Source organism: Melanostigma gelatinosum, assembly GCF_949748355.1.
Source record: "Melanostigma gelatinosum genome assembly, chromosome: 10".
NCBI lineage: Eukaryota > Metazoa > Chordata > Actinopteri > Perciformes > Zoarcidae > Melanostigma > Melanostigma gelatinosum.
In genome coordinates this window covers 11408330-11552508 of record NC_136643.1, presented here as the reverse complement: position 1 = coordinate 11552508, position 144179 = coordinate 11408330, and the positions used below count along the sequence as shown (strand labels likewise).

The window sequence follows — 144179 nt, the reverse complement described above, 5'->3', positions numbered from 1 at the left end:
AGGAGGTCAGAACACTACGGTGCTGACTGACTGTGAAGGATTATTATGGGATTAGGGGTGTCTCGGTTACCACGGTGAGATGATAATCACAGTGGCTGTCCTCTGATCTCTACAGGGATAGCAGCGTCAATCAAACTGGAGACACTTAGAGATGAGAGGGAACACTGCTGGGAGCGTGAACACGTGTGTGATGTTGTTAGGCGTTACATGTTGTGCCCATGTGTTGATATTTTGTGTGAAACAGGGGGGGGGGGGAGGGTTTTTGTTTTCATCTCGCCAGCAGATGAGTGAATTTATGTTTTATGGAAATAAAATATGTCCCTCACCTCCCTCCCTCCGTGCCTCCAGATGGTCCCTGTGGAGAGAGGGTGATTATCTGGCCCATCTGAGCCAGGGAACCTGAGAGTGTTGATGTTGGGTGGGCAGTGCGGTGCCACGCCAAGCCTCCTGTCCCCAGGAGCCTAAATACGATCCCCTTTACCTGCCCCCTGTCTCTGGTCCTCCCCCTCCCTCCTCCACCCCTCCACCGGCTAGATTTACAGCGACTCACCCCTCCTCCTCCTCCTCCTCCTCCTCGCCCTGTCTCCACCCTGGGATAGACTTTCTACCACCTGACAAGGCTTGGCCTGGATTACTGGAATACCTGGACAGGTAAGTCTACTGTGAAAGGTCTCAAGTGCATACATGCGTTTGTATGAGGCAGAGAAGGAGAGAGGGAACGAAAGAGTCAGTGATGCTTAGCAACCTATCAGGAGCAAAACAGCAACATGGTTGCTGGGAACTTGGCAGGGCACTCTGTTCCAAAGTCCTCTTTAGTAATCCCATGAATAAATAACCAGGGGTCGCCAGCTCTGTTAATAAAGTCTTCCTCGTTTTGATTTTCAATCGACTCTCCCTCCTTTCTCTCCCCTTCTCACTCCATCTTTCTCGTCTGCTGGCTAATTAGGCCAGGTCTTCGGTTTCCCTGTCATGTGTGCGATATGAGTTTATCAGAGCGGCCTGTCAGGCTGCAGGGGTCAGAGAACGGTGTTGTTGGACCAGCATGCAGCCTGAGCCCCGGGGACAAGCTCAGCAATAAGAGAGAAGCAAACGAAGGGATCAGAACTAGAAAAATGATCCAATGGTTTTGTTTTCAAGCTCAGAGACGCTGCAGAAAGACTCAGCAGAAGACAAGAATTCATTTCAGTAAACAAGTACCAATAGGCCTGCTATTTCATTCAAAACTAGCTTAAGGTCATCTCATGCAGGGCTTGATGTGACACCAAATAAAAGCACAAATTGATCTGCAGAGCACTTTTTGTGTTTGAGGACTTGCCTGAAAATGAAGGGGGCTCCCTGTGTTCACTGTATTTGATCCCTGAAAGGATTTAAAAATAAATATTATATTTATTGTTTCATTCTGAAGCACTTTGTAGTACAATTTGGCATTTCGTCAAAAACAACTGAGAATGAGATGACGGCCTGATCATTAATTGAACTTTCTTTCTATTGTTATTTGTAGGTTTTATTCTCCAATCCAAAGGGATTCAGATGAATATATACTTGATTATAGAAAAGACATGTCTCCTCAACTATTTCTTTCCTTATTGGAGCATATTAAAAAAAATGTATTTAAATATTTAGCTTGGTCTCTTGCTTCGAGTTGAATCATTTTTTTAATATAATGTAAATGCTCAAGTAGCTAATAGCTTGAGATCGATAATTATCATCATTGGATGGAGCTGATATCATTATAACCATTGATATATAAAAACTATATCTGTATTGTATTGTAATGTTGCTGTTGAGCCAATATATGTTTACATCATATATTATCGACGATGTTGTTTTTTCAAAAATCTGGGATTTTACATGAAACAATAGGGTTCTTTTGAAAAATTCAGTTATTTAGAAAAATTACAAAATTCCCACTTGGCTTCATAAAGTCTGTCTTTGTGGGAGCTCTTCCAAAGTATATTATTCATTGAACTCATAATTTAATAAAACCCAAATTACTGATTCAATATGGTACATTAGTGCCAAAACAGGTAATTGTTTCTGTCCAGCAACGGTTATCTTTCCCTTGCAACAGATTTGAGCTCCATTGGGGAAAAAAAGATTTCTTTCATTTCAGGCACAATTTAAAAAACATGTTTCTCTGAGTGGAATCAAAGTAGCAGTATTACTGCCTTACAACTTCAATTTGAATTGTATTTTCTTGTAAAGCATTCCCGATGATATTATCATTTGTCCTTAAAGGTTGGTTCAAATCTTTCGATTTTAAATTACCACCAGTTGTGTTGGATTTCGGATTCATTTGAAATCTTGTTTTTTACTTTCTATAATTTGCACTGCTGCAGCACATCACCAGGATGCCCTGCAGTGCATTCAAGAGAGGGCAGTGTAACCACACATGCGGGGTGTGCTTGAGGCTTTCCTCTATTTCAGTATCTCTCACATATACAATGTTACTATTTCTATACATGTTGGCTACGTCTACGTTTGTTCCACTCTTCATCATTGCAAATTGGACCTTTCTGGCAGCAACTTGTTTTTTGAAAAGCAAAATGGGAAGTAAAAAAACATAATAAGTACGACTAATATAATTTCCACAGACGTTTCTACAGTCAAGATTGAAAAAGCCAGTGGTCAAGCTGTGAGGAAAAAGCTGCGCCTGGTAATTGCTGCAACACCCACTGACCTCTGTGCGACGTGCATCAGCATACCCGACGACCACAGGTAAGAAAATTGCTTCAGAGTCGGTGCGTTATTGTTTCAGTGATCGCAGAGAGGTTGCCTTTCCTGGCCCTGGGTGGCATCATTAACACAGTCTGGAGTAACACTTTTAAATCAGATGGCATTGTCACAGGTGTAACTACTGCTGTTCATGCATGTGATTAATGTCCCCTTTTTTGATTAATTTCCTACGTTGGCTGTGAAACCCTCACATTGGTGATTAATGAACCTGCAGCCTCGTGTAATATAATGGTAGCTTGGTACATATTGTGTGTGTGTGTGTGTGTGTGTATGTATGTGTGTTCTCTATGGCTGGTGCCAGCGTGTAGCATCCTTCAAATCCCAGTTCAGTCAATGGGCACAGGCAAAGTTCAGGCGATAGGAAATCATGCACAACACTTGGACTCTCCATGTCTTAAAAGCAGAGTCTGTCTCACTGTGAAGTCACGAGACGGGCGATATATTGGGCTTTCCTGCTGTAGTTAATCTTGGAGACAAAGACACTGGCACAGCCCTTGTCCCTGATACATACACTGACGCAGCTCCGGTCCCATGGGTCTAAGCGTCTATCTCTGCCTGAGGGCTGGGAAGGGTGTGACCAAGATGCTGCAAAACCACAGCCTCACACTCTCCCCCTGTTCACAACAGTGAAGGGTGAGGAAATGCGTACACAGCTTGGTTATACTCACTCTCACTGTTCACCTTTTGACATCTAAGTCAATATTCTCTCTTCTCTCCCTCTCGGGCTTCTTCCCTCTACACCCCACCTTCCCGGCGGTGACAGAGTCGGAGGACACAGCGGTCTGTAATTAGCTGGTTGACCCCGGGGTTGGGTTGTGTGACCCCGGCAGCCGCGAAGCGCACATCCAGCCTGATCAGATGAGTAGTTCTGAGGGATCAGTGGTTGAAAGACAGCCGCCTCCTCGCCTGAGCCAACCCAGTCACATTAGCCAGCGCGGCCCGAGACGGGCACAGTTACAGGAGCCCAGCTGCCGAGCCCAAACAGAGTCACAAACACCTGCTGGGTAGAGTACAAACATACAGACACATGCTTTTCAACATGCGCGGACACCGATGTGTGCTCCAAAACACGCTACCTGCCACCACTCAAGGAAAGGATTAGGAGGGGGTGGTGGGGGGGCTGAGGCGTAACCTGACCCAGGTAGGGGAAGGAGAGGGGGGCCAAGGGGATGGGAGGGGAGGGAGGGGCAGTGCTGGCCCTTGGTCAAGTGCCTTGTATTCCACAAACAGGCCGCATCCAGTTACACTCTACCTGAGACTCCGAGCCTGAGGAGAGGATTCAAAGAACAGCATGTGGACCTCCCTCCCTTTGGTGCACCTTCTTTGGCTAATGGAGATTTCACTCTTCGAAAATACATTCTGATTTCTTCCCCGAGCATGTATCCAGGGATTTAGTGAAAATCAAGACATGCTCCTTTCTTCTCAGTCGGTTTATGAGTAATTGTGTGTTGTTGATGGGTTTTTTTTCTTTGCGGCTGCAGAAGTATTTCAAAGAGATACCTCCGAGCAGGTTGATAATTGGTAAATGTGGCTCAGCTGTGTTTGCTGTCTCTGCTGCTCACGACACTAATTAAAAGCAGCGCGACGCGGGAGAAAGGGAGAGAGTGTCATCAAGGACACGCTGGGAGACGTTCACCTGAGAAGGCACAGTCACCGATGCTGCGGGCAACATCGGCATGACCCGAACGCCGGCGCCGTTTGAAGTTGTGACAGAGAGAAAAGAGAGACAAAAGTGTCTGGATCTGAAACTATACCGCCCTTGGGGTAAATAAAGAGATAGGAAGAAATAGAGAGGGGCAGGGGAGAGAAAGAGAGCGCATGAAAAGAGCGCGAGGAGATGGAGACATGCAGAGAGACGAGCTTTAAGAAACAGTGTTTTCCTAGATTCAGAGGAAAAGGCGGAGAGAAGAGAACGCGAAAGGGAGAATCTCTTTAAAAGTTAAGGCCTCCTCTTTAGGATGCTTATTGTTTTTCGTCTCACTTTCCGTTGCTCGGCCCTCATTCATTTCTACCTCTTTACCTCTCTCAACCCATCATGTTTACACAAGCTGTTACTGCAATTTCCCTGTTGTCAAACCCCTCTGCTGTTTTTCCTCCTTCTTTCCCCTCTTCCTTTGTCTTTTTCCTGCTGGTTGGAAATCTGCAAGGCTTGCTCATCGGCGCCAGCCTCTGTTAATCCCCTCCCAAAGCACCTTAGCAACGCTAGGAATTTAGAGATGCTAAAAAAAAAAACACACGATGAGAACGACAACAACTGTTCTTAACACTGGGCTCATATTGGCAAGAGTGGCCACATCTTGAGATGTGCATGTGTTTTCCATAAGTAGTTCAGAACAGTCTGGAAGGGTGTGATAACCAAGGATCTCTCAAGAGTGTGTGCCGTGTGTGTGCGTCTGAATGTGTGTGTGTGTGTGTGTGTGTGTGTGTGCACAGAGAGTGGGAGTGTATGTTTATGTGCTATAGTTCCTATAACACCAGCAACCTGGTAATCACTGCATGTAGTCACCTGAGATGCTCATTATCGAGTCCTACACGTTCTGTCTGTGCCTGTTCACCGAGTCTTTACCTCAGCGGGCACGCGCACGCACACACACACACACACACACACAGCTAGACTCTTCTCTCACCAGTGTTCGTCTTTGTGCGGTTGGTTGCACACACCTGAATGAGTCAACGATAGACCGAGAGGCTGAGCAAAATATAAGTTTGTTAACTTGTGTTATTACGGGCCGAACTTTGATGTAAGCCAAATGCCTTGATGGAAAAAAGAAAATCAATAAAGCAAGGTTACAACGCTCACAGCAATTATGCCGTTAGTTATTTTTCATTTGTTGGCTTTTGCGGTTTTCACACATCAACACACATCACCCCCCACCTCTCTCTTTCTCTCTATCTAAAATCAATTACTAAGGGGCGATGGTAAATTAATTGAGGGCGCATTTAAGCCTTGAAATTAACACATAGTTCAAATGTTAAAACTTTTCCATAACTTCTCACTTTGAAGTATTAATTTACCTCCCAAATTGAATGTGGAAAAAGAAAGACATGAAGCACAATCATTTATTCTTAAGGCAGAAATAAGATGCAAGATTTTATTTAATATGTAATCCCTTTTTTTTCAGCTAAAGCTAACACAACAGTAAAACAGACTGTACAATGAAAGTGTAGAGTAAAAGATGTGTCTCACAAGAGGACAGTTAATCCGTGAAGAAAACTGTACAAATAGTGGTTTTTCTTCTTTGAAAATGTAAAATAGAAATATTCATGACATGTCACTTCATGCACTGGAAGGATGTTAATTGACACCTAAGATGATATGTGAATAATAAATGTTTACTTTCTTTCTGCTTCTTTTGATGAAAGAGGTTTGAATTCAAATGAAAACGACCTGTTTCACACTGTGTCCACACTGACTGAGGCTTCTCTCTACTGATGCTCTGGTCCCCATAGTGCCAGATCAGTACACGTTTCTCATTGGGCTGGTCACACGGCACATTAAATACACTGAAGGCTGTAGGAATATACATTACAGGCATTTTGACGGATTTTACAAATCTGAAAATGCAGCGGGTTCTTGGAAAACATGCCAACTGAGGGACTAAGACAGGGGTGTCAAACTCATCTCCACTCTGGGCCACATCAGCATCACGGTCGCCCTCAAAGGGCCGGTTGTAACTGTAAGACTGTATCACTAACTTCTCCCGAACATATTGTTAAATAACTCTCTCTGCATTTCATTGTTGTTTATTCAAGTGTAAAAATATTGTACTTGCAGTTGTATAAATGATATTTGAACACATTTCTGTTATAACATAAATCATTTTAATTGAGGGTTAAGAAACCCACATGACTCTATCAAAGATCAAACTATTAAAGAAAATAACAAAGACAAATATCAAACACAAGTTATTACAATAACTTTGTTCAAAGCTGTTTGTGTCACCTCTCTGCATCACTAATGTTCCTCCCTGTCGTCGTCCTGTGCATGGCAGCTTCATCCAAGAGCTGCTCACTGAGAGTCAGGTCTGATAAACATGGATAGATGCTCTGTATCCGTGTTGTCTGCTTTCATCAACAGATAATGAAGAAGACGAGTACCTGCTCGTCTCTTAGCTGCTGTGTTGTTAGATTGCTGCTAGTTCATGAACTCGGTCTGCGATGGTGTTTCTTCACTGCTCACATACCTTCAGCATGCACTGGGCTGTAGCTGTGTAAATATATTCTGCTGTGATTGCAGTCTGCCTTTTAATTCTTGGACAATTTGATGTTTTTCTTAGAGGCTAAACTTAGCTCCGTGTTTGGTGTCAAAATGCCGACGTGAATTGTATCCTTCATCACCGACACGCCTCATAACACAGAAGACAGACCCGTTGTTCTCCTTGAAGCACAAACATGTATTCACTTTCCCATCTTTCATTACATTTTCTTCCCTCATCAATAGTTCTCTTCGTGGACATTTTGGGATAATTTGTCGATCTTTTTCAATCGTTGGAAAACCTCTTTTCGGGCTGTTGCCTCTCCTGTCCACCTGTTGTGATAGTTTTAATGTCAGTACACAGACAACATGCTATCTCATCATTTCAACTTTCTATCTCATAATTTCGACCATGGGGATACTTTTATTTTCAAGTCGAACTTTTAATTATTTTTCCAAAAAAAAAAGAAAAATATTTTTTTTAATTTTGTTTTTGCTGGTGGATTCGCGGGCCACATAAAATGACGTGGCGGGCCGGATTCGGCCCGCGGGCCTTGAGTTTGACACATGTGGACTAAGAGTATTAAGACAGTGAAGCTGGCTCCAGTAAAAGGGAATGGGAAACGAGAGCTGTTTATTGTTTTTGCTGAGATGGGGGAAATATAGGGCTGGGGTTGTTTTTTTGAATTTTTTACTGTCGATTTTCATGACCGACCTTGAAGTAAGCCACATAAGATAAAAATATCAAATAAAATATCCACATACTCCGAAACCAGACACTACTTAGATACAAAACATTGGTTAGGAGAAAAGGGTCGTGTAATTAAGGGGTTTAGAGGAGGTGGCATCACATGGGAAAGAGTGAATGGAGGAAAGTTGGGGCTCTGACTGTCGCTGACATTTTCCTAAAGGTCTTTTTTCGCCCACAGCACCTATGTTCTAGTGCTCGTCATAATGATGGCCTGCCAGCGGAGGAGACGAGGTCCTATCTGTTAATCACAGGCCCCTCAGTGATCCATGTCCACTGGTGATAGCCATGATGGACAGTTTGCTGGAAGAGAGAGACAGACAGAGAAAGAGGGAGCTGGACAAAGAGAGGATATTGATTTGTAGGGATATCAAATGTCAAAAGTCAATAAATAAAGACACAGCAGAACACAGCAAACAGCGCCCCGTAGTTTCATATGTCGGGTTTGTGCTACAACAAATACATGTGCACAATATGTACATGTGTGTATTCATTGATAGAAAGAGACACACAAGCACATGGTTCTTTTAACTGAATGCTTAACAGCCAGCAGGTTATCAATTCAATTACAAATGACTCAAATGTAACCCGCACCTTAAACAGTCTGATAGCTGACAACAATCTAATGGCTCCGGAAACAAATTGAGTGGGGTTATAATCATTAAAAACTATTTATCTGTTCCTCTTGGACATATTGCTGTGACATACACATCTTTCACTTGTTCCAATCTGACCTATCTAAATGACCCGGTTTGTCGATCACTTGACCCCGCAGGGTTCAAAGGTCGGCCGGTTCAAACAGCTATCAGCACGCAGCAGGCACCATAAAACCGCTGTTTCTTATTTGAACCATTTGACCCCACATTAACCTCATTCTCTACGGCCCTGAGAATTATCACCTGCCTCAGAGGAGCAGAAATCCTTTGCAGCATCTGGTGGGTACGCATGTGTGCGGGCCAGCGATAGAGAAGCACTGCAGGTGTGCTGTACACCACCACACGCTATTGAGCGAATTGTTGAGTTAGCGGGAGCCAGTGAGCGCAAGAGCCTGTCAGTCAAACGGTGAGCTATTTGTAATGTGCGCAAGACTAAGAGTCCACAGCCGTACCTCAGCACAGCGACGCTTTGAGGGAAATGCTAAAGTCAGCAGGCTAGCATGCTCACGATGTTCACATAGAGATGGGATGGATGGGAGGAAAATAAATATTGGGCCAAATAGCCTTCCTTCAAGTGCAAAAACAGGATTGTAGCGGACACTGAAAACTTATCGTGTGACCCTTCGTTGTTGTTCTGATTGCCACGGATGATTGGGACACTGGTACCAAAGTTTGTCTGACCCGAAAAGGGCACACGGAGACCCTGAGAAAATGGAGTTTAACTTTAAAAGATCCATGCTCCTGTAATTCTTCTTTTGAATTTAGAGATGATTTCAAGTATTTGAAGGGATAGTTAAAGTCCCATGTGTTCATACGAGAGACCTGTTTGTTCATGTGCCTTTTCGGGTCCCCGTATACTGTATTTCTATGTGATCCCATCGGGGTAGTCTACATGAGAGTGTGAGAGTTTCCTCTCCGACACGTCTCTGCGTGTGACTAGCGTGCCTCATTCTCATGCGATTCTTTGCATCTTCTTTATGATCCTCTGGTGGGGAATGAGAGGTACGCTCGCTGTAGAGGCACTGATTACTCGTGCTTGGGTTCTTGCCTGATTGTCTGGCTGCTAGTGCTTCTTGCCCTGTTGGACGTATTTCTTTAGCGACGTAGCTGCATACTGAGATCTCAGCAATTACTTTGGCGAGTACAAAGTTAATACTGTAGAACTGATGGCCAGAGCTACAAAAGTAAAAAAGCCAAGTTTGTATGAAACGCCAGTTTTCCAAGCACACCTGCTAAGGGCTGCAGTGCTGTACATACAGTATAAAGGGCTGGGTAAAGTGGAATATAAATTGAGGGGTATGGCGAGCAATAAAACACATTGTCGCTGCGCTACTTGGCCGGCGGTGGAGGCGGTCACAGAGCCGAATGGTTTGTAAAAGGGAAAGCCGTAATGACTGGACTACACATTCACACATTGGACGCTAACACTGTTGCGTTACACGTCACGCAACTTGTTGCAAATCTGTTCTGTGGCACGGTTCTTTGCAATGGCAACGGTACACATAAAAATGGCCGCTGCACTGACCATCCCAAGATTGTGTCTCTGCAGACGCTGTTAGCTGCTTAGCACTTCTTAAACTTGGCCCATTAGAGGCTTACAACCCTCTAAAATGAAGCCAATGCAGAAGTGCCTTGAACTTGCATTCTTTCTACTGGCCATTAGGGGGCGTCTCCTCTGGTTGCAAAAATAAATCAGATCGTATGGAAGTCTATGAGAAAATGACTCTACTCCTCACTTCATTTGTTACCTCAGTAAACATGAGTTTATGGTCTCAATTGCTAGTTTCAAGTCTTCTTCAATACAGCATGATGTTCATTTAAAAAAATCATGGTTCCTTTTAGAGGGATATAAAGCTAGGATGCTACCGCTGCCAGAGCCGTATACGGCGTCTCTACGTCACCTCTCCGCAGTGAAAATACAGTCACTTCCGTTCACTGGTTGCAAAAAGTCAAGATGGCGACGGCCATAATCCAGGAAGACAACAGCCAAAACGCCAAAACTCAAGGCTTCAAAACGACAGTCCACAAACCAATGGGTGACGTCACAACAACTACATCCACTTCTTGCATACAGTCTATGCTCAAAACGCCATCAAACTCGAGCAGCTCGGACTGGGGTGGAAGGACGTGTGATCTGTGTCTCTTTTGAGGCATCACATGTCAAATTTAAATGTAGTTTAAGCAAGAATGTCAGTAAAATCTGTATTGATCTGTAATAACTCTTTCAGTTACTTGAGAAATCTCACTCTTCCTACCACTAAGTGATAAAACTACCGTCCATCTCTTCGGTTATCAACGCAACTCATTCGCTGTTGCGTGTAACACCACAGAGTCACTGTCGTGTATGTGCGTGTAGCCATGCTGGCTGTCCCTTTTACACTGACATGGATTCGGCTCTGTGACTTCCTTCGGATCCGCTGCCGGCTTAATGGCAGAACAACTCTGTGCCCCCGTCCTGTGTTTGTACCTTTTACATTAGTCGAGGCAGAATAACTGCACCGGCTGTGTGAAAGGGGCTTTAGTCCGTCTGCTGTCCGGTGCTGGACAGCTAGTGCACGAGATGCGGGTTTATCGGAACTTTGCTTAAAACAACTTCCTGCTGTGGCTGGAAATTAAGTTGATGACTTTGCTGGCATGAAAACCAAGAGAATGAGTTCAAACAAGTAAAAAGGTCTGTTAGAGCGGAGGGAAGCCTCGGAGTTCGGTGAAACCTTTCGGTGGGTTTGTCACCACCAGTGCCCTCGAATCACACTTCCCAATAATCTGATCCGCCTCTTGGTATAAATATGTCGATTAGTGAAGCTTTAACCATTCTTGAGCACAGAGGTATATGAATCATTATTGTCATAAGAGTTGTTTTGTAATTTTGTGGATCTGTTACTTGTTCATAAGACACACACACACACACACATATATATATTCAGTATACAGAACACTTTGTATTTCATCTGTTTGCAGATAAAAAGTTCTTTATTTTGTATTTAATGAAGAGTTATTAAGGCAGGAACACTTTTCCTACAAAAGCTCCACGGTCCTCTTAACAAAGCCCCTTTATGAGACGACATTTATATCAGCTGAGCTTTGACTTATTTCACTATGAGGCTGCTAACTTTCAGATACATGTACAGTCTGCTGGGTTTTTGAGATCATAATACTTTATAGAATAAATGTCTTCAAATCAAAACATATATTAAAAAGACATTTAGTAAGCTATAGTTCACCTGATTAAATACCTTGCAGAAACTTTGGAACATAGACCATAATAAAGTTGACAGCAAATATAACGGAGCACTAAAATGAATTAGTAAAATGAGAATTTCTGTTTTTAAATACAGATATACAGTATATGGCTAAACAAATTGTCCATGGGTGTGCTGGGGGACTCATGACCTCCGTACAATCCTGGCTTTAGCCCTGATTGAGAGTCTCCTCGTCCTTTCATTGGGTGATGGACAGTGAGGCCACTCAGTATGCTGCACCCCAACCCCCCAAACATCCATCTTCTTCCAAACTTATTCTTTCCTTTCTCCTCGTTCCTCCAAAAAACTCCCCGGTTCCCGCGGAGCGGATGGTTTTGTGTGGCCCCCCCAGCACTGTCCCGTTTTTTATCACTTCTCTGACGGGTTACCCCGGTCCCCCTCGCACCTGCGCCGCTCCCAGGTCCCTACAGGAATGCGCTGGGGCTTGTAATCGCCTTTGTGGGGGCCATTGAGTTGTACGGCTGACTGAAACTTCCCAACCTCACAGCGCGCTGGCCGCTGAATGGGGCTCAGCGTGGGGCGGCTCTGCAAACCACGGCCGCTGCCAAATTCCTACAGTGGCGCTCCACAATCACTCCCACACAGGCCCCGATACAGGCTACCGCCAGGCAGAAGGGACGGGGAGGGGCGGTGGGCCGGGACGTGGTGGTGCGTGTTCGTGTGTGTGTGTGTGTGTGTGTGTGTGTGTGTGTGTGTGTGTGTGTGTGTGTGTGTGTGTGTGTGTGTGTGTGTATTGGGCAGAGAGATGGTAAAGTCTACATTTAACTCCATACAAAACAGTGACTTTTTGCTTCACATCGCAAATCTGGATGGGCATGCAAACATTTCATGTTTTTTTTTGTCACTTTTCGATTAGTCGATAAAGGGGAAACAGTGATTTAGGTCAACAATACACCAAATGTCTTTTTTTGTTTTTTCTTTCATTTTGATATCTCACCTCTTGTCAAAAAGTCCCAGTGCAGATGTTATTCCAACAACGGAGAAATCTGAAAAATACAAAACAAAAAATAGAAAATAAAAAAGGCGTTTGAATGCTTGACAAAGTTTGAAAATAAAGCAATTTCTCATAACTTTCAGGACATTTGTGCCGCGTTTCGGTGCATTAGGTCCGTGTGCCGGCATATAGCGCCTTAGCTGTGGGTAGATAGAGCAGCACTGCAGGATTAAGAGGCAGCAAGATTGTTAAACATGTCAACGTGTAATTGCACGATAAGGCCCTTCCGAGGAATTCATTGGCCCAGTTGCTTTCTCTATTCCGCGCTAATCTCGCCCGGCACATTCGCTCTGTGCAATCTGTCTCCATAATCTTCTGTGACAGAGCGGGCGACGAGAGCAGCCTGTTTGGTAAATTTTTTTAGGAAAAGGAGGGGGGGGGGGGGGACGCGGAGAAAATATGCAGAGGCGTGATAAAGTGACGCTAATTATCCCCATTTAGGACAGGGAGTGCAAGGGATCGGGGCTTTACGAGCAACCGAGTGTGCGCTGGTGCTGATGGCCTCCTAGCACGGAATATATCGGTGGCTACAAGATAAGAGCATCGCGCGGTGGAGAGATTTATTGGCCTGTCAGCTAAACACACGCGAACACGCGCGCATGCACAGGCACGTGAACACAGGCAGGCACACACACACACAAATACACCCTGCTGCCGCGGAGCCTTTTAAGCGTTGCACCCTACACTTACCCCTCTTCCACCTCAAGGTGTAATTTATTCGGGTTAAATTTGCCAGAACGCTCCTCTTTTAGCCAGGCGATGCGCCGTGACGCGCTCCGCCTCTCCGTGCTTTCAGTGCTAATCCGCATCTCTTCACATCAACAGATAAGATAGAAACAGATGCAAAACGCACGAGGAGGCCACCCCATGCCATACGGCGCGCGCTACAGTGCAGAGAGATGTCTCAATAGATGCGATTTTTTGTTGGGGGGGGGGGGGGGGGGGGGGGGGAACAAATTTCCAGACATTGTTCCTCTGATTTCTTTCAACAGATTAATGCTCAGCCAAACGTTACACGCTTTACTATGAGGCCTAACAGGTTTAATTGACATACCATGCAAGTCTTCATCAGTGTGAAATAGGCCCTTTAACTATGTATTTGAGATTAATTGATTTTAAAATGCCTAAGTAGGCATCATTTTTCCTCATTTGCATGTGTATGGCTATTAAAGATTAAATATCTGAGTGGCATGTCTGATCCGAAATGAATGTGCTTTTGTACAAAGGTGACAAAAAGTCCTCAAATCAAACATCTACAACTTTGAAATTCTGATGAGTCATCAGTAACCCCATTGTCACGAGCGTGCCTGTCCAGTGGGACAAGTCTGTAAATCCAGTCTGCGCAACATTTTGGGCGTATTGTTTTTTTTGTGGTGCACGTCGTTAGATGTACGCATGTTGCGGATGCACGCATTCAATCTGGAATTATTTCATGCTCTGCTTTGTGCTGTGAGTGCAACAGAGTTGTATACATGGACGATAAGATATTTTTCTTCCTGTACAATGTCAGACGGTTAATTCCCTGCAAGTCCCTTGTAGTTTCATAAAACATGAATGTATTGTTTAAATCCCTGTTTGTGCCTCGTGTCGTTTTCCCGGTTCCCTTGACTTTCCTGCCTCTCAGCTAAACTAAAAGATGATGGGACTGTGCAATGAGGATAAAACCGTGGCTAAAATAACAGTTATTAAATGTGTCATTTTGAGCACTGCTCCATTGATAGAAAGATTTAGAGAGTCCTATTTTATTTTGGTCTGTTGTATTGTTGATCACCATGAAGCTATATATGAATAAGCTATATCATATTTCACTTGAGATATTTTTTCTCTCTCAGAAAATTGAATTCCAACAGAGCGCCAAAGATGATTAAAAAAAACGTATATTCTATGTTGAAATAAATACAATCCTTGCATCACTATAGTATTTCTTGTTTCTTATTATTTATTATTGTTATTTAGTTTTTCTGCCCGAGTCGTATTATTTAAGTCAAGTGTTCAAAACAGAAGCAGTGGAATTAAAAACTAAAAATATATGAATCTATTTGAATGATTTTTTTGTATTATATTCAGATTCTTTTTTTGTTGTTGAAAGGCCTAACACAAACTCATACTTAAAAAGTCAATATCAAAGCAAGTGAGTTATATGGCCTTTTGATTTGTTGTTATATTTTTTGAAGAACATTTCGTTATTGATATTCTGATGTAATCTAATCACAAATGTGTAAGTCTGACACAACCTTAAATAGAAATTTAGAATTAATAAAAACATTTCTGCTGCTTACATTTTCTATAAATACTGTCATAGCTCATAAGCATTACCTCTTATTCCCATTAATACATGAGGATATTTCGTTAATAAAACTAACAGGTGGTTCGTCGCATGAGGCATTGACGTAATCAGATCTGTTTAGAAATTATAATGTAATATCTTGAATATGGTTTGGCCTGGCACCAATAAAAAAACTGTTTTCATTATCTATGAATACATTTGTCGTTACTCACATTGAGGTTAAGCCCGTGAAACAGTCTGTAGGCCTCGGAGGAAACTTTCCTCCGAGGCCTACAGACTGTAGCTTTTACGCACAATTACGCACAATTACGCACAAACAATTAGGCTATTTAAAAGCTCGTGGGATCATGTGGTGTCACAATTTAAACAGGTGGCTATTTTTCTCGAGCGGAGGCTGAGTGATATTCTTGTGTCCTAAAACGTGAAAACAATCCTGAAAGAACATTGTGAAAATAATCAATCTAAGACCGTTGTCTTAAGAATCAAAAGCAACATCTGGTGAAATTTATTCAATTCTTCTTCATTGCAATATCAGGGCTTTTCACTTGCAGAAAAGCACTTAAATTACAACAGTTGCCCGTCATCATTTGAAATATTAAAATTATTCACAATTTACAATAATTAGAGTGTTACAATAAAAAGAGATGGTTTCCAAGAATTAAGACACAGGCTTCTGCAAATGAACACAAATGTTTAAAGAAGGTGATTTCCCCATATCTTTTAAAGCACGTTCTTAAGATTATGACACGTTATCTCATTTTCAATAACTTACAAGAACCCCCAAAAGTATGAGACAATTGAACCAAATACCCCCCCCCCCCCCCTGTGAACCTGGCGTAACCCTCAACTAAGACTGTGAAGTAATGGACAAAAAGATGGTTGCACAATCACCAATATCTCAGCATCATATTCGTTATATAATTCCACTGGTGGCTATTAAAAAAAAAGAGATGAATTTGCTATTTACCCTTCATTTACAATATCATAAACATTCTGTACAAAATGCAGGTAGTTTTCGGGACCGGGGTTATTTAGAAAAGAGGTAAATATTTGGTTATGTGTTCGGTTGCAGTTTTCAATTATTCGGTGAGTTCTAAATGTGTGTTAGAGGGACCGTCCCGTTCACTCCAGCCGTGGCGCTCTGGTAATGCTGCGGTAAGGCATGGAGTCTACTTTGCATTGACGGGTCCCCCGGCTCTCCGGTCGGTAAATACATGCTTATCATCTCTCTCAAGTCTCCGGGGCAAGGACCCCGTGAGTGTGTGCTGCTGACGGGAGGGCTTACACTCGGCTCCGACTTCACCAGCGACCCTAACGTCCCCATGGCGGCTGAGGAGGAGACGCCGGAGCCCTGGTGCTGTGTGTAGGTGATCCCGCCGTAGCCGGATGGAGAAGCGTTCATGTAGCTCTGAGAGTTCGAGATGGGGCTGTACTGCAGCGCTGTCATGTCGTAGCGGTGCATGGGCTGGGGGTTGTGTGAGTGATGGTGGTGCGAGTGGTGGTGATGGTGCGCTCCGCTCCCCGGGTGCTGGCTGTAGGCGAGCTGCGCCTCCTGCATCATCGCCGCGGCCGCCGCGGCAGCAGCCACCTGCCCCGAGTACGCACCGTTCGCCCAGCCGTTCATGTGCGCGTAGCCGGAGCTGGCGGAGCCTCCGTGACCCCCGGGGCTCTCTAACCTCTGCCCGACCCCGGATGAACTCATTCCGACTCCTAAACCAACTCCACAGCCCCCACTGGGCCCAGAAAGCAGTCCACCGGCAAGGGAATATTTGTCCTTTTTCAGCAGCGTCTTGGTCTTCCTTCTTGGCCGGTACTTGTAATCCGGATGTTCCTTCATGTGCATGGCTCGCAACCGTTTCGCCTCGTCGATGAAAGGGCGCTTCTCCGCCTCGGACATCACCTTCCACTCGGCGCCCAGCCGTTTGCTGATCTCAGAGTTGTGCATTTTGGGGTTCTCTTGTGCCATCTTCCTCCGCTGCCCACGGGACCACACCATGAACGCGTTCATCGGTCTCTTCACCCGCTCCTGATTCGCTTTGGACCCGCCGTTCGGCCCCGTTTGCCCCGTGGTCGTGTTCGTTTGGGGGCCGGGGGAATGCAGGTCAGTTTCCATCATCATGCTATACATTCACCTGGTTTTTAAACTTCGCCACCAACAGAGAAAAAAAGTCTATTTCAAAGATAGGCGCGCACGAGATCGGGTGCGTACAGGTTGACTGGGGTACAGAATATATATTCGAACCCAAATGATTCAAATACGAGACAAAAAATAATCCGAAACGGGATATAAAATGTTCTCCAACCAGTATTTCACGCTGTCTTCGCCTGGGTTGGTTCACATCCACTGTGATAGAATGCGCATTCGAGCCACTTTCCCTGTCGGAGTTAAGAAGTTGGTTAAAGCGGCGGCCATATGATGCGCACTGACAGCGGTTAAATGAGCCACAAGCGGCCAATGGGGCTCTAACAGCAGAGTGATTTGCATGGCGTTTGGTCAGGTGACTAGAGGACCATAGAGGAAGAACACACCGGAGGAGGAGGAGAAGGCGGAGGCAGAAAGGAGGGCCAATCCCACAAATAGCACAAGGCATTTGAAATTTCCAAACACGCTCTCGGAGACATCAGCTAAACAAAAATAACTACGATTTTGTTAGCAGGGATGTAGCGGGGTGCAGTCTTTGAGCACCATGAGTCAAACATCTAAATATATTCTAAGGAACAGCTATGGTTTCGGTAAACGTGGTTAATACAGCCTCCATATGCAGCAGCTTTTAAACTCACAGGCTTCAACACAAGTTTAGATACAAATCTGGTTACCCTCCACTTATTTTCTTTATTTGTGCTTGAACTTCAGAACGTGTCCCCTCATCTTTACCGGTTCTTCTCAAATCTGCCGTGCGTCATATAAACCCGGGCCCAACTCTATTTGTATGCACTGGAATTACAGTCTACCCAAACCAATTCTATATCAGCGGAGTTGACGCTCCACCGGCGCTTCAAAATCCATTTTTTCAGCCCACCTCTCTCTCTTTCTCTCTCTCTCTCTCCCTCCAGGTGTGTAATTAAGGTATGTAGTAGGTGTCAGAGAGAGAGAGAAATTACACACACTCCACGCGGAGGATGCCGTGAAAGAGGTTTGGTAAAGCACCGTTGGTGGAAGAGGAGAAGCGCCGAGCATGTAATGAAAGTGAAATTGCCGGGGCAAAGCGTCGATATCGCCGTCTGCTGGCGATGGTGAACGATTCCTGACTGACTGAGCCTGTGCCCGCAGCTGAAGAAGAAAAGAAAGAGCACACATGTAAACTGCTCTGCTGCTGTCATTTTCTGTGGGCTTTTGCTCATACATTTTAAGTCCCTCATTTAACACCCAGGCAGCCGTTTGGAAACCGTGAGTGCATGAGAGCCGATGGATGCGTCTTCCGAGCCCGCGCATATAATCCAGATTTCACAGCTGACCTCCCCTGAAAAGCCCAATCAACCCCTAATTGAAAGGGAAAATGAAATACCACTTCCCGCGGCGAGACTAACGATTTAATCATTCCATCGTCCTTTGCTGTTTTTTATTTTAATTGGGGCTTAGCTTGATATGGCTCTCTGCTTAGGGCCGGAGGGAGCGGGATCACTCGGACAGATCCATGCGTCTTTGGTAATAGGGTTAACGGGATATCACAATGGTCAAGAAACGTTTCCAGTGGTCTCGGCCGCGTGGTTTAAGGCCCGAGGAAGATGACAATATAATGACAACCCGGAGAGCTGCAGGGCGGTGAGGGCCAGTGACGCTGTCACACAGGGAAACAAATAAACGAACTAAAATAAAGAAAAACCATGACGGCCCACGGCCTCTTATAATAAAGAAAGGGAAATATACGCTGGTAGCTTAAAGTGCCTCAATATTAATACGAATACTTATCACATGACAAATCCATAAAATGTATATGGGATATTGCTAAATTGAAAAGTAAGGAGTTGTATTTTATTGACCAAACCAGATAGGTCCAGTAATACAAGCAAATATAAATAGGATTTTGGCACATTTGCTATTGCAAAATTGAACAAAAAACATTTTCAGACTTTTTTAATGCAATGAGCCATATATCTTAATATTAGTCTAAATGAATCCAAACAAACTTCACAAGCATCCACAATGGTATCGTTAAAGAAACACATGATTAATGTAACATAAAAATTTAATTTGTCACGGTGTTAAAGTGTCGATGGAGAAAATTCATGAAATCATGATTATTATTATGTGTTTCTGTCATTGTGGAGTGGGTTTGAGATTCGTCTTTACAAAGACACTGGGACACCGGTGGCCCCTGTTTACTCTCTCTGTCGTCCCCCATCAGTTACTCCTCTTTTACCAAACCTCTTTTCAAACCTCCTCGCTCCTTTGTGTGCAGCCTCTGCAACAGGATGTGCGCACTGCGATGATGGTGTACGGCAGGGGCCAAGGGTCAAAGCGGTTATCACCGCCCCCCCCCCCCCCTTTCCTAAATGAATAAATAAATAAGAGACGGATTGGGAATAATTACAACTCATGTCTCACAGCTTCTGGTGGGTGTTTGTGCCTTTTAATCTCAGCAAACTCCTAAATCACTCGTTTAGTAACTCTCACACTTAAAAAGTAAAAAATAAAAATAAAAAGGAGGCCAAACTTATTCGGGTTACCCCCTTTAATCGGTCATCTTTTTTTTCTAAAACAGTTAACCTATAACCCCCTCCCAAAAAAAAGAAAAGTCCACGTGTGGTGCATGTCTGTGGACAGCCAAGCGCGCGGGAAAAGGTTGATTTGGGCTTTTGGGAGGAAAGAATAGTTGTGATCACCTGCTCACGTGCGTATAAGGCAGGAGAAATCAATTGTTGTATAGCTTCAATCTAAACCTAATATAAAAAAAATCAGCCCCCACCAGGCCACCACTCTCACCCACCTCCCTCCGCTTCCTGATAAGTAAAAAAGAAAAAACCGAGAGAACCAAGTCACCTTAATATCGAGCTGCGTTAAAACAATGCGCGACTGAATAAACCTCCACATATTTACAGCACGCGCCCGGTTAGTCCAGCCAGACATTATTATCACTCACTCCCGAACAGATCAGGAGAAAATAATGTCACCTCGGAAAAGCAAACTGAGTCGGTCGGAGAGCAACTGGTACACAGTAAATTTGTCGGAGTAAATTTTACTCAAATTGAATAAAATTTTACTCAATAAAATACAACATTTGGTCCCAGTCTATATAGAGTAAAATCTACTCTTGCCTCAGAGTTAATGATTCAGAGTATTTTTTACTCTATTCAGTGTTTGTATTTAACTCTAGATGATGATAATTTACTCTATGTAGCATAAAATGAAAACAACTCTACTGCCATTTTACTCAACTTAGAACTATTCCACTCCACATAGAACTACATTCCACTCCACATAGAACTACATTCCACTCCATATAGAACTACATTCCACTCCACATAGAACTACATTCCACTCCATATAGAACTACATTCCACTCCATATAGAACTATATTCCACTCCATATAGAACTACATTCCACTCCATATAGAACTATATTCCACTCCATATAGAACTATATTCCACTCCATATAGAACTAAATTACACTCCATAGAGAACTAAATTATGATTAAAACCTGAGAGAACTTACTCTGGAAGGTTATCATTAAACCCAACAAGTTAAATAAATCAGATATCAGTATTTACCAAAGCACAATTTATTATTTTGTATTACAAATGTGCAATGTATCCATACATATTTTACAGAATACATTTTGGACCTTTGGAACACTTTGGCCTTTTCACTATGACATCATAGGAAACAGTATGGCACAATAAACAAACTTGCATCATCACACCTGTATGACATTTGTACATCAAATGCTTTATAACAGAAAATCTCTTTCACATCAACTACATGAGGTCCGTCTTTTGTGCACACAACTTTATATGCATTAAAATGCTCATCAAGACACACTGTTTGCAGGGCAAATGTAACAAACAATAACCTCTCATCTTTCAGAACTACATGGTGGATTTTGTGAAAAACTGGCATCTCACAATGAACCTTCAGACAAACGACTAAACCCGTCCGATACATATTTCCATGGTGTTTGGCCCATCTAATATTTAAAACCTTGGTGTCAATTGGTACCTGAATAGTCTCAGCTATCTCATAGCCCCAGTCTAGCACATTTAAAGCTACCATATTACCTGGACCAATTATCACTTCATTGGGATCAAATGTCTGCCACCTGTATGCTATTTGATTTTGGTGTTTCTTGGCCAAAGTTTTAGTGATATTTTTGAAGCTTTTTAATTGTTTCTTAAAGAAATGATGCTTTGCTTCATAGCGCATGCACCAACTATGCAAAAGTGGTCCAATTTTAAGAATACACATAGGGTAATGCACCATAAAATGATGTTTTGGTAGCAGCCTTTTGTTTGGAAACAAATGCTTGAACAACCTGTGGTGTTCCACGATTAAGTGTTTCAAAAAAATAGTAATACCCTTTGATAACTTTGGTGAAAATACAATGTTTACAATTTGAAGCAAAAGCAGTAGCAAATACCAGTGTTGATCATTTGGACAAACCAAGTCTCCAAAGATAAGTGGTAGATTGCGAAGTAAACACCAGGATTGGATTGCATTCAACCCCAAGTCATTTGAGTCCTCCCTTAACTTAACTGTAGGAGGTTTGTTGTTTTGCTCCATATAGCCATAGTTAAAACTCCTAATTCTACAGTCTATTTCTTTTAATGTTGTGTACTTATCTTTCAAGTGCAGTAATAGAAGTTTCATTTCATATTGTGCCACTCCCTCCAAGATATCGTGCATAATATCGACAGAGAAGTTTTCACATGTATTGAAATATTGCAAGGAATTTAGAATGCAAGAACGTTTAACGCCCATCACATAGGGAAGAGTGGGATTTGTCTCCATCATTTGGCAATGTTCCGCATGAAGTGCGCGAGTTCGCAAAACTATCTTGGGTGAATCTTCATTAAACTCAGTCTGAAAGTCTTCTTTCTCAGCAAGACAGAAGCGGCAACAATATCTGGCACTGAATGATTCAACAAAACCAAACAAACTGTGAAGACCAAGGTTGTCACCTGTAACTTGGACAATAGTTCCATACACTGGCTGATCATACAAGGGGACCCGAATTCCATCCTTCTCAAGTATTTTAATATCCTGCATAAGTGGATCAAGTATTTTAGAAAAGCCATATGTTTTAACATCTTGGGCATGAAATAAAGCGACCAAATGAATATTAAGCAGATTTGAGTTGTACTTGGGAGAAAAATTCCGCAAGGTGAAATAGAGTGCACCTAATTTATGTATTCCCCGTTTTGAGCCTAAAGGATTTGCAGTTTCAAAATCATCATAAAAAAGCTGAATCAGAATGGCATGCTTCTGTTTTGAAAATAGATCATGACTCTTGAAAAGATCTCCATCGCACAAGTCATGAAGATTTTCTCCTGAACTTGAAGTCTGCATCATCTCTTTTATGTTAGGATGTTGATAAATAAATTGTAAAGTTTTCAAAATAGGGATGTAAACTAATTTATCAGTGACAACAACCTGATCATAAGTTCCAGTGGTGCGATTGCGTAGGGTATCAAATCTTGTACCAAGAACATATTCAACTAAGTCTACCCTTCCCCACTTCTCTGTAAAATACTGCCTTCTTTTACTCTCAGAATTTAATACACCATAGGGATTTTCCATTTTTTCGAAACACTGATCAATTTTGCTCTCAATGTCGCTTTTGATAGGCTCCTGTAAAGATAGACACTTCTTCACAGATTCTTTTGCTTGATTATGGATATCGTCAACAATCTCTTCCATCGAAATTACCAAAGAGTTAACAGTTGTTTCACTTACGCCTGCCACTTTAAGTTCGGCTACTGTTGCAGCGCAGCTGTCTACAAGACTCCTTTTGAGAAGGACTGAGTCAGAAGGTGAACTTCTTGCTGGCAAGTCATCAAAATTACTTGCTGCTAAATCTTCAGATGTAGATGGGCCTTCACCAGGATCAGAACAAGGTTCATGTGCTTTATTTAGATGCTTTCGAAACCCAGAAAAAGTGCCATAAACTAGTGAACAACCAGCCTGACCACATTTAAGACGAAGGGTCTTTCCTGAACAAAGTCCGTGGATCAACTTCAAGTGTTTTGTCAGGGAATTGGTGTTTGCCTGGGGGATTTTGCAAATAAAACAAAACATCTTCGTATCAACTCAATGCAGCATCCGAGCCCTCAACTCTGCAACCCTTGGATTCACCTTAGTGGTATCAACATCGATTTCAAAGATCGTGGTTTGCAAGAAGTTGTACACATTTACCAGATCCTGGTTGTACGAAGTACCAAAGACAAAATGAGCTTTGAAAAGCTCATCAAAACAGGCAAGTGTGTCTGGTGACTTACAAGGTATTGCATGCTTGTCAATCACAATGAAGTATTTGTGAATCAGACTCTTCTGGGTCCCCACAGCTAGCAGGTATGGTTGAAGGCTTTCCACGATGCCGTCCAGATGCCCCTGGATGCTCATCCCAGTCTGTGACAGAAAAAATAATGAATTAGTCAGCTATAAAATTAGTCAGTTTAAGGAAATGTCTTAATTGACCATAATCTTAAAAAGAGGATTGAAAGGTTTAGAAAAGGGGACAGAACAGTGACGATTTTCCAGTTTAATTGAACTGTAACCTCACCTTAATGAATTTCACAAGACGGTCACTGGCTTGTCTGGCTGAGAGTTTTCCTGGTCTCTTGCGGCCATGTGGTGATGGTGGTAGAAGGTGGACAAGAACCAAAATGGATGACATGTCACTGTCCCATCCTGGAAGTAAAAATTCATAAACAAGCATTTACTACAAGCGAACAGTCAATCCATTTTTCATTCAAAAACTATTCTCTCTTCCATAACTATGATCCTTAACTTTTAGCATACCATTTTCCACGTCTGTTGTGCATTCAGCATTTTGAACCAGGTCTTGAAGATCGGCTGTCTGTGTGAGGCCACGGCTTTGTTCGAGGACTTTCTGTTTGTAGATAGTAGGCCATCTCTCCAGGAACTTTGTAGTAGCAGCATCCCCAAACATCAGACCAAAGTCTTGGTCAATCTGCAGACAAGATAGAATTGGTCAAAACAGAACAGTAAACATTATGGTGTAGCACCATGGTCATGACAGATCTTACAACCCTACCCAGGCTATTGTAGAACAGAAATAATATTGTCATGACAGTGGCAGTAGAACGTTCACATACCAGTCCTGCCATGTCCAGGAATCTTGGAAACGCTGTGAATAGTTCAGAGGACTTCACTGGGTCATGAACCATGTCTTGGCGATAGGTAAAGGTCTGCTTCATCTTCTCCTTCACAGTTGCTTCATCAGCTGTATGCTTCATAAGCGCAATGGCCTCGCAGCACAGGCTTTCTGTGGTTAGCCCGTTTTCCACTCTGAATGAGTCTCTTTCTGCTTTTGGACCACCTGTAATAGTGGTGGCACTTTTATCAATTACTGGGTTAGTATATGATATTATGTCCTAAGATATAAGAAATAAGGCTTGGAAAACTCTGCAAGGATGGCCATGCAGGCACTTACGTCTCCAGAAGAAAAATAGGATATATATATATATATATATATATATATATATATATATATATATATATATATATATATATATATACATTATATGATTATTCCCTCATCATGCATTATGAATTAGACTTCACACATACCAGTTAGTGTTTGTGACTGACTGCAGGTCTTCTTTTTTCCCTCCGATGCTTCCTTCTGAACAAATTTCAGTCTCCATGCCAGATACCCACTCCCATCTTCTGCATTGTAATAATGCTCCTAAAGTAAAAAGGGTTATTCAGTTTGATTGAACAAGTTGAAATAGTTTAATCTTTCCCCAAAAACTATCATATTTCCTAGTATTGTGATGAGGCCTTTCTTTCTAATGACAGTTATTTTGAAAAACAGAGGTTATTGTATTACACGGTTAGTGTTGTGTCTTGTTAATGGGCTAACCCTTGCGGTGCGAAAGTAAACTGAGCTTTAACACCGCCAGAGTTCAACTTACGGGGAAGGCAGAGATGGTGGCCATTAGGGCTGTCACCTTTTCCAAAAATAACACTCGAACAAATATGAAATGACACGCAATACGTTAGAGCGCCCTCTGTTGGGTGACAAAGTAAACTACGTTAAACAGTCAGCTGTGGATATAGACTGTACATTTTTTATTCAAATGAGTCATTAGAGTTTGAATGTTAATTACATTCAAACAAATGTTCAAAAAGTGACAGCCCTTGTTGCCATGCAGTAATGTTTACAGATCTTTATTTGAAATAAAAACACTACCCATCTGTAAAACAGCAGTTGAAATATTTACATTCCAAGCAAGTGAAAAGTAAATAAGTTAGACGTTTTAATGTACTTACATAGCCTAACTTGCTCCTAGGATCGGCCAGGTATGGGTACAAGGTAGTGATGCCCCTTGCGTAGTCCTCTTTAACGCGCCTTGAAGGACTTGTCCTACACACAAACACACAGACTTTACTATATGTGCTCCAATCAAAAGTATTGATGTGTAAATTCCACCTGCTAAAAGAGGGGTGTTGTACTGTGTCAATTCAAGACACACATGTGTATTAGGAGTGCAGGTATGTAATAATAACAACATGACAACATACCCATGTTCACTTGTCATATGTGCGACCAATATCTTGACCATATCACGTCTTCTGGCATCCGTTAGGCTTTTTGTTCGGGCATACTCATTCATGATCCTCTCTCCTCCAGGTTTGTTCTTCAGGATGTCTTCAATCATCTAAGTGGGAAGAACAAAAATGAACACAATGAAACGTTTAAAACAATAATGACATCAAGTATTATCAAACAGAATGGCCACAATTTTACAACTTCAGTTATTCAGCCATTTACCATTCAACCTTGGCATTTTTTTTAAACCTTCAGAAAGGATGCAAGGGAAACTGCAGAGCTTACCTGAGCTAGATGACTTCCCTCATCTCTTTGTCTTGTAGCAGGACTATGCTGCAATATAGTGGTGTCGTCCGAGTCCCTCTCATTGTCTCCACTGAAGCTTGCAAAGGAGGAGCATGAAGGGGAGCTCAAAGAATCTAGAAATCATATTAACATTGAACTAATGTGATTAACAATGTGACTATAAGACAATATAAGTGCACACATCCATTATTAGAGGAATGCAAATATTTCACATTGTATCATGCCCACAACAGTTCCAGAAATTGTGGAAAGGGTGAGCAGAGATGATTTCAAAATATCTAAATAAGATTTTAAAAAACCCCAACTCAGATATATTAAATTGTCTTGCATATTCAAAACATGTTAGATTGACCAAGCCGTACAGATAAATATGAAGTTATAAGCTAATAAGTAACTAACCCTCAAGATTTGGGTCTTGGGGTAGACAAATCTCCAGCACACCAATGTCTTGTTTCTTTAGTAGAAACTCAAACACCTCCTCATCAACTTCGGTCTTTGATTCATCATAGACTTTTAAGTCCAAGGTTGGAAGGTCAAATTTCTTGGCAACTGTGAAGACAAAATACCAAGGGACAAGCTTAGTGATGAATCGGTTGTGTATTTGCAGAAAAACATAACAGACAGCAATCAGAAGGCCATCTTCACTTGAACATTGTAATCCCAAAACTGACAGTGTTCCATGCAGACCTTTGCTATTCCAGGGAAAAGACTTTCAGGTATGCAAAACATAGAGTGACATCCCAAGTGTATTGTTCCACAGGTTAGTGTGTGCAATATTTTTCACTCACCACAATCCAAAAATGATTTGAAGGTTAGTTGCCCCTCATAACAAATGTACTTCTGACGATCTCTGTACTTCACTCTTACAGCTTGCATCCTTCATGACAAAAACAATTAAATTAGTTTCATTATCAGAAACAGCTGACTGCCAACATTAGTAATACCACAGTAAGCCAACATTAGAAAGACATGATGCATGGACTAATAGTAGGTCTCCACAAGGGTAAACTATTTCATTATAAAAACGAGGGACATTTTAAGCACGTCTTTATTACGCTGTACTAAAGGGACCTGTTCATTCGCTTGAATCGCCAATTCGCGTCACTCCAGTCTCATAGTGGCTGTGCATAGACTTTGTATGTAATCTACTGCGTTTGGCGTGAACACATCATCAGAAATGTAACCAGTTGTCTCATCTTGAACAATGTCTACTTCACCTGGTTGTCTCCGACTTGGCCGTCTCTAGCATGCCACAGTGCAACAGATCAATCAGCTTATGCTGCGGAATTCTACCCGCACTTCGCGAGTGGCCCGTGCCAATGTCAAGCCCAGCTAGTTTTAGCAGTCAACAGAGTGAAGTGCATTTTTTCAAAGTATAACACACATGTTGCATCGACCAGGGTGCTGATGAACTGCAGCGAAACACAGTCCATCAACACAGCTCTTTTCAGAGTCAAATACACGTGTTGGCGGCAACAAACGCAGCTAGAAACAGTCCAACAGTCATTAACAGCTCTTTTCAGAGTCAAATACACGTGTTAGCGCAAACAAACGCAGCCGGAAACAGTTGCTTAAAACAGTCGTTAACAGCTCTTTTCAGAGTCAAATACACGTGTTAGCGCAAACAAACGCAGCCGGAAACAGTTGCTTAAAACAGTCGTTAACAGCTCTTTTCAGAGTAAAATACACGTGTTAGCGCCCACAAACGCAGCTAGAAACAGTCCGTTTAAAACGGTTTTTAACAGCTCTTTTCAGAGTAAAATACACAGGTTAGCGCCAACAAATGCAGCTTAAAACGGTCGTTAACAGCTCCTTTCTGAGTAAAATACACGTGTTGACGCCAACAAACTGCAAATTCTACATAGCCATTTTCACAGTAAAATGTACCTGTTGCACCAACTAACTGCAGCAAAAGACAGCCCCTCTACACAGAATAAAACACACATGCACCTGCTCAGTGAAGTCCGCTGGCTACTGATGATAGCTAATACTACTTTATTGAGACTTTAATCCAGGTGTGTCGACGTTAATATGTCCATAAACCACCAAATATTTTGCGAATTGATGTTAATGCGTTAGAAGCTAACGTTTGACTGTGACTAAGTTATGTGAAAACGTTAGAAGCTACCGTTAGCATCTGCTAACGCGAACAATCAGAAGCTACGGCTCATATCTGACAATGCAAATAGTGAAGTAACGTTAGGTTAGCTGCAATGTTGCTACACAATGTACCTTACACACATGAAGTTAACCAAAACGAATGACCTTACCTGACATGTTATTTCAAATGCCGTCTTCTGTTCCTCACTTCAGCCCTTCCGTTCCATAAAACGTCAGCTCATTCCAGTGTAGCGAGAGGTGTCATGGCGGCAGAAACGAAACTTAAGGAACCGTTGTGGGCGTGGTCACGCTGTTTTACTCCAATAGATTTTATTCTGAATATTTACTCACACTCTACTGGCTACTGGAAGTAATTACACTCCAAAATGATTAAATATGACTCCTTCAGTGGAAAATAATTGTAACTCCGGAAAAATTACTCTCCCGTTTTTCCTGTGTAGCAACATGCGGCGCAGAGCAGCGCGCTCTGGTGCAGCCGCGCGCGGCTCACTTGTCCCAAAATAAAACAGGCATCATCCGCATTGAATTGAACACAGCAGAGCCCAGACGCTCCGAAATAAAGCTTACCAATAATTAAAAAAAAAACTTGCAATCACAGATCAGAAAGCGTTCAAATTCGCCTTACCCCTTGGATTATTATTTTTAGCATTTATTCAACTTCACGTTTTTTACAAAAATAGATTTTACTCACCACAGATAGTTCAACTACTAATGCATCTACAGGATAAATACTACACATGCGTAACCGTCATATGCAAACTTACGCATGTTCCCCATCGCTCCCTCTACTCCAGACCAAGTGGGCAAGATTTCTCCCTCCATACTCCTAAAGCCGTCCTAAACCCTCCAAAGCTTCATGTAAGACCGCTACTCCCACTACAATCTGGCCGCTCGAGTGCCAAGGCCATCCATGCCCGGTGCCCAAACCCACCACTCAACACACACTGAGGGGCAGACACAAGAAGAAATTACATTTATTATACACTCCAAAAAAGACAATTCCAAGTTATTGTTTCTCTCTGCGAAAGGGGCTTGCTTCTAACACAATGAAGCGTCTTTTGTGTTGCACAGAACAATACAAAACAAGTATTCTAATAAATAGCCACTCTTTTTTTTTTTTGGCTCTCCAGGATGAATGGGCTGGAGCGGCGGGGTTCTGAGAGGCAGCTGTGCCGCATTCGGGGAGGAGGGGCGAGGACTTGGGGAGGAGCCCCGCACCCCCTTCTGCGTCCTCCATGGATACTGACTCCACATTACTGATCCTGGAGCAGAGTAGGATGCAAGGAGAGAGGGATTGGCTTTTTGAGGCAGTTTTTACACGCGGGACATACACTGTGTCCAGCAACGTGATCCTCAAATATTGCTTCATATGAAGTCCACAGCATCCAATAAGATTTTACTTTATATGAACCTGCACAGCTTGCAAGCATGTGGCTCTGACAGCTTCTATGGAAACACACACGCGCGCACGCACACACACACACAAGCCTCTTACTATAAATATCTTGAATAGTGAAGCTTCAACCATTCTTAAGCAGAGTTGGCAGATCAGAGGTATGAATCATTTTTGTAAGTCACAAGGGTTGTTTTTGGAATTTTGTGGATCTGTTAACTTCCCCGTCCTGTCGTTTTTTTTACTGATTCACCAGAGATTACTCTGTCACTTTGGGAGATGTACTGAATCAAATAAGAACTACACGCAAACCATGCGAGCAGGAGATTGACACAAAGTGGTAAAGCTCAGTAAAAGGCAACATTGAAAAATATTAAGGGGGGGGGGGGCAAGAAAGACAGCGAGAGTGGGAGAGTGAGAGAGAGAGAGATCAGGTCAGGTTCAGGCCTAAAAGCGTTGAGGGAAGAGTGAGCCAATCGGCTAAAAGCAGAGATCTTAGCTCAGTTCATATTGTCGCTCTCAAACACAAATCTCCATAACACGACACGAAAAAACCCCGGAAGACCTCAAAAACAGAGAGAGGTAACAACGTACACATCATGAAGAGTTAAGGGAGTGATACGTAGAATTTGTATCCTATTTGCCTTTAAACTGTTAAAGCATAACTGCAAATGTTAGCAGGGATGATCCCGTATTGAAAACTGTGAGGGACACACTTGAATAAGAAAGCACATGATCCGGTATGTGTACGGTACGCCTATTTGAGCAAAATAGAAAAGAACAGAAGAATACTTTATTGTCCACCAAAGTGGAAAATGTAGCTCAGCAGAACATGAAAGCAGCCTAAGAACATATTGTAAAAGAGAACGAAGGTAAAATGACACAGAAAGTGAAACACAATATGGGAGAAAAATTGTAAGATGTTCAAACATAAAATAAACGAGATCCACTGTTGAGAATATTTCGAGATGGTAATGGCTACAACTGGGTGATCCTATTCTCTGGCATGAAGCTCTGTGTCCTTATTAACTTTTAGAGCAGGATGGTCACCCCAAACAGACAAACTGAAACGTGGGAGTTTTTTCGACGGAGAGAACATCCCATTCAAATCTGGGGCACCCTCGTCCACAAGCAATTTGTTCTTTTGTTGCTCCATGTGCTCTATTTTCATCTTCTTCTCTTGGTTGAATTGTAAGAGAAGATACAAGGGCTTGATGGAGTGGTGAGTCAGAGGCAGGATGAAATGAACAAGTGAGAAGAGAGAGGCAAGGCAAGGCAAGTTTATTTGTATAGCACATTTCAACAATAAGGTAATTCAAAGTGCTTCACATAAAACCATTAAAAGCATCAAAACATAAGGCAAAAAAAAAGGAGATTTAAAAACAATTAAGAACATTCATTAAAACATTAAAAAACAGTGCAAGAAATGAAATGCAGTAGTAAAATGCAGAAATGCAGGAAATTGATTAATATATGAATTGAATGTGGTTCAATTAAAGGCAGCCGCAAACAGAAAAGTCTTCAATCTTGATTTAAATGAGCTGAGGGTCTCAGCAGACCTGCAGCTTTCTGGGACTTTGTTCCAGATATGTGGAGCAGAAAAACTGAACGCTGCTTCTCCATGTTTAGTTCTGACTCTGGGAACAGAAAGTAGACCGGTCCCAGACGACCTGAGGGGTCGGGATGGTTCATAAGGTAGCAGCAGATCAGAGATGTATTTTGGCCCTAAACCATTCAGTGCTTTGTAAACCAACAGCAGGATTTTAAAGTCAATTCTTTGTTGGACAGGAAGCCAGTGCAAAGACCTCAGAACTGGAGTGATGTGATCCACCCTCCTGGTCTTAGTGAGGACTCGAGCTGCAGCATTCTGAATCAGCTGCAGCTTTCTGACGGACTTTTGACAGAGACCTGTAAACACACCGTTACAGTAGTCCAGTCTGCTGACGATAAATGCGTGGACAAGTTTTTCCAAATCCTGTTGAGACATAAATCCTCTAATCCTTGATATATTCTTCAGGTGATAGTAGGCTGATTTTGTAATTGTCTTGATATGGCTGTTCAGGTTGAGATCTGAATCCATAACTACATCTAGATTTCTGGCTTGGTTTGTGGGTTTTAACATCAGTGACTGAAGCTGAGCGGTGATTTTCAATTGTTCGTCCTTGGTACCGAAAACAATTACTTCTGTTTTATCTTTGTTTAATTGAAGAAAATTCTGGCACATCCAGTTGTTGATTTGTTCAATGCCGTTACCCAGCCCTTGTATGAGATTATAGTCCCCTGGTGACATAGTTATGTAGATTTGTGTGTCGTCTGCATAATTATGATAACACACTTTGTTGTTTTCCATAATCTGAGCAAGTGGAAGCATGTAGATGTTGAACAGAGGAGGCCCCAGTATTGAACCTTGGGGAACACCACATGTCATTTTAGTCAGCTCTGATGTGTAATGAGCAACAGACACAAAGTATTCTCAGCCCTTCAAGTAGGATTCAAACCAGTTAAGTGCTGTGCCAGAGAGTCCCACCCAGATGTTTAGTCTTTCTAGGAGTATGGCATGGTCGACCGTGTCGAATATAGCACTGAGATCTAGTAAGACTAAGACTGAACTTCTGCCATTGTCTATGTTTAAGTGGATGTCGTTGAAAACCTTAACAAGAGCAGTTTCAGTGCTGTGGTGCTGTCGAAAGCCTGACTGGAAAACATCAAAGCAGTTATTTACGGTCAAGAAGTTGGTCAGCTGTTGGAAAACCGCTTTTTCAATTATTTTACTCAAAAATGGGAGGTTCGATATTGGCCTATAATTTTTCATCGTTGCGGAGTCTAAACTAACCTTCTTTAGGAGTGGTTTAATAACTGCAGTTTTTATGACTTGTGGGAAGACACCTGAGAGAAGGGATGTGTTTACAATTTGTAAAAGATCAGTGAGGGATCAGAGAGGGAGAGAGAGAGAGAGAGGGAGAGAGGGAGAGACTGGGGAGGCCAATGTCAATCCCATGGCAAACAGCAGTGGATAATCATGGGCTTTAGGAAAACACTGTGTCCATAATGCTATTACCCAGGATTACCTACTCCAGCAGAGAAGGAGAGACTCTCTTCACAATGTGCCCCAGACCTTTCAGATAATCATCTTATCACAGATGACAAACCCAGAAGAAACATCCCATTATTCAAGAAGGGGGAGAAAAAAATCTACAGCATGTTTGGATGAAGACACATTGTAAGGCTAAATTATTCGAGTGGAAAAATATCAGATTTTGAAATTAGCACGCCAGTCGCTTCCCCACTCTCTCTCTCTCTCTCCCTTTCATTCTCTCTCTCTCCCTCCCTCCCTCTCTCTCTTCCTCCCGCTCTCTCCCTTTCATTCTCTCACTGTCTCTTTCGCCCGGGGCGCTTTCTCCTTTTCCCGCATGGCAATTAGAGACAAGATTTTATGCACTGCTCAGCTTATCAATTAGCCATAACACCTTCCCCTCTGATTGGTCTGTAATGAACGTCATGGTTTTAACAGTCAGGAGTTGCAACTCTTAGAGGTGCTGTGCTAATGGTGTCGCTACGGCGATGGAGTCACAGTAGCAGCTCGGAGGAAAAGCAGGAAGGAGGAGGGTGGGGGGGGGTAAGTCAGCTCTCCCTAACACATCTCTAATTAGAGCTCACAGTCAGTCATTACTCATGTAATAGGGTGTAACACTAATGGCTATCAGGCAAGCCGCCCACAAACAACAGAGGGGGGTTCTTGTAAGGTGAGAGGAGCAGAACATTTATGGAGGAGGAGGAAAAAAGAAGAAAAAGAATCGGGAGATTATGGTGAGGAGACGAGGTGAAATGGAAAGTTGGGGGTGTGGAGGAGAGTGATTATGGGAAAGAGCGCCTAGCAGCAGAGTTTTTAAGTATAGTCAGACAAAGTCAAGGCCCATTAATGGAGAATCCTTCTTTGATGATGACCAAACCCCTCACGTTGGACATTGTCCAGATATAGAGATTGACAAGACAAAAAAATGGATAAGAATGAAGCGGGTAAGAGCAGCCGCGGTGTGTTCACGGGGAGGCAGAAGACGGAAAAAGAGCCGGAGCGATGCTGAGGGAGGAAGACCGTGCGACAGACACCCAGTTAGCCACTTTGGCCCTTAGACCTTGTTAGCGATGATGCACTCCGCAGCCCATTCAGCTGGTGGGCTGATGCATGTTTTTGCACTTTCCGGCACTAAATTGCAGAGGCTGTAGCAAAACAGAGGTCAAGATAAGGAGGGTGGATGACAGGAAACCGATGTTGGGAGAAATGAGAAGCCGGAGTCTTGCTTCTCAAAGTCAACGAAGTTACCCCAAAGAAGCCGTCACTATGCTTTTACTTCACCCATGACCCAAGACAAGTGATTAACTCCATAAACAGAGGAATCAGCGTTACAATATGCTATCTTACATGCCAACACTGGTCAGGTTGCCAAAGTGGATGTGGTGTGGGGGGGGGGGCATATCTAGCGGCATCATGGCAATGGCTGGGTCGGCTATCGGTGCTAAAAGTGCTAACAGTGCAAACAATGGCAACAGTGCTGACAGAGCTAACAGTGCCTACCTGAGGGTGAATCGGGGTCAGGACGGGGTTAGTGAAGGCCGTGAGCTAGCCAGTAGGCCACGCTCACATGCACTAACATGTATAAAGGCACGAGCTATGTAAACAAAGCACAGAGAGGCTCGGATTACAACACATGCAGAGGGAGAGTGACTTCATTCTCTGCTCAGGTAGACACACTGCTGGACGATATAGTCACACAGCAAACAGTGGTTCGAAGCTAATGTTCGGGATGTCATATCGAGAACCTTTATTGCTCCTGTTTGGGAAGAGGCCACTGGGTGTAAACAGCATCATTGCTAGCGGTGGTGCATTGGTTTTCACACCAGTATGATCCCTTCTCAAACTGTGTATATTTGGTCACTAAAAAGCCATTTTTAGAGGACAATCTAACAACAAGGTCCATTTAGCAGCTGCCCTGGAGCTTTTGATCTTATCACATGATCTTCACCAGCAGACAGAGTTTGCTCAATCGTCATGGAATTGTAGATGTTCCCAATTATTCTGGTGTTTTACGTCAGGACGAGATGTCAGAAAGAAGCACCACTTTGGGTACAACTATCATTTACAACTGTATCCAAAACAACACACAGTTTATTCTCTTGAGGTCTTGACCAAAGCAGAGTAAGGGCTTCTGGCTCAACTTCTAAAGAGGTGTTCAGAGAAGGGGAAACGTCTGGAGAGGTAAAAACCAGCAACACGTTTTGTATAAAGAAGGATTTAATAGTGAGACTGTGTTTCAGCTTTTTGCCTTCAGGGTCATTTTACAACATATTACAAGGAACATTCAAATAAGATGGGTATGAAAGAAATTGTGTTTAAAAGATTGAAAAACATAAAATTACGATTGGTTGTCTTTTATATCTTGGTCTCATAATGAAGTAGTTCTTTGTACCACTAAGGTCATGATCAGAAACTGAATTAACAGCCGGTCTGTTTGAATGTGAGTGAGCTGGATGCAAAGCAGTGTTCCTGCACAGCAAAAAACTATTTTGGTAGCGACGACAAAGCAGCTGGGATTTAACTAACAGTACGAGTTGGCTCGTGTAAAAGAAATGTTTTTGAAAGGTCAACATCTCCTGAAAATACCTGCAGCCAAAAAAAAACGCTGCATTCAAGAGCCGGCAGAGCCACGATGTGGAATTTGCTGGACAGGTCTACATGGGCACAGGCCTTCAATTGTAAACATCTGGACACGGGTCATCTTGATTGTGCAGACAGCTACTTCTTTTTTTGTGTGTTTCAATAATTCTGTTGTTTGTTTTTAATATATGTACACTGGGGGCAGTGGTGTATAGTAACGAAGTAGAAATACTTCGTTACTGTACTTAAGTAGTTTTTTGGGGTATCTGTACTTTACTTTACTACTTATATTTCTGTTGACTTTTACTTTTACTTCACTACATTTTGCAAAGAAAACTGGTACTTTTACTCCGATACATTTCCCCTGAAACCTTCGTTACTCGCTACAAAATCAAATCTATCTTTACAAAAAAACGAATCATGAGAGCAGCGTTGGGGACTGTGGTGGAACAGAGACTGCAAGCGAGCAGGTTTGGTGAATCAGTGGTCCGAGCAGCAAGTTAAATCATTGGTTAATCACGTTAATGCACAATTGAAAACAAGTGCTCTCAAAGCCGCGGTGTTTTGATTCCCAATGATGCCCAGGATGCTACATGCTATAAGCTAGCGGGCGACTATGAGTATAATTCCACTCTACATGACTGATTTCATGATGGAAGCAGAAATGGAAGCACCTGCTACTCCCGCAACAAACGACGGTGGTGACGAAGACCAACACCAGTGGATCGCTAGCGAGTTAGTGAGCTGAGGAAGTGTTGACAGTTGTGACACCATAGGATTGACGGGAGCCGAGAGAGCGTTAGCGTTAGCATTAGGGAAATCCTTCGCAGCTGTGCGCAAGCTGTCTGTGACGCTGAACACACCTCTACCTGCCTCAGCGGCCTGTGAAAGACTATTTAGCATCGCAGGACTAGTCTTCAGCCCAAGAAGAGCGAGACTGAATTCTCGCAATTTTGAAAACCAACTTCTTTTGAAGATGAACAGGACATTTTTCAGTTTCAAGTAATGACTGTGTTGTTACTTTCGGTGCTGCTTTAGTATTGATCATGTTTTGATATTTGAGTCATGTTGTGGATGATCAGATGGAGTTATGATGGTAGCAGTCGCCCAATTGCAGATTCAGCTTGAGCAAAACCTTTGTCTATTGTGTTCAAATCAGGCCCATAGGAGTTTACAAGGCAGGTGTCCTTTCTTAAAACACTGACCTGATGCATCAAGTGGATATGTTTTGCTGAACATAATATCATGCATTGGCCTCTACATCCTCTAGTCTAATGAGCAGACTTATAAACGCACTGTTACAACTCCTTCATCGTGTCATATTGCTTTTCGGAGAATTATGATGATAAGTTCATAGTAGATGCAAAAGTATACTTATGTACAATATATTATGTTGAACATTGTTGCTCCTGGATGGATCACAGCCAACCCAATTATGTTCAACACAGCTCCATGTCCGTAGTCATGGTGCCACAGCACTTAAAAGAATAAACTTCATCATTCTCAAAATTCTGACCCTTTGCTTTTTTATTAACAGCATTTACTTGTACTTTTACTTTCAATGAACAGGTTATGATGTACATTTAATGTTCAGGTTATGATGTACATTTAATGTCAGAAACTTACTTTTGTACTTAAGTACAATAAATATCAGATACTTTAAGACTTTTACTCAAGTAGTATTCTAATAGGTGACTTTTTACTTTTACTGGAGTAGTTTTCCAGTAAGGTATCTTTACTTTTACTCAAGTATGGCTTTTGAGTACTTTATACACCACTGACTGGGGGTCGATTAAAAGTACTGCATCAATACTTCAACGGAATGTTAACGCTACAGATGCCAATTCAAACAAATAATTTCACTCGACCTCTGTGTTTGGTGAAATATGGAAGGTAATTTGGGAGAAAATTTTTACTTGACAAATTACACACATGGCAGATTTACATGGGATTAAAATCACGGACGACCTCCGCAATTGTTACAAATTAGTGGAGGTCCCCATAATACTTGTCCCGTGCGAGCAGGGCATAAGTCGCCTCTTGTCCATCTCTGAATTTATTGTGAACCATGTCAATGTTCTGCCCGTGCAATTACCTCGGTGTAGCTATTTACACAAACTAAATGTACACTGTGCATGTAAATAAAAGGGCAAAAGGTCTAATACAGTATATCTAGAATTTACACAAACATTGGGGCATGCTGAGCAAACCAGCTGTCAAACACTAAATGCCGAATCGTGTGCATTCGTTCTCCCGTGATATTCAAAGAAGGATTTAGCTCCTAGTTTGCTACTATTCCACCAAGGATACAGAGTTGATCCTTGGAGGACTATTGTACGCTGTAACCTATTGTGTGGCTTTACTAACCACAGTGGCAGCAGCTTGGCCTTTGAGGGAGCTGCAAGACTTCAAGGGGGGGCTCTCTATTCCTAAACTCAGCCTTGAAAGTCGGTTTGAGTGTGTGTGTGAGAGACTTTTGGGTGGGGGGGGGGGCTCCTCAGTTGCCTAACTATAGTCCCTCACCCAGAATTTGAAATAAGGTCATCGTCCCCGGGAGGCCCCAAGTCAAAGCGTCCCTTCTTCACCTGCCCTTTCACTCTCCTCGACGCCTCCTTTTTCTTAATTTAACTCTTCACCTGGGTCCCATGATACCTTTCCTTCCTTTCGCACCTTATCTTTCCCCTCGTTTCTCCTTCGCTTGTACTGCAATGACATATTCGTCTGCTTTCTTTCACGGATCAACACTTTGCGAAGAGAGCATGAACAGCAAAGAAGGAACATCACAATGACTCAGCCTCTTCAGTCGTGCTTCTATTGAATATTGTCCTTTACCTCGACAGTTGGAGCTTGTTTTTGTTTTGGCTTCAAGAAAAAAAAAAACTGCTTCCAGTAATGCTGTTGCTCCTTAAAGCTGTAATTTGATTGGAGAAATGAATTTTATGGATTAGCCAAACAATAAAAACAGTAAATGGCATCATTAGAAGATAATAAAGGTAATATGTGTGTTAAAGCTTGTGTGTGCGTGTGTGTGTGTGCGTCTGGAGCAGCACAGATGCATATCCAATAGGATGCAGAGCGAGCAGGACAATAACAGGCAATTCTTATGCTAATCAAGGAGGCCATTAATGTTTACATTCAAAATCAGGCCTTCCAAAGAAACAAATTCACTCCCTGCTAAACTGGGATAATTAGTTCCCTCTTAAACCCATATTCCATTAACTCAGGTGAATCCATCCGAGTTTCATCAAATGTCTGCTTCATTTTGCATGATAATGCAATTTAAAAGCAAATGACATATTCAGACTACTCAGGGAGGCAGAGCACCTATGAGGAAATAATATATGTGTGAAAGGCTTTTTGTCCCTGTTTACGTGTATCTGTAAATATTTTTAAGTGTTTCCCGTAATTCGGCATGACTGACTTATGCAAAAATTGAACTGTAAACAGCTTATTGGAGATCAGCGTATTAAATGCTCCCTGCTGTTTTTCTGCACACTTTACATGACACCTTATATTACAAGATGACCATGACAGTATGGTTGACAATATGTGAATTTCCTCATTTGAAGAAGCATACATCTATAGAGAAGCAACCTTCAGCATCCCCGAAGCACCGTACGCGTGATTCCGTGTTTTCACTACGAGACGAAGGGAGGAAAAGTGGATGTAAAGGTCTATTGATCCACATACTGGTATGCACACATATAGTTATAAGCAATGGACATCTGGGCCCTTTTACCCCAGGAATAGTTCAGCAGCATCCAGAATTCAGAGCCCTCCAACTTTGCCGCATCAAAACACAAAAGCCCAAACGGAAAACTTGGCTTGGGCAAGCCAGTTTTCCTATGGTGTGTGTGTGTGGTTGTGTGTGTGTGTGTGTGACTGAGTGCTAGTGTATCGTGTGTGCATGTGTGGCAAAGAGTGTAATTCCACTTTGCAAAAACCTCAAAATGACCAAAATGCACCTAATTTTCCCCGCTCATATTTTACCCTTTATGCAATATCTATGTTTTCATATATTCCTTTATAACAGACATTTACTGTGCTGAAAACACTTATGATTTAGGTAGGTAGCTTCACATGTCTCTCTCTCCCCAACACACACACGTACACGTACACACACACACACACACACACACACACACACACACACACACACACACACAGAGTGTAATGGATAGGAGCTGGCTGAGGGCGTCTGTCAGGGGCGACTGTTCTAATCAGAGCAGTGGGGAGAGAGATAAAGGAGAAAATAATGAGTGTGGCATCAGGCCTTTCATAGCGCAACAAAAGGCCACGGGATCAGATAGACAGACACAATGTGGAGAGGAGAGGAAGAGAGGGAGAGAGAAGAGAAGAGAGAGGGAGGGATGGGAGGAGGGTGAGCGGGGGGGAGAGAGAGAAGGATGGAATGGGTTTGCTAATAAGCCTTCTTGCACTGTAAGTGATGTAGGCAACAGTAGGAGACATTATGAAATGCAAGCTTGTGTCTGGCTTCAATCGAAGGATGCCATCGAGTGAGGAGGATGGAAGTTTCTATGACAACATCAATCACTTTAGCACCGAGTAGTCCTTCAGAAACTGACTATAAATGCATTTTCCCAAACCCATCCTTTGCATTTTCTGTCTCAAAATACTTAGTCGGCCTTGTGGCCCCTTTCTTCCAGCTGATTAGTGCTGCTTCATTTACCGTGTGTGATAATTTCCAGTCATCCTTTGATTATTAATGCTTAATTTACCCAGATTACACTCCTTTTGATTATTAATGCCTAATTTAGCCGGATGACTCCAATCATTAGATGGTGCCGAAACTGAAAGCAAACCGCAGTGGTCTTCCAATGTACCGATACAGCCTCCTCTACAGATAATGATACTGTTCAGAGGAGCCAGCCTGTGAGTGTTAAGTCCCTGCCCACGTTTTTACCCAAAACTCCCGTCAAACTTTAAAGAGAAAAGAAATACTAATTAGAAACTGCAAGCTAGGAGAAATGAGCAGGCAGACTCAGAACAGAAAATCCTATTCAGAGACTTAATGAGCTTGTCGAAGCTGAATAATTGATTTCTAATTCTAGCCTGCAGCTGTTGACCCAACCGGGGAGTGTTTTCAATGGAGCTGAAATATGTTGCGCTCTGACTTGGCACTGTTAACTTTCTAGTAGTGGAATCATTACCAAATACGCCCCCATGTCCTCACACTTAAAGGGTTTTATCTGGATTCACAAATAAAGTTTTCACGTTTAATTACTTGACACAGCATCGGGCTCTCCCTTTGAAGTTCGTCACAGGTGATTCCCTTGACAACTTAATCCTCCTCCCGATCTTGTTTAATATTTTAGACTGGACACAATTTAATAATAAAAAAAAAAGCTGTTTGATTTGGAGCTGCGAATAGCCCAGCGAGGCAAACTCTCCCAGCATATGAAGCGTTGGGAACCGCGGTCCATATCAGATTGTAGGTGTTTTATGTTTCGTTCATTTGCTGCGGAGTGATTCTTTGTTGCCCAGCGCGGACGGTCATATCCTGGAGGGCTCTGGGGCGGGAGCAGCACAGAGCACCCTGTGTGTGAACCACAGCCGCCCAGCGTCCCTGTAAGATGACCTCACGGAAAATAGGCCTAATTATTGCTGTGACAGCCCATGCTATCATATTCTGCCAGATCAGTCACTACAGAGGAGAAAGAGGGCGGGGGGGGGGAAAGAAAAATTAACAGAAATATATACCACCATGCCCCCCCTCCCCCTAAACTGAGCCCATTTATTTTTAATACCCTAATCAGCAGGTCCCAAAGGGGGCTTGGCTCTCACTCACCCGCACAGACAGACACAGGTGAGTACAGGTGAGGCAGCAGGGAGAGAGGAGGAGGACGCTGAGAGGCTGGGTGAGGCAGGTCTGATGTGAGAGGCTCTGCCCTGGAGTTTGGATCGACAAATAGAAACTTAGCTTGGCTCCCGGTGCATCCTCAAGCAGCTGAACAGTTGACCACACACAACCTCAGATTCTGGGAAATATATGTTTGCATAGAAACCTCCTCCCTGAACAGTAGATAGTGGATAGAGGGATAAAGTGGTGGGCGAACGGAGAAGAGGGAGGAGGAGACCGTAATCACAAGATACCGAGGTTACGGTAGACAGCCGTGATTAACTCAAGGACTGTCCTATTGCTGACGCCATCGTCATCCGGGCTGGATCATTATATGATAGATTTCAGGGCTATTTGCCTGGTTTTGTTCCCAGAGACAGTATTACGAGAGACACCCTGGGAATGGGACATACTACACCAACAGCTACCTCCGTGAGAAAAACACAGAACATATCAACGCTCCGTGCAGAGCTGCGGGTGACACTGATGTTTTCACTTGCTCGCATATGCACGTCGGATTGTTAGGGATCCCAACACTGCATTGCTGTAACAGCAAGGTTTGTTTTTAGCAATTACACAACATGTTCAAACATTTTGTATGGTAGTGTGTGGAATCACCCTTTTACCTTTATCAGAGCTTTGTTCCATGCACTGTTAAAAACTGAAATTCCAGTTTATTGCAACTTGAGTTTAATATTAGCAGCTTTTGTTTTCTTTCAGTTGCAGTAACATTGTGCTCAATGGGTCAAAGGGACATTGCGGCAAAGAGATCCAATTGGGCAAGAAACACGAGTGGTCAGCCGATCTGTCAGGTTGTAAACAAGCCAATCGTTTCGCAAGATTTGGAGGTCAAACTAAAAACCACCAGTAATAAGCCGTCATTGAACACACACCGAAGACTATACCGGCCCACGAACACGACAGCAGCAGCGCGCCGTCTCAAGAACGTGCCGGGATGATTACATGTTTACGTTTAAGTGACAAGCCCGTCTAGAAGCCGCGGTAAATATGTCTGCAGAAATTATTGACGAGCAAAATCGAAAGTCAGGCGGTGTTGTAATCAAGCTCCAGATTCAATCAAAGTTGAAAGACATTTTGGGTCATTGTTTCGCATTTCACATTCACTTTCGGACATGTTTGTCTGACCCGGACGTTGTTTTAAAAAGCTGTGTGATTGTCGGATGTTGTCATGTATCCAGATCACAGCAACTAACTTGTAAAGGGAAATGGTATCGCAATCAAATTACAAAATAAGATCCGAGTTGCACTGAATCCTGAGAGTAGAGCCGGCACCTCTGCTGTGTGGCTGAATCAGGTTGAAGAATGTGATTGAAATTACAGTTTGACTAGGATGGTCAGATATAAACTATGTAATTAAACAACTTCAATAACAAAGCTGCAAAGCGTCACGAGTGCAAACCCACACATGGCCCAAGCACACACACACACACACACACACAAACACAATCACACAAGAGTAATACGCTAATAATGTGATTAATTTCACTGATTACAAAATCAGCCTGCTTGAGACAACTGCGTTTCAATTTGTGGGTTTCTGATTATGTGTGTGTGTGTGTGTGTGTGTGTGTGTGTCTCTCTATGGTCGCTTTTTGCCGGGAAAGAAAAGAATACAGCGGTAGCCCTTGTAACCCAGCCCTGCCCTCCACCCCCAGCCCCTCTTGCTGTCACTGGCCATGTGTAGTGTGTAATAGGCACTGACAGTCGTTGCTCAGGTCAGTAACCCTGTGGCCCCGTCTAATTGAGGCTAAGGATCCCGGCTTGTCCTGCCATCTATAATTAACCACATCATCTGCAGCCGTATGAAAGATTCAGCTGGACTGGGAGTGGCCCGACACATGATCCTGCTGTTGGTGTTTACAGCTCGTGTGTATGATTGTGTGCAATGCGTTGAGGCCGCAGTCGTCTGTCTATCTATCATGGTTGCCTGTGCGATTATTGCTAAATGAAAGCCACCTGCATGGAGATCGAGTAAGTATGAGCCGACTAGCTCTGAAGTAAGCCCTCATTTATTCTTTCTACCCTCCCTCCCCAGTCCCCCCCCCCCCCCCCCCCAATCCCCAGCTTGATCTTTGGCGTGACAGAAACTTGAAGTGTACTCTGCCCCTTCAAACACCTTGGCTCTGCCCTCCCCTGCCCTCTTCTCCTCCTCCTCCTCCTCCACCATCGCTCGCTTCCCTCTCCCGACTCACCCTACCCCACTCAGCTCCTCTCGCTTTCCTGTCGAAGCCTTTGAAATACGGCTTTCAAAAAATGCTGCTTTTTGAATTAATGAATCATTTTTCGCCAGGTGTCGCTGCTGGGGGAGGGAAGGGGGGGGGGTTAAAAGGGGAGGGAGAGGGGGCTAATAAATACGGAGTGGAGAGAGTCTCACCACTACCAATCCCTCCTTCCCTCCCTCGCCCCCCAACACACACACACACACACACACACCTTTGCTTTCCTCCCACAGCCCACCACCCCCAGCCCTAGATGAAAGGCCCGACTCGTTCCTGTACCTTTAATTTAAAGCTGAAAAGGAAAACGAGAGCGGGGGTGCGAAACACGCTTATGAATATGGAGAAAATTGAATGAGAACCGTCCGTTGAATAAATCAGCATGAATGTCCCTTGGCCTTGTTGGGAGGAAGGTCGCAGCAGAAGGAGAGCGGCTTGATGGACCAGTGTGTGTGTGTGTGTGTGTGTGTGTGTGTGTGTGTGTGTGTGTGTGTGTGTGTGTGTGTGGGTGGGTGGGTGGCATGAACCATATGCGTGTCCTTGTTACACGTATATGCTGCAGATGTTTTCAGAAGTTTGGACCGCTCATGATGCTTTCAATGTCAGTTATTATGTTGAAATAGCCATTTGTTGATTAAACTGAGGAAGTGATCATACGGCAGCATTACGACTGCACCCATATGTAGATGCACACTGCAGACGGGATGAGAGTGGCACAAATCCTTTGAAAGAACACAAGAGGAAAAGCTGTGTGTGTGTGTGTGCACTCTTGGTATTAGTGGGCACATACTGTATATAGAAGCTTGGTCTAAGTGATGACAGGAGATATGCACATAGCTGCTGGCTGTGGAGGAGTCGGTTCAAATGAAAAGGAGTAACGTGCTCAGGCTGAGTGAACAAAAAGAAGAAAGTATTTGATGAAGGAACCTTGGGCTTGAATATGTCACTTGGAAAACTACAATGGACATTTTACTAAATTTTCTGATGTTTTGTAGATAAATTAGGATGAATGAGAAGATTAAATCATGTTGAAAACAATAAATGGTTGCTAAATATATAGAGAAAAAGTGCCTGTACATCGTCATGAATGTCAAATAAATACCGTGTCATTTAGTGATATCGTTGCGAGGTCATATTGCTAACCCGCCTGCCAAACTGCTCATCATGCTTCGATTGAGAGCTGTTCAGCACAAAATGATGCATGGGATTTGAAAAACAACCATTTCCTGATTTGACTGACAAAGTGCCGATTAGACTCTCTGACGATATCTAAATCCCTGATAACAGGGGGCAGCTGTAATGACATATAAATAAGAATCAGATGGGGCATGAGACGCGTACCGTTAAACTGAAGTGATCCATATTCTGTGGAAGAAGCGTTGATGCTCTTCATACTGTTTCCTCTGCCCGTCTGACTCCATGTCCACACCTTTAATAGCGTAGACAGAATAAAGTCAGTAAAGGTGAAATTAAAACAATCTTTAACAAATATATATAAACAATAGAAGCAACGAAAGAGGAAAGCATCAACACTGATACTTGTAGGCTACATGTAACAAAAGAAGGGGGGGGGTTATATCTGTGAGGCTCAAATCCCACAAAAAGAAAACAGGAAGTTTCTTGGAAGGAGCTGCTCATCAAGCCGACGATGCGTTAAATTAAGGGCTAAAACTGAAAAATACTTTGGATAAAATCAATTATTCTATCGTTTATCTTCTCAATTTATCATTTAGTTTAAAAAAAAATTCTCAGAGATGATGTGTTAAAATGTCTTCTTTTACCTGCTAATTCAAATCCCCCAAATATTGATCATTGATGAAAGAAAGGCATCAAACCCTCACATTTGAGAATGTTTTATATACATTTGCCTGTAAACGATTGTCAAACCACTTGCGATTCATTTTCCTGCTGATCGACTAATCGATTAAACGTCTGATCGTTTCGGCTCTGCTGGACTTGTTTATCACACAGATTAATTATCTCAATGCAACTGTTATATATGCTCATCTTCACCTGCTTAATGAGTAAAACTGTGAATACAAAAAAAAGACAGCAGGAAAGAGAGAGAGAGAGAGAGAGAGAGAGAGAGAGAGAGAGAGAGAGAGAGAGAGAGAGAGAGAGAGAGAGGATGGAGGGAGAGCAGATGATTGTAAGGACAGGGAGAAATTGAATTCCCAGCTACTTTGGTGAACGAGGCGACACTGACTGACACTCATGAGTTAAAAGCTAATTGAAGGCAGCAGAGGTTCGGATGTGAGAGCCTGAATGGCACACAGCCTTGGACTGAGAACACCAGAGTAGAAGGAGCTAAAAGTGGTGCGCACTCCTGCAACTATAGCGGGTATACGGACAGTCATTTTTTGGTATAAACAGAGAATATACAGAGACGTAGATACGCAGACGCACACACTGCTGATATCAATCCAATTCAAGTACTGAGAAAGAATTGTTTAAATGAAATAAAAAATACCAAACACGGTTTTCTAACACTCCACTGATCAATATTCCCACAGCTACTCAGACTGTTCACCAAAGTATTTTAGACCCTTTCAGGTTATTTGTAAAACTCGGCTGGTGAAGAGAACTAAAGAGATTTTTTTCCAGAGTTGATGGAACTAAACAGTTATTCAATTCAATGTGACATGTGTGAAGAAACAGGACTCCACTGGTGCGCTTAAGTTGCTTTGATAAGTCGATATAGGTACTGCAATAAAGTAGAGAACTACCAGAGAGTGAGATAATTATGTCTCATAAGGAGAAAAGGCTAATTGAACGAATGCAGAAACGAGTGTAACCCCGTAGCTGCTTCCTTTGGTGGAATGTGAACCGACACATATTCACTCACAGTATATTCACAATGTTTCTTAGAGAGAAGATATATGGAGCCGACAATTTTAACCCAAACTGAAAAGTAAGATTTAGTGCCGCAAGCTTTCAGCATGGACTGTATTTGAGTTAACTTTCACCACAGTCTGAATTTGAAATCCTACTCATAGTGGTTTTCAGGTATTCGGTTTGGTTCAGCGTGGCTAAAGGTCTAACAGAGCACACTTGCAACCACAGCCAACCCAGAACTGAGACAGACTTCAAACCTTTTCAACCTGTGCGTTACTGTGAATACAGGAGACAATTAGCTTAGCTTAGCTTAGCGCAAAGACTGCAGCTAGCCTGGCTCTGTGCAAAGTTCCAAAATCTGCCGACACCAGCACCTCTAAAGCACACGAATGAACATGTTGAATCTCGTTTGTTTGATCGATGTGCAAACACAAATGTAAAAGAAACAAATTGGGATTTTAGGAAGGGTGGCATCACCATTCCTTCACCAGTTTAGTCATCTTCTGTGCAATGTCTTCTGCTATAGTCGAGGTTGCTTCATACCGCTGATAATGTTTATTCCCACAACACTTTAAAAAAAATCTCTGAGTTTGTGAATATTTGGGTATTTTACATTGGTGTGTTTCAGTGTTAAAAGGAGAAATCTGGAAGACATGCCTGTTTGTCACAGTTTTGGGGGATAACGTGTGGATTTGTTCTGCTTGTTGTTTTAAATTGCTTTCAATGATTCTGCAGCAACATAAAAAGAGAATTTAAAAGGACTAAGACGATTTAAGTTAGAGTTGTAGATGTTCTTCTGTGAAAGAAACAAAACATATAGTAACTGCAAAGTTGGATTGTTGTACATTTTCTTTTAATTCCGCATGTCTTTCTAGATTCTCTCTCCGTCGGGATGTAACATACAAACACGCACGGAACTATTGGTGTGTCGTTACAGCTCAACTTAACGGTTTACACAAACTGTTTCTCTGGACTTTTCACAATATAACCGACCTAAGAGACGCTGCTCGTGGCATTTTATTGAACCTCCTTGGAATTGTGTTGCATTCCGTTCATTGATCAGTGGCAAAGTGTTCATTCAATACACCTAATCTGTGTCAGAAATCCAATTTACCGTACTGTATTATTCTACTGAATAAGGGTCCAGTTGTATACACCCACAGTACACCGGTGGACACGCTAGAAACCAGGTTACTGAGAGGAATGATGTTACAGCAAGACATTAGGGGACATATTGACAGGCTGACCAGCGCTAATCAAATCTCAAACTTCTTCTCCTGCAGGAGGTGATGGGCAGGAGTGGATCTACGGGTTGGAAGCTGGCAGGCTGAACACAACACTGCTAGTGCTGTTTTACAGCTCACACACACACACAAAGTGGCTGCTAGAAGTTATAACACACACTCATTTGCAGCAGTTTACGATGTAAGGAGATTTGAAACACTGACAAAGTACATTTTTTTGTGTGTAAGTATTAGCCTACACAATTGACCATGCTTGTAATGCACAGTATTTAAGAAGTGAATGTAAATTCAATAGGACAGGGAGAGATGAAGGGATTGCTGAAGTGTTTACCAGATGACCAAGAACAATGTATTCTCTGTTGCCTTTTGTTATGATGGCAGAAAAGAAAATGTGTTTTATTCATCCTATGCCCCTCGCCATAATAAAGACCAATACAATCATGAAGGTAATAATGATCAGCAGTGAATTATAGAAGAAGGCTGACATGTGGTGGAATTTCATGTTGTGCAGAATATTAAAATACGAAAAAAAGTAATTTGCAAATGCACAATGATAAAAGAGAAGTGAGGCTCATTTGCACAGATTTATGCGCTACACCTGTTTAACTCTTAAAGACATATTTCAAGACATGTAAAAAATATGAATTCTGAAGAGTGAATGTTTGTTTTCTTTGCACAAAAAGTTCCTCGTTAATTAAATTTGATTGACATTTTAATGAATGTAGTTTATTGGTGCTGTTGTATGTAATTAGACAGACATTTCCCCAATGAGGGATTCATAAAAACATATCGATATAAAGAAGAAGTAATAATTGTCCGTGTACCACAACAAAATTCAACAGCACCACAAACCATCCTCAAATAAAAATGATCATACAGTTGAATTTACTGCAGGATCGTTATATTCGGCCACATTATTATTTGCTAGATGTACCTAATAAACTGGCATCTGAGTGTTTACAACGTTTATTAAGGTCATTTACAGGGTGACTTGCAGATATACTGTCCAGATGTCACCAAAAGGACTTTCGCGTCCACAGTATTTTTGCTACCTGTAATACTGAACACCACTCGCATCAAGGTTGTTATTTTAATAGTATGCTCAGAATCCAACGATCACGGACTGTAACTTTCAAGTTACTTTGAAATCAGAATCTGCATCCTCCACAGGTTGGTTGATGTGATGAAAAATGTTTATTTTCAGCACAAGTAGAAGAAATAGAAGCAGAAGAAGAAGAAGTCTGTTTTACTTGTATGCCCACTGCTTCCAACACTCTTGTTCAAGATGTAAATATTGGGAGAAAAAAATGATGTTTGCGTATATGGAATTTATAATGTAAAGAACCATTTGATTTGAATGTGACACGGAGACACATTTAACACCAGGTGTTGATATAATCCAACAAAGCACATAAGACACACGGTGCCCTCAGACTGGAATGGAGAGTGCTTTTATAGCGAGCCACCCGACTGTGTCCTATTCACCGAGGGCACACTGAAAGTGTTGAATTACTGGTCGAGCTTCAATGTATGGAGTGTTTGTTTCTCCAACCAAACGCTACGTGCCAGTAGAAAATAATAAAGAGGAAAGTTTCAACCACTGCCTGAGCATTACTCCTTCAACAGCAGATTCCCATTCTGAAGACTTGCTTACCCTTGGATTCACTACACTTTCACCTGATCCTATCTTCAGCTGCCCTCTCTTCTTGCCTCGGGCCTTAACTGTGTTCACTTTGCTGCGTTTATGAAGATGGATGTTCAGGCAGACCGTCGGAGACCAGGTCAGTGAAAGGCGACACTGGAGGTCTGCAAACGAGCCAGCGTTAGGGTTGCACTATTCATTAAGCTTCGCGCGATGAATTGTGAAAATACCCCCCCCCGACAACATGAGCTCCCACTTAAAGTAGATGGTAAATGCTGTATATGCATCAGCTGTCAGGGAAACTGTGCTGCGGCGAGCGGCTCAGGATTGGATCAGCGGTTTATTTCTACGTCCTGTGCACAGTATCTTGGTTACTGCTGGGACTGTTTACCATTTCAACCAGGCACTGGCAGCACTCAGCTCAGTTTAACAAAAAAAAAAAAAACGGCATACCCGTGATCTTTTAATAAGTGTCAGATTTTGACTTTCTGAACAAAATCCAACAAGCAACATAGCTGTCTAAATTTTGAGGCTAATGGCCCTGATCACACAAATGTCTCACTGTTGCCGTGCAGAATCGTTATAATGCAGTAATAGCACACCTTGAGCACGACACACAGCCCACAGACTCTACGTGGACAGATGGAAGCGGTTGAGTACTGCTCGGCAAATTAGTTTTCTAGCAGAGTATATATATGAGACTACTTTACAGCATGTTTCTAGCTACAGAGTCAGGGCCACAACCTTAATGCCCACCTCCGTCTTTCACACTGCTGTAAATCCATTTCGCATTCCTATGTTCCTTCTGCTGTTTCGTCAAAACTTTGTCAAAGGACATGAAAAGGGACACCGCCGTATGCACACTAAGCCACGATCACATAAGGGCACCGACAAGGACCCAAGAGAACTGAAACTCGCTTTTATTTCTGTACAGGCACAAACGCTGCATTAAATTCCAGGTAGAGATTGCAAAGGGCGCGGAGAGATGGAGGCTGAACTGAAGCTTTTGGTCTCATGTCGAGGGCCTGCACCACACATGCAAGTGCACACTTACACAAGCACTCCAGCTTTACAAGGGGGGGGGGGACCTGTACATTGGTCGTGAGTGGAGCTGGAATTGCCTTGATTTAAAAACGAGTAGAAGTGTTTACTTTCACTTTTTTTTTTTGTCAGCTCTTCTCAGGGCCATGCTGCTCCGCTGTGCTAATTACAACCTTAATAGCTTAGGAAAGGACTCAGTGGCTGCAGAATCCTTCAGTGAGTTACACCTGCGGCTGACAGTGCCTGGAAGGCCGTGTCATCCAGCCTCGATGGCTAATGAACAAACACAAGGAGTTTCTCTCGGATTCATTATCGTCACAATGAATGAATTCCAGGTCCTTTCGGTTGTCGTTCTCAGCGTATTATCTTCCCATCAGCCTGTCAATCTCCCCCAGCCCACAAACAAACCCCTATATCTGCCGACACAAACATAGATGCACACTGTCAAACACACGCAAACGCGCACCAAAAAGACACAAAGACACACACACACACACACGAGCCCAGAAAATCAGATCAGCTAATTAAGATGTGGCGGCTGAGTGGGAAGTAAACTCAAACAGGGCTGGACAGATGTCTCACTCTGGTGACTTCAAAAGGGAAAGAAAGAACACAGGGCCATGTAATGTGATTTAGATAGAATGCTTCCAGGTCAGGGGTGATGGCTAGACCGCTGGGCAGTGGGAGAGCAGCTGACAAGCGTGTAACTAACCATGACGGATGGGAATTCAATGGACTGCCTACACTACACACTTTGAGCTAGACGGGAACAAATGATGTGACTGACCACCTTGTCGGCTCCAGCAGAGGAGAAGATACATTTGTTCCTGGATTTGTTCATTTTTTTTTTGACAGGAGCATGGACCATAATCAAGTCAAACAAGGAAATCCTCCTCTCTGACCCGGCAGTTGTAATGTTCAGTCACGACACATCGATGTAATGATTAATGTGAGAAAGAAATGCTCTGCTGCGTTGAGGCAGACTCCACTATGTTGAATGCTGAACTCCAAAACTGATGTGTTTCGGTAAATGTTTAACTCAGATAAATGAACACTGTTAACTCGTCTCCTCGCATCATTCCCTGGGAGAATTAAAATGTATCGGTGATGCTATGTTCATGCTTTTATTTTGTCATAGTGATGAAAAATAAACCTGTTGAACCATGATCTAAATAAACAATCATCCATGTTGCAATTACCATTTCTCACAAACTGCCAGAGTAAAAAAAATTATAATAATTTGGGAATCCTCGGGTTGTCGAGAAACGCAAAAGACCAAGACGCCTCAGGTGGGTGCGTTAGACGGGAGAGCTGAGATGAGCTAATAAATACAAGAGCAGCACGCAGGCTTCAGGTGAAGGCGAGAGAGGGACTTAAGGCAGCGAGGGGTTAAAGATTTCGCCAATTATGCTCCCACTCTTTTATACACTCTGAGAAATGAAAAGCAGAAATTAGCAAAGCAATTACCACTTTTAATTGGACTAATTCTTCTGGTCCTGTCACAGCTGCATCCCGGAGTACACGTTTAAGCCTCGCTGTACGCGTCTTTTTCAACCTTTCACAAACGCTGTTATTAATTTCACAAATTTCGGCGGACCTATTTTAGCCTTTGACACCCGAGCCATCGAGGGTGAACCGCTGTCAGCTTCCCATAGATTATTATCTTCCGTTATCTCTCTCTATGTGCCTTACATAGATACACTACGCCCACTATCCCTCTGTGCTCCATCACGTCTTCTCCTCTTGTTCCTGAAGGAAGGAGACAATGGTGTCGTCATTTGGGACGGAGGGAAATGGCTGCAATTAACAACTGAGAATGAATGTTTTTAATGTTTGTCTTTTGGACAAACAAACTTGTGAATGCGACCTCGTAGACAATTTATCATTGAGGTCTTAGTTAAAGGTGTTGTTGCACTGGACTACATTCCACTGAGAGGCGTTTCTAATGGTTTTGTCCTCCCTATTTACATCCACTAAGAAACATCTCTCAATATGATGTATTCCAGTACGACGACAACCATCGATGACCTAAATGACGGCGTCAACCAAAGCTGAACATCACATGTCACAGGTGGACTTTATGACAGAACAGTTGGATTGTATATTCGACAGGTGTAGAGAAACGGAATGCTCCGTCCTCCGCAGTGTCAGGAGAGACTCACTTGCGGTGGCTCAACACAACCCGTCTTAACGATTCATTGATCAGATTGATCCCCGAGTGTTTCACTCGAGATGGACTCAAACTGTGTTTTCCACACGAGAAGGAGAGACGGGAGCATCTGTCGCCCCTGATAGCTTTGACTTATTTGACTTTTCCCGACACAGAGCGATGGCCGCCCGCTTTTGAAGCCGCTCAGATACGTCGGCCACAATACGTTAACCCCGGGGCCCCCACAGCTGTGATTCCCACCGGGGCCACTCGCAGAATGCCCTGCCCTGATGGCCTGATGGGAATCAGAGGAAATCAATAAGCAATGATAGACTTCTGCTGTCCACTCAGCTAATCCTGTTAGTGATAGCTGTGGATTTAATCGAATGGTTGCACACACTATACAGACACTCAGACAAGTGTATGTGCGCACACACACACACACACACACACACACACACACACACACACACACACACACACCTCCAAGTACACTTAACCCCATAACATTCTTATGGATAAGATCTGTAGATCTTCCACACTCTCTCTCTCTCCGCAAGTCATTTTGTTGAGACAAGCAGCAGCAATTTGAAAGACAATTCATTCAGCGGTTAGAGGAGAATCAGTCAATTTAATAAATCCTTTGCTCATAGTCCAAGTTGGACTAGATTGCGGGAACATTTTCATTGGAGCCGTAGACGTGGAATAAAGACACATTTTGTCCCTATGATCGTTCGATAAAGGATCTCTTTTTTGATACGGAGATCAGTACAATGCACGGCGGTGTACGGGAAGCCGAGCAGAAGATGGACTTCCTCTGACAAAGACCATCTTCTCCGCACGCCGTATACATATCAAAGTGACACATACCCTGATAGCTCCCCACGATACATGCACCACACACATGTTGTATTTCTGAATTAATACTTTAACCTCCAACCCCTTCCCGTGAGTGAATAGACATTATGAAAGCATGCCCCGGTGGTACATGTTTAAAAGGTACATTAAGAGAGCACATCAATTGTAGATGACATAATCCCCAGCCCTCTTTTCAGTCGCACTCACACTTCCTTAATCTCTCCGTTCTTTAACCCTCATCTTCTAAGAGGCTGAAAGCTCCCTTCATCTTCTCCTGAAGCTAGCAGGGACACCGCGAGCTGCCTGGGGAGAGGAGAGGAAGAGGTATTACTGAAGTCTGATTAAATTAACACTGTGATGCAGATTTCTTGCCTTTTCCTTCTCTCGCTCTCTCCTTGCCTTATCCCACTGCTTGGCGTCTTTGAAAATCAGATGAACTTGTTACATGGAGGGTTTGCACATGTATAATGTGTGCGCTTTTGTGCATCTGCTTTTAATTAATTACTCTTGCCGGTGTCATTAGCAGGATCCATGACTTGGGATCCTGATTTGCATAGGTGTCTTTGATAAATAAATAAATAAATATAAGATAACGAGAGGCGAACAAAAGGCGGGAGCATTTCTTCTCTCCACCTCATCCACCCCCCTCTAACCCTCTGTAACCTCCAGCCTCGCCCCGGCTCTCCTCGAGGCAGAGCGTGGAACCATCCCCTGTGGAAGTACTATAATTACAAGGTTATACATCCAAATAACAAGAGGTTTACATGGCTCCCGCATGAGCTGCTCAGTATTCAGAAACTATTCTTGCCAATCCCCGTCTCCCACCTCTAATACAAATGGTGTACAACAATGTGGGAGCTGCCCACAATGCACATCCTGTAAGTTAAAGGGAAAATTCAGAAAAGTTCACTTTGTCTAAGCGTCCGTCCAATTTACCTCCTCATATGTGAACCTAATTCCAGCTCAGACACTGATTAAATTCCATCTATCTGAAGCTAATTAATCATTTCCATTGAGTCCAATATTGTCGTAAGAAAGGTGCTTCGTTGACACTCTAGTTCACAGAATATGGCGCCTCTCGTCTAGTGTGATCAGTACAATATGCCAACAGTAGCAAGAAATAGAACACAGCTCTACGGAGAGTATTCATTATATTCAATATAGTCACTGACCAAGACTCTATATATATGAAGATGAGGTATTAAAAGGCACTAGCTTGAAATACAGTTACCTAACATTAAAGAGCATAGGGTAGGAGTCTTAGTCCAGCATCTACCAAAATAAGTGATTTCTCTTTCACCTTTTCAAGTCCGAAAGAATCAAGCATATAGTTTACAGATGAGGAATATACCGTCGGTCACAAACGTGCCCCTCTGTGCCCACAAACATGGAACAAACTGGATGTAATTCCAACATGTCTTCCCCCTTACAGGCAGAATGCCGCAGCATCTCCTAATATCACATTTGATCCTAATTTATCAAAAAGAAAAAAAAGGAAAAAGAATTGGCCACCGTATGGAAATTGTGCAATTTTATTACTTCAGTGCCTGAACCAACGCCATTGTCCCACTTCTTCGTCATTGACCCCATCCTGCCTCCGCCCATCTGCTCCAACACGGTGATGTTTATCTCCAGCAGGAGGAAATTAAAGCCTTGCTTCATGAGCTGCAGATATGCAAATCCTATACAGTGCAAATAGATGGCGGAGCTCGCCGAGCGGACGGTGTGTATTGGGCCGCCCCATTGAGGCCCGCTGATTTGAAATCCAAATCAAGACGCGTGGAATATAGAGACACACGTGTGGCTTCCCTGGAGAAAAAATAAAAAAAAAATCTGGGCTTTGAGATATTGAGGAGAATAAATAAAAGAGGAGAGAATGAAGAATTAATGGCAGACCTACAAATTAAAAAGCAGATTATTTATTCAGCCGGTCCATCCGGGTAGATATGGTTTAATAACTCTTGTTCGACCACAGGTGAACGCTTATCTGAAGCTCTGCATGGAAATAAGTTCCTCTGATACCAACATTACATGGGATATGTATTTTCTTGAACTCTCAAAATTGGAAAGTAATAGCGGCCATGCAAAATGCCCTGCAGTTGTCGAGTATGTAATTTTGATATGCATTAGTGTTATTGTCAGACGGGGGTATATGGGCTGTTTCCTTGTGTGATTGCAGGTCTGGCTTGTATTGTGGGAGGGAAGCAGACGGGAGAAAATAGTATTAAACCTGTCCTTGCCATTCCAATCTGCCGGCATATTTCTCTTTATCATTCTGCAGTTTCTATCCACTTACGCTATAATTAAGTTTCCTGACCCCTGCCTTGCAGCCTTAACGAGGCAATGGGAAATATACAGCCACTGCAGATCTCTAAGCCTGATGTGTGCTCTCTCTCTCTCCTCCCGCCTCCCTCTCTTGTCTCCTTCCCTGTTTTCTGACAATCTCTCTCTCCCACCGTCTCCTTCTTTCTCTGAGTCTCCATGGCACTGAAATGGAATAAGAATGAATCGAGTAATTGTGTGAAACACATTAGTTTGCATTGAATTTCTCTCACTCATTTTCGGTGCTTGATTATCAGGCTGTTGGGCAGACTCTGCCCCCCCCCTCCCTTCACCTCGCTACCCACCACACTCCAAAAAAAACATACCACATGCCCCCCCACACACACACACACACACACACCGTGCTAGATCACACTTCCCTAAATGGCATAATAATCTCCCCCTCTTTCTCGTGAGCGTGCGTGGACACACATGCGCACACAAACTCACACAATGGGTTGAAGTGTGTGTTTGCGTCACACCTGATGCTTGATGTGTGTGTGAGGTGGTGCAGGAAAAGGCTCCTGCTGATGGCAGATATTTGTAATGTCCCTTTAACCTCCAAACTGTCATATAATATAATATATATATATCTCTATAGATATATATATATATCTTTAAAAACACTGAAAATAGCCTCCAGCATATGTACAAACATGACTCCAAAATAGAAAAACCCTAACATCAGAAATAAACAGAAAATCCCTTCAATCATAATTAGTCTAATTAATTTAAATCAGTGTTGGATGCCTATCTAAATACAGTGACAACACAAAATGAACATCCACCCTGCAGCACATAGCCTGCGCCCATACGTTCCCACAGTGAAACACACCCTCGTAGGATTAGAGCAGAAGAATAGGGGGATTATTATTTCATGACCTTTCAATCCGCTGCCTGTCAGGTTGAACTAAAGCCATATATGCTGCTGGAGGACTAATCTCCTTCTCCCTTTGTGTCCGCAAGGGATGTGTCATTTCTTTATCCCCTCTATACAGATTTACTCCATAAAATAAACTTCCTAGCCTGATCTGATAAGAAGCCATCTCCTTACCGGGATAAGGCCGTGGTGCCTCGTCTCCCTGCTTCCCCGTAGCCGTATTTTTGGGTGTCAGATAACTCAGACGGGGATGGGGACAGTCAGGAAATGCCACTTTGTCTGTCTGGGAGCGGGTGACAACAAAACGACAGTGACTCTGATTAGAAAACACCCTCCTCACCCCCCCCCCCCACACACACACACACACACCACCACCCCCCCCCCCCCCCCGCCATCATTCTCTCTTTCTAAAACCACCAAAAATCACATATTATCAAAACTTGCCAGGTAGTCTACCAAACACAAATACATTGATATTTGCAGGCAGGCATACAGACATGCAAAAAACTTGCTGTATCACAGAAACACTTATGTTTCTTATGTTATCGGGGCCCATGTTAATTACTGGTCAGTCATCACATGCTCCAGCTGTCAGTCTGATTGAGCCTGAGCCATGATCTGCTGATCTGACCGCTGCTGTCTGCCTGTCCTGTGCCCCCCCCCCCCCCCCCCCCCTCACCGTCTGTGTTGTTGTCCTTTTAATTATGTAATGGACAAGACTGATATTTTAGCTACTTACCCTTAAAGCCACCACAGACTGGGCTCTGGCTATTGGGCTGGATATTAGATGTGATGAAGTGTACACTGGCCAGTTGCCTGAAGGTCACAGCCCACAGGTGGCAGAAATGAGCGTTGCAGAAGCAGAGCTTGGCAGCAGCACAATATAGTCGGTCAAAGACATTGACTGCTGTCAAAACATTTCAGCGGAAAATAACGTTTACGCTCATGGAAATATGTGGAAGCCAAAAGTTCAGAAAATTGCTTGGTGCTGCACCAGAAGGTAATGAAACTGATTCTATCAAAATTGCAACCAGGGGGGTGACCATGCTAATCACCGGCTACACAGAGCCTTTATTTAGGATTTTTAAAAATTTTAAAAATGCTGTTGAAAAAAAAAACAAGGAAAGACTGGGAACAAAAAAAATAAAAGAAATGCTTGCAGACAAAACAATCATGTCATGCTGTGCAACAATCAGGAGCAGAGTCGATTTACAGCAATTAAATATCAGTATGCAGGGACAGAGGTTTGGAGCTGAAACTAAGATAAATATTTTGCTGGCCATAACAAAAGTGATGGAGCAGATTGTATGAGGCCAGATGTGATCACTTATTCTTTTAAAACTCTAGTAAGGAGTCCACTGTCTGTCTCTTGTGGGGTTTACACAGAGTTCTATCCTATTGTATTTAGTATTATGATACTGGTGTTATTTATAGCGTTTGTGTGTTGTTTTTCTCTCCAGTAAGGCAGACTGTGGAGACCGTTACAGCCACTCAAATGTACCAATTTACCCCAAATGTTGCGATTCATTGAGAGCCACGCAGGCGCTGAACTGCCCCCCCCCGCTCCGGACCTCTCTCCGCTGGCCGGACCTTAAAGCACCTATTCATCCGCTCCTTTGGATATTAAAGCCACCGTCCCGCCTTCGCTTGTTCCTCACCTCCAAACTCTGCACGCCATTATTGCTCTGATTGGCACGGCGCAACATTTCAGCTTGTCTGCAAAACCGGATCCCCACACAGGCAGCAACGTCCTCGGGTTTTTTTTTTTTACTCCCCTCCTAAGCGACACAATTGAAAGGCAGGCGCGTTTTTCGGAGAGCAGTGGATATTTACGCGCGCACGGTATCACCAAATTGCTTTGACAAATAAATAAATAAAGAAAAGCGGACGCGAAGGAATGAAAAAAGAAAAAAGAAACTCCAGGCTATCATAAAAGAGACCAAAATGTCTCTTTTAAAATGTCAGAGTTATGGTGATAAGAATCTGAGGATGCAGGGAGGACTTTGGTGAGAAGTGGCTAATTACCCTGTGGACCGTCCTGATAGTGGAGAATAATTAGATTCACACAAAAGACCCTAAACCAGCATCTGAATAACAAGAGCAACATTTTCAATGGGAAATTTAATTTGATTTTGTTGCGAGTTCCCTCCGCGCACTCGAAAGGTAAAGTGAAAGAAACGCATTATAAGGACAAAACAAAAAAATAAAAAATAAACGTCTTCTCGGGACGGTTTCATGGCTGATTTGGTTGGAAAAAGCTGACAAAAAAAACCCACGCTAATCAAAAGAGTGTACGGCCTGAACACGGCATATATACATATATATATATATATTCACAATTACACAGCGATTAGATAGGATGTGGATTCAATTAAACAGACTGGTATATTACGAAAGCACTGTAGAAAAGTGAACTTATCGTTTGTCCTCATTTTATCGGTTCAAAAATTATAAATATCAAATGTGATCAATTACAAAAATAATTCGTAGTTATTTAATGGATTCGAGATTTAAAAAATAGTAATTTAAAATAGTCATTTTTTAACTAATGATTTTAAACGTGTTAATGATCTGAAGGCCACACATAAGCCAATTTAAAGGCATCTAAACATAACAAAAGTAAAACAAATGGACATTTAATTGCGTTCCAAACAGACAATTTAAGAACAGCCTGCACTGGACACTTTGCAGACTAGATTGAGGTCAAAATAAATCAAAAACAGGGTGAAATTGAGGACTATATCACACAAGAAAATTATTCTTCCATCATTGTGTAAAAGATCCATTTTCAATCACAGCCTATATTGACGGGCATACGCTGTAATTATGTAGGCCATACTACATGCAAATGGTGGAAGAGTGCTTTAGAAGATGAGAAGATAGACACCCGGCCCGCAGTGGGCTCTCCTCCAACACGGTGTCCTATCTCCTCAGGACTGGAAAAAGCATCCTAATCCTTTACCTTTCATAGTGATCTAAAGCCGATTTAAAACTGTCACTACCCTAGTTTGTGTTTATTTCATGTTCATCTGCAGCTCAAGGCAATACTCTGCACACCCACTTATGACATGAGCAAAAAATAAACGTGTGTGTGTGTGTTTATCTGAGGGAGACGCGAGAGACTACAGAATTTTAAAAAAGGAGAGAGAGAAAGGGTGCATGCAGCTGACTGACCGCAGATGAATGAATGCCCAATGAGAGTGTGTGTGTGTGTGTGTGTGTGTGTGTGTGTGTGTGTGTGAGATCTGACCGTACTAACTGTTATATTTTCTTTTAAGTGCTCAAACTTCGAGTCTCAGACATCCACTTCTTAGTTTCTGCGTCGTCGAACAAAACCAAGCAACTCAGCTTGAATTCACTTCTCAAAATACACTCCCACACAGATGAGCAAACACGGTCTCACCCTCTCACACACTCAAACAAACACATGGCGCGCGCACACACACACACACACACACACAATAAGACAAATAGGCCTATAGACAGACCATGCACCTTCCTCTCCTCTCCCTCCTGCCCCTCAAGGCCTTACTGTATTATTCTGTAAGCAGCAAGAGCCCAGCATGGACAGAGCTAATCACTGGAGGCAAGGGCTCTCTCTCTCTCACACACACACACACACACACAACTACACACCCACACCCACACACATACACACAGACACTGGATGATTGACACACAATGGCAGCAAATCTATGCAGTGCCCCCCTGTCTTGCTTTTAGCTTTCTCTCTCTCCCAGCTGAAAAGACAAGGGGGAGTGTATGTGTGTGTGTATTTGTGGGGTGTGAATGTGTGTGTGTTAGTGGTGGAGGTGTTGGGGGGGGGGTTACAAGGAGCGATGTCCAACAAACCGAGGCAGAGCCAGAGGAGAAGTGAGGACGGTAAAAGATGAGCTTGTGACTAACGCTGTTGCTATCCCTGCTAATCCCCTCCACTCTGTCAGGTGCAGCAGCCAATCTGGAGAGAGTCTCAACCTCTCTCATATGAATATGATCCCTGTGCTGGCTGAAGCCCAGCGAACCACTGATCCTGTTATCATCTCAGCAGAGCGAAAGAGAGGGAGACAGAGAAAGGGAAGAAAGGGCTGTGCATTGTTTGTTCTTTACCCGCGCCTCCCAACGCCACTTCGTCTGCCCATCACCCATCTCACTAAACTCCACTCCAATATTTTTGAACGTCAAGGGACAATAATATGCAATTTATATTAGCAGCTCTGTAGCTCAGGTGACAAAGCAAATGGCCAGAAAACCTTAAGGTTGATCTGTTGGTACGAGAATTTAGATGCGCAAAAACAGTAATCAACTAGCAACGCTGTTAAGACGGCGAGTAAAATCACTGGTTTCTAGCCAGAAATTGACACAGAAAGCTAATCCATCATCATCATCATCATCATCCCCACTGGTCTTGCCCACACACTGTATTTAAGAAGTGACACGAGAGGGTGGAGCTAAGTACAACCGAACGATGAAAAAGACATTTTCAGGCAACCCAAAAAGGTCACGCTTAACTTTCATGAACTGAAAGCACGCTGTGAAAGGGTTACAGGCGTGAGACGGAAACACAGACAACCACCAGACTGGAGAACACCGGGTAAGTGACCTGTCAATCAAAAGGTTGCCAAACCCGAAAGCATACTTTATCATCTATTCTAGTCTAAATGGGACTGTACTTCAGTCAATGAACATGATGTATTGCAGACTTAAAGCGATTGAGACCTTAAACTCGTGTCTACAGTGTTTTGTTTTCTCATAGACATCTATACAATCAGACTTATCTTTGCAACCAGATGCTGGCTTTTAGACAGAATGCAAGTTAATGCACTTCCGCAGTGACATCACTTTTCGACTTTTCGGACCCAGAGGTTGACTCCCGGCCTTGTCAGAGATTCAGGTTTCCAAACATTTGGTGCAACAGGTTCAAGTTTTTATTTACCACATGTGCAATAAATGCTCTTCAAACTACAAACTGGCTGCTTCGCACTTCATCTCCTCCCTGTTCAGTCATGCACTTTGTCACAAGCTCCCTTTATTGTATTCTGTATTGACAGTGTAGCAGCACTTTTAACGTCTCAAATTGTCTCACTATTGTGTTCATGTCAACAGTTTTTATGCCGTCTGGCTCCACAAGAATTTTCTCCTGATAAATCGTCTGTTATGTTTCACATCATAGTTTAGAGACTCGTATCATGAGCAGTTTTCTGCTGTCCAGATGAATAATTCACAGTGAGACGTAATTAAAAACTAACATTTGCTGTTAAAGTATTGAAGTTTAAAATGAAGATTTGTAACGCATGACATCGGAGCACAGTTAACGTCAGATTGATTATATTAAAGGTGATTTAAGATCTACTGTAGGGACACAATAGTGGAACATATCCTCATTATTTTGTTGATCGCCCAGCCCCAGCACGTGCCACGATGAATGCGATGTAATCGTGATGCATTTATTATTGTTTTGACATCGTCGTCTTCTCGCTGCCATGCGCTGGTCGCCCAAGGTGACAGGAAGCGGTGGTGGTTAATTAAAGAGTGGACAGCACTCCAGACTCCACTCACACACTCCTGGCATTGTCATGAGCACCACTCTGACGACACACTCCCTCAAGAGTCATTTCCCTCCGTTTCTCAGGACACGGAGGGCCGCGCCGTGGCCTCCGGGGCCGCTGAAGCACACCGAGTCTCTCGTGGTTGTGTGCACGCATGGCCGCGCGCAAGTCCACACAGCCGCCACCTCTGCATAGACTCATCCAGATAGCCAACAGATAACACTTTCAATTCAGCTTGATGCTATCGGCTTTTTTTCCCTTTCTTAGAGAAATATGAACCTGTCACATGGGGCCGCCTTACAGGTTTGTTGCATAGTTCCACGGTAGATAAATCCAACAAAGGGGCCACGGCCTTGCCCCCTTCTGCATGCACCGTTAACAGGACTGGAGCACTAATCAGCGCGAGAGGATCACATCTGGCCTGACAGCAGCTGCATCACTGTTTAGAGGAGCTGCGACCGTGAGAAACACACAGGTCGATTCCCTTTTCTCCCCGGACAGAGTGGGTGTTCTTCGCATTCATTTCTTCTTTCTCAGTCCTTTTCTTTGAGCTAGCCAATTAACCTGGGAGCAGTGCACTAATGAGTTCCCTCTGGTGGCTCTGCGCCGCTCAATGGAGAAGAGGAAAGAGCAGGGTGAGGAGAGAGGGGAGGGGGTCAGGGAGGAATAGCACCGGGGCTGCAGGAGGGGAAAGGTGCAGGCATGGCAAAGGCGAAGGGGGGGGGGGGGGGGTGAGAGAGTTTTGATAAAGGGGAGGGAGGAGGGAGGAGGACAGAGGGGGTTCAGGGCAAGGAAATATGGGATGGGTTGATGCAAGAGGAGAGGGGACAGCGCACCATCCAGTTGGCCACTACGGGCCTATCACCAAGACATTGTCAGCCAGACAATGGGCTTATCAGCCTCCTTTTCACACCAGTCTGATTAACTGGGAGGAATGGTAGGAAGAGGAGGGGAAGGGAAAGGGTACGTCCTTGTACCAGCCCAGTAAATGTCAGAGAATGGGCCAAGCACCCGGACTAGCCCCGTGGTTTGAGTAGACATCGCTGAGGAAATGGGGGACAGTTTCAAACCCACCAGACACCACGTCCTCCCCGCGGGTGTGTTAGCATATTGGAGGGAGGCTCGGCCATAAAAAAATCATTGTAAATGTATGTCACTGTCCAGATTGGCAAGGAAGTGATCAGAGCTAAATCTGTGACTTATCAGCCACAGAAACACCGTAAACCACAGAGAGATGCAGTAGATGGTTTGGGGAGGATGGAAAAAAGAAGCAGGACTTCCCGAAAGAATCAATGGGCATATTATTATTTTATTTTGTTTAAGTAATTTACTTCTTACGTCACCACCTCTGCCCAAAACCGGCCTCGCCTGCCAACAGCCTTTCCAAGCATGGCGTGAGCCGTAAAGACCAACAAATGACTGAGAGCGGGCATCGGCTAAATTGTTTGTGTCATTGTTCAATTAGTCTCCCGTATTGATCCCGGCTTGTTTGTTTACTTGCTTACCGCTTCCCATTTGTACAGCCTTGACAGCCATCTGTCACACAGAGAGACAGTGAGAGGAGGTAGGAGGTGACAGAGGGGGGGGGGGAGTGATTTACAATGCGAGTGCTGAGATTAAAGTGGATTGATAAGCAATAGCTTACGAGTGGAGACTTGAAGGTAAAATGTGCCACCTTTTATGTCGGATGTCCAATCAGTGTCGATGGTAAATGTAGTTGAGGCAATACATTCCTCAGAGTGCTATATTGACTCAGAGAGCTGAGTTCGCAGCTGCAAAGATTTGTTGCGTTTGTATTTATTCGACCAGGATGCAAGAAAAAATGACTTCAAGCGATGCTTTTATCAGCCAATGATCACGTTGCTATCGTATATGCGTGTAAGTTCATCGTCTCTGAAAATGTTAGATTCAGTACATTTAATGCTACGTTACAAATAGTCTCTTATTCAGGTTTCTGCAAACATCATCACAGTTTGCATGAGAACGTCCTCCTTATACAACTTCAGAATGGAACACTGCTACATTTCTCTTTATAAGGCCAAACTACACAAACTTATCCTTGTCTACGTTCTCAGTATCAGCAACGTCTGATTATGCGGACAAATTATGTACGGCATTCCTGGAACCCGCACCGTTTTTGGTGCTTTTCAATTTTGCACCCTCATCTTGGTGTGAGCTACAGTGACGCTTTAAACTAGAATATCTTAGAAGTGTGCACGATTTTAAACACACATTTTAAACAGGACTATTTGATTACGGAATGTACTTATTCTTAATTGTCTCTTTTTTAAGTTGTTTTAACCTTTTGCCATTTTATTTTTAAGTCTGTTATTTGTGCTGTCTCCCTCAGAATTTATTTTCAATCAATGTGCTTATCCTGGAGAAATAAAAGTTAAATAAAAAAATGAAATGGAGCCGTTTGTGATGATATCACCCAAAGTGCATGTTAAAACCATCTGAGCCGGGCCATGGTCTATTTGCGACAGGAACACGCCTGGAATCAGACAATGGGGAGTGTTATAAAAGCAATTCTTGGAGCAACAAGTGGTTGTACTCTCCTAGCTCTTCATTTCCTTCTCTTTTTTTTCTCCATTTCTTTTTATCAAAAGAAAGGATGCAGTAATTAGAGGGTAGACAACTCAAGAGCCTGGCGCTAGCTCGCCCTCTCCTCCACAGGAGGATGGGAAGAGGAAATGTGGAGGTGGGTGGAAGAGGGTGAACATGGCTGGAGAGGGGAAAGTGGGAGAAGAATACATCTCGGTAAAAACCGGGGAGAGGGGGAGCAGCAGCCGTGCTTGGGAGCATATTGGGTCAAAGAAAATAAAAAAAGTGTCATTTAGCCAAAGAAAGAAGATGAGAGCAGTGTGCGCGACGAGCCAAGGGGCTGGAGCTGGGACGCTGGGCGAGGTGAAGGCGAGGTTAGCTGTTAAATAAGGTGGGGGTCATAAGAGAGAGAGGGGGGGGGGGATGCCCACCGCGATACAAATGAGGGTCCGCAGGCAGGGGGGGCCACCCACGGTACAACTTGGCCAACAAAGCTGCGTCTGTCTTGGCCTCCCTCCTCCACAGAACCTCCTTGAGTGGGCAGGATTCCATTAGCAAGCTGCAGAACCTGGGGTCTATTCAAACCACTAGTCCGGCCTGGCTGAGTGTGTCCGTGAGCACACATGCACACGCACTGACCTGAGCATGCACTCATTCACAGTCACTCGCACTCACACATCGCTAATTAATCCTCAGATTACCCAGCCAATTACTACCACACTTGTACTAATTAGAAATTATTTAAAGCATTTCCCCAATTAGGGTTTACATGCTCAGTTGGGCAGGAGTCTGCCTCGATAAACCGACTGGTTTTATAGTGTGGGGGGGGGGGGGGGGGGGGGGGAGAGAAAAACGGCAGGCTTATTTATATACACATGCATGTGTGTGTACACACACACACACACACACAGCACGCACGTACGCACATTTCTAGATCCGACTGTGGTAATCAGGGCGTCTCAACGAGTCCCTCTGTTAGGACGAGGGGGATGAGGACAGACAAGAAAGAAATAAAACAACAAAAGACATGCTCCTTCAGTGCAGCAGCAATACTGTAGGTCGCTCTTGTTAGGGCTGGGGACAGTGATTAGGAGAGACCACAATAAGACCTGCCAGGAAACACATGCCAATTAGGTTACCAGGAGAACCACAGGCCCTCATTGCTATGGGAAACCCACGAGTCTCTGCACCACACGGACCCCCTCACTCACACACTCTGGCACCCATGGCCTCATGCGCTACCTTTTTTCAACCCTTTGATTACATTATGAAATTGGGAAAGGGAGGCCAAGGGGGGAAGAACAAAATAAGGTAGAGAAGAGGAGAGGGACACTGCCGTGCAATGGACAAAATGATTGTGCAAAAGGTTGAGGGAAAAAGGAAAAGCAGAAGTTGATGTTGAGAGATCAAACGTTGGTTGCTAAGAGGGATAAACTTTTGAAAACCTCCCGGTGGATTGAAAGTGTGCCTTCATGGTGAGCCCAACTTTACTGAGACAATGAAGGCGGGAGGGAAAACAAGAGAGAGGTGGGGGGGGGGGGGGGGGGGGTGTAAACGGAAAAGCAACAAACAGGCTGTGGTGGGATAACAGGGGGCGGGACTCCTGGGAGAATTATTAGAGGAGGGAATTACAGGCTCATCCATGGGTGACATGTAAGCCTCAGCTACACACTCAAATGTTTACAACACTGATATTTGCTCAACCAGCGATGCTATCGGGCCCTCGATGTAATACTCAAAGCTTTTGTTCTGACTTGCACAGATGCAATAACCAAGACCGCAGCGGCGGGCGACAATGTCCTCCAGCACCGCTGTCCTGAGAAGCCGTGATGACGTGACCCGGGGGGGGCAGAACGGACAGAGGGGAAAAACTCACTCTGGAATATTTGCGCTAATGTGATGATGGCTGAGATGTTGATTAATATGCACGCTCCCTGTTATTAAATAAACAGGGTGAATACACAAAATATATTGAATAAATTAGAGCACGAACCGATCTCCTCTGCAGCATCCAGCTCATTAGAATGCATGAGGAAACGATGCTCTGATTGCACCAAGAGTCACTCATTAAGCCATGTTTGTCCCCCCCCCCCCCCCCCCCGCTGCCCTAAAACACTTACCCCTCATGCCTGCCCCACACACTCCACCCCCCCACTGCACACTCTCCTGCTAAAAGCTCCCCGACTTAACATCACCCCTTCCCAATGGACGTCACCAACAAACCACTAACCCTCTTTTCACCCCCCCCCCCTCCCCTCCAGCCCATATCCCTCCACCTCCTCCTCTGCTGGGATCTGTGTCATCATTTTAATTAATTTCTAATCAGGCGAGAGTAAACTAATCAGGGGAGGCGTTAAACAATGACAGCTCTGCCTGCTCAGCCTCACACTGGGGGCCGCCAGGCTGCTCCTCTGCATGCCGAAGAGGAGAAGGCGCATTGATAAACAACTCGGCGTATAGACGGGGCTATCGGCAGCCCATCTCCTCTCCCGTACATGTTAATATGGGCCGCAAAGCAACGCATATGTGGCTCATTTGAATTTGCAGATTGGGCATGTAGTGAGCCGCTGATTGATACAAGATTAAATTACCACTATTTCACATTTGTGGCCTCTGTATGATCACCTTTAGGTGCGTTATGTGGAAGGAAAAAGACCGATACGGGTTTGAGAGCGGAATAAACACATCAGTTCATGGACGTATGATGAAAATGCATGTAAATGATCAGAATGGACAAATAAATATAGCCTAACCCTGTCTGAATGGTACAGTATGCATCAGCTTAGAATGGGTTGCACAAAGACTGCAGTTATCTGTAGGCGGCCAGATCCCACCAAGGCTGCGCCATTGTGGAAAACAGACAGAGAGAGAGGGGGAGAGAGAGAGAGCACTTTTGGTCAATACATTAACTGAGACAATGTAACAAGAGAGTGTTGATTAACCTCTTCCAGGCTTACCCTGTGCCTAAAATACCTTAAACCAACATAAGTGAATCATAATTGGCAAATTCTAACGATATGATTGCATGACAATGAAGCTGATGGCGGATGAAGACGAAAAATTTGTTCATGACCACCATCACACCGGCTTGGTGATGTGAAATTTTAAAAGTGCATTTGGAATCAGCGTGCGATTGGCATCAGGGCGAGCCTCCAGAGGCGAGTTAGCCTCGGCTACATGTTGCAAACTGACGGACGCGGCCAAGTTGCAACTCTTAGGGTTCGTCTCGGTGAAGAAAGATGCTTTCATGTCTCTCTCATCAAAGCTTTGTAACCGGACCTGATTTCTCCTCCTGCCAGCGCCATGGAAACCGATGACCATCGACCCTCAGGACCAAAGACCATTGGCATAGTTACATGACACGAGTAAACAGAAGGCGATGAGGAATAATAACACATGCTAGGTTTATATTTTAAAACTTTGTTAACAAATTAAAAACACAAGAAAAAGAAAGCTAGAGCGAAATCAAAGTTTAAATCCGATGCACGGCTGAAAAAACGAAGAGGATATTTGAGTGAGAAAAACTACACAGAGACGGAGTGTGTTTAAAACGATTTCTTTCTTTCAAATCACCCCCTCCCCTCCATCACCACCTCTCCTTCCTTGCCCTCTTTGCCAAGTATTAGATTCCCATGCCAACCGCTTCCACGGGATAGAATAAGGATTGCGGAGGTGGGAAGCTGAAACCTTTCCATAACATGTCAAACAACGCTGGAATCCAAAATGCAGGAGTGAGAGAAAAAAAAGGGTTAGAGGCAGATTTTCTACGGGGAGAAAGAAACTGTCACATCATCAGATTGGTTATTCTAAGTGGAGGGATGGGGGCGGGAAGGGAGCGGGAAGGGAGGGGCGGGTGGCAGAGGCTTGGGCTGGCAGAATCTGGCAGCGGTACACGATGGCGGTATTTCCACGAAAATAATCAGCCCCAGGCAACGGAAGGGGGTGGTGGTGGTGGTGGGGGGGGGGGGGATATGTAGGGAAGACAGACACAGCGAGGTTAGGGATTGTAGGGCTAGGAGAAGAAAACTGGGTGGGTGAGGGAGAGGGAGGATATAAGGGAGGGAAATAGCAACGATGGAGAGAAAGAAAAATCTGGGAAGCTAACCAAGGAAATCCTGCTTCTCAGATATGCAGCTGTGGAATTAAAATCGGTGTAAAAACACAAGAACAAAAATATACTTCACACTTCACAAGCCTATTGAAGGGTGGGGGGGAGGGAGGGAGGGAGGGGGGGGATGTGCCACTCTTCCTGGCACCGATACCTCAGGCGCAAGGGGTAAACAGCTATTCTCCTCACTTCACTTTGTCTAGTGCAGTGGTTTCAGGGTGTGAGTAAGCGCGCGCGTGTGTGTGTGTGTGTGTGTGTGTGTGTGTGTGTGTGTGTGTGTGAGGGGGGGGGGGGGCTGAGTTTGGTGCCCGCAGGGATCTCATCAGGCGACAGGGCGAGCTCAAGAGAGAAGACAAGAGCCCCTCAAAGATCAAGAAACACAAAATGCCCCATGAAACAATTTCTACACTTCCGGATCCCCTCAAGCACATCACAAGCAAACAGCGAGGCATTGATTCGTGATCAAACGACCGTGATCGTCACTCAAATTCAACAATAACAACCTTCACAATCAAAATCGCTCTGAATGTACTGTACCTCCACTTCAGGCCAGGATTAGGCCTTTTCTGTTGCTCACATTTGTGTTGATGTGCTGCATTACGGAACAAAGAACTATCAGAATCGAAAAACACCCACGCAAACACGACAAATCAATTCATTTGAAAAATAAACTGCACAAACAACACTGCGGTCGCGATTGCTGATATATGAACGGTGATTACAATGGAATCCTGCACAGGAGAACGCCCTGCTGTGTACAACGCACTCAAAGGACAGAACGGACGGAAAAAGGCAGGCGGTATATATCTGTACGTATACATGCCCTCTCTCACAGAAGCATTTACAGAAACTTCAAAAGGACTTGAAAGAATCCTTAAGTTGCATTTCACTCAAGCAGCTTCTTTCATGGTGGAAGAAAAAACTAATTAATGACTGTGAACTCAGAGTAATGTTATCAAATCCAGCCTACTGGAGTGTGACACCACTAAAATAATACAATCATTAAGCGTAATGAGTGAGTTTAGAAGTTTCTCTTAGTGCAAACGTCGGAGTTAATGGTTGCAGTTGAGCATTGTGTTGCTTCGTCTGTGGAGACTTGATCTATAATACAAATCTCTGTGTCATACAGGCCTATTCATGCAGCCTGCCTTCTCCCTCCGGTTCAATTATCAGAGGCTCCTTTTGCAGAGATATTCAATTAAAAAGGAAAAGGCTCCTCGTTTAGCTTCATCAGACAAATAAAACTTGGCAATGTATAAATAATCATTTCTAAATGCTTCGTGCACACACAGGGTTGTGCATTGGCAGTGTGAATGCTTTACTTAATGAAAGTAGAAGAAAGTTTGGAAGTAATATCCATTATGTTTGAAAAGTCAAATAAAAAGGGAGATAGGATGTTTTCTATTTTTAGACTTTTATTTATTCCTCCAGATTTTTTTTATTTTATTAAGATATTCATTGAGGCAAAAAAATGACTCAATTACAAGATGAGGGTGGAATATCGGAAACTGGAAAGACAATCAAGCGACCGTGAAATCATGAAAAGAAAAGCGAAAGACAGACACGGCAGCAAATACACCTTATTCAGCGTGCAGCGTTTTTGTTGAGAGTATTCTCCACAGAATTTGTCGGCTTTCATTTCAGCTCTCTGACATTCTCTCTGTCTGACCGTCCAAGTCCTCTCCTGAGACTGATGAGTGGAAGCAGAGTTCCAGAGAGAGCTATCAGGATTAGGATAATTAATATCATCTCATTTCACTGTGATCCTCTCCGCGCGGCCCACTGCACAAGGCCGGGATGCAGTGAATATTGTAGCAAGTGTATCCAGTCAGCTGTCAATCTAGGCCAAAGTCCCCCCTACACACACACACACACCCCCCACAACACACACACACCCCAACTCACACACAAACGTATCCTCCTCAGTGGCTAAATTGCAGTTTGAGAGACGACAGGGGAGAGGCAGCGATGGCAGCGTTGGTGGTGGTGGTGGGGGGGGGGGGGGGGGGCTGCCGGGGGCCCGAGGGACGCCATACAATGGAGCGTGCTGCTGACCAGCGTTCAGGTGAAATTGAATTGGAAATCTTCCACGGCTGGTTAGCATAACAAAGGGCCTCGTGGCTTTAGACAAAAGCTGCTTCTCTAATGCACAAAATCAATCTCTCTACGGGCTCGGCGCATTGTTCCCTCCCGCCATACAGGTGTTCCTTCAATGGTCCTTAATCAAAAGTGTCAAAACAAAGTTAAGAGTTATCTCTGCTCCTCCGCAGCTGCTTCTGCGGAGCAGGAAGAGGGAACGAGACCAGACGCCCGGGATAGCAAAACCAGCCGAGTGAGTGCGGTGAATAGGACGCCGGATGCATTCGGTGCGTCCTGCAGTGGTGCTAAAGTTGAGCCACTGAGGAAGACTAATCTCATGTCTGTCCAAGTGTGAGCAACTCTCTGATGCGACCACTGAACACATCGACACGCATGTAAAGGAAGCGAAAGTTTGACTTGTTTAAGAGAGTAAGAAGAACACAATGAGAAAAAGGGTGCAAGCAGTGAGGCAAAGAAGGGATCGCTTTTCAACAAATGCAGCCTCAAAATGATTTACAGTCTCTACCTTCTAACGTGGAGGCCTGATTTGTAATATTGGTAGCGGCTGCAATTCTCCCTGAAGGTTGTTTACCAATGGGAAAACACAAGTACAGCTCTTATGAGTACTTACACCTACTTACACTGAACCGAAAGTGCTTTAAACTCAACTGTGGTAGCCAAAAAGCAACATAAGTACAGGGAAACAGACCCAATCTTAAATGACTACTATACATGCTTCAAGTTGGGTACTCTCCAATGTTCCCTCTAATTTTTCATGTGTCTGGGCATACACACAAGCTCCCTGAGCACACTGAGGACCACTGTGAGCAACATCAGATGTGCACGCTGTGGCCACACACCAGTATCACACCTGTTCAAAACCTTGGATCATAGCAAGTTACATGGCTTATTAAAAGAATCAAATTACAGCAGCAATTTTCACTAGTTTACTTTTAATATAAGTGATTTGACAAACTTTAAAGGAAAAAGACAAAAATCTTGTTGTTCATGAGATGTGTAGTATGTTTTATGTGAGAGTCCTGCTTGGCCATGGGAAGAGTCCTGCTTTGGCCTGTGTGAGGTCCTGTTGTGGCCTGTGTGAGGGTCCTGTTCTGGAAGAAATGATACATATACACCTTTCAGACATAACATTTTGTTCACATTAAAACATTCACATTTTGCACAATGACGTGTGCTGTAGCTTGTGTGATACAGTGTAAATTCCTGTAACTCTGTCTGTAAAATATGTAATTACTCAGTTTTTTATTATCATTTCTACTCCCCATAAATTATCTAGTAGTAACATAATTTAATGATTAATATCCAGTGGTGTATAAAGTACTCAAAAGCTATACTTGAGTAAAAGTAAAGATACCTTACTGGAAAACTACTCAAGTAAAAGTAAAAAGTCACCTCTTAGAATACTACTTGAGTAAAAGTCTTAAAGTATCTGATATTTATTGTACTTAAGTACAAAAGTACTTAAGTATCAAAAGTAATTTTCTGATATTAAATGTACATCATAACCTGAACATTAAATGAACATCATAACCTGTTCATTGAAAGTAAAAGTACAAGTAAATGCTGTTAATAAAAAAGCAAAGGGTTAGAATTGTGAGAATTATGAAGTTTATTCTTTTAAGTGCTGTGGCACCATGACCAAGGACATGGAGCTGTGTTGAACATAATTGGGTTGGCTGTGATCCATCCAGGAGCAACAATGTTAAACATAATATATTGTATATAAGTATACTTTTGCATCTACTATGAACTTATCATCATAATTCTCCGTAAAGCAATATGACACTATGAAGGAGTTGTAACAGTGCGTTTATAAGTCTGCTCATTAGACTAGAGGATATAGAGGACAAATGCATAATATTATGTTCAGCAAAACATATCCACTTGATGCATCAGGTCAGTGGTTTGAGAAAGGACACCTGCCTTGTAAACTCCTATGGGCCTGATTTGAATACAAAGGTTTTGCTCAAGCTGAATCTGCAATTGGGCGACTGCTACCATCATAACTCCATCTGATCATCCACAACATGACTCAAATATCAAAACATGATCAATACTAAAGTAACAACACAGTCATTACTTGAAACTGAAACATGTCCTGTTCATCTTCAAAAGAAGTTGGTTTTCAAAATTGCGAGAATTCCGTCTCGCTCATCATGGGCTGAAGACTAGTCCTGCGATGCTAAATATCCTTTCACAGGCCGCTGAGGCAGGTAGAGGTGTGTTCAGCGTCACAGACAGCTTGCACACAGCTGCGAAGAATTCCCCGAATGCTGCGCTCTCGCGGCTCCTGTCAATCCGTGTATATAGCTACAGCTAACGTTAGGCAACTAGTGCTGCACAACTGTCAACACTTCCTCAGCTCACTAACTCGCTAGCGATCCACTGGTGTTGGTCTTCGTCACCACCGTCGTTTGTTGCGGGAGTAGCAGGTGCTTCCATTTCTGCTTCCATCATGAAATCAGTCATCGTAGAGTGGAATTATACTCAGGTAGTCGCCCGCTAGCTATAGCATGTAGCATCCTGGGCATCACTGGGAATCAAACACCGCGGCTTTGAGAGCACTTGTTTGCAATTGTGCATTAACGTGACTGACCAATGATTTAACTTGCTGCTAGGACCACTGATTCAACAAACCTGCTTGCTTGCAGTCTGTGTTCCACCACAGTCCCCGACGCTGCTCTCATGATTCATTTTGTTTCTAAAGATAGATTTGATTTTGTAGCGAGTAACGAAGGTTTCAGGGGAAATGTATCGGAGTAAAAGTATCAGTTTTCTTTGCAAAATGTAGTGAAGTAAAAGTAAAAGTAAACATAAATATAAGTAGTAAAGTAAAGTACAGATACCCAAAAAAACTACTTAAGTACAGTAACGAAGTATTTCTACTTCGTTACTATACACCACTGTTAATATCCATAAGTAAAAAATCTTAATAAATGTCACTAGAATATGCACAAATCTGACTTAAATTTTACCTTATTTTTCACGTCTGTCCTTCTCACTTCTCCAATGGTTGTACACTTTGTCCAGGTTGATGGCTTCGTCTGCTTCTTGCTTTGACTTTATGTCGCTGCCCGTTCGTTTCGCCATGATAAGGGGGGATAAGGGGCATTTGCGTCTCGTAACTCCGCCGCACTATTGATAGCTAGCTAACCTGCACGGCGCGAATGGGCAGGGCAATAGTGTCAATGCTATGATTGGCTGCGTAGCGTAAGTGAACCGAATCGTATCATTGGCTGGACACCTGTCACTCACTGAGTTACGTTGCAAAATAGTACAGAAAACAAAATTATTATTATTATTATTATTATTATTGGTTTAATTGATTAGATAAGATTAGGACTAATATTAGATATTAATTAATACGTTTATGTTGAATTTTATTTTATGCGCTGCATAGATTTTCTTGTGCGCTGAGAATGTGCGAGCAGTGCGCGATTGCTCAAGCGCGCAGCTTAGAGGGAACATTGGTACTCTCTACGGAGAGGAGATGCATTTGATGGCTGTATGTTCTTGAGTGTCTGTCGTCGCTCTGTCTGTGGATTACCACATAAATAACAACGTCAATAATCTGTAGACTAATCCCACCTCCGAATAAGTCGCATCATAGACTCGGCGCCTCCACTTTTGACAGCCGCCAGATGAGAATCCATCAGCACACACTCCCGTCAACATTGTACTGCACCACGTGGTTTCAAATGTCAGCTGTGTGGCAGGGAAATCTCTGCATAATACACTTTAAACTGACATTTCCACGATTGTGCCAAGGGGATGGTAATGTGGATGAAAAAGAATCGATCATTTTACATCACTATTAGCCATGTGTAGTATGACATGCTCCATTTTCAGATGTAAATGTAAACGTTTTCAGCCAATACCTGAGAAATCCTATCGCTGATTTGCAAAATCCCCTGCAACGGCCTCACACAAGCAGAGATATTAAAGGGATATTTAACTCAATTCAAAACAGTATCACAACTAGAAAGGTGCACTCAGTAGAGTGCGGATCTCCGCCAGGTGTGTCTTCATTGACCACTGCTGGTTTGTAATTGTGTTGTAATCCCTTGTCTAGACTGCAAGTGCATCAGATGTGTTTTTCACTTGCAACAGATGCACTTCATACAGTCGTACCAAATACAAAAGGGAAACTCACAAAGCTGTCTGGCCGCTTAGCAGCTGGTAGTTCCAGTAGCGGTTAGCCAAACACAGCATCCAAAAAAAACAAACCCAAAAACCAAATAAAAAGTGTAGAGCAGAGCGGCGGCTGCGAGGTACTCAGCAGTGAGAGTACTTGTTGTTCCATTAGCTGTTAGCCGTTAGCCAAACACAATGTCCAAAACGACGACAGTGGCAAACTGTTTCCGCCCCGCTGCGTCTCTGGGGGTCGGTGGTGCACCCTGCTGTGTCAACACGAGTGGCCCCTATCAGCCAGGGGCCGGTTAAGAGCAGTAAGTGAGGAGCGAGCAGGCAGTCAGTGGCGGTATAAAACAGAATATAAAAAGGGGTTTTGAGAAAGTGTGAGTTGCTGCAACAGAATCCCAGAGCAGACACACAAAATGAAGTGAGTTTCGTGCATTTTAAGTTCTTTCACTTTTTTGTTTAGATGGAAAAAGCCTCAAAACGCAGAGAAAATGTCAAGTTTAAACTCACATAAAATCCTTTTCTTCAAAGGTTTGCTGAAATGGTCGATGCAATCCTCTTCAGGATGACCCTGAAATTGACCATGTAAAGTCTGATGTAATTTTAACACCTCACTCTAGACGAAATTGAAAGGTTGGCAGCCCTGTCCATAGAAAATACTACAATACTGGAAAAAACACTGGAAACAAATGAATCCGATGCCTTTTTTCTTTTTTTTAAAGCACGACCTGTTTGTCTGCACCAACACACGATCACCCGTCAGTCCTTTCAAAATGCATTGTCTTCCTTCACGTTCAAACTAAGCCACAGCTTTCCTCCTCAAAATAGGAGTTTTTCGAAAACAGTCCCCAGAACGGATAAATATTAGAATGGCAGCTGCTTCTGAACGGGGAAAATTGAGCTTTTTGGGAAACGATAACATAACCTGCAGAGACATGGTTGGGGACTGTGTAGCACCAAGTTTTTCTGAGGAACTTTCTGCGGCCTCTAACTTTATCTGTGACGATTAGCAGCAAATCACACAATACAAGTGTTGTCATTGAGCCGTATTTATGCTGATCTCGTAAGATAAGTCTTCATTTCAGTGCAGCAGGAAGCTGTATCAACCATGAACAAAAAGCTATTTTTGCTGATTCAGTTTTCTAAAGGTGTGTTCCAACAGAACACGAGGCAAGTGTTAGTTTCAGCGCGATTGCGTAATGTGAATGGAAAGACGGAAGTGGTCGGTTAAAGGGTGAATATCTAAAGATGCGCCTGTGCGTGTCGCAAGTTTTCAACTTTAGCAAACAACATATGTGCCTCTTGATGAATCTACTTCATAAGAGACAAGAGACATAAAAGAAAATAGTCACGTCTCAATTTGGATACTTCCATCAGTACACTTCTATGTAGTACACCATGTACTTACTTGCATTGTAAGATCATTTCAACAGGGTAGTGTTGTCTCAAATCTAACAGGGCTGTTGTGCACTTCCCGTAAATTGCAACATTTGACCGCTTCTCCTACTTCTTGATGGCAAATTGCAACTGAACAGAGCATCACTGCCAACATTTAACCGTCATTTGATTGCCGCCCACTAAAATAGCTGCTGCCTTGACAGGGGGAACCCCCCCCCCCCCACACACACACACACACACACACACACACAGCTTTCATTTGTTTAGGGCGGTGTTAACCAGAGCAACCACCATTTGCACAAGTTTGGTGGTCCCTCCGCTTTCACTATAAGTAGGCAAGATGGCGGCCATTGAGGGTGAGAAGTGTTTCACGCTCAACTGTTTGACCGTTAAGTGAGTTTAACCATCCGAGTAGTCATAGTGCCCTACATTTTGCCATACTCGTCAGTGTGAACGCACTTATGGACTCAAAATAATCGTAAGTGCCGAAGAAGGTAAAGTGAGACACCGCATCGGAGTTCCTGGTGAGTTCTGAGATCAGTCAGATGCTGACACAAACTCAAACACACCAGGGTTATGAAAGTAAACTAACACTGAAACTAAAACAAAATCAAGCAGCGAAAAATACAGTTACACACACACACACACGTGCTAAAACCGGACTATCTACCCACGTAACAAGCGCTCCCGTTCGGCGGCCAGGCTCACAGTTGCCGGCCTATAACTGGGAAGCGGAAAATCGCATCATCCAGCTGTGGCAGTGAATCTCTGCGCCATTGGGAGCTGCCACAGTTTCCCAGGCCAGTTGATGTGGAGGAACGGACAGTTCTAACTTACTACTTGGTACTGGCACATTCCACCCCATCCAGCGAGGGACACCTCTGTGTACACCGACATGTGTGCTAGCACTCGACCCGACGACTGAACATGGAGGGACCACCACATGGCGAGCAAGTGCATCAACTGTCTCCACCCTGTGGGGCGCAATGTGTGACAAAAGTTAAGTGCACCCAGCCAAGTCTGACACTGGTCTTGCTGAAATATATTCCGGTCAGTGAGGTCAGACTCTTACCATGACGGCGCAACATGTGCTGGGTCGTAGCCGCTGGAGTATGATATCATGGTGGGGAAGGAGGAGGCATGAGTCGGAGCATGTTGAGGCGGAGTTGTCCACCAGGGGATATGGAACCATGTCCTGACTGATTGGAGGGTGAAGCTTCTATATGTGGAGCAAGCTGTTACGCTGCATCATCGTTTGCCATGCCATCATTTTTCGGAACGTGCCACCGTAGAAGCCGTGTGGGGGTCAGGACAGCCGTCACAGTCTTCCCGATGTCCTTGGCTAGCCCCGGGGAGCCGTGGCGGAGACAACGGCGTGGCACACTGAGTTGTCTGAGGCAAGCATAACCTGGTCCTGATGAGACAGTCGGAAAAGGCCGACTCTGCATAGGGCCAAAGAAATGGCACAACGGGGAAAGTCTGGCCAGCAGCTCTTGCTGGTAGACGTCTACGAGGCCACGAGCAGGTGCAGGTTGTTGCTTCTGCCGGCATTGGGATGCCTCTCAGATCTGCCACTGTTGTTATGCTGCCTGGCAAGTCCTGAAAAAAAGTTCCTTAACGGGTGGGCAAATGATCTGGAGAAGGAGAAAGCTGCTGCACTATGTTACTTCCTAAAGGGACTTAGTGTTGTTCTTCCACTCGTGATATTTTCTGACATGAAGGGCGATGTAACTAATTGAACAGCTTGTTTATACTCTTGTGAATCCAGTTTCTTTTTTGTAACTGTATAAACTCCGTTTTCAAATGCCTTTGGTCTAACTCAGTGGTATGTTATTTTTCTGAATTTGAATCAGTTATTAAATGCTGTTTTCGCCACAATCTTCACAATTGCTTCCATTAAAAACCTCAAAGGCAATCCGCTGCCTTCACCCTTTATTGAAAGTGTCTATAGAGCAGAAGAGACAAATATGTAAATAAAAACAACGAAACAATAAGTTTGGCTTTATCTTTTTGAAAGTGTAGGAGTCACAGACAGCAGTTTTGTTGCTTGCCGTCAGAAAAAGGTAGAGATTTGTTTCTTATTGTTCAGGCATTTTAGTACGGAAACAGACAGAAACCAGACAACAACAATCTGCAAAAGCTAATGTGGATCAACTTGTTTTTCTTCTTTTCACGCATCAACAGCATTTTTGCAAAATTAGCCGGCTTACTGTGGCCGCGCTCTGCTGCTCTTCTCACCTCCACTATCTCCCGCCAGGCGTCCAGCCCTCAGCTCAATCTCTCACAGCCTCTGCCGCTCCGGCCCTTGGGAGGACTCATGCAGACCAGTTGATTAAAAATCACTTAGTGGAGAACACAAACAAAGCTGTCAGCCTTTGGCTTGCCCTTGGGATTGGAGAGAGAGAGTGTGTGTGTGTGTGTGTGTGTGTGTGTGTGTGTGTGTGTGTGTGTGTGTGTGTGTGGGGAGCATAGGAAGGGTAGCATGAACAAGAAGAGACGAAGGGGAAGAAGAGGAGGAGACACTTAGCGGGTTTCAGTTCGATTTGAAAAGTTGACAAATGCCTGAAAGTGGGAAAAAGAGCAAGGATTGTGAAAAACTCGTGTCATTACCTCATTCAAATTCTTTTGTACGTCTTAAGCAGACTGTTGAAATCCAATCATGTTTTCTTCTTTATGCCAAGGATGCTCGACTGACATAGACGCTGTGCAGTCAAAAGTAAGAGGTGGTTGGGGGTGCTGGATGGGTTTATTTAAAAAGGGACCAAGGTTCATCCCCGCTGATGCCAAGAATATGTTTTTGATTTTAGTCACAACTGCCGAAATCTTATCCTAAACAACCCTTCCATTAGCGTGTTTAAGCCCATTGAAGGCTTTTTTTTAACCTCGTTTGAGGTTAAAGCAGCTGTATTTAATATTCTGAACATTAATATAGACGCAAACAACTATTAGCTAATTTATTAGGAAAGATATCGTGGAGTAACATCTATACCCGAGCAGAGAATGACGTCACTCTCCCTCTGTGTGTGTGTTGCTATCCGAGCTCCCCCTCGACGGACTGGCTGCGCACGCTTTCAGTGCATGTCAGTGCATGTGAGCGTGCTCATCTGGTTAGCGCTGTCGCAGAAGCGTAGCACCCACCCTCAGGTTCCCCCTCAGCTAAACACGGTGAGCTCTGTCCGACACCTTTAAACAGCAATGTAAACATTTTGATTTGCTAAATTAATTTCGAGCTACGCTATTTTAGTAACGTTGCTGCGGATGGGGACATCCTTGAATCTTCCTTGGTGGTGTGTTCACGGAAGCTCAGACATTGACAGTTGGCTGTCCATTGGCATTGCGGTTTTGTTGGGAAAATCTCACCCAGGAGACGGTAAATAAACAGAGGCTCATATTGCACCAACAGTGTACAAAATAAAGTTGAATCTCTGCAAGTAGATTTTTCCTGAAATGAAAGGAAGTCGTGTTGATGTGGGGCCTACCACTCACAGCCTTGAAATGTTTCATGTGGCTCAATCTACCCACTGGCTGACGTTTCCAAGTTGCAAATAGCTCAGGACACATCCAATTTGTGCACATATGAGTCACATAATCCAGTATTTCATTGAAAAGGGCAATCCTCATGAAGGCTGCAGACAGCTAACAATTTCTTCTCTCGATTGACAAATCGCTCGTTCCACAAAATGTCGAGCGGACGTTGAAATATGCGCATACGTTTCCTAAACAAACCCAAGGTGAAATATTCAAATAGCTTGTTTTGTCCAACCATAAGTGAAAAACTCAAAGATATTCCTTTTGTAATGAACTTTTTTTTTGGCTTAAAAAATGATTTTAATTATGAATTCACCATCAAAATAGTCATTTATTAATTTTCTCACAATAGCTGAAACAATCAGTCAACATATCAAACAGTGGAGCAGCAAAGATGTGACAGCCAGTTTGATAATTGATTCATTGTTTGTCATTTTCAAGCAGAAATGTGCAATTTTTTTCCCCCCTTTGTGATCATAAACGGGACATCTTCAGGTTTCTGACTTGTGGTAGGACAAAAGCACTTTAGAGCTTACACCTTATGGACCAAACAATGATTTGATTAATCGAGACAACATCATCAGATGAAGCAATAACGAAAATAATTGTCAGTTGCGGTTGAACGCTGCACATGAAGTTGGCTCCACAGACGGTGCTGAGCGAGTCAGTCAGAGGTTCCCCGCTGCAGAACCGCATGAGGCACAAACGGATCAGTTGGATAGAAAATAGATGTGTCAACACATGATGACCGTTGCTGGTCTGATCGTATTGTGACACCCACGACAGCTGTAATTAGTGAGCACACACACACGTAGACATAGTGTTGTGTATACACATTCACATACATGTGCAAAAGACACACACACACACACACACAGCTGCCACTGACAAGGGTAGGGCAGCACGGCTCCAACGGTCTACTGGCCTTCACCAGCAGATGGTTGTTACCACTGATTCTCCTGTCACACACACACACACACGCACACGCACACGCACACAAACGGCGATGTGATACGACACACATTTGTTGAGTGCAAGTCCTCCGTAATACTCATGATAAGCCCATAATACTCTGGCTTGCGGGTGCAACATCTTTGACAAACTGATTGTAACTGCAAAAACCTTCACCTCTACAGTTCCCACTTTGCTGACGTGACTGAAAGAATTATTCCTCGACTGGTTTGCATTATAGCACAGTGAGGACAGGGCCACACCGACCAGCGTAAACATCCTCGGCATACGCGAGTAAGGTGAGAAGTGTCTCTGGGGGGGAAAGTTGAAAGACAAATTGAGCGTACGTAGGAAAAGAGAAGTACAGACAGACAATGAAAGAGAGATAACAGGTATATGAAGAGAGAGAGGAGGGGGAGGGGGGGGGGGAAACAATGAATATGGAAGTCTCCCAGGATGCAGGAGCAAAGTCACCCCCTTCCGTATCCCCACTGGGGCTTTCAAGGGTCAACTGAGAACTAAGAGGCACATTGGTGTCCAGTACATTGCCTGTGCAGGCGACCGGAGAAAGGATTGGAAGAGACACAACCTTGTTTGGTGAATTATACATACATTCACGTACACACACGGGTCACACACTCTCTGGCGTCGACCCCCGTCTCCGCTGTTGTGAGTGTTCCATCTTATTTTTTGCTGACCTGTGTGTGGAGGGGCTGACAGAGGTGAGCACACAATCTCCGACGCCCCCAAACACAGAGAATTGAATGACCCCTGGGCTGACCTCCTCGGAGCAGCGCCTCGCCTATCTGCGGCCGGTGCTGTCGAGGGGGGGGGGGGGGGGGGGACCGTTTAGGGCAGACGGCGACCCTTCGCGTGACCCCCGGGTCCGTGGCTCTTCTGCCTCGGCTGCCCGGGCAACATGACAACCTATACAAGGCCCTGTCAAACGCGTGATTGACATGTCCCCGCCCATCTCGAGCAACGTTCACACCCGCCCCGGCAAATTACCCCAAAACCCAGACAGACGGCCGTAGCTTGGCTCCCCTATTTTGCTCTCTTGTCGTCTTCCATATGTTGCATGCGCGCATCCGTTCTGTCTGACACGACGGAGTAATTGTGTGAAATAATGTAAAGCTGTTCCGGTGCTGCAGGTCATTTATTTTCTACTGGCAGTGGAAGCTGAAGCAAGGCCACAGGGCTCAGTTTAAATGGGAGACCAGGTTATGTGGTGACTAAATCAGAACAAATGTGCCGTGTGTGATTTAGTCACTTTTAGTTGTTTTATTCCTATTGTGATAGATTTACTGTCTGATCACGCACCACTCTTCATAAACCACAATGTCTCCCATGCTTTTGCCGTACCTGTGGTGGAGATTGGCACTGGCACACACACACACACACATAAACAAATCGCATATACACGAAACCCCCCCCCACACACACACACACACACGAACACAAACACAAAGAAAGAAAAAGAGCTACAGTACTCCCTACATCAACAGTGGCCTAGATAAACACAATACACACAAAAGAGTCACCCCATGAAAATAACCCTCCATCTAAGCATCACTGCACTTATCTACTCAAACATAGGGATAAATCAATTCAGTGAGAAACACTGATTTTTTCTCTCTCTCTCTCTCTCATTTGAAATTACAGCTGCGGTACCAAAGCTAGCATGATAGCATAGGTCAAATTCACTAACCTCTTCTCTCCATGGCAACAGTCTGCCTCTTACAAAACAACAAAAAAAGGGCTCAGTGTGGTTTTGTTGGAGTCATTGTGAGACGTTTTACTGTGACCTGCGAATACGTGTGTCGTGAGTGCGTCGATGCGTAGATGTGTACATGCACATGCGTGTACGTTCATATGAAGGTATATCTGCCCATCAGAGTTTGAGAGTGCATGTGTGTGTGTGTGTGTGTGATGACAACCCTGTTATCATAGCGTCTGTATTAGCATTGCTGCGTTTCACCGCTTTGTTTTACTCTGACCTGTATAATCAGTGTCACATTAGCAACACAACAAATCAAACGCTGCGAGTCCCCCCCCCCCACCTCTCACACACACACACACACGGCCTCCTTCATGCTCCCAGCTGGCCACCACAGTGTCAAACAGATGCTAATTAATATTAAAACTAATACCTATTACACGACATACAAAGCTCCAAAACCACTAATTTAATTTCTTCTTATTCGAAAGCAGAAAGATGAAATTAATTAAGAAAACTTCTTCCTGTTCGCATCACATCTAATGCAGCTTATATCCCAGGTGGTTAGATGTAAGTGTATTTCAGTGTATGTATTAAAAACAAGCTCAGCTCAAACATTATGGCAATTTATTTTTTGCAGTTTAAATTCAAACATCATCACACTATGGTCACTGTTGTCAAATTAAAAAACAAATCTGTCATTATGTATGACAATAAATGTTTCGTCTTTAACTGTTATACTGTAAAAACAATGTAATCTACTGAATTGAAATGATTAGTTGATCAAAAATGAACTGCAACTATTTCAAAAACGGATTCATTGTTTCAGCTTTTTAATTGTGAGGATTTTTGTCTGACGGTTAACGGAATATTTTAGGTTTTGGAGTGCAATGCAACGGTGTCACCTTGGACTGTAAGAGGTATTTTTCCCTATTTTCTGATCGAGAAAATGATTTGCAGGTCAATTAATAATGAAAATAATAGGTAGTTGCAGTCCTATAATATACCGGTACTAATAATTATAATCTTCTGAAAGCATTTAGTTTTTTACATGTGAAACGTACTGTTGTTTTGTCCCTTTGCCCAGTTCCACCTGAAGTCAAGGTCTTAACATTTTCTTTAGATTTGGTAGAAGCCACTTCCCAGATATCAGCTGTTTATTCTTCCAACAACCCCACATCGAGTCTCTTTTTCACCGTTTTGACCTGAAACGACAAAATTAAAAAAAGGGGAGTTTTCCATTATACAAGGTTATTTAACAATTAAACATTGCTGTGGATGGCTGATAGTGAGATGTTTTCTTTTAAGAGATGTCTAAAATGAGAAACAGTAAAAGCAGTCAAACATAACGGCCGAGTACGAGTACGTATTGCCCTTACAGATCAGCAGCAACACACACTCTTGTTCTCCTTTCCTGATACACGAAGAGGAAAGTCAGCATCCGCTCAGCTCCTTCTACTGTAAACACTCCAGTGTTGGAAAAAAAAGGAGAAGAAAAGAAGAGAGGAAGGGAGAAATTGAGTAGAGGGGAGGAAAAACAGAGGAAGGAAGGGAGAGAAGACAGACGGAGACAGATGGGCAAAGAGACAAGTGCGGAAAGACAGACGGGAAAGAGGGAGCTGAAAGGAGGAGAGAGGAGATGGAGGGATGGATTGAGCGAGGAGAAGGAGGCGTACTGTAGGAGATCCAGCTGACATTAGCGGGTGAGTTCATGAGATGTGATGATTAGCCAAATCCTGCTAATCAATGACACATTCACATGGGTTCCTGCTCTGTTGCTAAACACTAATTGGTCTATTCTGCGGCAAATAGGGAGATGCTGTTTCCCACTTCACTGTGAGCAATGCAAGCTGACACGGGGGCACATGTGAGAGCACGCACACACACACACACACACTCTCACACACACACACACACGTCGAACGTTACTTGCGTGCACATACTGTACATCTGTAGCAGATTCTGGTACATAAAAAGGTTAAATTGAGACTGATTCAATTTGAGAGTGGATGAGGAGCAGAGGATCCTGCTCGACTCGCTCTAACAATAAGGAGAGAATGGGATCCTAGAGCGGGCCAGTTGAACCAGCAAAGGGGGGGGGGGTTGGAGATGGAGCCCTAAATTCAATTTCACTTTGTTGAGTATTTAGATAATGTCTCCTAATGTAATGCCGGGGCCGTGAGTGGATCCACAGCGTAGCGGCGGCAGCAGTCGTTAATCACTGTGCAGCAGCAGCGCCACCACTGTCCGAGGACAGGCACTGCATGCACCTGGAGACTGGATGCAGGGACTGTACCTGGAGCACAAGTCGAAATAGGATGGTCCACGGAACCTACTAATTACTAATACATACATTACAGTTTAATACGCAGATGTGCAATAAGATTTACACTCACACATTCATTACTGTCACTATTCTACTTAAATGTATAAATTGGCCATAAATGTGAATGCATGCATGTACTGTACATAAAACACAATTACATTATCCATACACGATAATGAAAGCGCTCTTTGCAATAATTGTAACAGCTGTACAGAAACTATATATGGTGTTGTCCATTTGTTACTTTCATTCATATAAAGCTCACCCTGCACATCATAGTAATACGTGTAATCATTGCTCAGCTTTGTTGTCCTTGTTAATGTGTACAAGTACATCGGCATCCGTTACAAACCAATACATGTCTTTGTTTGTGTAAATAAACACACTTGGCCAATAAAGCTGATTCTGATTATTGAGTAACGGGAGCTTTGTAAAACTTGAATGTGGGGAGTTAATCACGATTCGGCTGTTTCCATTCTGTGAAGCACCGACTAGAAGGATCATTTAGCAGCGAGCCACTAAAAATAGTCAGCCAATTAATATTACAATTTGAGTTCCTGAAAAACATACATGCGTTTTGTTGACATAAGTGCATCAATTCATTTTCTTAAGCAAAAAATAAATAAATCCTAAATGTTTAAGGTTTGAACGGTCCGCTCCAGAACAGTTGTGTCCTGACATTTTATAGATTAAAACAGTCGTTCAAATAATCAAAGAGAATAATAAAATCTGAGTTAATCAATAATGGACATATTCGTTCCTTTAAGTTACAGTAGTTATTATTAGTATAAATGACTCCCTATGGAGCCCCTCACCTTGTAGGACGGTGTTGTCATAATATTGTCACATCTCTCAGTTTCTCTCATACAGTACACACGCCCACGCACACGTACAGCGCACCCACACACACACACACACACACACACCGCCATGAGTGCGGTCAATGCGGGGTGTATTCCTCTCTCGGTGAGTGCCCGTGGTTAACAGTGCTTTAAGTTGAAGAGGAGGACAAGAGGAGGGTTCACTTAAACACATGACTGTTACTACCTAAATATTAGTGCAGGGACTCTCTCTCTCTCTCCCTCTCTCTCAGAGTGTGCCTCAGTATGTGATCGTGTGTGTGTGTGTGTGTGTGTGTGTGTGTGTGTGTGTGTGTGTGTGTGTGTGTGTGTGTGTGTGTGTGTGTGTGTGTGTGGATGTAATTATGTGCAGAGGAGAGGCTGTTTGGGGAAAATAGAGTTGCAATTATTCTTTAACCTGTTGGATTGTCAGCCCCACTAACACACTGGGCCAGGAGGGGACAGGCAGACAGACAGATAAGTAGTGCATTTAGAGACAAACAGTGGCACACACGTAACTCAAAACTAAATGCCGAAATTTCTCTATGACATGTATTACCAGAAATGTGACTTGTTTTGTTTTTCCAGAGTGAATGGGTTCTAATGATGTCTGCAAAAGAGAGACACCAACATGTGTAATATTATTTGTTTCATTTCTTTATTTAAAGTTACAATAAGTGTAGCACCTGTGGCCCTGAAGAGATTAAAGTGTAAAAAAAACCCCATGAATGAATGGATTGATGTGAAGATATATTTTGTGGTTGTTGCTTGTATTTGTATTCGTAAACCCCTCGGGCGCACGAGGAGTGTTTAAAATAAGTGATTTGATTGCCGTGTGTCAAGGCATGATATCGCTGAATTGATTTAATTTGCGATACACTCGCTGTTGACAGCTGTTTGACTGAGCTGAAGTGTAATGCTCCATCAGCAGCAAATGGAGTAACCCATTCAACACCACTGCTGTCGCATTACAGACAGGAGGAAAAAAAGAAAAGAAAATGGGATCACCGAATTATTACATCGTCCGGCAAAGTATTCAGGCGGGAGGAGAGTGTAACTCAGACCTAGTTTTAAATATATACATTTTAAAGGGTAAATAAATAGGAAACTTATGAACCAGATGTTTTGAAAACACACACATAAACATCCACTACCGCCTGATCAATTTGATAACCTCAAATACATGTTAAAGAAATATTAAAGAAACATTTTCCCCCCCTCGCTCTTTTTTGCTATACTTTGTACACACACACACACACACACACACACACACACACGCACACACACCACGGGCTTATAATGTTATCGGCCCAGATCACCAACTCAGCAGATCTCAACCGCATGTCACCTACGATAATTCAACGCATGCACACACACACGCACACGCACACACACACACACACACACAGATGCAGAGTTTGGTGGCCCTTGTCAATAGGACGTTAAGGGTTTTGGCACTAATGACCAGTGTAGAGATAAGAGAGGAGAGGTTAATGTGTTGCTGTGGGTGATCAAGATAAGACCGATCCCTTTAAGCCCGCGGACAATGGGACAGTGAGAAAAGGCGAGAGGATACAAAAACTAGAGAGGTAAAAAAGGTAGAGAGAAATATATATATATATATATATATATATATATATATATATATATATATATATATATATATATGTACGGAAATAAGCAAAAAAGCCTTGTAGACGACAGGGTTTGTGTCACCGCCGCATGTAAGCTATTGTTTATCACATTTGATGTCGGAATAAGTGAATTTATGCAGATTCAGTCCATCAGGGCTGCACACATAAATATGCACACAGCAGAGCAGAGCACTAAACACTGGAAACTCAATAGCCACCAAGCAATCCAGCCTTTCACGGAGCGGGACAAACCAAATATACGACCCTGTGTCGCATTCAGAGGGGGCTTCATTTTGGAAGTCTTTGTGCTTGTTTAAATACAACATCTACATCTCTGGTTTGTTCAAAGTATTCCTAACATTAGGGGGGCGGACACAATTTATTGTGATGATTATTTAGAAGTACTAGTTCAGCCTTAACACTCAATGCACGCTTATATGCATCTACACTGTATAAATACACTATATATCTGTATCTCTCACACACACACACACACACACACACACACACCCGTGCGCTCCTACCGGTGAGTGAATGCCCCCCCCCCCCCCTCCCCATCTGTGCGGCCGGCTGGGTCGGCTGACATTTGGACACTTGTCAATCATCTCTTTCAATAGCCAAGCGGCAGGAAAAATAGAGTCGGGGGGTCAGCAACTCAGAGTATTGCCATGGCAACAACTGCACTGAAGTTCATAGCCTGCTGGGACTGCAGTTCTAAGTGTGTGTGTGTGTGTGTGTGTGTGTGTGTGTGTGTGTGTGTGTGTGTGTGTGTGTGTGTGTGTGTGTGTGTGTGTGTGTGTGTGTGTGTGAGAATGTCCATTTTTGTTTCTGGTTGGAGTGTGAGTGTGTGTGTGTGTGTGTGTGTGCCTTCTTGTGTGTCCAATTGTTCCCCATCAGCGAGAGGCAAATACTCCTCCCATTTCAGCTCTCACCTTGCAACCTCACATGCAGCTTTAGCCTTTTCTCCCCCCTTCCCTCTCTCCCTCCCCTAACCAGCGGGTCAAGGAACAAGGCCCTGCAGGAAGTACAGCGTCCCCAAAAAAAAAAAAAAAAAGAGAGAGAGTACCTAACCTTTCACCACCATGGCCTCTCCCTCTCTCAATTTTGCTCTTCCTTGCTGGGTGTGTGTTTCATTGTGTGTTTCCTCCACCTGCAACCCGCTCTCTAATTGTTTTCTCATCTTCAATAGTCGTTCTTTCATCTGTTGGCCCCGGCGCTGCATTTGGGGCTTTTTGTTGTTGTTGAGGCGGTGAAAACGTTGCATGTGTTATCCCATACTGTGGGTTCACGTGTACGAGCAGGCCCCGTGTTCAGCCAAAAGCACAAGAAAACAGGGTGATTGAGCGCACAAAACACAGCCACAACAAACTACATGGAGCCCGCACCACTGGTGGTCTGTTTATGGGATGAATACGAAGGATAATTTGTGTTCTCAGTCAGGGAAAATAGCTCAGATTGAGCCTTGCCGAGGACAATCCACTGACCCGTTTACCGAACACTTATCGCAGAGAGGTTCACCGGCACTATTCATCCTCCCGAGGCTTCAGTAGCAACTAGTCCCTCCTATACCCAGACTGTAATGACAGCAGCCACACCGATACGAATTTAACACAATGCACCGAGTGGCACGAAAACCTTTAGCTCTGGGAATAAACGCCTCTCACGAAAATGTTGACGTACACATTTACACGGCAGCTTGTCACATATTTATACAAAGGACTGGCCTACAAAGTAAAAAAAACACAAATTTAAAAGTACACAGGTTGCTTCATGTATGTTCATTTTGTGTCCTTCCTCGCACTGTAGTGAATGTTATGAGTAAAATCTGCTGCTAATAGCTGTTTGATGTGGATTAACATGCTCCATTACCCCAATGTACCAACACTGCCAGAGCCATAACACACACACACACACACACACGCTCCATGACACAGACACACACATACACGCGCTCCATGACACAGACACCAGCACTGCTCCATCCAAATCTCCCCCTGACAACACACATTCGTCCAACACTCTCCCTCTTCCCAGTCCCATCAACGGACAAGGCCCGACTGGAATGGCGTAATTCTGGGGGATAACTCATGGGTAATTTTGGGATAATCTCCAGCAAACCATTCGGAGCGCTGCCCACCCAGTACGCCCGCAGCCTGATTACCAGGCTATCCAATGCCAGCCACTTGTAGTGACCGGCACCGCCAGCAACCACTTTGCTGCAATGCAAATAAGCAAAACAAACGAGGAACCTCCAGCAGGAACGCGTCCAGCCCTGCTCCGCAGATACTCACGACACACTGCAGGTTAATGAAAAGACACGCACGCCAAGGACTGAGGAGAACAAACCCAAAACACACCAATGTAAAGGCATCTTGCAAAAGCATACATGTGGAGAGCATACACACCAGGACCCCTCCATGCCCCCTCGACCCACACACACACTCACTCAGACAGCTGAGGGGATTTTCATTGTGTGTGATTGCCATCTCGTGGTAGGACTAACTACACGATTAAGAGTTGAATGCATGACCTTTGCTGTGACATGCAATTAAATATTCAATTCCGCCGTCTTAGCCAAGGCCGAAAACATAAAAGGCAATTTCTCCGATTTTTTTTTCTTTCAAGGACTTTCGACCAAGAGATCAAGCAAGTGAAATTATAATTGTAAACTTTTCAAACGCCACTAATACATTGAAAACAGCAGTCAGACTAATCTGCTGTTGCATGGCACCTTAATGTTAAGGTTCTATCGTTACATTGCTAAGTTCATTTGCGGAAACATTGCGCACCCACACACAAGCGAGGTGCTGCAACTCTGGTTCATATGTTGATAAATACTGACACCTAGTGGCGCAACCTAAAAACTGCGTCTGGATCACAGGTTAGGACCAAAGTAAATACCACCACCTCTTGGCCAACACACCCCATGTAACAACTGGAAAAGAAGGCTGAATGCATCTTTTACACAATTATTTTTGGGATGATAAAAATGTCCTGAGTATTCTTACACCTAGTACATATTCTAAGTGCATTTTAATCTTCCCATAACTTTGAGAAAGAACTCATGTGCATTGTTATGAGGATACAAAGTGATGCTAACTGTCCTGTAACACTTCCGTGACGACTTAATCATGAATGCAGTATTCTGCACACGTTGGCGGCTCATCGCTGCTGAGAAGTTGCACACGAAGAGTTGACCACCGATAGACTACGCGGGTCACTTCGGACACTTGACGTTGCGCGTTGAATCGTGCATTCCGCTCTACATTGTGCGCACGCATGCAGATGGAATCTTTCCCGCAAACTCCCCCTGACACACTCTGGCAGACGAGCACAAACACAGTTCAAGTCAAGTCAGATGAAGTGCCATCTTTAGGTTTTACTCACCATCGGTTAAGACCTCTACCTCTTAGGCAGTGTAGTCAAATCAAACGTGTTTACAGTGTCAGTTTTGGAGGACATCATCTCCCTCTAGTGTCACAAAACTTTGTCCATAGTATCAAAAAGTAAGAGGACAAAAAGAAAAGTATAAAAACAATCAAGGAAGTCAAGGTTTCAGCAAAGAGGAAGTGTTTCCCGTAGCATCCAGAAGAAAGGGTGTCTCCAGCCTCACAGTTTGTAAAAAAAAAAAAAAATCCCTCCTCAATGAAACGGTAAAAAGCCAGTAACATCAACTGAAACAGCTGCTGAGAGCAGATACAGGAAGCAGGGTCCCCCCCCACCCTTCGGTCAGTCCATCCACTCCACAGAGCACTCAAGTCCAGCACTTTTTTTGTTTTGGTCCTCCTTGTTTGAGAATGTCAGACGGAGAAACTCACTTCTCAGCTGAGGATCACCTCCCAGAAGCAGCTTTGACCCGCACGATTACAGACGGCAGCAGGGAGAGAGATCTGGACATGGCCGATGCATCCGAAGTGGCATGGAAAGCTCACCTTGTTTGGCTCAGCCACCCCACCGTGTCTCCGGGCGGTGAAAGCCCTCCTGTCAGTTTTATACCACTGCAGACCCCCCACCCCCACCTCCTCCTCCTCCTCCTCCTCCTCCTCCTCCTCCTCGCCTGCTCGACACATTGACTGATTTGCTCTGCTCCATCTCTGCACTTGACCAATCCACTCCATCAGCTCCACCGCCGCTCTGAACTCCACACAGATTTGCAGCCACGCAACCTATTCCACTTTTAAGATGCTCTCGCTCACTTGCCTCCTCCCTCCCTCCCTCCCTCCCTCCCACCGGCTGCCACACACCAGTCACCTGTGGACTTAGAAGTACTCAAAGCCATTTACCAATCTCCCGCCCTCCTCGCCTCATTCGTATCTTGTCCATCTCTCCTCCTATTCCCGTCATTTCTCACCACCAACTCAGTTTTCACTCCTACCCACTTCTGGTCCTTTCACTTCCTCTAATGAGTGCTCAGCCTCTACCCAACCATTACCAATTTTCTCTGACCCACTATTTGCTATTAGCCCCTAGTCGTCCTCCTCCCCTTCCCCTTCATCCCTCCACTCTCCATCCTTGTCTCTGCCTATCCTCCTTATATATCCTCAGCCTTCGCTTTGCTTTCTCCCCATCTCCAGCAGCATGAATATATTATTATCTACACAATGGGGCCCTGCTTATTGTTTATGAATTACCAGCCTTGCGGCCAAACAAAGCCTATTTTCATAAGAAACCTCCATTTCATTTCAGCTCCAATTAGATTGGGGGGCTAAAGAATAGGAGTCCTCAGGCCTCAGCCCCTAAGGATGGCAGGTCCATTCAGCTTCATTCAATGGGGCCTTATTGCTTTCCCATACAAAAGAGCACGTGGACGGGCTTTCAGACTGAAACACCAACCAAAAATGACAGAGACAGTACTGTACAATAACAAATCTTTAAAGAAAAGACACTGAGTGCTTATCCTCCCATCCATCAATTCATCCCTCACTCCTCGCTTTCTTCTTCTCCTCTGTTCCTACATTGTGAGACCTGGACATTAATGACAGACAGTTGAAAGAGGAAGGGAGTGAAAGAAAGAGAAGAAAGCAGCGGAGCAGCTCAGTTTTTCACAATACATGTCAAGTCTAAATGATCACAGGCTGCTGAATAGACAGATGGAAGGGAAAAGAGGTGAGTCGTATGTATGTGTGAGTGTGTGTACAGCTGATTGATTCTCTGCTTTGAAAAGAGAGAGAAAGGAGTGAACGAAAGAGAGAAGACAACCTGGATGCTTTTTTTTCTGAGCTCCACAATAGTCGGGGTGTCTGAGCTGTATTGTGGAGCACCCACGGTGACAAGCTGTCACTCTCCGTCCTGGTTCGGAAGAAAGAGGTAGAGAAAGTGAATTGGGGGTGGGGGGCGGGGGCAGAACCCCGATAATAAACGTCCACCTCTTCAGTTCAAAGGTTTCTCACCATTCGGACCCTTGACGGGAAGAAGAACGCTGTCCAGTTCGTCGATGTGCACTAATATGCCCCCACCTGGGAAGAAGAGAACGTCTAGAAGCTGAGGGAGCCAGGTTAACTTCCCAAGGCGGTGGCTCTCACACGCCTCACACGATGAGCGGGAATTGTGCCCTTTGTTTCCCATGAAGTAATATTCAACGTGAAAACAATAGAAAACTGTTTTCATCACCAACGAGTGGACAAGGTGAGAGTCACATCTGTGCCGATTCATCCCACAGCAGCCGAATGGGATCATCTCGTCCGATTATCAGGGTGCACAAAAGATTTCAATAGGCTGGACGTTTTCAAAAAGAGGCGGCACGCACACAATGAATGATTTTTTGTCAAGGCAACGACAAGATGCAACCAATATCATTGCCATTGCAAACCCGTTCAATCCATGCACAATAGTACCACACACATGAGTAATGACCTCATATCCATGAGCAATGACACATAAATAACAACATGCACAAGTCCAGATCAATCATGCAACACACATTACTGACAGAAGATACAAATCATGGGGGGGGGGGGGAGACACACATTTAGAATAATTAGATTTCAACATTTATTTCATCATTCACTGCAGCATTAGAAAGGCTGATGGTTTTAAGACCCCCCAACTCCCCATACCAGACTTAATTTACTGGTATTGCAAAGTACAAAAAAAAAACGGCAACTGATCTCCAGTGTCTGTTCACATACCTGGCTCGGTCCTCGGTGAAGTGAAGCAGATATTTTACATCAAAGTGGAGTGGTGTGGGAGTCGGTGCTGCTGAATCTACCAACAGAGAGGAACACTCTTCTTTAGGCTTACAATAAGCAAACACGAGACCGGAAATACGAGCAACAAACTGCACAGAATGAACACACTTGTTATCAGACGAGCTGAAATGCTACTTGGGCAGCAGTAGTGTTTGAAAAGTTAGCAAATAACGTTTAACTAGTGCAGTGGCAACATGGCGGACGGAAAGTGGATTAAAACCAAACAGACCGCCTTTTTTTGCAAAGGGTGCGTTGGATACCGGTGGCAGTGTATCACGTGTGGGCGGAGTTGCACAGCGAGTTCACAACCTGCTGTGCACACCAAAAGTTTGGTAACAAAAAATACAACAGACAACACGAACATAGTTATAATAATTTCGTTTTCAGTACAAGCTCTTTACCATTTGAAATAACTTCTACTTTACCTGAGCAGTGAAGGATGAAATGGCTGGTTTCCTCACCAGTGATATGACTCGTGGAATCCCTTCTTCACCCTCCTTGCTTACTGTCGCACACTTTTACTTTCTCTTTTAGTACTGCAGCTGCCCTGACACAGTACATATTGATATGCATTCAATTGGGAATACTACTTCGTCACGCCAAGCCATACGGCATTAACTTCCATTTGTTTTTTTATACTTTATATACTACAGTAGCACTTTTTTTCCATTTGAACAGTGTCCTTAAAAGATGGAAAAATATTTCCACAGTGATTTAGTAAGGTAAAGACAATATGATATAAGCACACCACAAAAGGTATAAGAATGGGGTCAATACTTTTCAAAGGCATGTATAACCAAATCTCAGGTGGGATTTATATCTCTCTCATTATTCATTACACCCAGTACTAGGCCACATGGTTCCACACCTATTGGGACCCCCAATGGGACCCAGGGTAAATCTGAGAGGTCACGAGATGCTGATGAGATTCTAAAGGAGGGACAGAAAATCTGATACACAAAATGTGTTTTTAGTTGTTTTTTAAAGGGCAACAAGCCAAAAAGCTTAGGAACCACGACACTAAGTCATCTAGTTTGTGTGGACTGGTCTTTGGTTTTCTGTTTGTCAATTAGTTTGATTGAACACAACTTCTTTAGCTCCACAGAAGTACAACACAAACTAAAATACATTCCTTAACAATCAAATGATATACAAACAATTACAACATAGTGAAACTGGGATTTGTTTGGGCATTTGGGGTTCTGAGGCCCGAGTGGCCTTGCCTACTTGGTAATCCAGCCATGGTGCTGTTGAGTAAGTGTGTCTTTGTCTGAGAGACAAAGAGAGCAGAGTTTCCTTCTTCCTTTGTTTTGTCAGAGCACATTTAGCAGCAACTCATTATTGACAGTCATTATTTTAAGAACACGTTTATTTCTCCCAAAGGACAAAGGCTCATCTTTTAGCAGTATTTACATTATACAGTACAACTTCAATATCTGTACAATTCCCTAGGATCCCTAGAAAGAAAGTCAAACCGCAAAGTGGTCAAACAATAATGAGAACAAAAAATGAAAATGAAAAAAAAACGGACAGAAAAGATGAGTTTCCTGCAACAATCTTCACTTCCTCAAAACACCAGGCTAAGCCTTTGTCAGGAAAAGACAGAACCAAAGTCAATTCATACAAAATTAAATAACAAATGAGAGGTTATGAAATGGTATGGTTCAAGTTCAGACTTGTCCAAGGCCTTTGTGGATATCATCACCATTAAAGTACCAATATGTACCATTGGACAGCGGACCGTTTAATGATTGGAGATGGAGGGAGAGGACTCCTCTCCACTTGTATTCCAGCCATGCTGAACACTCCCAAAGACACTGATGATGGACGTTATGGACACACGGACAACGCACAAGAGCCTCAGAGGTTCGTCTCATCCCATGTCGGGTCATTCATGCTCTTTAACACCCTCTTCACAACTTTTTCCAGATCCTTCCGTGCTCTCTGCTCCTCTTCCAGGGACCTCTTCATTTTCTTGTTATCCTGTGTGGAAAAACAGTCTTATCCTTCATGTCACGAGCCCAAATAATGGGAAACGTGTTGATGTTTCAAACTTCGTATGTGCCAGAGAACAGAAAACGACCGTTTCACAAAAGAGATAGCTCCAAATGCATTTCAAAACTGAAAACAGGATGCCTCCTCGTCACCATTACAGATAATTTGAACCGAGTCATATATTGGATAAATCACACCATCATGCTCCTGCATTAAACATCCCATTCATAACATATTCACCTGTTTCAGCTCTTGAACCTCATCCCTCAGGGCGTACACCACGTCCACCAGGCTCCTTGAGGATGATACAAATGTACAAGTCAGCACCTCAGTGATGCCCACAAGGCTGGCTAAGGGTAGGTTCATACTTTTCAAGTCTATATTAAAACAGCCCTCACAGAACAAAGGCTGTGGATTGTTATCCCCCATTTCTTCCATTTGATTCACATGATGAACAGATCACTTCCCAACCAGTATGGCCGAGAGGACAGTTGCATCAACCAAATCTGTTTCAGTGCACATACGGGCATGTGAGTGTTGCTTAAAGATTCACTTGAAAAGATAAAAGCGTATCTTTTTGAAACTAAAAGGATAAATCTGGTAATATTCAATTTTTCTTGTTGATGATATTCAAAGGACCAACTACCGGGATCCTATTGATCCACAGTCGTGTCTAGCAGTCTGTCTGAGGTAAACTCTTGTATAGCTTAAGCTACTGTAAACTATTTCATTGAGTTTCCTTTTCTAGAAAAGCTCTAAGTGACTTTTAAGATCTCTTTGGTAAACATATGTCATAAGAGCAGAAGGATTAGATCTAGTGTGCGCTGCCTTTGTCCAGCTTGAAAAGATGAATGAAGTTTGCCGTCTTTGGACTTGGTTTGTTTTATAATCCTTTTAATAAGCACAGGCTCAACTCATAACCACCAGCTACACTACAGTGACCTTTGTGAATATGTCTGTTCCGCACAGCATGGTCGGTTGATGCCTTTATTCACGGTGTGAACGCTTGGAAAAAATTTTTAGCGGTCTGTGTAACAGTACTCACGACAAAAACTGTTTGAAAAATTGAATTGATTTATGGAAATAGTCTCCAAAAAAAAAAAAATGCACCAATTACTCCCGTTTAAGTGATGTTTGTAAAATAAATATCCAGTGCCCATCTGATTTAGAAAATGACTGAGCCTTTTTAAAACACCAAGTTGTGCAGTTGTGACCCCTTCTTCGGTAGGAACCAATCGGGTTTGGGCATCATTGGTTTTGGTCTTTGCAATATGTTAATAACGTGAATCAGGCAAAGGTGAAGCATTAAAGAGATATTTCTCTGTGAACTTACTTTTCTTCTGTCGTACTTTGTCCATTGCGACGGGGATCCTCCACCAGGATTTTCTTCTCACCGGGGATGATCACATGCAGCTCCGATTCCCTTTGCGGTCCTGTTTCAAAACAAAAGAGCGCTCAACAATCGGCACTGTGCTTTGTCTCCTTGTGGTAAGATGAGTCGGTACAGAACTCCTGATTGGAACAAGTTACAGTCAGCATCAAAGAGAACCAAGCACAGACCAAAATGGGTCGCAGTAGCGTGTTAGTCATGCACAGACAAGAGCGAAAAGGAAAAGAGAGGCTGTGGAGATATCTGGCAACGAAAAAAACACAAATCTATTCATTCATTGACATTTCTTTGTCAATCAGAAATGAATGATAACCCCACAATCTACACGCTAAACACAATCAGATTTGCCGTTTCTCACAAACCACCAGAAAGCCAGCGTCTATCAAATGACAGATTTATTCAAAACTCATAATACAGCATTTTTTGGGACTTGAACACTTCAGCAGAGTAGAACAAATACACCGAAAGGCGCTGTTTTGCAGATAAGACATGGTCACATGTGTGAACTGAATACAGCATGAGAGCACACAGAGGACACGGGTGGTCATAGACAGTTGGTCTCTTTTCACTCTGCCTGTTTGACTTCTTAAACCACAGAATACACCTGTCACAAAGTATAGCACATGATATAAGGACGGTGATATTCTTTGCTCAAACACTCACAGAAGGTAGAATGGACTTTATTTTTCTTGCTCCATGACAACTAGTATTTACAGCAAGGGAGACTATGTGCTCTTGTATGTAAAGTCCACTCTGACAGGTTTCTGAGATTGAATGAGTAGCTCACATAGAAATGTTTCTGTCGAATCACGGTCTCTTGTTTCTATTTTTTTTTCTTTTCCTTAATGCTTTCAAAAACACCAACGGTGAGCATTTACACTACGAATGAGCATTTTACTTTACAGTAACACTGAATACTCAAGTCTACCTTTAGGACTATATCATACACACTCTCTAGGTAGACGACAAAAAGTACAGATATTAACAGATTCTATCCCCCACCCCCGCTGGCCCGTTACATGATTGTGCAAAATAATTTAAAACACTTCATGTTATAATCTTCAGTGTAAACTTTGATACAGAGCAATAAAATCGTAAAATAGAAAATAAATGATTCTTCCAGGGATCATTTTGTAAACATTGACATACAGAAAAAATTTTTTGTAAATAAATAAAAAGAAAACGCCTGTAAACAAAATCATGAATACAACAGAGGAATCATTACAGAAACAGTAAATAGTACTGTAACATGGACCAATATATTCCACATCGTGTGCTGTAAGAGGAGATAGACTCTACTGTAAGTGGATGCCAACCTGTACTTTTATTACCGACACTGGAAAAATACTTCTTCATAAAAATAGTCATTAAAACCTCACAAGCCGGACAACACTAAGGCATGTCTGGCTCATGAGGCCGTAGCATAGATGCGCGTTGTGTTGTGACACAGGGGATGTTTGTTGTCACATTAAGCTAACCTGGTCAAATTGTCAGAGTCTAGTAACTGCTACAACAGCTCAACATTTTGGGAAATAGGCTTATTTGCTTCGAGTTTGATGAGAAGATTGATAACACACTCGTGTATGTAAATATCAATATGAAGCTAGAGCTAGCAGCTGATTTGGTTAGCTTAGCTTAGCGTAAAGACTGGAAGCAGAGGAGCCTAGCACATTTTCAGTAATTAGTTGTTCTCGTGGTACATAGGATTAAAACATGAAATTAGATTTGACTCATTTACTTAATTTCCATGACTGAGACAAAAACATAAATATCAATCTTGAGTTTGTTGTGCTTGGCATTAGGACTGAATGTCCAAACCCACATACAAGCGCCTCTAAAGCTCACTGATCAACAGGTTACAGGCTTTGTTTGTGTATGTTTATCTTGATAGACTGTACAGATATTCACTATTACACGCACTGTATACTCATTCCAGCCTGGTCTCATTCCCCACTTTTATTTATTTAATAATTATCTATTTTTTGTTCTTATTCATCTCGGCGGGTTCTTGACTCCTACTCTTACATGTACAGGGATAACAAAGGTTTATCTTGTATCGTGAGCTCTAGAGGTGCTGATAGCTGGACACTTCCCGGATAGCCGTTTCCCGTTTCCTGTTTTAAATGGACAGATGTGATACCGATCTTCTCAACTACCTCTCAGAAAGAAAGCAGATAAGCGTATTTAAATAAACTATTCCTTTAACTAGCAGGAGACATTAAACAAAATGGCATTTGATTTGTATTACAGGACTGTATCCGAGTTAACAGTTTACACAGTAGTTTAGTTTTGTCAGGCTGGTATGCTATGCTTGGTTTAAATTGATCTTCTTATTTTGTCAACACACTAACTTGAGGTTTCAAACTTAACATAAATGCAACCCTGTAGAACCACTGACAGACAGCAACATTACTGGATGGAAGATCAGGCTTTTAAGGATGATACTTAGGGGACTACACAATACAGTCAAATCTCACAATGAATGACTTAAAGGGCCAGTTTGCCAAAAACAAACCACTTTCTCATTCTGTGACAGAGAAAGTAGTCCAGGTTACTGACGGAGATATCTGCATCCACACCATTACAAGGAATTTAGTTTGTGGCGCTCACAGGATGGAAAAAATAACTTTCCAAAAAGGACGTGTTGGTAAAGCTGTTAACAGTTTTGTTGGTGACAATTTCCTCAGTCGGAACTCGTTTGAATTAATCTGTTGACAGTGAGATCTTTGGACGATCCAGAGTAATGAGGGCACTGATTCTGGAAGGACAAAATATGTTGTAAATATCATTTTTAAAGCTGCGAGCACCACAAACTAAATGTTATTCACTTCGAATGTATCAGAGTTGAAGGAATCTAAGAGAAAATTGGCAAATAAAACTATATGAATGGCTGAATACAACTATAGATAAGTGTTTTCTTCTTTCTCTGATGAACTGACCCTTTAAATTCACCATCTTAGTCCACTAGCTATTATCCTTTCACAAAGTATTACATTTTTGCAAAGCAATTATAGTATTTAGTAGCTTTTGGTCGTGTGGTACGTTAAATTTAAACCTGCTTAGTAACATGTATAAAGATAAAAAAAATTATGAAAACAGCAATGTTATTAAGAATTTGGATATTTCATTTGCATGCCGCTATATTATCAGGCAGCAGGGGCATGTGTGCCTGAACCTGTGCGTGTGTGTGTGTGTGTGTGTATGGCATCTGTGCTATGTTTGAGCATACATACTCTCGAAACACATACCGGAGAGAAGTAGTACATGGTAAATAGAATACACTCGTCGTTCCTGAATTACATCTGAATATCAGACAGGAAAAGCTCAGTCCCCATCTCTCCCTCCATTAGTTATCCCTCCCCTATATTCCACTCCAGCACCCCTCCGCTCCCTGCTGAGAGTCCGCCACATTTATGGTCAAGCAAGGGGAGTGGTCACATTCAAGACAAATGAACAGGAATTACCAAACACTTACTGCATGACAACTACACAAAGAGAGGAGGCACATAAAAGGGAAAAGTGGCAAAGGCAACAGGGAGATGCTTAAAACATCTTAAAACAAACAATCTAGAAATAAATAAAGCAAATAAGTTAACAAAAAAACTTAACAAATATATAATAGAAAATAAATAGATAAATAAAAAAACAAATCAAGTTTCTTTTCATACATTGACGGCGAAAGAGGTAAGCGCGCTGTACGTTACATTACGGTACGGCGTGGCGGTACTGTGCGTTCTTTAGTTCTGGTGAGAGATGCAGCTCTTACGCGGCACCGAACCCATCCTGTAACTGTGGGTGGTCCAGATGGAGTCATAGTCAGAGTCCTCCGAAAGGTCAGAGGACAACTCCGGCCTCGACACGCTGCTACGGCGGCCCGGCGAGTCCATACAGGACCGGTCCACGTCGGCCAGCACGTGGTTGTGCATCAGGTCAGTGCCTTGCCAGGCTGGTCAGAGCGGTGATGGTGCGAATGTAGAGGGAGGAAATGAAAGAGGGGAAAAAAAGAAGAAAAAAAAAAGCATGGTGGTGCAGAAGAAGGGGGTAGCATATGTAGCACGCAACAAATGATCGATCATAAAAAAAAAATTCAAAAAATGAGAGATGCAGGATGGGGGGAAAAACAAAGATTGATGAGAAAAAGAAGGAACTCCAGGTAAAACGGATCAATGTCAAAAAGTGAGGAGTGGAGGAGAGACAGACAGAAGGAGAAGATACTGTTAGAAAGATCAGTTCAGAATACCAGGGTTAAAGAAAGGCATTGAGTAAAAGAATACAGGTAGAGCAGTAACAAAGACTGTACGCGCCAGTATGAACCGTTCTTCTGTCGTGCATGCACACACTCTATAGAAGTAAGATGTGGTGTTTTCTTACTGGAGTTAAGGGTCTGCCTGGTTTTAGCGCTGGTGCAGTATGCCTCAATAACTTTTAGGATCTGGGCATCTTCTTCTAGAGCAGCTGTACCTGAGAAAAGAGAAGGCGAAGGGGAGATAATCAATTCACATTCTCATGCCCCTCAATTCCCTGGTTCCCCTCCTACTGTCGGCACAAATCACAGCGGCTGCAAACATTTAAAGAATAGTTTGACATTTTAGGAAGTACGGTTCATCTATTTCTTGAGTGAGATGAGAAGATCAATAACACTCTCACACCTGTCTGTTAAGAATGAAGTTGGAGCCAGTAGAGAGGGGAACAAATCTGCTCATCAGCGTCTTAAAAGCTCACTCATTGACACGTTATATCTCATTTATTACACAAACAGAAATGTGAAAGCGACAATATCTGTTTTTTCTTGAAGTTGTAGGAGCATGTTAGCCGTTTCCCCGTGCTAAGCTAAGATAAGCTAAACTAACAGTCTCTGGGCTGCATCTCCATGTTTAACGGACATATACACATCAGTGTTGTTTGATTTTTTTTTTTATTGACATTGAAACAAATACATTTGGTGCATTTGTTGAGTTCAACACAAACAGGAAAGACTTCAAACATACTCTTCCTCAAGGCAAACTCCTCCTCAGACTGTTTCCTCTCAGGCTTGCGTTTGGGAAGGAGTTTCTTCACACTCTTAGGACTTTTACTAAGATCCTGAAAAAAAAGACAGAAGTGAGACAATTGCATGACAATTAACATAAGGACATATAAAGAAGTGCTGGCTACATAACAACGGGGCCCCATCACCTCCTTGTAGCAGAGGGCTGCAGAGGGTCGTAGCGGGGGTGCAGGCCGCAGGCAGCTCAGGCTCCAGGGTTTGGGGGTGTCGGGTGGTTCCAGTGGGCCCCACATCATGGTGCTGTGAGACGTTCCATGGGAGGAGGGGTGAGGCAGGGTGTGGTAGGTGGGAGCCACCGTCATGCCCCTCCCCTCAGAATGCCGGGACGGGGTGAGAGGGTGACATGGGAGCTGAGGAACGAAACAAAAAGGGCTCGTTGAATAACATCACAAAAACACACTTCTGCTCCTCCACTTAACATTCTCTCTTGAATGATTAATTAACACCCAGTAGATGCATCACCATATTTGATGGTGTACTTTTCAGAGAGAAACTCTGAGTCACAGTGGTAGAGAACTTGGCAGGGGTGCATCTCCAATAAGTTACAGCCAACTGTTTCTCAAAACTGTCATCAAAATATTGCAAATATTCATTGGTCCGTTTCAGAAACGCAGCGCTTAGAAGCCAAGAAATCGTCAAACAATTAGTTTGTTGTTCACAACATATTTGAATATCTCATTCACTCAAGCAAACTGCATGTGCTTTGGCACATGTGCACAAAAGAGGAAGCACGATTGTCGGCAATTTGCACGGTAACCATTTCCACGTGTCTCGCTGATTCGTTGATTTTCACTAAAAATTGTCTTGCTCTTCAAAACATTCTTTCATTGTTTGAGCCATCACATGCAATTTCTTGTGGCGGGGTTGTTTCCTTCTGTTCACTGCCTTTACATGAAAGATCAAAGCTAAATTTTATGTTTACAGTACATGCAACACATTGCTGCACATTTACTGTATTCATACAACTGTGCATATGCTTGTTCTGTGTACTACAGTATTGTACTGTACTGACTTTTCCCACTAAACATTCTGTTGAACTGGTAATCTAAAAAGCTCAGTGCGATACACATTCGCCTTCAACTAGTAAAGCTGAATGTTAACTGTTTAAAAAAAAAATTTGCCAAATCGATTACGAAAAACTAAATCTAAATCATACAAGAACATTACATTCTCCTTAACTGAAGTCCCGCAGATAGATTTTAAATGATTTTTCAGACAGTTACCTTGTGCCACAATGCAGCCACCTACATGCAAATAGCCTATTGTAGATAACGCGATCATTGTTCTTGATTGTTTATACAAGGATAACGCTGAATGCTGATTGCTACGCATTCATATTCAATTCATTAAATGCAATTGTGCAAGCCACTTCACACGGGGCTGTACAGTCATTTGAGATGATTGCTGGGCATTATGCGAGCACAGGCGGTGATGGCTGATAAAAAAAAACATCTGTGGGAAATCAACATATATAATCAGTGTTTACACCACATTGGGTATAAAAGGAACAGAAAGAAAACCATCTGTATGCTTCTGACCGTGTGGCAGGGAACAGTGAGTGGTTTGTGGCTGGATCCTGTGGATGCAGTGTGTTTGATCTGTCTGGTCAGGTGTTCCACCCAGTCCTGCAGGTCCTGTTGGTTGCTGCACACAACCTGGAGACGGTCAAACATTATACCTGCAGGGACGGAGACAATCAATATGAAGGTGTTAATGCGTAAAGCAATTACACCCTTGCTCATCTCATGTAGTCTTACCGTTGAGCTCAAAGGCGTTTCTATGTGCTTCACAGTCTTCTAGTTTGGTCACCGTCATGCTGGCCAGGGGCAATTTTCCCTGCAGAGGGAAATCATCACATTAGAATCAAGATGTAACAGAGAAATGACCTTTCATCCACTTCGTCGAGGTTCAAAACTAGATGGAGAGATACATATGTTATCATCCCCTGGAGGAGATTCAGGAGAGCCTGATCCGACAAGACGTTTCCTACTGACCTGGAATATGAAGCCACTCATTCTGGGGCTCGCAGACAACATGAGGAGGACGTGAGGGAAGAGCATGAGGTAACGCTCACTCTTCTCCTTAAAAAAAATAAAAAATGAGATAGAAATAGAAATAAGTGTTGATTCAAGAAGGCCAGTTCAGAAGAAAGACTCACGGCGAGATGAAACCATTTCAGACTGTCTACAGTTCAACAGCTGACCTCTCATTACTACCAAACTTCTTTTCTACAAAGTGCATCTTTAATGTGACATCGACAACCACAGCAGAGCCCAGGCCGTCGGTGCATCACACATTTCACTTACAAACGTGCGTAGAGTTTAATACCCACATTTGTTTGCCCCACATCTTCCCAAGAGGCTCTCAAGCTCGTTTAATCGCCTCTTAAACGCTCTTTGTTTTTGTTTTCTACGCATCAGAGTAAGTTAGCTGCAACAGTAACAGGAACAAAGCACAGATAGATGACGGCAAGTTTAAGGTCATTTACGCAGAAGTCTGGAAAGTTACACAACTATTATTCTGATTTATTGACAAATCATACATGTGTAGGGAGTAGTAGCAAAGAAAAAATGTTGATGTGAAATTGTATTTTTGTAGGGTTGCCATTGATTATTGTGAATCTTTGACATGAACTAATCCACCTTCAACAATTCATGCAGTAATTGAAAAAGCTCTCATGTTTAGCAAATTACATTACATTGTTTGATTACAAGACACATCTTTGAGTTTAGTGGAAGTACTATTGAACCACAATGCAGAAAAATGTCTGGAGCTGTCACTTTTGATGAATCTTTTAAAGAGAGGTGTTCTCCAGTCCACAGTCTTGTGGATTAATTTAGAACATGTTCTCTAAATCATTCAATTTCATTTCATACGTTTGGCAGACGCTTTTGTCCAAAGCGATGATTAGTGCATTCAAACTGGAAAGCCGCTTTTTATCGCCATTAATGTTTCTGTCCACTTAAGATGCCACAATTAAAAGATTACTTTTGCTCTTCTCAGTCACAGAGAACTCGAACTGAGAGTTAATTTATGACAAATAAATGATCACTGTGAGAGTTTAATGAAAGCTGCAGGACGGTGATGATCCAGACGTTCTTGTCAAGCAATAAGCATGATTTACTTGTGATTTCTGGGTTGATCGCCGACATTTATGTTGCTGATTTTGCTTTGTGAGCTTACTAATGCAGTGGTTAACTCTTTATGTATTTTGTGATTATATTGACATGTTAAAAGAATTCTTACCAAACTATAACAGCTGCTTTAATGGAATCTAAAGACATATGTTGTTGCATTACTTTTCTTCACTTGAAATGTGCTTGTTAGCCAAAAATGTGTTACATTCATACTAAAATTCTTGTTTGATAAACATAAACTTGATGTATTTTCCACAAAAAAAGTAATATTTATGATGATAAGGAAGGGTTTAACCCAAATGTGCAGCAGCGTAAAAACCCCTGATATAAATGAGTTAATTGACATGAACGTATAGTGATTCATTCACAGTCTAAGTCAGCAGTGTGCATCCTATCAACATAGCAGAGTAGCAGGTTGGGCAGAAGTTAGTGTGGACGCTCTCTTTAGATGGTGTTGGTACCTCTGAGCCAGGACTCTGGACTAAGACCAGGCTCATGTAGAGCACAGAGCCAAGCGTCTTGATGTCATCCCCCTCCCACAGCCGGATGGACTCCGTGAGAATCTGCAGCTCGAGCTCCTTACGCTTCCGCACCTCCTGGCACTGAGCCTGACACAACGGAAACAAACAGATGCTTAAAGACCTTGCTGTTAATTCATTTATCGAGTCTGGTTTCATATCTGGTTACATGCTACATCTGACAGGGGAGGAAGTGAGATCATCTTACAGACAGATTTTTGAAAGACGCCATGCACTTCTGAATGTCTGGCCGGTCAGGATGACTCTCCTGAAGAAAAAGAAGAAAAAAAGAAAACACGTTGGTTGTTAACCAGGCATCATAACACAAGTAGAAAGATGTTTAGATACACACCTCCATGTGCCGCTCAAGCTCTTTGAGTAAGTTGGGGTATTTGGCGAGTCTCATGAAGGGTTTGCTGAGGCCTGTGGTCAGGGTGAGAATCCCAGGACTGACGGCACCTCGCCCCTCCATGAACTCCCCCAACACTTCACTGCAAGAGGACGGAACGACAGAGACAGGGAGAGAAAATAAATGACTCATTGAATCTACCGTGTAACCTTCATGACCTACAATGACGTTTCGGTCAACATTACAAACCTGAACTTCCCTGTTGAGAGATGGGCCTCTGTTAGTTGACTGTTACTGGCTAGAAAACTCATTCACAAGGACACTGAACGTCAGACCTCTTACTAAAGCTGACGCACGTTGCTAACCGGCATTCAACCTGTTACAACGCACTCACTTGCTGCCTTTGTCTTTGCAATGTGACGAAATTAACTGTGACGGAAGTGAACAAAGTTATAAAAGGCGGCTGGATAGGAGTCAAATGATGTGGCAAAAACTACAACAGTATGTGTGGAAAACAGGAAAACTGTTCTGGCAAAGGATGAACAACCGAATCACCTTTACAGCACCACAAATGACATCCCCCATAACGATCATAAATTGTCATAAAGTTGTGATCATAAGGCCTCAAAAGGCAGTAGATTGTGATTCACAATAATAGTTCCTAAATACTTACATTTGAATGACAGACAATAATAATAATAATTTTAAATAAACATACACTGTTGCGGCTGACAGTTCATATTACTCAGATGCTCAGGTCAACTTCTGCCAGTTGAGTTATAAAGTAGATAAAAGTATTTAATCAGGTCCAAACAAAGCCCCGTTCTGTTGCAGCAGGTCTCAAGAGATCAGTGCAAGAGGAAAGTGTGTTTTTTGAAGTGATGCACGTAAACTGGAAAAGTGCAGTTTATAAAAGGTGCTGCTGCTCTTTTTCAATGCAGCTACCTGCTCAGTGGTGGAGCATCATGCTGTTATCTTGTGTTTGGGTCAACTACATTTTAGATCAGGTGGGATAATCCTCTGGCCTTTTTTAAACAGTTTCTAACAGTCCTTGGGTTACTTTTGGTTTGGGACTCTTTTTGTAAAAATCTATTCATGCATGTCAGGTACAGGTAGGTTTTGCACGTGCATGTTTCAAGGCGGGTTAAAAATGTGGACCTCTAAAGTGTTTATTGAATTATCTCTCCTTCAGCTGTATTTAATTGTGTTAAGCACTATTTGTCCGGAGTGACTAGCGAGGGAAGCTGCCACAACGAGCGAGCAGCAGATCGCTACAACTGTAAAACTAAGATAAACTTCAGCAACACAACCAGACCCTTTTTCCTTTTCTAATACAAGCTGCTAGAACAGCTGTTTCCCTGTGTGATGCAACACAAAGCCCCTCTTCTTCCCCCTTGTGAACGGTTGCAGGAAAACAGGTTGCAAACACCGTAAAATAAAACGATATGTAGTTGCAGACGTACCTGTGCTGGGTGAGCAAACTAACTGCAGACGGGTGGTTGGAGCAGTAACCGACATACAGAGCCTTCATCTGTGGCATGAGGTTGAGGAAGAAGCCTCCCACCCTTTGCTGGCTCTCTGGAAGCCTGCAGACAAAAAGAAAGGTCACACAAGAGCTTCTTTAAAAAAACTCTCAGACACAGACAAGAAAACACAGCAGAAGTATATGGAATGTGTATGTGTGCCACAATATATGACAAATCCCTTAGTCTGTGGTTTCATCCAACATCCCTGTAGTACATCCGGCCCAACACTAGATGTCCCTCTGCTTATTATGCAACAATGAGGCTGCTGCAGTGAGGGAGTGTGTGTGTGTGTGTGTGTGTGTGTGTGTGTGTGTGTGTGTGTGTGTGTGTGTGTGTGTGTGTGTGTGTGTGTGTGTGTGTGTGTGCGTGTGTGTGTGTGTGTGTGTGTGGAGGGACTAACTTGGTGCACTCCTCCAGCGATTGGACGAGCATCTGCTGGAAGGTGCTGATCTCCTCAAGATTTCCCAGAATCAGAGCCACATCTGAGCTGCTCAGTCTGCAGGAAAAACATTTTCAGTGACATGCAAAGGAAAGTCAGGTACCCAACTCAGATTTGTTGTTCGGGAATTGTATAGAATCGAATTGATCCAGGGCTCCTGTTGTACAAGAATCATGAATAACCTGGTCTCAGCAAGCTTTATGTGTAAATGAGTCATACTTGTCAATGCTCTGAAGAGGGCGAAGGTAGTTTGTCAGGAGGCCCTGAAGGTCCTTGGAATATTCTGTCTCTGTTTCTAAAATGTTCTGCAACACCTACAATAGAAACAGAAAAAAACAGTTTCAATTTAGAAAGTGTCTCGATCTCAAGAACTGGAAGAGGTCTTGGAAAAACAGCTTTGTTCATTATTGCAGCCATTTCTCCAGGAGTTACAGTTTCATTGCAGTGCATTTCATGAGTGTGTCACAATTGTTTTTGTTATAAATCCATACAAACCATTAGAACATGTACATGTTAGAATGTAAATGTGTCTTTGGTCCAATTTACTTTGCTTATTATCCAACTGTGATGACAGCTTTACAAACCCCAGCTGCTCTCAGCAGCAGCAACATTTGAAAGGGTCACAGAGTATTTGAGACATTTAGAGGAGAGAAAGTGTGTCAATGAGTTGTTCAGAGAGCAGTGTTGAAGAGGCCAGCTAGATTTGATCCTGGTGCTCCATGTAATTACCTTCAGGTCGGAGAATTTATCAATACAAAACAGAAAAATGCAGATTTAAGCACAGACTAATAAAGAGGCACGAAAAAGTACTCAAAACTGAGACAGAATCCTTTCATTTGTGGAGAAAGAGAAAAACAAGAAAGCAAAAAAAAAAAAAAAGGAATATAATCTGATTTTAAATAACTGTTGAGTTGCGTCCTTACCAAGTTATAGTACGTCTTGCTGATGGCAGAGGTGTCAAAGCCTTTAGGGGGGCTCTTGAGAGTGCCAGACTTGGGGGACACTTGTTTGTCTGCAGCCAGAGACAAAAGAAATGAATTAGGGCACATACGTCTTATCGAGCATTTTATCTGGTGAGACATGAAAACAAACATTGTCAATGAAAACCAAGCCATAATTATTTTATGCATGACATATTAAAAGTTGTATAAAAGTGGAACAATTGGCAGTATTTTGGCCTATGGCTGTGAATAATATCGTAAATGTATTGTGATGTTTAATTCCCAAATGATGTGAGGATGAGTGAGGTATCAGCACTCAATCTGAACTATTATCCTGAAAAGAATTTTTCGCACCGTTGGAACATTCCAGTGTTTGTCCCAACTGATGCTACTCCTCCAAAAAGTACAAATATAATTGGCTGCATTAAGATATTTACGGCTATCGGCAATAAATAACAAAGTCCCTGTAAGAAAAGCGTTTTATTGCACAACTAAAGCAGATATTGTCTTTACACTGCTTGATAGACACAGTAACTCCACACAGGCATGCACCGTATGCTTATGCTTACTGTATGTGTATTCGGATTTTCACATACAATAATATCAATTTAGAAAAAAAGATAACAGCTCAATAACACAGAGCTTCAGCAGCTGTTTTGTCCTCTTTTCCACTTAATCTCAGCATTTCATTTATCCCATGTGCAAGAAGTGCTCTCAATGTCGAAATCGCTTGGTTCACTCATCTTATCCGTATTCTTATTGCTTTTTTCATTTCATCTTTCAAGCTGCTTTGTGATCATTCACAGACACATGCAGGGGAGGAAGACTATTTACATTGACGTAGTTTGAAGTGGAGATTGAAACAAATAGAATACAATGTGATGAATCACGACACGGCTGTATTGCGGTTGGAGTCTCTTGCGGAGGTGGTTGAGGTACCTACCAGAGCCCTTGAGCTCGCGGACATAGTTGGTAGGAAACCACCCGGTCCTGCCATTGAACGTCCCCTCCCACCAGCCGCCCTCCTCCTGGCGAATCACGCCGATGAGGTCACCCTTGTCGAAGGTGAGCTCATCCTCGTTGTTCTGCTGGAAGTTGAAGCGCGCCCTCACCAGCAGATGCTGTCCACTGTTTTCTGACATGTCCTGGCGAACGTGGGAGGGATGTCAGCAAGGAGGGAAGAAAACGTGAGCAGAAACAGACAGGAGGTGAAACACGATATCAAGAGATGTGAAGCTAGGATTATTATATTGTAACTGATCAAAATCAAGCTATATCTTCCAGTAGATTTGACCATTTATAACTCGATTGATTGTTGGCTTGACTGAGTTGTGACAGACAGCAGGTGGGACGAACATCCTCACAAATAGAATGAACTACTACTACAGACGTGGTTTAAGGCACCTCGTTCATTTTGATTGTGTGCATTCACGGATTTTTCAATCTCATTTCCCTTTGTTGTCATTTATTTGTCGTAGGGCTGCATCAGTGTCTCTACAAAGCTTTCATGAAAAGGCGTGCCTTATGTGGGCATCCTGATGGCCTTAGTGGTTATGAAACATACCCACTTCAATTTTGGCTGGGTCCTCTGTTAAAAAGCCTGTCCCTCTCTTTAGCTCCGTCATTTCTGTGTTTATCTACACAGTCAGAAAGAAAAGTCTCAAGTCGTTAACTGAGGTGCCACTTCAACAAAAGAAACGACTGAAAACACCTGCGTGCTTGTGACCTTTAACTATCTATTTGTGTGCTATAACAATTGGACAACATCACATAAACCGAGAACTGAACTATGAAGACACAGTCTCATCAACGACTGTACATTTAAAGCTTCACAAAGGCAGTATCCGCTGCATGGCCGTTGCTTTGTATTGCACTGTATTTGACAGGTGTTAATTGTTACCGTGTGATTTCTTTTTGTTTTTCTCAGCGACTCTGATCTACTGTAACGGTGCTGTTAGTGAGTGTTGACCTTACCAGACTGCGAAACTGGTTCTGCAGCAGCTTGGAGGACCGGCCCAGCGAAGCCTGAGAGGACAGCGAGTCAAAGGACTTGATGCGATGGGCTGAAGAGTGCCGGGCGCACACCGAGTCACTGCCCACGCCGATATCTGGACAGAGAGGGGGAACATGAATACACCAGACCTGGTATCTGCAGTCGGCTCCCACACACACTCATGACTGCTCGCCTGTCTTTCATAAAAACAACCACACGCATCATGTAACTCGCACACAGTGCACCTTGCTTTTGACTCACCTGCAGTCACCTTATTGAGAGAAACCAGACTGCTCAGCACCTTCGAGAAGTTCAGTCCAAGCAGCAGGTCACTGGCCTCAAACGGCTGTGGGTGGGAGGGAGGGAGGGAGAGGGAGAGGGAGAGGGAGAGGGAGAGGGAGAGAGAGAGAGAGAGAGAGAGGGGAAGAAGAAGAAGAAGATGACTCAGAGAGTAACAGCATTTCCCTTTTAATGGCTAATTCCAGCACAGTAGCAGCGTGTCGTCACTGGGCCACACTGCCAGCACTGAGCAGTCAATCGATAACTCTTCTTACCCGTGACAGAAGTAGCTCAGTTCATGTATCGCTCAGATATATATCTGCAGCAGCTGCAATCACACACTGCATTGAACGTCTTGTCAGATGGATGTGTCTGACATTCGATTATTAGGGTTATTACGGTATGAGATTTTCACGGCATAATAACAGTCACAGAAAATATCACGGTTTCAAGGCATACGCTATTGCACTATTATTATTTCTACCATCCGTGACAACTATTCTATGTTGTAGAACTACAGCATATTAGTTTACATGTTAGCAGCACTGGAGCATTAACTACTAAATGAAAAATAACATCAGCTGTAAGCTGTTAAAATAATGTCCTTCGATTAGTTACAATTAAGATATACTGTAGGTGCACAACGTCAGTTGGACTTCTCCTGTCTGTACCTTTAACTCACACGTAGCTAAGCTAAGGTATGATAACTGTCAATTTTAATACGGTGGTGTATTGTTACAACCCCAAATAGTTGCTGACTTCAACATACATTTCACAGATGTTAGACGGCTGCTTGTGCCTAAATAACATTTCCCGTCTGTTGTTAAATGAGAAAAGGGCTCTGTAGAAAGACATGATTATAGTTCTCAAAGTGAAAAGCCGTTCTGGTATCGGCACAGAAACGCAAGCACTGCATCGGCTGGATTATCAAGACAACTGTAAATGATACGCAGCTCTATGTTCGAGTAAGGTTCCCTAAAAAGAAGTGACAAAACAATCCCTGCTTGCGCGCTTGCTTTCAGGAACTTCCACAATATTAAGCGCCAAGTCGGATATATTGGAGCTTTCACTAAAGTCCAAGAGGTTGTGAACGCAATTCACGAGCTAGAGACTTGCAGTGACGATAACATAACAGGGCGTGGGTGTCACAGACAGGGAAGTCAGAAGAGATTGCGATACAGACCGATGCATTGATGGCTTTCGTTTCTTTCATAGGATTTGTTGACAAAAAGGTAGAATGCCTGCCTTCTCCTTTAATTGCAGTAGAAGTGTAAGGTCTGTATCACCGCCGGTGTGAGCCTCACTGGCCTCTCGGTCACTATGAATGGCAGTGATTGTATCTCTGTTGATGACTGTAGCCGTCATCTCTGTTACTGTGGAAGAGCTTCATGTGATTGGCTGCTCTCGCTTCAGTTATACTGAGAGTGAGTGACTGTGAGATACGAGTCGCTTTCATCTTCCGCTCTGATTGCAGATATGTCCGAAGGGAATATATGAATGTGTCTGTATATGTGTGTGTGTGTGTGTGTGTGTGTGTGTGCGCGCACAAACTACTGGAAGACTTGCTGTCCTTGAGGAGCAGTCATGTGAAAGCATCCTCTTCCTCACACGTCAATACTTCCACTGGGACCGAAACTGTGACACTCAGTGTTTGTACTTAACTTTTCTTCAAGTCATTCTAACAGATCCTCAATTAGAAGAAGAAGAAGGAGGATGTAAATCATACATTTCTGTACGACGGGCTCGGACATGTCCGCTGGGCCTCGGCATCACAGTCAGGTAATCATCCCTCAGAGCGGGCGGAGACAATAATAGTGCAACACCCCTCTGTGACTCAGCAAGCTGCAACAACGTGCTGAACTGCTCCCATGAGTGTGTCATGGCAGTGTTTACCTGCAACCCACTACTCCATGTACGCCACGGTTAACGGGATATGGTTGTACATCAGACTTCTTAGGAAGAGATTACTTCAATACATAGAGTATTTAGACTGATAGTGGATCGAAACAAAGCGATGTGTTAAAGTGTTGACTTTTAACCGTAAATGAGGGTGTTCACATCCATATAGAGTTGACAGAATTGGAACCGTTGTCCCCAATTTTAGGACAATGATCCTAAACATACAGACAAGGCAGCCAAGCAGCTGAAAAGCCAAACAGTGGGATATTCTTCACCGGCCAAGTAAGTCAGCAGACCCCAATTCAACTGATCATGTGTTTCAGTTCCTGATGACAAAACACACATAGCAAGAAATTAACATCCCGGCCCAACTGATACTGCCCTTTTACGGCCAATGTTGGTATTTGAGAATGTATTACATCTGCTTGGACGCGTCGACCGGGCCAGTTTATCGGTATTGTTTATCTGGTGCAGACGGCTGCAGTACAGCACAGACCTGCTGCTGATGTCTACGGGGCGCAGAGCCACTGACTGCAGACGACTGCCAAATAAATATAAATGTGCCGGTATATTTACACCAAAATAAATCAAAGTTCCAGCGCACACAAGGACAGACACTACATTATTGACAGATTACATTAAAAACAAAAAAAGACACGTTTCACATGTCGCTTCATCAGACTCTTTTTAGTGACGAGCCAACTGGAGCTCAGTCGATTGATCAGTGACAGTTCTAATACATTTTTAACAGTTAAATCAATATAAAATATATATGGATTCAGAGTCTCCCATTAGTTCAGACAGATGGATCCGTGATTATTCTCAGTGTGGACACGGGGTATAAGGTTACTATTCCAGAGGGAGCAGTGGGGTCATGGGAATTCCAATGATCACTTCCTGTGGTCAAAGACATTCGGGGTTAAGGGTCAGTCACAGCAGCTGCCTGAGTGTGAGACACGGTCTTGAGTGTCTAATCTGCATGAGGTATCCAAATTAGATCTAAAGGCGATCAATCCAAGTTGAAATATCCAGACGAGACGGGTCATAGCACTGTTGATTGTTCAGCCCAACACCCAGCTGAACTAAAAAGAGGCAGGTCAGGACTGCAAAAAGCACAGCGTCTGTCTGACAGGCTTCCCCGTGTTAGGGGGCACTGCTCTAATCTGCAGCCACTGCTACCTGTGGGCTCTTGGAGAAGGTCCATCTTTGCTCCGCAGATGGTGAACGGGAGGACCGCCATGTCCCAAAAGTACTGTAATCCTGCTGTGTTCAGTTCACACAAAAAAAGAAGAAGAAAGTGACATGTATTTCAACACGCTCTCTTGTACGCAAGGACCTAACGTAGTGCAACACAGTATCTCCGCCAGTGAAGGCACAAGTCAGCACGACATAAAAGAATGTTTATGATGGGAATTTGACTATTTGTTACCAATAGAAACGGCAGATTATTGCCCAACGCTGGCCGACCATGTCCCTGTGGTGAGCTAAAACAAACCCTTTTTCCAATGAAGGATGCCCTTTGCTTCCCTGACATTTTCATCTGTCTGTAAACTAAAGTGTTACTACAGGGCATGTCTCACACACTTTATATGACAGCGCTCATGTCTCACCCAATCTCAGCCTCGGTGGGCTGCAACACTTGGTAGGCAGAGGCGACGCTGAGGAACACTGAGCTGCATTGTCAAACTAGGATGGTTCAATGACCCCTTCTAGCCACACACACACACACACACACACACACACACACACACACACACACACACACACACACACACACACACACACACACACACACACACACACACACACACACACACACACACACAGCTCGCTGTCTTCCATTTGCCACACACCAGCCATAACTACATTATACCCAAAATACTTCCATCCGCTGGAAGCTCTGGCAGGGTGAGGCACTTGATCCGGGGACATGTCTAAACTGAACACCTTTACAATAATCAGACCGTAATTACCATGTTTGAGCAAGACCCACTTACATACCCATGTACCTGTGCTTAGCTGTGGCAATTGGTTCTGAGCAAAAAAAAGAAATGTTTCTACAAGGGCTAGTAGTGTGACAACAAAGCCGTGCACGAGCCCGAGGACAAAGCGCTGCATTAATCGGAAAGCGTAAACACCATACGTTCTAAACCTAAGCAGGGAAATGTGAGCACGCTCTGCAACGTAATCGTGTAATCGCTCACAGCTGATCGAGGACGCCATCATGTTGGAATGATGTATCGCCACCGAACGGACGAGCAAATGTCTCTCAGCCCGGCCGATGGGTGATTGTTCTCCGCTTGCAGTTCACTCCTCCTCCCTGTGTCAGGGGCTCCATGAGCCCATTGTTTGTTGTACCAGCGGCTCTCCTCTTTCAACGTGCGCCTTCGCAAACAGCACATCTCGGTGGTATCATTATATGCGGGGCGGTTTGCGGCGTAAACACAAGGAAAGCCCAGAATGTGAGAAGGTACTCACCTCGACACGGAACGATGTGCAGCCCTTCAGAAACTCCTTTATGTTGCTCAGGCACTCGCCGTCGTTCTTCGGTTCTTGGTAAATCTGGAAAAGACGGAAACGCCGGTTAGAGCGAAAGCGTCCCGTTCACACCGCGCGCGTTTCTTGGGTTTTTTTTGTCCACGCTGCCGGTTTATCTGGCGTTAAACATGGATCTTCTCTCTCGACACGCATTCTACTGTGTGTGTGTGTTTGCAGCGGGCCTGACACTCCGGGGAGGCTGATCCCGCAGCGGGGAAGTGGAGGAGGCTGTGTGTGTGTGTATTGGCGTCGAGGGAAATGACGTTGGCAAACAGGGCTCCCCACCGATGTTGCTGTGGCCTATGGGCGCACTGGTTTTGTCCTACTCTGACAAACTGGTGGAGAAGGAAGAAATAAGCCTCAGGGGTTGGACAGAATAATAGAAACACCTTTCATTATAAGGTCATGCAATTCATATGAAGTTGAATCTGCTAAAACATTACAACCTTCGTGAAAATAGGATTTACAGCAACATTAGACTGCATTAGTTTTAGTTACTGTACTTAAAAAGCTGAAATGAGCTCCACCTTTATTATCTTCGATATTAAAGTGATGTGCACAAAGTAAAGCATCAGTCATTATAGTGATGTTATCTAGCCTACATGTTTCACATTTCAGTTTTGCTTATATTTCTCAATACATCTACCTCTTGCTACTGACAAGTGCTTGTCATCGAATTGCCCAGGGCAGAGATTAGTCTGTGTGCACGTAACCGTCAGTGATTAATACAGACTTGAGCAATCAAATGAATGTTTCATTTAAAAAAAAAATGGAGAATACCGGTGGAATTGAGGCAATACACGTTGCCTCAGGTCCACCAGCATCACATGGCCTTTCATCTGTCCATGAAAAGTAACTGGGCAGAATCTAAAAGGCAAGGGAGAGATGCAAGTGAGGGAGGCAAAGAGGCCTGTTACAGCTAATTGGAAAGAACCATGATACAGTATGTATAAACTCTGATCTACAGAACACTGGTCTACCCTGATAGCAACTGACATCCGACCCAGCTGTGGCCCGGCCACATCTGGACCAGACAGTGGCACAATATGACGAGCCAATTACCGACTAGCCCCGGGATTTTAGATCATTTTTACAGAAGCTCCACATGTAAATGTTTGGGGGGAAAGTGGGAAAGCACGGCATGAGGAAGTACTATTTGTAGTAATAACTGGCAGTAGTATGTATTTACAGCGCAACGGATAGATCAGCCATTGTCAGATTATCACGTATATATTATATTGGTGTTTACGTTGGCTGATAAGTAACAAGAAATGTACAGTAAGGCCAAATGTGCCAAATATATGTTTGAGGTTAATTTATTAAGAAGTGTCCCCAATGCATAGTTTGTCCACCAGAGGGCAATGGTGAGTTACATTTTCCTCTATAAATGTTCCTCTCAGGACACTTATTAGTCAAAATAGTTTTACAGCAAATTAATGGGATCCTTATATTAAAAAAAACATGTTTATGTTACGTGTTTAGGTAGAATATTGGCCAATATATCGCTGTTGGAATTGTACACTTAAAGAGAGTTACAGAAAGCTTCTCTTCTCTGATAAGAGATTTGTATTGTAACTCAATTTTTTTTCCAATTTCACACCATTTGGATTCATTTCTCACAACAATGCTTAGTTTGATAATATGAACATGTTGTGGGGCGGGACAGAGGCATTTAACCCTCAACAGTTTTCCAAGTCTTGAAATCTTAGCAGTTATGTCTCAATACATTTTGTTTTTCAAACCTACCCAAATGAGATGACAGAATTCAGATCATGGCTGATTCTGCCGCACTGACTTGGATTCAACCCATCAGGCCAAGGCACCTATTTATTTGTTCTCAGGTAGGGATAGTTTGAGCCCACATCAAATCCTCTCCTGTGTGCACAACAGTGAAACGTCATTTCGCTTCGTCTCAGAATTTAAACAACCCATTGTCGGTGTCAGAGGGACAAAACGGAGGGAGCATGTCTGCCATTTAACAGCCAAAATTGGAGGAAAACATTGCCTCCCTTACAGCTGTCTCAAGTGGCCGACGCTGTCCTCCGACAGACACAAACACTGCGCTGTTTCTTTAAATAGGGAGAGGGTCCATCTCCTGTGTGTGTGCCTTTGCAGTCAATGGCGGCCCACTCTTATTATTGCTGTGATCTGTGCACAGATAGCTGGTCATCACTGGCCGATCAGTGTCAACACGCAGTGACATACAAGCCACAACGCCCTGGATTTAAAAAAATGACATTTAAAACAGGGGCTCCACACGATAACGCAGATGTGCTGAGCGTTTAAAACCTGCCTTAAATGCACACTAAACCAGGCCTTCAATATTAAGACCATGGCGGTTCTAATAGCTCCTGGACATTTGATCTGTCAATTTCCCGTCTGCTGTGATGTTAGAGCAAGATCAATACGCGGTGGAAACAGGGGCCTCACGCTGACATACGTGTTGTGTGCAGCCGTATAACACGAGCGCTGCTTTTCGCAGACAATAACCCGGGCTGCCGTGACCTACAAAAGAAATCGCCTCACGGACCACTGGGCAGAGAGAGAGAAGCCAGACAACAAACCCGCGTCGGTTTCACGGATCTGGGCAGCACACAGACGCGCCGACGGGGCGGGCGGTTGGTTATGCAGAGGGAGGGGGGGGGGGGGTGTATGTTGCCCTTACTTTCTCCGTGGACCCCGGGCTGAGCCGCTCCAGCAGCCGACACAACACCACCCCATCTTTCAGGGAGGTCTGCAGAAACGCTTCGGGATCCGAGATGGTCTTCTTCGGCGACTCCAGCACCCCGAGCGTAATCAACCACGTAACCGTCTGTTCCGCCGAATTCATGTCCAGTCACAACAGATCCCGTCCAACAAAGCGGCTGTGGGGTTTTGTTTTTTTGTGTATCTGAACAGCTAACCGCCCCGGTTACGCTGTCATCTGTGTGTTAGAACAGAAACATAATCAATCCCCCCTCCTCTCCAAAAAAAAAATGATGCATGAGATGTCGATGAGAGAGAGAGAGGCTGCGGGAAACCCTCTACCTCTGGTGGATGCGGATGACGGCTGGCTGGTGGATGTGCAGCAGGTCTGGTTTCCTCCCTTGAATGGTGTGTGTGTGTGCTTTTCCCCCCCCCCCGCTAACCTGGCAAGCTGTCAAGCGCGCTTCTCTGTGATGCGTTCAGGCAGCGGACTGCATACATGCGCATCGCAGCCGCCAGCCACCCCTCATCCACTGGATGACATCACACATGAGGGACAAGCCAGCCCAAGCAGTTGTTGGTGCGCCTCAGCGTCACATGAATCGGCTTTTTTTTCTCTGCGCGGCTTTGCATATCCTGCTCGGTTTTTTTGTTTATTAAAACCACGCCGCAGACTATCTGCTGGTATCTGCTGTGAGCTGTGGTGCTATAGACAGGCCTCGATTCAAAAGGCAGGTATAGAACAAGGAGCTTTAATGCTGACACTGTATGTATATTTGCCTACATTTCAACAACACAACATAGGCAGGGCAGACCAATTTGAGCACTGAACCTTGATGATCTACCGTTGAAGGCCTCAGTGATGCTCTGACGTCACTGTTGAATTATTTCTGAAAAACAATTGTAGGGAAAATATACAAAATTACGTTTGCTTCAAAGTTGATCTCATCTTATGCTTTTTTTATTGTGAAATACAGCATTCTTCACATTGTCAGTGTAATCCTTCAAATAAAACAATGTTAGAAGAAAAGCATTGTAACAACTGAAGGTATAACCTGTGATGTGAGGTCAGAAGTGCACGTTACTTCATTGTATGAGCTAAAAAACGAATGGGAACTACTGCTGTTTTTGTCTTATATGATAATAAAAAGGATATCTTTGGGTTTTGAACTAATGGTTGGGAAAAAAAACAAGCGATATGAATACATCAACTCGGGTTCGGTGAAACTGTAACCTGCATTATTTTTACTTTGTTTCTGACTTCGTAAATGTAAATAATTTGCAGATTGATCAATAATAAACATAATTGTCATCTGGAGCTCGAAGACGTATCATATCATCCACATCGCCTGCGTGCCTCTAAGTACATGTTGAGGAGGTGCTATTAAACAAAAACACACAATCCAGCCCTCTCATTGTGTTTCCACTGATGCAAAAGGAAAAAGGAAAGAAATAGTGTTACATACAGTAATGCAGGAACTGTCAGTGTAGAAGAAGAAAACCTCTCACTTTGGCCACAGGGTGGGGCTCTCTGCTCACTGCATACCCATCGGGATCATCTACTCATCCAGGGTTGCATGGAACGCTGCCAGGGTCAGAGGGCAGCTCTTGGTGGCCTACACCTTTAGACAAACTGATCACTCTACAGCCGTGCAGGATGCAGTCACAAAACTTTACAGATGTGTGTTTGAGATCAAAATGAAAACTGAGCACGAAGATGGGTGTGGTCCGAGCAAGGTGCCTGAAGTAGGTGGGCAGGAAGTTGGTAAGGAGCCATCAATTAAAGTTGCTTGTTAATTCACAAAAAAATATCTTCAGTTATGTAAGTTTAAAATCTATTTAGTTGTGTGTAGTTTACATTTAGGCTCTGAAAATGATGAGACGGTGCAACTGTTGCTATACCCCTTTCTAATACAGCGCTATTTATTAACGTTTTTCTGATGGCATTTCTTTATCTTTATAAATCACTTACAAGCGATTAAAGAGAACATATTTTGGGTTGTCAGGTTGTGGCCAGTGTTTATTCTAGCAGGACTCGTTATGTCTTTTTAGCTCTTAAATGCATCAGAAAGACCCTCTTTGATAACAGAGGACGGCTTGTATTCTGGCACAAGGCCGCAGAACATCTGCAGACCAAACTTTTGAACAATTCGATTTGGATTGGACTTTATTAACAATCATAACAGTCGACAATTTGGCTTCTAAGATAGTGAGAAACGACTGAGTATTTATTTAGGGTTGTCACAACCTGGCAACCCCAAAGTTGTTCTTATCAAAGGACTATAACTACATCTGTCTATCTATAAAGCACGAGTAAATGTTTTAATAACCATTAAAAAGCCATAAGTAAGAGTTTATTTAAGCCTTTAAAAAAGGGCGGCTAATTAAAAAAGTGGTACCAGATTGTCTACCTCTTCACCTGCAGGAATCTGGAATGTAACCAAAGCAAGCTGCAGGGACAGAAAATCTCACTCGAGCCCGATCTCCATCTTCCTCGTTTAGGCGGTGTGTGAGAGAGAGAAAGCGAGAGCGAGAGAGAGAGAGCGAGAGAGAGAGAGTGAGAGAGAGAGAGAGTGAGAGAGAGAGAGAGAAAGAGAGAGTGAGAGAGAGAGAGAGAGAGAGAGAGCGAGAGAGAGAGAGAGAGAAAGAGAGAGAGAGAGAGAGAGAGAAAGAGAGAGCGAGAGAGAGGCAGAAAGAGGGGGAGAGTGAGTTTGTTGTCAAGAAGGCTGACTCTTGAGGCCAGCCGTGATCTAAACAGGCGGCGTCAAGGGATGCCGTTGTGCCTTTGAGGTCCTGTCGTCATGGGTCTGTAACCAAGCGTGCTGCTGTGGCTGTGGAGCCTCGGGCATTTCTCATCCCTCCATTCCCAGTTCATCCCCTACATTTCTGTTCCACAGGAGAAAAAGACGCTGTCGCTTCTCTCTTCTCTTTGCTTCCTCGTTTTGTGAGCAAGCATAAGGAAACAGAAAGATTCACAGAGAATGAGAGTTGCTGTAATATCATGACGACATGCTGTGAGTCAATCCAGTTCAAAGGGAAGGTGCAGGCAGACGCTTTATTCGGTACACTTTTGCTATTTAATGCAAGCCAATAAAACTGTTCTGCCCATAAGTCTACCTTCATGATGCCTATAGCGTTCAGTTTTTTGACACTGCCCTTCTTGGTGGCATTGAACAGCACTGTATTATACTCAGAGGTGTTTAAAATATTCCGCTCCCCACATGTAAGTGAATGGGGAGGACAAACCTCTCTTACGATCATGAAGAAAGAAACATTTCACAATGAAAAGCATAAAATCTTCACATTTATGTAGCTGGAACCAGCAAATGTTTGGCCTCTTTTTGCCTAAAGAATGAGCTAAGTTGATTTCTAGATTGTTGCCATTGTTGATCGACTTATTGATCAATCAATAAAGCTCTCAATTGTCTGCCACAGAGCTTCCACTGGCACTTATGCCTCTCACAGCACAGCCCTTGAAAAAAAGGAAGGACTCTGTCAGTGTGCGCAGATGTTATAAAGACTTTAAGAAGTGTTCCCTCTCACATCGCCATTGGTGCGTGACGACAGAAATATTCAAATTGTACTGAGACATCCGACGACAATAACCTTTGTGTCTGTTCTCAGAGTATGTTCCTAAAACCACATTAACTGTTTTCTTTAATCACAATTTCATTCACTGCTTATTAGGAGGTAATGCCCCAAACTTGTGTTTACATATTTTTTTCATCATGTTTGTTGATGCTGTGTTACATAATAATCATTTACATGTATTGCCTTGTATTGCCTGTGTGTCATGTGTGACTAATTCACTACAAAATGAAGTAATTAACTTAATCAATGAGAAAGCCTGACCCATTGACAGTGACAACAGGGCATAATATGTCAGCGTTCTTTATCTTTCTTGTGAGTGCAGCGCTAAACACTTCCTCGAGTCAATGCACAAGAAACAGAGTGAAATGAAACTTCCCTTAAAAACACGGAAACAAACACGTGTGCACCCACACGACCACACATTGATCGACTGAACTAACAATGATGAATGAATTAATTCAGGGAAGTTAGGTTAAATTAGCGAGAAACAAAAGATAAGGAGGTCACAAACTCATTTATTGCAGTGTGTGAGCGTGCAGCACATTCCTCTGATGTCTTTTGAAAAAGTGTCGTAAACACAAACGCAAAGTCTTCATTTTGTCTCCTGAACGTTTGTCTCTTCAATACTCTGCAGATTAAATGAGTTTCTACATCTGCACTATAGAGGGACTGCCCCTGTGTTCGGTCTTTGACAGGTGCCATAAACTAACAGGGGACACTGTGGTTTCAGGGGTGTGCAGACCAAATTCCAGATCTGATCAAATTACAAATACCCATCCCTCCCCTCGGTTTCTCAAGAGAACATGTTTTAGAGAATATGGTTGTAAGGTATACGCAATGTCCCCTATGTTCCCTCAAATCAATGCAGTCAATGCTCTAATACATGAAGCACTTCCCCCCCCTCGGAGCCAAGTCTGGGAGACAGCTCATATTTTATCTTGACAAGGCAAAATCCATGCAACCCAGAGCCACTTCAGGCCAAAATGTATGACGCAGAATAATGGATGGACTAGACAAGCGTACAAGGCCAAGATACAGGAAGGGGATATGATAGGATTTCATCATTGGCCCACAATATGCTCTCAGTCAATGAACTGTTCTACAGTTTACAGTTTGAGTATTTATGGCCTTACATTTAAAATCGCACACCTTCATCCCTTTACTTAAGAAGAGAGGGATGCAATACAAACAGTGAAACCTACAAAGAAAACAGTGACCCAAGAACATGCTGTTAGCAGAGGCGTGACCTAAGTAAGTCATATAAATACATTATTTTGGGAAACAAAACAATCTCAACCCAAGATTCACTGACAGCATATCATGCAGTCCTCCTGAGCAGGTTGAGTTTACTCAGTTGCCTTGGGCTGTTTGTTGATCTCTCGGCATGACGACTGAAAAGTTCATTCATGACCTTGAAAACAACAGTTGAATAAACAAAATCAACCCACGGTCCACTTACTCTGTTTGTTCTGGAAAACAAAATCTAAATGGGGATTTTGAAAAACTGTTCCTGGACCTTATTGGGAATTGTACGACAAAACTCATGAAATATGCACCATCAGGTTGGGTTAGTGTGACATAACATCTAGCTGGGCTGGACTTCATCTACTTGAAAACAAAAGTTCATTCACAAGGCATAAAAGGTGTTTTATGCCTTGCAACTTCTTTACATTCTAATAGAATGTAACTTCTTTACATTCTAATAGAATGTAACTTCTTTACATTCTAATAGAATGTAACTTCTTTACATTCTAATAGAATGTAACTTCTTTACATTCTAATAGAATGTAACTTCTTTACATTCTAACAGAATGTAACTTCTTTACATTCTAATAGAATGTAAGTTCTTTACATTCTAATAGAATGTAAGTTCTTTACATTCTAATACAATGTAACTTCTTTACATTCTAATACAATGTAACCCAGACAACATCCAAGGCCGCACACTAAGGGACTGCGCAGAGGAGCTAACAGATATCTTCACTGTTATCTTCAACACTTCTCTGAGTCAAGCTGCTGTCCCATCACACCTCAAAACCTCCATCATCATACCTGTACCCAAGAAACCGGCTCCATCCTGCTTCAATGACTATCGCCCCGTGGCACTGACCCCCATCATTATGAAGTGTTTTGAACGGCTAGTCATGGCCCACATCAAGTCCATCCTCCCCCCCACCATGGATCCCTCTCAGTTTGCATACAGAGCAAAACGTTCCACAGAGGACGCAATCTGCTCTGCTCTCCACCCAGCCCTCACCCACCTAGAAAAAGCAGACTCGTATGTAAGAATACTTTTCATAGACTTCAGCTCAGCATTTAATACCATAATCCCACAACAACTCATCTGCAAACTGGACCAGCTGGGGTTCAACACCCCACTGTGCAATTGGGTCCTGGACTTCCTCAGTGAGAGGCAACAAGCAGTACGTGTCGGCAACAACACCTCACGCAGCATCACCCTAAGCACTGGGGCCCCACAAGGCTGTGTGCTCAGCCCCCTGCTCTTCACCCTGCTGACTCACGACTGCGAACCTACATACAGCACCAATCACATGGTGAAGTTCGCAGACGACACCACTCTGGTTGGTCTCATCACCAAGAACAATGAGACCAACTATAGGAAGGAGGTCAACCTTCTGACCACGTGGTGCAGCGACAACAATCTCCTGCTGAATGTCACCAAAACTAAGGAGATTGTTGTTGACTTCAGGAGACGCCACACTGTACACCTGCCACTGACCATCGATGGTGCTGCTGTGGAGCAAGTAGAAAGCACCAAATTCCTGGGGGTGCACATCACTGACGACCTCTCCTGGGCCACCAACTGCGCATCACTGGCAAAGACAGCCCAGCGGCGCCTCTACTTCCTTCGCAAGCTGAAGAGAGTAAAAGCCCCCACATCAGTGCTGACATCATTTTACAGGGGCACCATTGAAAGCATCCTATCCAGCTGCATCACTGTGTGGGGTGGTAGCTGCACCCAACACAGCAGGAAAGCACTCCAACGCATTGTAAAGACAGCCGGACAGATCATCGGTGCCCCACTCTCCTCGTTACAGGAAATATACACCACCCGCCTCACCCGGAAAGCCATTCAAATTGCAAGCGACACCAGTCACCCTGCACATAGTCTGTTCAGCCTCCTACCCTCTGGAAGAAGGTATAGGAGCCTCCGCTGCCGCACCACCAGACTAAAGAACAGTTTTACCCACCAAGCTGTCAGGACACTGAACTCTCTCCCCTCACTCCCCCCAATCATATCCTCCAGCCTGAGGGAAGCTGAAGCTGAAAGTACAGAAGTACTGTAAATATGTACTCATATTTATATTTATATTATATTTATTGCCCACTTTTCACACACACACATACACACACAGTATTATATTAATTGCCCATTTTCCCATCATTATTATATCAATTGCCCACCTGCCCCTACATTATTAATTATTTATTACATTAATTGCCCACTTTTCCCGTTTTTATGTGTATTGAATGTTTTATTGTAGTATAGTATATGTTTTAACTAGGATATCTGTCTTCACTTAGCCTAGGAAGTGTTTTATGTTTTATGTGTTGTGCTGCACTTTATGTTCCACCGTGGGAGAGGGGGAAACGTTATTTCGATTCCTTATATGTCCTGACATGCAAGAATTGACAATAAAAGCTACTTTGAACTTTGAACTTTGAACTTTGAACTTTGAACTTCTTTACATTCTAATACAATGTAACTTCTTTACATTCTAATAGAATGTAACTTCTTTACATTCTAATACAATGTAACTTCTTTACATTCTAATAGAATGTAACTTCTTTACATTCTAATAGAATGTAACTTCTTTACATTCTAATACAATGTAACTTCTTTACATTCTAATAGAATGTAACTTCTTTACATTCTAATACAATGTAACTTCTTTACATTCTAATACAATGTAACTTCTTTACATTCTAATACAATGTAACTTCTTTACATTCTAATACAATGTAACTTCTTTACATTCTAATACAATGTAACTTCTTTACATTCTAATACAATGTAACTTCTTTACATTCTAATACAATGTAACTTCTTTACATTCTAATAGAATGTAACTTCTTTACATTCTAATACAATGTAACTTCTTTACATTCTAATACAATGTAACTTCTTTACATTCTAATAGAATGTAACTTCTTTACATTCTAATACAATGTAACTTCTTTACATTCTAATACAATGTAACTTCTTTACATTCTAATACAATGTAACTTCTTTACATTCTAATATAATTGTCTTTTGAAGATGAACAGGACATTTTTCAGGTTCAAGTAATGACTGTGTTGTTACTTTCGGTGCTGCTTTAGTATTGATCATGTTTTGATATTTGAGTCATGTTGTGGATGATCAGATGGAGTTATGATGGTAGCAGTCGCCCAATTGCAGATTCAGCTTGAGCAAAACCTTTGTCTGTTGTGTTCAAATCAGGCCCATAGGAGTTTACAAGGCAGGTGTCCTTTCTCTAAACACTGACCTGATGCATCAAGTGGATATGTTTTGCTGAACATAATATTATGCATTTGCCCTCTACATCCTCTAGTCTAATGAGCAGACTTATAAACGCACTGTTACAACTCCTTCATCGTGTCATATTGCTTTTCGGAGAATTATGATGATAAGTTCATAGTAGATGCAAAAGTATACTTATGTACAATATATTATGTTGAACATTGTTGCTCCTGGATGGATCACAGCCAACCCAATAATGTTCAACACAGCTCCATGTCCTTGGTCATGATGCCACAGCACTTAAAAGAATAAACTTCATCATTCTCAAAATTCTGACCCTTTGCTTTTTTATTAACAGCATTTACTTGTACTTTTACTTCCAATGAACAGGTTATGATGTTCATTTAATGTTCAGGTTATGATGTACATTTAATGTCAGAAAATTACTTTTGTACTTAAGTACAATAAATATCAGATACTTTAAGACTTTTACACAAGTAGTATTCTAATAGGTTACTTTTTACATTTACTGGAGTCATTTTCCAGTGAGTTGTCTTTACTTTTACTCAAGTATGGCTTTTGGGTACTTTATACACCACTGGCGTTAGCCATGTCAACTTGACAAATGTAGTGTTTACAGTTTGTTGCTACACCCCCAAGTGGCAAAAAAAAAAAATACTCTAATGCAGATTTAAGGGCCCCATAATTCAGAGCGTCACCCCTGTAAAAACGTCCTGAGGTTAAATCATCGAGTGGCCCGTGACCGTCACCAGTGTTATTTAGCAGCTCTCACATCTTACATCCAAGCTCCGAGCTGCGAGTCGTGATGTCCCTGCGTGAGCTGCCTCTGTGTCATCTCTGACGTTGCCGGCCCGCCCACATCGCGGTCCGTCTCCCCCGATGACACACACAAACGCGCGCGCGCGGACGCTCTCCGGCAATGAGGAGCCGGTGTGCGAGCGTCACGGAGGGGGCACCGCGTCCGCAGCTCTTTTAAACGCGAGTCCTCACTGGCATGGACACCGGAGGAGAGCGCTGAACATCCAGGAACCATGCCTACTGTCCTCGCTGGAAAAGGGAAACTTTCCGATGTCTGTTTTCGACTCAGATGCGCGTATTCTCAGGTGAGAAGGGAGCGCGTAGTGTGGATTATAGCCTATTTATTAAACTGCTCGAGGGAGTCCTTGAATATTGTTTTTGCACAGGATTGTTTAAAGTCACCTAATTGTACATAGAGTACCTGCAGGTTGTTCGTAAAGAATACCGACGATTGAAAATACAATAAGAGGATAATTCCTGCAGAGTTGGTGCATTTTGTGCTCTTATCTTCATAAAAAAATAATTTTACAGATTAAAAGTGTTTCAGATTTCACTTAAGGGCACTCGACACAGATGGACGTCATGAATAGAAACTGTAAAGCTGTAAATAACTTCAGTAATTGCTGATACTTTGAGAATGTAACAGGTGCTACTGTCGTTGGCTTGCATGATGCTTGTTATGATGGCTTGTGGTTTGTTTGGCCCTGGGGGGTTCACTCATCAGGGTATTGCACCAGAGCTGTAGCCTGTGGTGCTAGTGGGTATATGGACATGTGAAACATATTGCACCTGATAATATCCAAACTAATGGAGTAAACTAAGGAAGCAGGCCTGGCTTTCGCTTGTGCAACGCCACAGGGGGGTAAAATACTGTCTGTGTTTATGTTTTTAATTTAGTGCTCACGGCCCCATAACTGCCTTGTGGCTGTAGAAAATCAGACAGTTTTCGCACACACTGTTTATCATCCACAGGCTTAAGAGTCCAGCCACTGAGACATTGACCTTAGTGAGTCATGCATGCAAGAAAAGACAGTTTCGTACACTCACACATGCATGCTGCACTACACACACATTTGTTTCTGCTGTGCATACTTGTGCTGCAGAGATGACAGAGAGTAAGGCATGAGAGAAAGAAGCAAATCACCCAAATGAAATGGGATATAATGTGTTAAGGAAGTGCTCAAGATAATACATCTCTATAACCAAGAAAAAAGACAGTGTAAGTGTTCAGCAGATGAGGTCCACATAAAAATACATGAACTCAGAATGATGAAAAAGTCCAAAAACCAAACAAATACAATGAGTGCGATTATGAATGAGGAACTAGAGGAAACAATATGTTTTGGTACAAATTAAAGATCTGTTTTCACACAAAACTCCACAGTCAGAATAAAAAGCGCAAATAAAATGTCAAGCGTGCACCTACACAGTTGCACACAGTAATATAGAGTATTTGTCCTTTATCTTAAAGCTTGAGCAGCATGGTTCCCTGCGGTCGTGCCAACAAGGTGAATTTTGAATTCTGAGCTGAATTGTGCAAAGGGGAGAAATGTGGGGGAGGGAGAGCGGGGTTGCCTAACACGGAGGGAAACAGAAAGTTGCTTGCGACAGAATCAGCATCCGTCTGATCATCTGCAGCTGTGATTTCTAAGATATGAGTCATCAACAGCCTCGTCTCAACTCTCACAATTACTCTGTGTGTGTGTGTGTCTGTGTGTGTGAGGTTTACAGTAAAGTTTATCTGTGAATCTTACAGCAAAAAGGCGGGAAGCAGAGTGCGGAAGGTTTTTGTGTGTGTGTGTGTGTGTGTGTGTGTGTGTTATCTTTGTGAGAGAGACTGAAAAGTTCACATCTCAAGCAACGACGTTTGTGAAAGAAATGAATGAGACTCAGAGCTGTGTGTCTATGTACATGTGCACAGCTGTATTTGCTGTTGAACTTGCGTACGTGTGGATTTTAGATGAGACACTCTGCACATTACTGTAATTCAGATGCTACAATACTGTTTGTGTGCTTTTCTCCATGTGCTTGTGTAGTTGATGCTGGACTTATGTCTGTTGTTCTGAAGTGTCGCAAAACTCTGATGACCTGTCAGTCTGAACTTCCTGTGACTTTCTCCTCATTGATCCATCACCTCCTTTCTTCTGTTTGCCCAGGTAACAAGAAGCCAACACAACAGCTGTGCCAAAGATATTCTGGAGGTAAATAATTACTTTTTTTTTTCATTGTTAAAAGTAATAGTCGTAACAGAGTCAGTGATCGACTGTGTGTCCGTTTATATGTGCAATCATTCAGATTCGTCCCTCATTAAATGTTTCGAGTCATAACGTGGGTGATATTTTCTGGACTTTGCATGTGATTAAATCTTATTCCAAGTTTGATCCGTTTAAAACATGGTATTGGAAGAAAATGTCAGAAAATCGTGAAAAAATGTTTTGATCTTCAGTTAAAAAAATACTAAAACACAAAAAAGCTGCAAATCGTAAAAGGGAGATGCTAGAATCAGTAAATGTATCTTGTTTACGATGTTATAAAACAGGAATGCAGTAAATCCTCACATTGGAGAGCAGGAACGTGAGAAAAAATGACATAAACCAATGATTTTATGATCGAAGAACAGTTGCAGATACTATTTTTGTTGATCTATGACTAAATTATTCAAGGTTTTGAGGTATCGAGGTGGCCCTGAGGTTCCTACCTATTTCTCCTGTTATGTTGGAGGTTTTACAAGGCAGAGGATGTGTCCTATGTTTCCTGTCGCCAGTGTGGGACAGATAGGGGGAGCGGAGGAGGAGATTAGAGATACGGAACATGCGGTGGAGAAGGAAGATAGCAACGCACATAATGCTCCACCTGGGAGACCTTGTTGTTGTTGTTGAAGGAGGAAAGGGGCTGAGGGCTGGCGCTGTGTCCTTGGTGACTGCAGGAGAGATAACCAAGTGAAAGGATGAGCAGAGAGAGGAAACACTTTCCCTCCAGGGCTTACTGTGGAGGATGACAGGAGTGAGGAGGAGGAGGAGGAGGAAGGAGAGCAGTCACCTGCCAGGGTCATAAAAGATGTGTCATCTAATAAGCTTCTTTGGATTCGATAGAATGAAACTGGGAACATTCCTTCTAGTAGACTCGATGTAAAGAAATTATTTGCTTTCTTGTCGAGAGTTAGGTGAGCTCCAGCCAGCCGCTGGTTAGCTTAGCATAAACAACCTAGCATAACAACTTGAAACAGGGGCAACAACTTCTCTCTGGAGGTAACACAATCATGCCAACTAGCCTAAAATACTACTGAACTCACTAATTAACATGTTATATTCAGTGTTTTGAAAATGCGTACACACACTGAAGTGTAAAAATGGCCGCGGGGGTCGTGTGCCAGACCTTTTCTTGACTTTTGCTTAGCGAAGCTGTGCTAAGTGCCCACTGGCTAACTGTAGCTTCATATTCAGCATGCAGACACGAGAGTGGTATTGTACTCTCCAAAACTATTCCTTTAGACCTCCACAGCTCACAGCCACACTCAGACCACAGACACACACACACACACACACACACACACACACACACACACACACACACACACACACACACACACAGATCCCATGACATCCGAGCTGATAAAACGTGATCTTTTCAAACTGTTTCCACCACTGAAGCCCCTCACCCAGGGATCGTCACACACATTACAAATACATTACACACTGAACCCCCATGCTCCCACATCATGGCACAGCTGAGGACCAAGGTCGTGCTAACATTTTACAAAATCAGGCCATTTTGTCAGCATCCGTGAGCTCTGGTTCGTCTGAGTGTGACTGCGGGCAATCTAATCAACAGAGATTATAATCAGAGCAAGAGCAAAGACGGTGCACTGTGGATGCAGAGCTCTCTCCATGTGGCTGGTTTCCTCTTGAGTGCCGTGCAGAGGGAACAAATAAGAAACGGGATCAATTTTCATAATAGGCCAGGTGTACAATCACATGTAATCATCACTCAAGTCTTCCCTCAGTGGGAGCGGTGGCACATGCTTGCCGCTGAACTGTGAGCATTCGCCACATGTATTTGAAATATAAGATACTGAGTAATTTCATTCTCTTTCTTTTTCACTTCTTATTTTTATGTCAAATGAATATGCATTCGAAAAAACACAACAGACAGTCATAACAGACAGTGACACTGATTGAGACATGCCAGACATGGCTTTTGGAGAATATCTAATCAGGTGCGGGAATGTTGTGGATTTGTTAAAGGGTGGGGTGTGAAGAGAAGAGAGCGACAGACTCATGATTAGAAGGTTATGGCCATAAGAATGTGGTTGTGCTACCAGCTATAGGTGAGGTACCGTCCACTTTTACAACTATTATACTTTACTATAGTAAATGAATGTATTGTTTATTTTATTGATGATTCATTCATCTTTTAGTCTGTGAAATGTCAAAAATAATCAAAATATATATAATAAAGAAAGCAAATATCACAAGTTAACTGAGCATGAACTGATGTCTTAGAATTTAATATTTTCCCTAAATGTATTCAATTAACTTTGATATGAAATTAAGAAAATAAATAAAATCTTCACATTCAAGAGATTGTAACCAGCAGACCCATATTGTTCTTATGAGTGAGGAAAATGAATAATCACTGACCAAATGTGTCCTTGAATACTTTTCTTTGAAAAGACCACTTGGTTTTTCAGCACTATCCTGTAGTCCATAGCCCCCTTTTCAGTCCAGATTGGACCACTTTTTGGCCATTATAACTGCCGACATGTTTGTCGCAGCAGTGAACAACAAAGGACCTGGAGACTGAAAGGTGACTGTGCAGATGCTGTATCGGTGTCTCCTGCAGCTGCCCAGGGGTTGATGGATTCAGATCTTTCCACCTCTATTGTGCGTTCTTCAGTTGGCTCATGTATCCTACAACTGTTCAGGGATTTTCCCTGTTGCACTGCATGGGTACTGATGATTGCCTGTTGTGTCATGAGCCACCTGACGTCTCATACGTTCATTTTCTCAGAGCCACGTTTCATGCAACAAGTGTTTTGATGAGCTGTCTTGTGTTCTGGCTCGCTGATTGCGCACTTTTGAGATCGCTGCCTTTGAAAAGCTAAGAAACTCGACAGACTAACGGTACTCCGGCCGGTGCTCATGGAATGCTAAATCGTGTCTTTTAAAAAAAAGTTTAGATTTGATTTTTAGCCCATATAATTGGATCACAAACAAATAGGGCCATGATCTTTAATGTGCTCACTGAGTGAACACAGAAACATTTACTGTTCAAAAGAGAAAAGAGCTGTGAAGCCAAAACAAAAAAATAGATTAAAAAAATAAAGCAGATACTTGAAATACCTGAAAATAGATACAGCTGGAGATCAATAAAAAAGAAACTAAATGATAGCACAGAAATCTTGACACAGCTGCAAAGTGCATACTCCCACACCAACAGACATCTCTTGGTCTCCAAGAAACACTGAGAAGAACCCTTATTTATGTCTTGTCACACTCCCTGTGGTGGGGAGGAGCCGTGCTGATAACGAGAGACTCGGCTGTAAAATTGGGCTCTCTGGACTGAATGTGTGTAAATCTAAATGTTAGAGATAAGTTGCTCCGAAATGAAAGAAAATTAAGAAAGTTCGAGTGACAGTTTTAGGATGTCTGGCGTTTCTGCATGTGAAGAACATTAATCACAAATTCACCTTTGATAACCTCCCCCCCTCCCTCTCTGTTGCACAGGACATGACCCAGCAAGCCTTAGGGGGTGACCAGGCCCAACGAATCCTCTACAACTCTAAAGTATGTGTGTTGAATGTGTGTTTGTTCTTTATCTTTGATGATTAAATGGGAACTTCACAGATTTTCCATAATAAAGTCAGTTGACAGGTGTTGGAGAGTACTACTGCGTATGTGAAAAATTGTACGGTGCCTTTTGTGGCTCCACAGGGGAATCTGATGAATTGCCTCAAATTATGTGACTTGAGGCAATTTATCAGACTCAGTTTGGCCTCAAGATCTGGAGGTGTGAACTTAGCAGACCCCTGGAGACCTCTCCTCATCTCTGCTTGGGGCTAGCAGCTCAAGGCTACATTAGCTGCTACCAGAATAACACACCTGCATCTCAGAAGCAAACTGTCAATCAACTTCCATTGTGGGTCATGTAGGCGCCAGGATTTGAAGAAGAAGAATGCGTGGAGTAAAAAAAGAACGATATCTCTGGTTCTGCTGCGTCAATATTTATCCTTTTTTTTAACTGTCCGTCGTGAGTCGAATAATATTATACTGTAGAGAAAAGCTAAATCTGAGTACTCTTTTAGACGTGTAAATAAAGAATTCTGCTCACAATCCTTTGTTCTCCTTCTTTCCAAGGAAGCAAAACTACCGACCGCACAACAAAGGCAAAGTATGTGTTCACTGACTGTTTGCGTGTCTGATAGGTGCAATATTTTACAATTGGTTGATATATGGTTTGTTGCCTGGTTTTAAATATGTTTTCTCTCTCTTCCTGTGTGAGGTCGAGGGGATGTTCAGCTGCGACTGACCCGTCACCCTCGCGTGGCACCTCACAAATCGTAAGTGGGTAATGAGGAAACATGATCCACCGAAGGTCATCAAACACAGACAACATAATACATCACACACGTGATTTATGTCTTCTTCTCAACAGCTGTTGTAAAATCAGGTCGAAATCACGAACATCCTCGTTTGTACGGCTACAGAGGAAAGCATTAACGACAGTGAAGGGAAATGGACATATAGAGTCAGTCAACACAGCGTTTCAGGCTACATAACAAAGGTCAGGTCAAAGGCCAGTGAACATTCCTGAAAGCTCTCAGTTGAGACTGATGTGCTCCTGGTTGTTTTCTCTTTACATCCTCTTTTTACTGTGAAACACATGTTCAGAGTTGTAAGGCAACTGAAACTTCTCCCGTGTGCCAAGCATGCAGGAAACTACGGTGGCTGACGAGAAAATGCAAATGGCCCGATCGAGAGCCAGAGTTTGGTTTGTCTGTTCAGGGCTACTGTAGAAACATACTCATTCTAAGGTAACAAAAACACAACGATTCTTATTTTTAGGTGATGATACACTCGAGAAAACATACTTTTTTATTCATATTATTATCTGCCAATAGATCCCTCTGAATGCTACATGCTGGCCCTTAAGCAAAAAGTTATTGAAACAAAGGGCAAAAATGAAACCTGCTCATTTTAATAAAACTGAAGGAAAAGAAACACCTGACAAAAGAAAGCTGCAGCCTCACAGCAAGCTGCCAACTCCTGTCTCCCCCTGCTCCAGTACATGGCATTTCACTTTCTCAGCCTCACCTAACTGGGACCTTCCACCTACCCAGGTCAGCACAGGGTGAGCCAAACAGAGCAGGCATGCAGATCATGGAAAATAGAATGTAAATACCATTAATACAAGGTTTCTGAGTTGCTGCTGCCATTCGATTCATCTATGGCCACTCATTACATACCAATGAGCACTCCAAATATACTGCAGGACTACACCTTACCCATCTCAGTGCCCAGCCCCTCCCTGCGCAGAGGACACAATCAGTCAAACCTGTTTACATGCAAAGAAGAAGAAACACCCTCCTTCACTGAGCTGCTGAGCAGCTGATCCACCACATCCCAGCCCATGAGCCCAGAAATGAAACAAACTTAACAGGCTTGTGACTTAAAAGTGTTGAAAACTATGGGTGCACCAATCTGATACGATGGATTTGTATCAACGCCAGAACTGTCCTTTAATTAAGTCTGTCTGCTATTGGCCATGATGTGACCAATACACATTCAAAACTCTTCCTTCCACAATATCACGATACAATTCACAGCATTCCCGGGTGTTGTGTTATTGTACATGAAAATGATCTCCATGTGTCCCACACAGTGATTTATGTAGATTTTAAATTTGTGGAAAAGAGAGCACTGCTCGATAATCGGTATCGGCTGAGTTGAGGTTGGCTCAGAATCGCTACTGGGGGAGAAACGGTTGTATCAGTGAGTCTCTCTTGAAAACACTGGCGATTAAATGTGCAACATTTTTCAGAGTGTGTTTCTCTTTGCTTACAGCATGCTTGCTGATGACCTGAAGCTGAGCAGTGACGATGAAGACACTCAAAGGGTATGTGACTCTCAAAGAGCTTTGAAGATACTATTTCTATATTAACATTTCTTTGTTGATAATAATGCTTAATAATGATAACATTCGTATTCTTTTTTTAGTAAGATAAAAAAAAGTTCATGTTTTGTAAGCTAGCAGTGTCTTCTGATCCCATGTGGGATGGGCCAAATGTTTGGCATGACAGAGAAATAATGACTGGAACTAATTATGTAACTCAGTAGTTTGACCAAAGCTGTTTTTCCGGTAGTGTTTATTAATAGTGTGCACACACACACACACACCCATATGCAGTTTAGCCCAACTGCCACTGACTTAAGAACTGTTTCTGTACTGAAGACAGCAGTGGTAACACATTGAGTGTAGCAAGCTGTTCACTACGCTGCCGCTTTGTATGATAAATTTCTCTTTTTGTTTGTTTGTTTGTTGTTGTTGTGTGTTGTCGCTGAAGGCAACTCATGAGTCAGCTTCCTGGGATGGGCACAGGTATTTCATTTCAAATATCATTTGCAAATTGTGGATATGAGCTTTGGGTGTTTGTCTGTAAACTTAAGTTAAATTGTGTGATTAACAACTGTATCTGTCTGCTTGTGTGTGTGCGTGCCTGTGTGTGTGTGTGTGTGTGCTCCACTGTGTACATACGTTTGAACCCTCTCTGATGTGTGTGCGTGTGTTGACTGACAGCCTGTCAGCACAGCGAGCGCACACACATGGCAGGCGCGTGAGACATTCCAGCTCTGACTCTTCGGGCTCAAACTCCGGCGTCGGGTCGTGCAGCAGCAGTCTGTACTCCCGGAGCCCCAGCCAGAGCCCAGACGTTCACCCTGATCCCGCGTCGCCACGGTGCAACAGCAAGGAGGTACCAATGCTGAGTATCCGGCCTCCTCTTCTTCCGCTCTCAATCTTCTCTGACCCATGCCTCGCCTGTGTGTCTCTTCCTCTGGTTGTGTGCCCTCGGGGGGAATTCTCGACAGGGAGTGGTGGCCTCGAGGCAGTTGATGGCAGGTAGGGAGAGGGACAGAGGAATGAGGAATGACTGTGAGTTGGAGAGGAGGTGGAAGAGGAGGAGGGTGAGGGGTAGAGCTAGCTTTGGGAATTAGTGCCTGGGTGTCATGTCAACAGTCTTAAAGAGGAAAAGCCCTCGGGAGGTGGAAGTCATCAAGACTCGATTTCATGTTGACATCTACAACTGGAGTTACCTTTGCTTTCAAAACAACAGTGCACACATAGGATGTGGACTACTTGCGTAACGTTTTCTTCGATAAGTATTGCATGGGTGACTTAGCGCTGGTTGGAATGATGGACTTTTGGAGGTGTGGGGCATTGTGGGGGTTGAGACGTGTGCTACGTGGGGAATGAAAGGGAAACCTGCTCCTCTTTTATGAATGGAAGGCCCTGTACAACATAGTGGTCTGCATTGCTAAACATGCAGTACATTTGGGCCCCTATAGAGAGGGGAGGGAGTGGAGTGTTTGGGGGTGGGGGTGGCAGGAGGGCAGGGGGGTGTGCACACCATGTGTTTTTCATTTACGTGGACTGTTTAAATGTCTCCCAAGGAAGAGATGGGGGTTGGAGTTATGGAAGCAGCGAATCCAGAGTTCCAGGTAGTGAGAGAAAGAGGGAGGGCCAGAAAAGAAGGAGGGCGAGCAGTCGAGACGGTACAAGAGATGCAGTGTCTTCTCTGGAAAGAGGGCGAGGGATGTGCGGAGGGGGGTCACTGTTTGATTTGAGGAGTAGAGGTTTAATTTAGTTCCTGGTCAGCGACGAGAGAGAAACGGGCGAGAGAGAGAGAGAGAGAGAGAGAAAGAAGTTTGCTCTCCAGCCGTGAGTATTCTCTTCGGTTTCTTTTTGTTTTTTTTAAAGTAGAAACTCCTGCGTTTTCTTGCGGTTGTCTCATTTTTGGTTGCCAAGCCAGTTGTTAAGCAAACATTAGGTGATTCATTTGGCATAATTGAATGGGGGTTGAGCTCCTGTAAGTACATATGTGGACTGTGAGTCCATGTAGAAAGTATGCTGTTGAAAGGAGGCTAAAATGTCAGCTGGAATTTTTTGTGAACCCACACTTTTTGAGACATGAGTCATGATCCAGAGTTGCGTTTTTTTGCAGCTTGAATTGTTTTAACAGCAGCTGGGTCAGTGATTTGTTATGTATATTATAAATGGTTCTTTTGCAATGTGAGAATATTGCGGTATATGTTTGTCATTCCTCACATGGCTGAAGGTCTCTGTTTGCACCTCGTTATCTCTGAAATAATATACTGTACCTAAAGAAATGTGTACAGTGGCGGAATGTAACACAGGGCATATACTCATGTCTTGTACGTAAGTACAATTTTGACATACTTGTACTTTACTTGAGTATTTCCTTTTTCTGCTACTTCACTATGAGCTTAAGTTACTCTTCTTATTGAGATGTTTCAACTTTCAAATGATCACCTTTTAAATTACGATACATACTGTATGTTCCCTGCATACATATAATGTCCTTCTTATCAAGTCACTTTCAAATATTTTCCTTTAAAATATGAAAATAGACTCATACTCATACTAGGAACCAAATGTAGTCAGAATTGTGTTTGTAAAATCTGGGCTTTTGAATTGTTTTGAACTGAGACTCAACTCCGCACCTGTCTATGAGAAGGAGTGCATTAAGCCTCACGATCAGCCAAGATTAATTTGAACTTCATCGAGTTTATGATTAATATTTGTTCCTCTCTTCTTCTGTGCTTTCTTAAGACTGATCACCCCTCTGCGGCCCAGTGGCAGTTGGATAAATGGCTGAAGAAGTCCCGGAGAAAATCTTCCAGCAGTGACCAAGTGCCATCCGAGAGCATTCCAGGACGTCCTCCCTCTCCCCACACCCAAAGAGCCCCATCTCCAGCCAGGTCCTGGGACAGCAATCAGGAATACAGCCCGAGCCAAAGCCCTATTCCCAGCCCACAGTTCAACTTCAGCCACAACACCAGCCACCTACCTAGCCCTGGTTACAGCTACTGCCCTAGCCCCAGCCCATTCCCCAGCACATGCCCAAGTCCCAGCCCAAGCCCGGGGCAAAGCCTGATCCCCAGTCCGGTTCCAAGTGTTTGCCCCAGTCCGTGTGGGAGCCCGAGAGCCAGCCGTAGCCCGAGCCCTATACGGAGAGACCCTCCAAGAAGCCCAAGTCCAGGCCTACCTACTCCTTCCAGGGTTCGGCACTGCCCTGAGGTTCAGAGAACACAACCTAGCCTAGCGACCAACCCCCACAGGACAAAAAATAGGTCATGGATTACCCCATTGCCTAACACCGACACCAAGAGCAGGCCTACAAACAGCACTCATCTTCAGCCAACTCACCAGCACAGGCCCAAGACTCGACCCGCACAGGACCAAGACCAAAGCAAAACTGGGACTTCTGCTGTTTTAAACTCTAAACAGAGTCAGGAACATAAATCTAGACCCAAGTCTAACTTTCATCCTAGTTCTAAACAGCTCTCTGAGGCTCCCAAACACACATCACATTTTGAGCAAAACCAGAGTAGCAGATCCAACCACAACTCCAACCACAAACCCAGGCCTTTGTTTCAATCTAGCTCACAACATAGCCCCAAAACATCAAAGCACTTAGTTCCCACTGGTCGTGAAACCAACTCTGGTCATAGTTCTCAATCACAATCTATCCCTAAAGCTGCAACTAATCATAATACTGGGTTGAGCTCCAGATCAAACCCCAGCCTTAAACCTAGGGCCAAGCCTTCGGAGGCTGCAGCCCCAACTCCTGTGCATGTTAATCATACTATAACACGGAAGAAACCCCAGTCCAAGGAACAGGAGGTAGACCTCAGAGGAGTTCATCTGACACAAGCTGAGGGGACAGAACACGAGAGAAAAGAGGACAGACATCGGAAAAAACAACAAGGGAAACAGGAGAGAAAGGAAGACAGGAGGCTGGCGGAGGAGCAGCTACTGAGACGTCCCTGGATCCATAGCTCGGCGGAAGAAGACGAAGAGGAGGAGGAGGGAGTGGTAGAGAGGCAGAGGAGGAGAGACGAGACAGTAAGAGGGGAAAACAGAAGAGGAAGGGACCAGCAACTTAGACGTGAATGGCAAACAGTCCAGGTCAAACAGAGACCGCTTGGCAACACTGAGCGACACCGCCTTGAAGACGACTCCCACCATCAGGGAAGGACAAAAAAGGGAGGGAGAAGTGAGGAGGAGAGAGAGTTGCAGCAAGACCCATCACCTCCTCCGTCACGTTCCCCAACTCCTCACAGACCATCCTCCTCACCCTCCGTCTCCTCCTCTCCAAATTCAGATTCCGAATCTGAATATCAGGCTCCGGTCACCAAAGTTCCAGCAGACTCCACCTCTTACAAGAGACTCCCCAAGAGAGGGCAGCAAAGTCTGGGCAGGCCCGACGCCAACAGGCCGAAGGTTGTGCACCCCGGAGGACCCACCTCGGGTCACCCAAGTGAAGGGAAGCAAAAACTCTACACCCTGGTCCCATTCGGGCGAGGTGAACAAACTACAGCGCCGTCACAGCGAGGGCTTAGAAATCTGGTGGTGCAGATAGACCTCTGCCTTCTCAAAAGGGTCCCGGACAGCACTACTAGTTCCGCTGTTAAAGAACCCTCCTCCTCTTCCTCCCCTTCATCTACCAAGGACAAGCAAAGAGAGGCTATGAAACACCTGTATGTGCCCGAGACCGCGACGAAAGACAGCAAAAGGAAACGCAAGGTAGACAACACGTACATTTGCCTTGATGCGTAGATCTGTGCACGCTTCCACGCATTCATAATATGTAAGCATCGATGCGGGCTTGTTCTTCAAAGCATGTGTGTTTGTGTGTGACCAGTTGGAGAATGGTGTGTCACACAGAGAAAGCAAGAGGAGCATCCCTCATGCAAAGGACCTCTCAGGCCACACAGAGTCTTTATCTCACACGGCTGAGCGCAACTTTGTGACGGAGACCGTGCACAACGGGTAAAATAACACCACACACATACACACACACACACACACCACTTTGTCTCACAAACGCATGTGTAATTACACTGTTTGCACAAAATACAATAAGCGTGTTGTACGTGTTGTACGTATGTGGGTGTGTGTACTTGCAGGTACTTGGAGGAGTACTTGGACAGCAAGAGGCCGTTGTCTCCCCTGTCTCCGCTGTCCGACAGCCCTCAGTCCACCAAGCCTCCCCCCAAAGCAAAGACTTCAGAGCAGCATCACGCCCATGCCCACAAGAACAGGGACAAGAATAGAGATTCTGCTCTGAAGGTGTGACAGAGAAGTACTTGTTTAGATCATCCCAACGCCATTCCTCGCAGCCTTTCGGTTTATTTCACCTCTTTTTCTTCACCTGTCCGCCACACAGCCCAAGACGGAGGTGGAATGTGTGAATGTGTCAAGACAGCCTCAACCACCATCCGAGTCCTGGGGCCCTGCAGGACACAGGGGGGCCGTGCCAAACAATGACACGTGAGCCACACTGTTGAATGTTTGTCTGATACAGATTCACCAGACACCTGTGTGTTGTGCTACACCGGTGAGAAAAACATTGCGACTGCGCTGCACTTATTTTTCTGTGTTTCTGTGCATCTCAGTCCGCACCACGCTGAGTACTACTTACATGAAGCTAAAAGGATGAAGCACCGTGCAGACGCAATGGTGAGTCATTGATCTCGGTCTGAATATGAATTGCCGACATTGAAGCAAGACTGGGATGTTGTGCAATGATTGTGGACGCCGGGAAGAATAGCTGCTGCTTTGGCTGAAGCTATTAGCGATCCTAATAAATGAAATGAAATGACAAATTGAAGCAATACTCCGACATTTTGGGAAATATAACCATTTGCTTTCTGACTTGGAGTAAAATGTGAAGATGGGCAACATTTGACTTTCAATGTGTTCAGTAAGCAAGCACACAAACAACTTAATGTACACAGCCCGTATGTATAATCTATATACAGTGTATGTAAACGCTCTGCCTTGAGCAACCAGGAGGCCTGTGTCAAATGACTTGTCATTTTTGATCAGTTCATATTTGATAAGCAAGTCAGAGAAGTATTTAACAAGGTGAATTTTGGCCCACAGTCTTTTTAGGTAGACCAGCAAGCAGGATGCTGCATTAGTCGAACAAACAAAAGATAAAATCATGAATACGTTTTTTTGCATCTTCTAATAATAAGTAATGCTGGTGCAGGGCTGTGTAACATACACCTAGAATCCTTTAGCTATGCGGTGTATTTACAGGGAGAGAAAGGCTGAATATGAACATATTCCCTGCCCAAGAAAGTCATAAAGAGATTGATCCAGGACATGTTTAGCCTAGCTTAGCACAAATACTGGGAGCAGAGGGAAACGACTAAAGATTAAAAATACATAACATTCAAGGTGCTCCAAAATTGTGTTACAGACATCACCTTTCTGGCTAGCAAGCCAGCCGCTGGTACGTCCAAGAATCACCTGGGTTTTGTTAGAAATTACAAAAAAAAAACATTTGTGATCTAAGAAACTGTGGAAGTTACTGAGTGATTCGGTCACATAGTGTCACCAAAACAAAAACCTAAGGGGGAAAAATCAAAACACATAATGTCTTCAGCTGTTATCCAACAGTGAGTTGCATCTTTAAAGATATGTTGTGACCTCACAGATCGGCTCCCGGCTAAACATTGGAAATATTTGCCCAGGGAGAGACCAATATTAAGTCTAATATTTCTACTGTGCCATCCACTAGTTGGTCTGGCGCGACAGAAGCGGTCAAATGAAGGTGAACAACGGAGCCTCCCAGTTGTTATAAGACACCTTTGATGGAGCTAGGTTTGCTGTTTCCCCGACAGAGAGTTTTTGTGCTGCACACCTCCTGGATCAAGCTTTTCTCCTGCAAAGAGCTAAAGACCTTCTCAGCTAATTCCTGCTTGTCTTAGACACTTACGGCTATGACGATATTCCTTTCATATTTTCTCCCATCCTTACTTATGTTGGATGTCTTATATCCAGGTGGATAAGCTGGGGAAGGCTGTGAATTACGTCGACGCCGCCCTCTCCTTTATGGAATGTGGGAAAGCAATGGAGGAAGGGCCACTAGAGGCAAAGTCTCCTTATACCATGTACTCTGAGACAGTGGAGCTAATTAGGTGAATTGTTCATTCGTGCAAAAACAGATGCAAGTTATTTACATTTGAGAAACTAAACATACACTCTCACACATGTACACATGCATGAGCTTCAGCTCCATTGGTAACAGTCCTGTGTCTTAAGGTACGCAATGAGGCTGAAGAGCCACTCTGGCCCTGGGGCGAGACAGGAAGACAAACAGCTGGCGGTTCTGTGGTGCGTATGTCCTTTCCTCTGTTTACGCCACATCGATCATCACAGTGAAGGACGCACATTCTGACGATGATTTGTGACTCCGTCTGAGTCTCTGACTTGCGCTTGTGTTGTCCACAGTTTCCGATGCCTTGCCCTCCTTTACTGGCAAATGTTTCGTTTAAAGAAGGACCACGCGTTTAAGTATTCCAAAGTTCTGCTGGACTACTTTAAGGTATATCTATAAACAGGTCTGATGTTCCAGGTACATCAAGGCATTTACACTGAGAGATTTCTGGACAGTTTCTGGTAGAGTGTAAACATCTGGGTTTGGATGACTGTCATTACAGAGTTCTCCCAAAGTGCCTTCTACACCACCCGGTTGGAGTGACTCTGGGAAGTAGGTGGATAATAACTATATTACATGATCTCTGTTTGATTCATTTGCTTTTCATTCCAGCCACCAAAATGCTTGTTGATCACTACCACGCGGTTGTACATGTATTTTCACCACCAGGAGCACAGGAGGACCTCCTTCTTCACTCTCGCCCGATGCCAAACATCTGGGACGGGGTTCACACGGGGGCACCGCCTTCCCCTCGCTCATAAGCATTCCCCAACGAATCCATCAGATGGCAGCAAATCACCTGAACATTACCAACAGTGTCCTGTACAGCTACGAGTACTGGGAGGTGGCAGACAACCTCGCAAAGGAGAATAAAGGTATAGCAGCTCCGAGCGACACAGATTGACATGAAAATAAGCCATATATGTAAAATGGATGTTTCTGAACACCCATGATAGTGGGAGGTTTTGAGAGCACTTTTATTTTTTTTCATTACAGAGTTCTTCAACTACTTGAATACTTTGTCTGGGCCATTGACTCTTCACAGTAGCATCGCTCATGCGGTCCAGTACACCCGACAGGCTCTTCAGTGGATACGCATTAGTGCCAAACTTAACTAACAAGGAGAGGATTTACTATAACCGGTCTCACTTTGAAGAGACAGAACTCTGGATCTCTCTGGATCTCTATGCAGCTGACAGGACGGCACCGATACCCTCTGAGCTGGTTGGAGTTGGTTGAAATCCCATGGAGCCCGACGATCCTCATAGGATGTCGGGGTGCTTACTGTGTGCGAAGCCTTCTGAAGGAGCAGCCTTTTAACTTGTCACTGGTGAACTACCGGCAGCTTCTTCCTCATCGTTGGATTAAGCTGAAGAGTCGTGTGTGTGCTATGGATTCGAAGTCTGTAACCATTTGCCAAATGTCCCACGGTGACAGAAACTGGACTCTCTACAACACAGCTGTTTGTGCAATTGCAGATGTGAAGCCTTTTTCATACTTTGGAATAAATCATGATCCAGCAGACTGTTTCTCTCGGGCCAAAACAGGAGAAGATGCAAAAAAGAAAAAGACCAGTCAGTCATATTCCCCTTTCTACAAAGTAGAACACTTGTTTGCATCTTTTCTAATGAAGGTTTTAATTATTCTTTCTTTTTTTTGAGCTCTTATGTTTCTAATTTTACATGTTTTTACTGTGCAATATTTGATGGATTATCAGTTGTTGTTTTTTAAAAAGAACAAAAACGAAAGAAATAAAATGTTGGGCAGTCTAGTTGCTGACATTCAAGGTTCCTTTTATGAAAAAGTTTATTTTTGTCCCTGTTTTGAATGTGGGAATTCATAATTTTGTGAATAATGAAGGTAAAAGAGATCAACAACTTCTTGGTCAATTTATTGTCTTGGGTCTGGTTTTTTTAGGTACTCCTAAAGAGTACAGGTAGATCATGTACAGTCACAAGGGCCTTCCAAGTGGGAGAAAGTAGACAGTAGTCAGGGGTGCTGTCTAGTCCGGGGGCATGTCATCGTCCCCCCCCCCCCCCCCCCCCTCGGTGAAAAACGGATGTAATCGCTCAAATTTCGCCTCTGGCACTTTTTAATGCCACTAGTCCATAATTTACACTGATCAT

At 43.4% G+C, this 144179-nt stretch overlaps 4 protein-coding genes across 6 annotated transcripts; 1 reads left to right on the top strand and 3 right to left on the bottom strand.

Annotated features, from left to right (window-relative positions):
• Positions 1-7970: 7970 nt before the first annotated feature.
• sox1a (SRY-box transcription factor 1a) lies at positions 7971-17004 on the bottom strand (the record flags this gene model as incomplete). Its single annotated transcript, XM_079276689.1, has 3 exons — positions 7971-8015; positions 12533-12581; positions 16162-17004. The coding sequence occupies 2 exons, from the start codon at positions 17002-17004 to the stop codon at positions 12561-12563; spliced, it is 864 nt and encodes a 287-aa protein (XP_079132815.1). The 3' UTR covers positions 7971-8015; positions 12533-12560.
• Positions 17005-20106: 3102 nt separating this feature from the next.
• On the bottom strand, positions 20107-28445 carry LOC306782883 (uncharacterized protein). Its single transcript, XM_079276366.1, has 11 exons — positions 28188-28445; positions 26706-26794; positions 26317-26466; positions 25897-26030; positions 25584-25720; positions 25332-25425; positions 24627-24744; positions 24152-24375; positions 23835-24006; positions 23596-23723; positions 20107-23441 (listed from the first exon to the last, which is right to left on the bottom strand). Exons 2-11 carry the CDS (start codon positions 26791-26793, stop codon positions 23124-23126), a joined length of 1563 nt encoding a protein of 520 aa, XP_079132492.1. The 5' UTR covers position 26794; positions 28188-28445; the 3' UTR covers positions 20107-23123.
• Positions 28446-94573: 66128 nt separating this feature from the next.
• arhgef7a (Rho guanine nucleotide exchange factor (GEF) 7a) lies at positions 94574-118052 on the bottom strand (the record flags this gene model as incomplete). 2 transcript variants are annotated; one of them, XM_079276484.1, is made up of 21 exons in its annotated part: positions 94574-95154; positions 95407-95461; positions 96500-96599; positions 100928-101017; positions 101545-101638; positions 101732-101953; positions 103142-103281; positions 103361-103439; positions 103598-103684; positions 105202-105348; positions 105467-105526; positions 105611-105749; positions 107071-107193; positions 107534-107629; positions 107792-107886; positions 108496-108584; positions 109457-109658; positions 110488-110621; positions 110768-110852; positions 115163-115246; positions 117888-118052. In XM_079276484.1, 21 exons carry the CDS (start codon positions 118050-118052, stop codon positions 95032-95034), a joined length of 2409 nt encoding a protein of 802 aa, XP_079132610.1. In that variant the 3' UTR covers positions 94574-95031. The 2 variants fall into 2 exon arrangements, with proteins under 2 accessions (XP_079132610.1, XP_079132609.1); XM_079276483.1 differs by having other exon boundaries at positions 101545-101953.
• Positions 118053-127026: 8974 nt separating this feature from the next.
• aff3 (AF4/FMR2 family, member 3) lies at positions 127027-143932 on the top strand. Of its 2 annotated transcripts, XM_079277347.1 has the most exons (19): positions 127027-127108; positions 128960-129004; positions 132530-132589; positions 133160-133193; positions 133305-133362; positions 134867-134918; positions 135367-135401; positions 135600-135774; positions 137652-139628; positions 139747-139874; positions 140012-140174; positions 140272-140375; positions 140501-140564; positions 141897-142033; positions 142158-142229; positions 142347-142440; positions 142556-142605; positions 142723-142928; positions 143050-143932. In XM_079277347.1, exons 1-19 carry the CDS (start codon positions 127037-127039, stop codon positions 143169-143171), a joined length of 3648 nt encoding a protein of 1215 aa, XP_079133473.1. In that variant the 5' UTR covers positions 127027-127036; the 3' UTR covers positions 143172-143932. The 2 variants fall into 2 exon arrangements, 1 of the variants encoding a protein (XP_079133473.1); XR_013772305.1 differs by lacking the exons at positions 141897-142033; positions 143050-143932 and having other exon boundaries at positions 142723-142795.
• Positions 143933-144179: the final 247 nt, after the last annotated feature.

What these genes read in the sequence shown, in the direction of transcription:
- LOC306782883 (XM_079276366.1), bottom strand. Translation starts at nt 26,793, where the DNA reads ATGCAAGCTGTAAGAGTGAAGTACAGAGATCGTCAGAAGTACATTTGT. An exon ending in CCAAGACCCAAATCTTGAGG is followed by an intron (nt 26,031 to 26,316) that starts GTTAGTTACTTA and finishes TATGATTTCTAG; the next exon opens with ATTCTTTGAGCTCCCCTTCA. An exon ending in CATATGACAAGTGAACATGG is followed by an intron (nt 25,426 to 25,583) that starts GTATGTTGTCAT and finishes GTTTGTGTGTAG; the next exon opens with GACAAGTCCTTCAAGGCGCG.
- aff3 (XM_079277347.1), top strand. Translation starts at nt 127,037, where the DNA reads ATGCCTACTGTCCTCGCTGGAAAAGGGAAACTTTCCGATGTCTGTTTT. An exon ending in CGCGTGGCACCTCACAAATC is followed by an intron (nt 133,363 to 134,866) that starts GTAAGTGGGTAA and finishes CTTTGCTTACAG; the next exon opens with CATGCTTGCTGATGACCTGA. An exon ending in ATAGAGATTCTGCTCTGAAG is followed by an intron (nt 140,175 to 140,271) that starts GTGTGACAGAGA and finishes TCCGCCACACAG; the next exon opens with CCCAAGACGGAGGTGGAATG.